Source organism: Xenopus laevis, chromosome 2L, assembly GCF_017654675.1.
Source record: "Xenopus laevis strain J_2021 chromosome 2L, Xenopus_laevis_v10.1, whole genome shotgun sequence".
Classification (NCBI taxonomy): Eukaryota; Metazoa; Chordata; class Amphibia; order Anura; family Pipidae; genus Xenopus; species Xenopus laevis.
The window spans coordinates 171804834-171932840 of record NC_054373.1 but is presented as its reverse complement, the minus strand read 5'-3'; the positions used below and the strand labels follow the sequence as shown (position 1 = coordinate 171932840).

The following is a 128007-nucleotide window of genomic DNA, read 5'->3' as shown; positions in this document are numbered from 1 at the left end:
GGTCAGTGACCCCCATGTGAAAGCTGGAAAGAGTCAGAAGAAGAAGAAGGCAAATAATTCAAAAACAATATAAAAAAAAAATAATGAAAACCAATTGCAAAGTTGCTAGGAATAGGCCATTCTATAAAATACTTAACGTTAACATCAAGGTGAAGTAACCCTTTAATTAATTTAAGTTGATTTATTGTAATCAACTCAAAGTCAAAAGTCAAATCAACTGGACTTGCTGTATTTTATTTTTTCCTTGAAGATGTTCTGGCTTTTTCCTCTTTAAAGTGGTTTTTTTAACAGACAACATGAGACCAGGGGCAATTGGGTAGAGAATACAACTATATGAAGTAAGTTTACATCTTACAAACTTACATTGGACCAGTTATCCATAAAGCTCCGGACCTGGGGTTTTTTGGATCTTCATTCCTTCAGTCGACCAAAGAATCATTTAAGAATTAAACCCAATAGGCTGGTGTTGCCTCCAATAAGGATTAATTATATCTTAGTTGGGATCAAGTACAAGCTACTGTTTTATTATTACAGAGAAAAAATAAATAATTTAAAAAAAAATGTAAATATTAGATTAAAATGGAGTCTATGGGAGCCTTTCCATAATTTAGATCTTTCTAAATTATCCCTGTAATAAAATTTCCAGCTTCTCACTTTTGCAATTCACAATAAATATTTACTTTATTCATTCTGATTCACTTTCAGTTTTTATTAACTGCTAAAATAGTGAATTTTGAAAGATCAGAAGCTTCAGATTCCTTTTCCCATCTCCTTCATGAGCAGAGCAACATCAGAACACTTCTCTGTTTTCCTACTGAAGGTGTAGCGCTTTGAATGTACAGTTACACGAACTGACCAGCAGGTGGTGCCGTTCTTACAAAATTCATTATATTTGCAATTAATAAAAACTTAAATAGCCCTGAAAGTAAAAAAAAAAAAAAATGATGTTGATTGCAAAAGTGCTCAGGAAAGCACCCAGGGCAATTTTACTCATCCTTTAAATGAATGGAACATTTTGACACAAGCAGAGCTGCTAATAACCCGGGAAATGAAAAACTCTGACTTGCCACGTGTGATATTGTCATTGGGTAAAAGTGGTGCTAAAGGAAGTAATGATGAAGGAATTGAATTTCAGAAGTAGGATTTATGATATTTTATTGTTTAATATTGAACCTCAGGACATTTGAACCCCTGGGACAGGATGACATTGTTTGTGAAGGTAAAACTAGATTAGGTGCCCATATGTGTAAGGTCCTTCAGGCAGGGTCCATCCATTTGTCCTGTTGGCCAGTCTATGGGGAGACTCTATGCACCAAGTATGGTCACCTTAAGAAGTTCTACGTTTTGCTGCCAGTTATCCCATAATCCCACTGTGAAAATATCCTTGTCATGAGCTCCCGATGGCGCTCCCATCTCCAGCAGTGTCGCACTCAAGATGGAGGCGCCCATGACCCATGTGGGATAATGACACCGGCGCGATGACATCACATGGCCGGCAAAAAATAAAAGGGCTTCCAGGTCACGGGTTCAATGACCAGTTATAGGAATTGCTACTTTAAATCCTAGATGTTCCTTTCTGGACTTTGACTCTTGCCTGAACCTGTTTCCACAATCCTTTTCTGCCTGCCTTTGAACTATTGCCTGGAAATTGACTACGATTACTTATGGTTACCGCAAACTTGGAGTTTAACCTGAAGCCTCCTCCTTGGTCCGGAAGAAGCCGATAGGCCCCTGACATCCTCCATTTTTCTTACTGACAAAAGGGAGAGAACTATTAGACCTAGCAGCAGATCCAGTCCGAATGACCATTAAAGGGCATGTAAAGTCTAAAATAGAATAAGGCTAGAAATGCTGTATTTTGTATACTAAATATAAACATGAACTTACTGCACCACAAGCCTAATCAAACAAATAATTTATGCTTTCAAAGTTGGCTACAGGGGGTCACCATCTTGTAACTTTGTTAAACATCTTTGCAAGACTAAGACTGTGCACATGCTCAGTGTGGTCTGGGCTGCTTAGGGATCGTCATAAACAAAGCTGCTTGAGTTCTGCATGGCTGGGAAGTAAGTATGTTCTGCTGTTCATAAGTATGATTGTTTCCCTGCAGAGCAGTTAGGGACCGTCTGACAATTCCTATCCACAGCAGTAAATGAAGGGAAAATTTCACTGCATACAGTCAGGTTTCTTATAAAAACAGTACACATTTTTTAATTAAAGTATATTGGAGATAGGTTTCTTTTTCATTAAAGAAAGTAAAAATGGGATTTTATTTTTTTGTCTTTACATGCCCTTTAAAGTATTCCAGAACCAAATCCAGTCCAGTTATCACTCAAAAAAAATGATTCTAGCAATATTTGAAAGAAGTTTTCAGAAATGTTTCTTATTAGGCGATTAAGTATGGGCCAGATTCATATTCTGCATTCCTGATACCTGAGGAGACTTTGAAGTCCTCCAAGATTTATATGGTCCAGATTGGTAAAATTAGAGACGGCTGCATCAGCCTTCCAGCTCCTGATATTGTATCATTGTGTGATGGAACAGAACTATGTACAGGGACTGAATCCATGAAAATTGTCTTGACTTTTTATCTGGATATATTTGGCAATCTGTGGTCTAATGGACAGTCAGAACCACCAATCTATTGTATTGTATTTAGAAAATAGGCTGAAAGGAAGAATGTAAATGTGCTTCTTATAAGGCAACGATAATATCTCTTCTATAGTAAGAAAGAGAAAAGGGCCGTCCAACTGGAAGCCTGCAGGCCATATGTGTCCCTTTAAGAGATTTGTAAAGCCCCAGAGTGATCAAGAACTCCATTGATCTTCCGAGATGATATCATTTCTTTTATAATCTGGCCCTCAAATATGAAGTATAGTGAATAATTGGCCCAATATGGACCAGGCTAAAAGAAACTCTTCAATAGGAGTTTCAGGCCTAAGCTTTTAGGAAATATTTACACTGGGGAAGCGAGTGCCCATTTCTCAGTTGACAAGGAAATGTCCGATGGAAGTTCTGACTCCAACGTGTTGTACAAGGCTCCTCATTTAGAATACGAGTTAATTTGGTAGCCTATGACCGCAGTCACGCTTCTCATGGGGTTCTCCCTCTGAATCCGATTATCATGGTTCTCTTTGTTCCGGGGACAGTAGATTTGGTTCATTTTTGCATCTAGTGTTATTTTGGGACACTTCTTATATACAGGGAGTAATCTCTGCTCTTCCATAGGTCAGATTGTGACGTTAAAGTGCCTGGGGGGCATTCCTAGTGAATGACTTGTCTGGGGGGGGGGGGGGCTGAATGTTTTCATGTCTTCCTGTTCCAAACAAAATCTCTGTAGGTTCTAATAAAATCAGAATTTTCAAGCCATACAAGGAGAGCTGGGGATATCTAGGAAAACACCCATGGATCTGATTTGGTTCCTTATAAATAAATAAGCCATTAATCATGGACAGGAGATGTTTATGGTTCCTAATGTTTCATACACCCTATAGTACCATTAAGGTAGAAACAGGGTTGGACTGGAGACCCTTGGGCCCAGCAGAAGACCTGACCTCCCACCAGGATTTCTCCCAATATGCAAGTCTGATGCTGAGTACAACATATTTTAGATACAGGGTCATCTTGAAATCTGTGCCGCCCTATGTGTGTGGGTTATCAGCAGAAAGAACCCAAATCAACCAATCAGCAGTTGGCTTTGATTGATCAACCACTGTTGACCTAACAAAGGCAAAGATTTGATTGGAAGCTACTATTGAGTGTATTTCATAAGCCATTTTAATGCATCCTTCAAGGCTTTAGTGCTAAGGGCAGAGTCGTAACATATTTTCACTGGCGAGTCTGATTGGAGCTAAACATCAGTATGGCTTTGTGTAATATCTTCACCACCTATCTACTTAAAGGAGAACTAACACCCCCAATAAAAAAGCCCAATCTACTACTACCCTAGATAGTCCCCCCTCCCTGCTTCCTACCCTGATAGTTCCAGAAGGTGCCCCTGGACATCATCCTCACTTATTTATGCAGCTCATGGGCAGCATCTTCCGGGTCTTCAGTTTTCTTCGGATCCTCTTCCTTCCCTGCGGCAATTTTCGGTGCATGCACAGTTGGTACGAATACCAGACTGCGCATGTGCCAAATACCGAGTTCTTTTACTAAAGAAGACCCAGAAGATGGGGCCCATGAGCTCTGCTGCGCTCATTCATGCAGGTAGGAAGCAGGGCAGGGGGGACTATCTATGGTAGTAGATGGGGCTTTTCTAATTGGGGGGGGATTTAGTTCTCATTTAAGGCTTCCAGTATGCAGAAGATAAAGTTTGGGGTATAAAGGTCCATGTACTCTAAGGGTCAGGGCACACAGGCAGATTCAGGGAGATTAGTCAACTAATCTCCCCGAACTGCCTCCCCGCTGCTAAATGTAAAATGCTGGCCGGATGGCACACGGGGTGTTTTCCGAAGTTTCCTCATGAGGCAACTTCGGAAAGTTAAGCGCACTTTTTGCCATCCTGCCGGCGATTTACATTCTAGCTGACGGGGGCCAGTTCGGGGAGATTAGTCGCCCCAAAGAAGAGGAGATTTGTCGCCGTCGACAAAGGGAAAAGGGATCTTTCTGTAATTTGGATCTTTGTACCTTAAGTCTACTAGAAAATAATGGAAACATTAAAGCGGTGGTTCACCTTTATGGTAACTTTTATTATGTTATAGAACGACCAATTCTAAGCAGCTTTTCAATTGGTTTTCATTATTTATTTTCTATAGTTTTATAGTGATTTGCCTTTTTTTTCCTGACTCTCTGCAGCTTTCAAATGGGTGTCACTGACCCCTTCTAAAAAGATCTGTAAGGCTACAGTTATATTGTTACTTTTTATTACTGATCTGTCTATAAAGTCCCTCTCCTGGTCATATTCCAGTCTCTTATTCAAATCAATGCATGGTTGCTAGGGAAATTTGGACCATAGCAACCAGATTACTGAAATTGCACAATGGAGAGCCGCTGAATAAAAACCTAAATAACTCAAAAACCACAAATAATCAAAACAAATTGTCTGAGAATATTGCTCTCTTCGTCATACTAAAGGTTAATTTAAAGGTGAACAACCCCTTTAAATAAACCCAATAGGCTGATTTTGCTTCCAATAAGGATTAAATATATCTTAGTTGGGATCAAGTACAAGCGACTGTTTTATTATTACAGAGAAAAAGGAAATCATTTTTAAAAATTTGGATTATTTGGATAAAATGGAGTCTATGGGAGACGGCCTTTCCATAATTCAGAGCTTTTGGGATAAGGGGTTTCCGGATAACAGATCCAATACCTGTATTTACTTGATGAATGATTTGATAAAATGATGGAGCAAAATAATGGCTTGTGCACACTGTAAGCATAAGATAAAGCAAATATCTTTGAGAGATAATAAGAGAAGATAAAAAAGAAAGAAATAAACTACCCAAAAAGCTCCATTATTTCACTGCTGTTTCCACTCGGCCGCCTGGATTTGGCAAATTTCACGCTCATTTGTTTGAGAGGCAGAAAGACACGCTGAATTGAGCGTTTGTCCCATATTTATATATATATTGTATGTGTGAGCTGCCCAAGGCTTTATACATGAGGAACAGCTTCTTAAAGCTACAGTGGCACCAACATACAACTGATTCTTTGTTTAAACCCATCACATGAGCTTGTCAATTTCTATGGCACAATCTGGCAAGAGGGAGATGAAGGTTTCTGCGTGAGACGGAAACGTTGAATAATAAGCCTTTTGTTTTTTGCATTTACATTTCTTTAAAATCCTAGAAGTGCTTTCTTTGTTCCTACATACAGGTATGGGACCCGTTATCCAGAATGCTCGGGACCTGGGGTTTTCCGGATAACGGATCTTTCTGTAATTTAGATCTTCATACCTTATGTCTACTAGAAAATCATGTAAATTTTCAATAAACCCAATAGGCTGGTTTTTCCTCCAATAAGGATTAATTATATCTTAGTTGGGATCAAGTACAATCTTTTTTTAATTATTTGGATAAAATAGAGTCTATGGGAGACAGCCATTCGAAGGTTTCTGGATAATGGGTTTCCGGATAATGGATCCCATACCGGTACTTTATAAATATACTCATGTATATACTACGCAAGGAGAAACCATGCATTTTAGTGTTACGGCCCCTTTAAACAAAACAAACATTCAAATATAGGCTCTATTATCTGGAATCCTCAGGAGCTGGTTGGCTCCAAGATAAGGGGCCCAATAAATGTTTTTGAATGGAATAACCCACCCAGGATTGTTGTGTTATTAGCATGGGATTATTCTCGTTTAGTTATCTTTAACTCACCTGTGAGTTAACGTTTAGTAAGCTGTAGAGAGGGATATTCTGAGACAATTTGCAGTTGGTTTTCATTTTTTATTATTTGTGAGTTATTTCGCTTTTCATTCAGCAGCTCTCCAGTTTGGAATTTCAGCAGTCTGGTTGCTAGGGTCCAAATTGAGGAAGACCAATTAAAAAGTTGCTTAGAATTAGCCTATAACATACTTAAAGTTAACTTAAAGGTGAACTACCTCTTAAAAGTACAAGCGCAGGGTTTTATGCTTAAAAGCAAATATATTTAGTGAATAAAGTATCCCCTATTGTAAATTATAAGGATATTAGAAGTCACAGAGGAGTTCCAGGACCATATAAAAGTACGAGGACTGTTTTTATACAGGTCAGTGAACTCTGAGGTGACTTTAAATATCCTCATATTTTCCAACAATGGATACTTATTATAATACACAAGTTTTAGTGAGTCATGTGACAGAAATGACATCACTACTCACCATTTATAACTGATGACATCACTACTCACCGTTTATAAGAATATAATTTACAAGATATTAATGGCTTTTGTGTATTTTATATATACAGTATATATATATATATATATATATATATATATATATATATATATATATATATATATATATATATATATATATATATATATATATATACACATATACACACACACACACACACACACATATCAAAAATGAAGAATTTGTTTTAATAGGATACTATGAGTGATGACTGAGATTTCTGGATAAGGGGATTCGAGATAATAAGTCACATACCCAGAGTGGAGTGGATATGCCCCTCTATAGTTCAGGTTGGTATCCCATGGAGTAGGAGGAAGACATGGACACCCTCGTTCTCTTCTCACTATTCCCTCTCCTGATCTGGTTACTGGGGTCGCTGACACACGGCAAGCAGAAAGCACATTCATTCCAAGGTTAGACTTTATTATAATATTATGTTCTCCCACTGACTAAGATTGCAGCATGGCAACTCCCATCCCCCCTCCCCCACAGGAAGTGATGTGAAGGATAAGCAAACCTTGTACCTAAAAACGTATACCTTTATAATACACAAGAACTATGTAAAAATCAGTGAATGAATGTAAAGGCTACTGCTTAAGGCAAATGTTATTTATCTTTCACTGCTGCCCTTTATAGGAGCATTCAGATGGGGGCCTCCTGCCTTTAATTCCAGCACATATCTATGTATAAAAGACTATGAATAACGCTGGCACTTGGGGAAGAGGATCAAGCGCTGGCAGTGAGGCTGCTCCATGATTGGCTGTTGTACAGAAGCTTTAGTGTATGGAGGGAATGAAGGACAGACACTCATAGCATCTATCACTATGGAGTTAAGGGCAAGCACAGTGGTCTCTCCCTCACTCTGTCTGACACTGTGGGAATATCCACGTACAAAATATATTTGTAGGCAAAATCAGAAATACATTGACCATTGGTTCAGTCTAGCACCTAAAAGTTAGTGATAATTACGTAGAATCATGAAATCGTATAGAAAAAGTCAGCGTTTCCCCCCAAAACAAGTCCACCGTCTCATGAACTTTTCCCCATATCCACCGCCTGCCGGACGTCGGACACAGACTCGGGCACTTTCACTGTCATTCCGTTCATGGATTTCTTCAGGCAGATCTGGCAGCCCAGCCGGGACCTGGAACATACAGTAAAAAGATCCCTTATTAAAGGGTTTGTTCACCTTTAAATTCACTTTTAGTATGATGTAGAGAGAGTGATGTTCTGAGACAATTTGCAACTGGTTTTTATTTTTTTATTATTTGTGGTGTTTGAGTTATTTAGCTTTTTATTCAGCAGCTCTCCAGTTTGCAATGTCAGCCATCTGGTTGTTAGGGTCCAAATGACCCTAGCAACCATGCACTGATTTGAATAAGAGACTGGAATATGAATAGGTAAAGGGCTACTTTCCTACACATGTGATTAAGGGGGTGGTTCACCTTTAAGTTAACATTTAGTATTTTATAAAATGGAGATTCTTAGCAACTTTTTAATTGTCTTCATTATTTTTTATACGGGTAGTTTTTGTATTATTTCCCTTCTTCTTCTGACTGTTTCCACTGACCCCATCATCCAAAACAAAAGTAATGCTCTGCGAGGCTACAATTAATTAATTGTTATTGCTACTTTTTATTAGGGATGCACCGAATCCACTATTTTGGATTCGGCCGAACCCCCAAATCCTTCACGAAAGAATTCTGAATCCTAATTTGCATATTCAAAAACTGCACTTGCCTTAATTTGCATATACAAATTAGGGGTGGGAAGGGGAAACCATTTTTTACTTGTTGTTTTGTAACAAAAGTCATGTGATTTCCCTCCCCACCCCTAATTTGCATATGCAAATTAGGATTCGGATTTCGTTTGGCCAAATCTGAATCTTGCTGAAAAAGCCGAATCCCGAACCGAATCCTGGATTCGGTGCATCCCAACATTTTATAACCTTTTCTTCTATTAAGGTCCTCTCCTATTCATATTCCAGATTCTCATTCAAATCAGTGCCTGGTTGCTAGGGTAATTTTGACAAAACAAAAAGTTGCAAAACAAAGGTGCAAAACAAAAAGTTTTATTAAAAAACGGAGAAAAAAAAAATTACGACCAGCTGCAGATCTCAGAATATCAATATCTACATCATACTAAGTTAATTTTAAGGTGAACGACCCCTGTTAAACAGCACGTATACAGTACAAGCTTTAAGCACACATAAACCTGGAAAACATACCCTTATATAAGGAGCTTAGTAGCATCGTCTGTTGTAACCGCTAATAAACCGTTTATATTACAGCTACTGGACCTATTGCCCAGAATGCTCCCTGGGACCTGGGGTTTTCTGGATAACTGATCTTTCTGTAATTTGGATCTTCATGCCTTAAGTCTACTAGAACATCATGTAAACATTAAATAAACCCAATAGGCTGGTTTTGCTTCCAATAAGATTCATTATATCTTAGTTGGGATCAAGTACAAGCTACTGTTTTATTATTACACAGAAAAAGGAAATCTTTTTTAAAAATTTTGGATTTGGATAAAATGGAGTCTACGGGAGACGGCCTTTCCATAATTCGGAGCTTTCTGGATAACGGATTTCCAGATAATGGATCCCGTACCTGTATAAGAAATATGGAAGATATTAGGTGTCACCTTGGGGTAGGACCTGTATGAAAGTCCTTCAGCCTTGTTCCTTTATATGATCATGGAATTGCTTGGTGACTTTCACTATCCTTATATATCACAATAAGGGGCACACACACATCCAAATCTGTCCTAAGTACAGTAATAGACGGAAAATATTAGAAGAAAAACAGCTCCACCATGAGGCAAAACATGGAACTGCAATATAACTCCTATACTACAGAATAGCAGTATTTCCCAAATGGACAGATTAGTCTTATGAGTGCAAAATTATATGTTAGAATATACTGACAGCTATCAGATCCAGAAGCTTGATAGCCTTCGGCTAATGAACTATCCCTCTTTATGATTTTGCATTTTCTTAGACCAAAATAGAATAAAAAAAAGAGGGAAGGGAAATATTATTTCTAGGATGCACAACTGGGGGGCACCCAGTACATATAGTTCCAGTTTCGGTTTACTAACAATCTGGAAAGGATAATGAGAAGCCTATAGGGCTGATAAAATGAATGTACAGTCTTTGATATCAAGTGCCATGTTACCCACCAGAGTGCTGGATGAATACATACTAATTGGGTTCAGTACAGCTGTAAGGATTTGGGATTTCAGTAATTACATTGATACACAGCAGCACAGACATGTAACAGTGACACCCGCTGGTCACTGCTGCTCATTGCAACTCCACTTTCCATTTCGGAGATTTAGATGCCCTGGGATAAATCGCCTCTTCTTCAAGTGATATTAATCTACCCAAACTGCCTTCCCCCCGGCTAGAATCGAATTCACCGGCGGGATGGCACTCGGAACACTTCGTTTCCGAAGTCGCCCAAATTTGCCTCACGAGGAAACATTTCGGTTACTTCGGAAAACTATTTGCCCGAGTGCCATCCTGCCGGCAATTTAGATTCTAGCCAGCGGGGAAAGCAGTTCGGGGACATTAATCGCCCAAAGTAGAGGTGATTTGTCCCCGGGCGACTAAATCTCCCCAAATCTTCCTGTGTCTCTGCCCTAAAACAAATATCCTGCTGCTATTGATGTATTCTGGGAAAAATACTAAAACTATACCCATGTCATACTAAAATTAAATCCTCCAGGTTCATTGGCTAGGGTGAGGTGATGTCTATATCAAAACCTATATAGGAGGGTTGGGGTAAATAAGGCTGAAAAAAATCATTCTGGGAAAGCCCTTAGGTGCTCTGATTACATAGCAGTCTACTGAAAAACTAATTATACCTACATTTCTCTTGGCCTCCACTAGAAGGCAGACATTAAAGGGCCAGTAACCGCATGAACTGAAAAAAGGTTTGATTTACAATTAAAGGGGTTTGTTCGCCTTTAAGTTAACTTTTAGTATGATGTAGAGAGTGGTATTATGAGAAAATTTGTATTGGTTTTCATTTATTATTATTTGTGGGTTTTAAGTTATGTAGCTTTTTATTCAGCAGCTCTCCAGTTTAAAATTTAAGTCACCTGGTTGCTAGGGTCCAAATTACCCTAGCAACCATGTATTGATTTGAATAAGATACTGAAATATAGATAGAAGTGGCCTGAATAGAAAGATGGGTAATAAAAAGTAGCAATAACAATACATTTGTAGCCTTACAATCCAGGACTTCCAACTTGTCACAGGGGGTCACCATCTTGGAAAGTGTCTGTGACACTCACATGCTCAGTGGGCTCTGAGCAGCTGTTGAGGAGCTAAGCTTAGGGCTCGTCACTAATTATCAAGCAGATAATGTCTTGCTAATTGTACTGGTTTCTGTGCTGCCATGTAGTAATTATCTGTATTAATTACTAATCAGCCTTATATTGTGACATTTCTATTCTATGTGTACTGTATATTGTGAGTGGGTCCCTAAGCTCAGTAAGTGACAGCAGCACAGAGCATGTGCAGTGAATCAGCAGAAAAGAAGATGGGGAGCTACTGGGGCATCTTTGGAGACACCGATCTTTACTGCTAAAGGGCTGTGGTTGCCTTGGGCTGGTACAGAAGCACAAAACATCATGTACAACATTTGTAGCTACTGCTTTAGTTCTCCTTTAAATGTGTACAAAGCTCTCTTAAATGGTGTTTAAAGATAGCCAGTTCCATCATTTACAGCTAACAGGCAGCTAGAGAGATTTCAGTCCCTTACATATCAGTCAGTCCATAAGCGAGGTCCAACATATCCATCTCTTCATCAGTGATTGGCTCCAGCTGCTGAAACATTTGGTCTTCAAAGATGAGGTGGCAGGTAGAGCAGGCGAGTGTTCCTTCACAAGCACCTGCACATACACACAATCAGCATTAACCAGAATGTTACACAAAGACAAAAGTGCATCACAAACCCAGCTGGGTAAGTGTGAGTCTCTTCCCAAAGTTATAACCCATATTGTTACTATTGGCAACGGACAGTTAATGTGCGAATACTGCAATCCTTTGATTGGCTGCGGGCTGGTAGTATTATAAAAATCCAATTTTTTTAAACTCAGGTGAATAGGATCAACCCGACAACTTGAATTAAATTCGATTTGTATTTTAAAAACTTGATTCGAGTTTTTTTTTCTCTGAAATAACAAATAAAAAAAAAAACAAACAAATACAAAAAGTATTGGCTAACAATAAAAATAGATTGCAAGCTTTCGGAGCACCAAGGCCTCTTCGTCAGGCACAGCATATATACTGTTAGATCAGTGAAAGAATGGGCAATTAAGGAAGTTACCGATAGATAGAGATCAATTGTAGAGATAATCTCTATTGATCTGTAACTTCCTGATTTAGCCAATATAGGTATCACTTCTACAATACTTTTTGTTATTTGTTTGTTTTTTTATTTGTTATTTTTGCTGCTGGCTAACATGGTACCACCGTTTTTATTTTGTGCTTTTCTCTGAAAAAAAAACCTCAAATGTCAGAAAGGCTGCAAACAACTCCAAATTGATCCCTGGACGTCTTTCATTGACTTATACAGCAATTCGGCAGGAATAGTCAAGTTCTTAAAGGGGTGGTACACCTTCAAACAACTAGTTGTTTTCAGATAGATCACCAGAAATAACAACTTTTTCCAATTACTTTCTATTTTCTATGTGTCACCATTTTTCTAATATTGAAGTGTAACATGTCATCTTTCACCTTTTAAAGCAGCTCTGGGAGGGGGGGTCGCCAACCCTGTGAACTGTTCTAAGGGTCTGGCCACACGAGCAGATTCGGGGAGAACAGTCACCCAGAGACAATTCTCCTCTTCTTCAGGGCGACAATCTCCCCCAGAAATGGCCTTCCCCCTGCCCTTCCATAACTTCGGGCAACTTCGGAACACGAAGCGCCACTTGTGCATTGCCGTAGAAGAGATTTGTCGCTGGGGCAACTAATCTACCCGAATCTGCTTGTGTGGCCAGACCCTAAATTGATACATTTAGTTGATACATTTCTTATCTTAGCTGTTAGAATTGATACAATAGTTGCGGATACTCCAGAGATGCTGCAACTCAATGTTGCAAAATTGTAACAGTTTAGAGTTTGACCCTGAATTACTGAGCCGTCAGACTCCAACACCAGAGACACGAACATTCAACTTTAAACTTAGATTTTGGAAAAATAAATAATGGAAATTAATTGAAAAAAAGTCTTTATTTTTGGGGAACAATCTGAAAACAACTGAACTGAAAAAGAAATGTTTGGAAGGTGAACAACCACTTTAAAGGGCCAGAGGATGATGAATCTCGAAAATCGGATTTTGTTGAAAAACGCGAATTGAATTTAAAAGTTTTGACCATAAAAAAATTTCAAAAATGCTAATTTTGAATTAGAATTTTGAATTCGACCCTTGATAAATCTGCCCCTAAGTGTCTGCAAGATATGAAACACGTAAGGCTGTATGTATCCTTATGTACCTAATGAACTTTTGATCATTCTACAAGTCTGTTTTGAAGGTTGGTCTATGAAGTGCCTGCTCTACTACAATACAGTTATCTGCTCCCTTAGCTGATGGTTTAGGGCGGTGCAACTGGATCTCTTCCTGCATTTGGTGAGTTTGACGTTTTGAGAACTGAAATTTCTATTACAGGTGCAGCTACACTGCCCATACTAGTGGGGCGAAGCAGTTAATGCAATACATGCTCCTGTTAGTGGCGCTGCTGGGAAAGAGATACTTACCGAAGCCATCAATGTCTAGGTTTTTTTCTAAAACTACATCCAGCAGCGATTCCCCGACCTTTCCTTCTGCTACCAGGGTATCTCCATCTCGATTTATAAAGTTCACTGTCACTTTATCTTCTGAGCTGCAAAACAAAGGAGCAGTTTCATTTATACAATCATTTTAGAAGTACAGGTATGTGGAAACTCGTTATCCAGAAAGCTCTAAATTACGAGAAGGCCGTCCCATAGACTCCATTCTAATAAAATAATCCAAATTTTTAAAAACGATTTCCTTTTTCTCTGTAATAATAAAACAGTCGCTTGTACTTGATCCCAACTAAGATATAATTAATCCTTATTGGAGGCAAAACCAGCCTATTGGGTTTATTTAGGGGGTTATTTATCAAAGTCCGAATTTATCTCAATATTTTCTGCTACAAACTCCGATCAAATCCGCTTGGCTTTTTTATGATTACATTTTCGTGAAAATTTGCTTTGTAGGAAAAAATCAGTTTTCACAAATTTCTCTGATTTTTCCATCTGATTTTTTCGGAATTTTCACCCAAAAACTCCCAAAATTTCGGGTTATTGCACATCAAAAAATAATTGTGACTTCTCTCATTGACATTGCAACCTCGACAGGTCTGAGATGCTGGATTTTCTGATTCGGACTTTTCCATCCTCGGGGAATTAAAGTGGTAGTCGAAGGTCGTAGTAGCCTACTCAATGGTCGAAGTATCCAAAAAAATACTTCGAAATTCGAAGTTTTTTTACTTTGAATCCTTCACTCAAGCTTAGTTAATGTGCCCCTTAAGGTATGGAGATCTAAATTACGGAAAGATCTGTCATCCTGAACCCTCCAGGTCTCGAGCGTTCTGGATAACAGGTCCCATACCAGTACTAGGCATTGTGGTGTGTGTAATATATATATATATATATATATATATATATATATATATATATATATATATATATATATATATATATATATATATATATATATATATATATATATATATATATATATATATATATATATAAAACATATATTGGATCTAACTGTCAATAATTATCTGACACTCAACTGCTGCATGCAGAGAGAATGAGGAGAAACAGATGCTGAGAGAGGGATAGTGAAGATAAGCTTGATTATTTCAGAAACAATGCAGAATATTTAATTGATTGTATTTAGAAAGTTTCTTACGTCAGTATGCTGAAGCTTATATTAAATTTTCATTTTCGCGAGGGCAGTAACTGTAGTGTTTGCAGCTTGGACAAGAACAGTTAAAACACTTGTGATATTAGTAGCCATAGGAATGCTGTAAGCACTTTACTCTAAATGATGTAAAGCAGCTGGACTAATCCTACTAATTATCTCACAGAGCAGCACGGAGTCTTGCTACAAACCCAAATCCCAACACCGGAGCCATAAAGGATTTTTACGTAGATTAAGGCACAATTAAAGACCAGATAATGTCCTCTGGCTGGAAAACAATACACAATTCTGAATTGTGTGACTGCTAATCACTGGGTGAACTTTTGCCTTAAAAAGAACTTACAAAGCACATTATACCCCCCTTCTACAACATAAGTGCAATGAATAGGGCTTGTGCTGAATACTAGTTTTATCTGTGGTTTTAATGAAGAAATATTGCTGCTTTTTTATTATCTCTTGCATTAAACAAGAAATAGAAAGTAAACATAGTTTCCATCTTTCTGTTTTACTTCCTGGTTCTGCAGAGTCACCGTTTGCAGAGGGACAGTGGGGGTCATTTATCAACACTGGGCAAATTTGCCCATGGGCAATAACCCATGGAAACCAATCAGATTGTTGCATTCATTGTTCTACTCGCAGTTGGTTTTAAAAAGCTAATCACTGATTGGTTGCTATGGGGAACTGCCCATGGGCAAATTTGCCCAGTGTTGATAAATGAGCCCCGTGTTTTGTAGCTACACCTGGCACTTGGCTGCTGGATACTAGGGTGAGTAAGTTGCTGTGTTGGGAGAAAAAGCAAAAGGTTTTCCTCTTTACCTATATTTGCCATGGCTGAATAGGTTAACAGTAGTTTGTCCATCTTATTATCAGTTTCTATAATAGTTTTTTTTTTGACAGTCTTCACTAATCTTGTCCTAACTGGCCTCCAGGTCTGACACAAATTGGCAGATACGGGCAATAACTGATGTGGGCATGGGAATGCAGATACTGGCAAGATGCATGTGTGTGGTGGCCTTTAAAGAGGTTGTTCACATTTAAGCTAACTTTTAGCAAGCAGGGAACTGTCACTGATAAAAGGCAGGGAACAGTCGGAAAGACACACTCAGTGATATAAGGCAGGGAAAGTAAAAGTGACACAGGGAGGTGACAGTTAGTGAGACACATTGGTGTAATAAGACAGTGAGGGAAAGTAATAGTGACACAGAGAGGTGACAGTTAGTGAGAAACATTGGTGTAATAAGACAGTCAGGGAAAGTAAAAGTGACACAGGGAGGTGACCGTTAGTGAGACACATTGGTGTAATAAGACAGCCAGGGAAAATAATAGTGGCACAGAGAGGTGACAATTAGTGAGAAACATTGGTGTAATAAGACAGTCAGGGAAAGTAATAGTGACACAGGGAGGTGACAGTTAGTGAGACACATTGGTGAAAGACAGTCAGGGAAAGTAAAAGTGACACAGGGAGGTGACAGTCAGTGAGACACATTGGTGTAATAAGACAGTCAGGGAAAATAATAGTGACACAGAGAGGTGACAATTAGTGAGAAACATTGGTGTAATAAGACAGTCAGGGAAAGTAATAGTGACACAGAGAGGTGACAGTTAGTGAGACACATTGGTGAAAGACAGTCAGGGAAAGTAAAAGTGACACAGGGAGGTGACAGTCAGTGAGACACATTGGTGTAATAAGACAGTCAGGGAAAATAATAGTGACACAGAGAGGTGACAATTAGTGAGACACATTGGTGTAATAAGACAGTCAGGGAAAGTAATAGTGACACAGAGAGGTGACAATTAGTGAGAAACATTGGTGTAATAAGACAGCCAGGGAAAATAATAGTGACACAGAGAGGTGACAATTAGTGAGAAACATTGGTGTAATAAGACAGTCAGGGAAAGTAATAGTGACACAGGGAGGTGACAGTTAGTGAAACACATTGGTGAAAGACATTCAGGGAAAGTAATAGTGACACAGGGAGGTGACAGTTAGTGAGACACATTGGTGAAAGACAGTCAGGGAAAGTAATAGTGACACAGGGAGGTGACAGTCAGTGAGACACATTGGTGTAATAAGACAGTCAGGGAAAATAATAGTGACACAGAGAGGTGACAATTAGTGAGACACATTGGTGTAATAAGACAGTCAGGGAAAGTAATAGTGACACAGGGAGGTGACAGTTAGTGAGACACATTGGTGTAATAAGACAGTCAGGGAAAGTAAAAGTGACACAGGGAGGTGACAGTCAGTGAGACACATTGGTGTAATAAGACAGTCAGGGAAAATAATAGTGACACAGAGAGGTGACAATTAGTGAGACACATTGGTGTAATAAGACAGTCAGGGAAAGTAATAGTGACACAGGGAGGTGACAGTTAGTGAGACACATTGGTGTAATAAGACAGTCAGGGAAAGTAATAGTGACACAGAGAGGTGACAATTAGTGAGAAACATTGGTGTAATAAGACAGCCAGGGAAAATAATAGTGACACAGAGAGGTGACAATTAGTGAGAAACATTGGTGTAATAAGACAATCAGGGAAAGTAATAGTGACACAGAGAGGTGACAATTAGTGAGAAACATTGGTGTAATAAGACAGTCAGGGAAAGTAATAGTGACACAGGGAGGTGACAGTTAGTGAGACACATTGGTGAAAGACATTCAGGGAAAGTAATAGTGACACAGAGAGGTGACAATTAGTGAGAAACATTGGTGTAATAAGACAGTCAGGGAAAGTAATAGTGACACAGGGAGGTGACAGTTAGTGAGACACATTGGTGAAAGACATTCAGGGAAAGTAATAGTGACACAGGGAGGTGACAGTTAGTGAGACACATTGGTGAAAGACAGTCAGGGAAAGTAATAGTGACACAGGGAGGTGACAGTTAGTGAGACACATTGGTGAAAGACATTCAGGGAAAATAATAGTGACACAGAGAGGTGACAATTAGTGAGAAACATTGGTGTAATAAGACAGTCAGGGAAAGTAATAGTGACACAGGGAGGTGACAGTTAGTGAGACACATTGGTGAAAGACATTCAGGGAAAGTAATAGTGACACAGGGAGGTGACAGTTAGTGAGACACATTGGTGAAAGACAGTCAGGGAAAGTAATAGTGACACAGGGAGGTGACAGTCAGGGAGACACATTGGTGTAATAAGACAGTCAGGGAAAATAATAGTGACACAGAGAGGTGACAATTAGTGAGACACATTGGTGTAATAAGACAGTCAGGGAAAGTAATAGTGACACAGGGAGGTGACAGTTAGTGAGACACATTGGTGTAATAAGACAGTCAGGGAAAATAATAGTGACACAGAGAGGTGACAATTAGTGAGACACATTGGTGTAATAAGACAGTCAGGGAAAGTAATAGTGACACAGGGAGGTGACAGTTAGTGAGACACATTGGTGTAATAAGACAGTCAGGGAAAGTAAAAGTGACAGAGAGAGGTGACAATTAGTGAGACACATTGGTGTAATAAGACAGTCAGGGAAAGTAATAGTGACACAGGGAGGTGACAGTTAGTGAGACACATTGGTGTAATAAGACAGTCAGGGAAAGTAATAGTGACACAGAGAGGTGACAATTAGTGAGAAACATTGGTGTAATAAGACAGTCAGGGAAAGTAATAGTGACACAGAGAGGTGACAATTAGTGAGAAACATTGGTGTAATAAGACAGTCAGGGAAAGTAATAGTGACACAGGGAGGTGACAGTTAGTGAGACACATTGGTGAAAGACATTCAGGGAAAGTAATAGTGACACAGGGAGGTGACAGTTAGTGAGACACATTGGTGAAAGACAGTCAGGGAAAGTAATAGTGACACAGGGAGGTGACAGTTAGTGAGACACATTGGTGAAAGACATTCAGGGAAAATAATAGTGACACAGAGAGGTGACAATTAGTGAGAAACATTGGTGTAATAAGACAGTCAGGGAAAGTAATAGTGACACAGGGAGGTGACAATTAGTGAGAAACATTGGTGTAATAAGAAAGTCAGGGAAAGTAATAGTGACACAGAGAGGTGACAATTAGTGAGAAACATTGGTGTAATAAGACAGTCAGGGAAAGTAATAGTGACACAGGGAGGTGACAGTTAGTGAGACACATTGGTGAAAGACATTCAGGGAAAGTAATAGTGACACAGAGAGGTGACAATTAGTGAGAAACATTGGTGTAATAAGACAGCCAGGGAAAATAATAGTGACACAGAGAGGTGACAATTAGTGAGAAACATTGGTGTAATAAGACAGTCAGGGAAAGTAATAGTGACACAGGGAGGTGACAGTTAGTGAGACACATTGGTGAAAGACATTCAGGGAAAGTAATAGTGACACAGGGAGGTGACAGTTAATGAGACACATTGGTGAAAGACAGTCAGGGAAAGTAATAGTGACACAGGGAGGTGACAGTCAGTGAGACACATTGGTGTAATAAGACAGTCAGGGAAAGTAATAGTGACACAGAGAGGTGACAGTTAGTGAGACACATTGGTGTAATAAGACAGTCAGGGAAAGTAATAGTGACACAGAGAGGTTACAATTAGTGAGAAACATTGGTGTAATAAGACAGCCAGGGAAAATAATAGTGACACAGAGAGGTGACAATTAGTGAGAAACATTGGTGTAATAAGACAGTCAGGGAAAGTAATAGTGACACAGAGAGGTGACAATTAGTGAGAAACATTGGTGTAATAAGACAGTCAGGGAAAGTAATAGTGACACAGAGAGGTGACAATTAGTGAGAAACATTGGTGTAATAAGACAGTCAGGGAAAGTAATAGTGACACAGGGAGGTGACAGTTAGTGAGACACATTGGTGAAAGACATTCAGGGAAAGTAATAGTGACACAGGGAGGTGACAGTTAGTGAGACACATTGGTGAAAGACAGTCAGGGAAAGTAATAGTGACACAGGGAGGTGACAGTTAGTGAGACACATTGGTGAAAGACATTCAGGGAAAATAATAGTGACACAGAGAGGTGACAATTAGTGAGAAACATTGGTGTAATAAGACAGTCAGGGAAAGTAATAGTGACACAGGGAGGTGACAATTAGTGAGAAACATTGGTGTAATAAGACAGTCAGGGAAAGTAATAGTGACTCAGAGAGGTGACAATTAGTGAGAAACATTGGTGTAATAAGACAGTCAGGGAAAGTAATAGTGACACAGGGAGGTGACAGTTAGTGAGACACATTGGTGAAAGACATTCAGGGAAAGTAATAGTGACACAGAGAGGTGACAATTAGTGAGAAACATTGGTGTAATAAGACAGCCAGGGAAAATAATAGTGACACAGGGAGGTGACAGTTAGTGAGACACATTGGTGAAAGACATTCAGGGAAAGTAATAGTGACACAGAGAGGTGACAATTAGTGAGAAACATTGGTGTAATAAGACAGTCAGGGAAAGTAATAGTGACACAGAGAGGTGACAATTAGTGAGAAACATTGGTGTAATAAGACAGTCAGGGAAAGTAATAGTGACACAGGGAGGTGACAGTTAGTGAGACACATTGGTGAAAGACATTCAGGGAAAGTAATAGTGACACAGGGAGGTGACAGTTAGTGAGACACATTGGTGAAAGACAGTCAGGGAAAGTAATAGTGACACAGAGAGGTGACAATTAGTGAGAAACATTGGTGTAATAAGACAGTCAGGGAAAGTAATAGTGACACAGGGAGGTGACAATTAGTGAGAAACATTGGTGTAATAAGACAGTCAGGGAAAGTAATAGTGACTCAGAGAGGTGACAATTAGTGAGAAACATTGGTGTAATAAGACAGTCAGGGAAAGTAATAGTGACACAGGGAGGTGACAGTTAGTGAGACACATTGGTGAAAGACATTCAGGGAAAGTAATAGTGACACAGAGAGGTGACAATTAGTGAGAAACATTGGTGTAATAAGACAGCCAGGGAAAATAATAGTGACACAGAGAGGTGACAATTAGTGAGAAACATTGGTGTAATAAGACAGCCAGGGAAAATAATAGTGACACAGAGAGGTGACAATTAGTGAGAAACATTGGTGTAATAAGACAGTCAGGGAAAGTAATAGTGACACAGGGAGGTGACAGTTAGTGAGACACATTGGTGAAAGACATTCAGGGAAAGTAATAGTGACACAGGGAGGTGACAGTTAGTGAGACACATTGGTGAAAGACAGTCAGGGAAAGTAATAGTGACACAGGGAGGTGACAGTCAGTGAGACACATTGGTGTAATAAGACAGTCAGGGAAAGTAATAGTGACACAGAGAGGTGACAGTTAGTGAGACACATTGGTGTAATAAGACAGTCAGGGAAAGTAATAGTGACACAGAGAGGTGACAATTAGTGAGAAACATTGGTGTAATAAGACAGCCAGGGAAAATAATAGTGACACAGAGAGGTGACAATTAGTGAGAAACATTGGTGTAATAAGAAAGTCAGGGAAAGTAATAGTGACACAGAGAGGTGACAATTAGTGAGAAACATTGGTGTAATAAGACAGTCAGGGAAAGTAATAGTGACACAGGGAGGTGACAGTTAGTGAGACACATTGGTGAAAGACAGTCAGGGAAAGTATTAGTGACACAGGGAGGTGACAGTTAGTGAGACACATTGGTGAAAGACATTCAGGGAAAATAATAGTGACACAGAGAGGTGACAATTAGTGAGAAACATTGGTGTAATAAGACAGTCAGGGAAAGTAATAGTGACACAGGGAGGTGACAGTTAGTGAGACACATTGGTGAAAGACATTCAGGGAAAGTAATAGTGACACAGGGAGGTGACAGTTAGTGAGACACATTGGTGAAAGACAGTCAGGGAAAGTAATAGTGACACAAGGAGGTGACAGTTAGTGAGACACATTGGTGAAAGACATTCAGGGAAAGTAATAGTGACACAGAGAGGTGACAATTAGTGAGAAACATTGGTGTAATAAGACAGCCAGGGAAAATAATAGTGACACAGAGAGGTGACAATTAGTGAGAAACACTGGTGTAATAAGACAGCCAGGGAAAATAATAGTGACACAGAGAGGTGACAATTAGTGAGAAACATTGGTGTAATAAGACAGTCAGGGAAAGTAATAGTGACACAGGGAGGTGACAGTTAGTGAGACACATTGGTGAAAGACATTCAGGGAAAGTAATAGTGACACAGGGAGGTGACAGTTAGTGAGACACATTGGTGAAAGACAGTCAGGGAAAGTAATAGTGACACAGGGAGGTGACAGTCAGTGAGACACATTGGTGTAATAAGACAGTCAGGGAAAGTAAAAGTGACACAGGGAGGTGACAGTCAGTGAGACACATTGGTGTAATAAGACAGTCAGGGAAAATAATAGTGACACAGAGAGGTGACAATTAGTGAGACACATTGGTGTAATAAGACAGTCAGGGAAAGTAATAGTGACACAGGGAGGTGACAGTTAGTGAGACACATTGGTGTAATAAGATAGTCAGGGAAAGTAATAGTAACACAGAGAGGTGACAATTAGTGAGAAACATTGGTGTAATAAGACAGCCAGGGAAAATAATAGTGACACAGAGAGGTGACAATTAGTGAGAAACATTGGTTTAATAAGACAGTCAGGGAAAGTAATAGTGACACAGGGAGGTGACAGTTAGTGAGACACATTGGTGAAAGACATTCAGGGAAAGTAATAGTGACACAGGGAGGTGACAGTCAGTGAGACACATTGGTGTAATAAGACAGTCAGGGAAAGTAATAGTAACACAGAGAGGTGACAATTAGTGAGACACATTGGTGTAATAAGACAGTCAGGGAAAGTAAAAGTGACACAGGGAGGTGACAGTCAGTGAGACACATTGGTGTAATAAGACAGTCAGGGAAAATAATAGTGACACAGAGAGGTGACAGTTAGTGAGACACATTGGTGTAATAAGACAGTCAGGGAAAGTAATAGTGACACAGAGAGGTGACAATTAGTGAGAAACATTGGTGTAATAAGACAGTCAGGGAAAGTAATAGTGACACAGAGAGGTGACAATTAGTGAGAAACATTGGTGTAATAAGACAGTCAGGGAAAGTAATAGTGACACAGGGAGGTGACAGTTAGTGAGACACATTGGTGAAAGACATTCAGGGAAAGTAATAGTGACACAGGGAGGTGACAGTTAGTGAGACACATTGGTGAAAGACAGTCAGGGAAAGTAATAGTGACACAGGGAGGTGACAGTTAGTGAGACACATTGGTGAAAGACATTCAGGGAAAATAATAGTGACACAGAGAGGTGACAATTAGTGAGAAACATTGGTGTAATAAGACAGTCAGGGAAAGTAATAGTGACACAGGGAGGTGACAATTAGTGAGAAACATTGGTGTAATAAGACAGTCAGGGAAAGTAATAGTGACTCAGAGAGGTGACAATTAGTGAGAAACATTGGTGTAATAAGACAGTCAGGGAAAGTAATAGTGACACAGGGAGGTGACAGTTAGTGAGACACATTGGTGAAAGACATTCAGGGAAAGTAATAGTGACACAGAGAGGTGACAATTAGTGAGAAACATTGGTGTAATAAGACAGCCAGGGAAAATAATAGTGACACAGAGAGGTGACAATTAGTGAGAAACATTGGTGTAATAAGACAGCCAGGGAAAATAATAGTGACACAGAGAGGTGACAATTAGTGAGAAACATTGGTGTAATAAGACAGTCAGGGAAAGTAATAGTGACACAGGGAGGTGACAGTTAGTGAGACACATTGGTGAAAGACATTCAGGGAAAGTAATAGTGACACAGGGAGGTGACAGTTAGTGAGACACATTGGTGAAAGACAGTCAGGGAAAGTAATAGTGACACAGGGAGGTGACAGTCAGTGAGACACATTGGTGTAATAAGACAGTCAGGGAAAGTAATAGTGACACAGAGAGGTGACAGTTAGTGAGACACATTGGTGTAATAAGACAGTCAGGGAAAGTAATAGTGACACAGAGAGGTGACAATTAGTGAGAAACATTGGTGTAATAAGACAGCCAGGGAAAATAATAGTGACACAGAGAGGTGACAATTAGTGAGAAACATTGGTGTAATAAGAAAGTCAGGGAAAGTAATAGTGACACAGAGAGGTGACAATTAGTGAGAAACATTGGTGTAATAAGACAGTCAGGGAAAGTAATAGTGACACAGGGAGGTGACAGTTAGTGAGACACATTGGTGAAAGACAGTCAGGGAAAGTAATAGTGACACAGGGAGGTGACAGTTAGTGAGACACATTGGTGAAAGACATTCAGGGAAAATAATAGTGACACAGAGAGGTGACAATTAGTGAGAAACATTGGTGTAATAAGACAGTCAGGGAAAGTAATAGTGACACAGGGAGGTGACAGTTAGTGAGACACATTGGTGAAAGACATTCAGGGAAAGTAATAGTGACACAGGGAGGTGACAGTTAGTGAGACACATTGGTGAAAGACAGTCAGGGAAAGTAATAGTGACACAAGGAGGTGACAGTTAGTGAGACACATTGGTGAAAGACATTCAGGGAAAGTAATAGTGACACAGAGAGGTGACAATTAGTGAGAAACATTGGTGTAATAAGACAGCCAGGGAAAATAATAGTGACACAGAGAAGGTGACAATTAGTGAGAAACACTGGTGTAATAAGACAGCCAGGGAAAATAATAGTGACACAGAGAGGTGACAATTAGTGAGAAACATTGGTGTAATAAGACAGTCAGGGAAAGTAATAGTGACACAGGGAGGTGACAGTTAGTGAGACACATTGGTGAAAGACATTCAGGGAAAGTAATAGTGACACAGGGAGGTGACAGTTAGTGAGACACATTGGTGAAAGACAGTCAGGGAAAGTAATAGTGACACAGGGAGGTGACAGTCAGTGAGACACATTGGTGTAATAAGACAGTCAGGGAAAGTAAAAGTGACACAGGGAGGTGACAGTCAGTGAGACACATTGGTGTAATAAGACAGTCAGGGAAAATAATAGTGACACAGAGAGGTGACAATTAGTGAGACACATTGGTGTAATAAGACAGTCAGGGAAAGTAATAGTGACACAGGGAGGTGACAGTTAGTGAGACACATTGGTGTAATAAGATAGTCAGGGAAAGTAATAGTAACACAGAGAGGTGACAATTAGTGAGAAACATTGGTGTAATAAGACAGCCAGGGAAAATAATAGTGACACAGAGAGGTGACAATTAGTGAGAAACATTGGTTTAATAAGACAGTCAGGGAAAGTAATAGTGACACAGGGAGGTGACAGTTAGTGAGACACATTGGTGAAAGACATTCAGGGAAAGTAATAGTGACACAGGGAGGTGACAGTCAGTGAGACACATTGGTGTAATAAGACAGTCAGGGAAAATAATAGTGACACAGAGAGGTGACAGTTAGTGAGACACATTGGTGTAATAAGACAGTCAGGGAAAGTAATAGTGACACAGAGAGGTGACAATTAGTGAGAAACATTGGTGTAATAAGACAGTCAGGGAAAATAATAGTGACACAGGGAGGTGACAGTCAGTGAGACACATTGGTGTAAAACAGTCAGGGAAAGTAATAGTGACACAGGGAGGTGACAGTTAGTGAGACACATTGGTGAAAGACATTCAGGGAAAGTAATAGTGACACAGGGAGGTGACAGTCAGTGAGACACATTGGTGTAATAAGACAGTCAGGGAAAATAATAGTGACACAGAGAGGTGACAGTTAGTGAGACACATTGGTGTAATAAGACAGTCAGGGAAAGTAATAGTGACACAGAGAGGTGACAGTTAGTGAGACACATTGGTGTAATAAGACAGTCAGGGAAAATAATAGTGACACAGGGAGGTGACAATTAGTGAGAAACATTGGTGTAATAAGACAGTCAGGGAAAGTAATAGTGACACAGGGAGGTGACAACTAGTGAGAAACATTGGTGTAATAAGACAGTCAGGGAAAATAATAGTGACACAGGGAGGTGACAGTCAGTGAGACACATTGGTGTAAAACAGTCAGAGAAAGTAATAGTGACAGAGAACAGGGACAGAGAGAGAGAGTATAAGGAGACAGTTAGTGAGTGACAAGGACAAAGGGCAAGTTAAGGTTAAAGTGACACAGCAGGTCGGGTGAGTAGATAAGAGACACAATATTAAACACATACAGTCACTTGTCACAGCTTTAGTCTGTACTTACCTGAACCAGCGAATGTGCCCGGGCCCCAGGCGGCTGCTTCCCTTCCACATGAGTGTGCGCGCAGCGGGGACACCGAGCCTGGACCCGGCCAACAAGCAGCGAGAGAGACCCACTAGTTTTGCTGCGGCTGCCATGTTCCCTGCTGCTGTAGCCTGACCTTCCGGAAGCAGGTAAATTTCCTTGGTCCTGCGCGCCAGGGGCTCCTCCCCTTTCTTCCAGCGCTCACCGGAAGAGGGCACTGCAGTAACACAAGGAAGCGGGACACTGAGAGGCTGTGGGGCTGAAGTCTCGCGATATTCTCGCGCTGCTTCTTATCAATTCCCAGCTGTGCTTGTCGGACTTGTTTCTCTGCGGCTCTTACTGGGATTCTTCTTATTATCCAAAGGGACTTAGGGTTGGGCGCAAGGCAATGACCTGATAAACATTTGCCGCAGGCTTGGCGCCGGAATTGCGACCAGAGAACACAAATCAATACACCGCTGTCTTTTATTCTATGGAGGTGTTTACTTGTTACTAAGCAACCAGTCCCCGCCCCTGAGGGGAATATAAGGGGCCGGTAAACCTGTCTGTGAGTGTAACATACAAACTCCTTGTAAATAACAAACATTATGGAAACAGAAAGAGGGACAAAAATACCGTTTTGACCCCGCCCATTATGTGGCCACACCCCCTAATTACCATGCCCATTTTACAAAGTTATGAAAGTTTGAACACATCTCGGGGGTTTTTATGTTCTATTACAGTTTTGCTAATGAGGGTGAATTGCCCTTTAAGCTGTGAGTCTCAGTTCTCCCAAGAGACCTGCTTGTCTTAAAGGAGAATAGTTTGTGTAAAAGATAAGAACGTACCAGTGCTTTATACTCATTTAGATATAGAAGAAATGTACTTAAAAAAGGAGTTTCAGGCTGATTTATTGAATATTTCTGCAAAAACCCTAATAATCTCTCCCTTCTCTTCCATTTTCTGCTCCCTGAATTCCCAGGCTGTGAGGGGAGCTGGTGGCTCTCAGCTCACTGTCTGTAGGGCAGGAACCAATCAGCAGCTAGCAGGACCTGATAGGGAACTGAAGCCTGTCTGTGCTTGTGTGACTGCAGGGCTGTGATTGGCTGTCCCCCTTCTACTGTGCTTCTGGCAGGAACCGTTAGGACATGCCCACCCCTCATTTGAAACACAGACAGGGACCAGAGAACATCTATAGGGAGCTCCAATAAAGGGGCTATTTTTTTTTTTTTGATAATATTAATTTTTAGCACCATGTAAAAGCAACACCATATATTACTTATAATTGCCTACAAAAGTAGGGGCTTTTCATTTATCCTATAGGTCTCATTTAAATTGTTACAAAAGTATCTAAGTATCTATTCTGGGTTCTCTGCCAAAAGCCCATTAAGTTAGAAGCTCTATATCTTTTTCTGGCTGTTCAGTGCAGGAGATCAAAGGGAAAGTTGGGACATTTCAATACTGCGGGTTGAGCTGCCAAAATCTGGACTATCACGCAAAAAACGGGACAGTTGGGAGGTATGGAGTTATAATGTAGCACCATTTATAAACACTGGGCACATTTGCACATGGGCAGTCGGTATCCCACAGCAACCGGTCAGTCATTGCGTTTTTTTTATGCCACAGTTGCATGTTGAACATGGGTTACTGCCCAGGTGCCAATTTGCCCAGAGTTGATAAATAAGCCCTACGCAGCAGAGAGTGCAGTTTCATTTGTCACACACAAGAGTATCTGTAGCCTTGAGCCAACGGGTGGTGGATTAATGAGATGTGAGGCCTGTAGGCTACACTTTCCACAGGCCTCCCTGATGTGGAAGTATAAGTTATGGAATGGACTGTTACAGCTTCTAAAGCCACTTTTTATAGTGCCGACAGGCAGGGGAGAATTAATGCACAGTCAGTGAGTGACTCACTGTCTTTTTTTGTTCGTGCCGGGTCTGGGTCACAGGTCACAGGTAGGGTTGCCATCTTTTCGCCCGGTGCAATCCGGGCAGGGCTGTGATGTGGCGAGGTCAGGGACGGGGCTATGATGTGGCAACCGGCGATTGGCCGGATGCTGAGTCAATCATAGGAAATCCTGCCCGGTTTTGCTAATTTGGAAAACCGGCCAGGCAGGTTTGACCCGGGCAGCCCTTCAAAAAAATGGGCAGGTGGCAACCCTAGTCACAGGTGCACCTGGAGACACAAGAGGCCCATCTAACTTTTTTCAATTATCACTTGTATTTTCTCTTTAAGATTATTTTTATTTTCTTTTTATATTTCTTTTTATCTGTGCTGGGCCTGGGTCCGGTTGGGCGCCGTGCACCGTCAGTACCCGCTTGTTGGGATGTCACTGGCACAAGCCGAACCCAACGCACTTTACAGAGCTCAGGCATATACCATATGGACACACATGAGCCTGCAAATTGCTGCCTTGTCTAATGGCTGCCTAATCTCCCCTAATCTCTGGGTCTAGTTAAAGGGGTTGTTCACCTTCAAACACTTTTTTTCAGTTCAGTTGGTTTCAGAGAGTTCAGCAAAAATTAAGACTTTTTCCAATTACTTTCTATTTGTGACAGTTTTTTCTAAAACTGAAGTGTAAGGGCACAGACGCACGTGGCGATTCAGTCGCCCAGCGACAAATCACCTCTTCTTCGGGCGACTAATCTCCCTGCAATGCCTTCCCGCCGGCTGGAATCGAAATCATGAAGCAACTTCAGGTGACTTCGGGAAAAGGAAGCACTCTGACTCCTATCCCACCAGCGATTTAGATTCTAGCCGACCGGAAGGCAGTTCAGGGAGATTAGTCGCCAGAAGAAGAGGCTGAATCTCCAGGTGTGTCTCTGCCCAAGTTTTATTTTTCACCTTCTAAAGCAACTCTGAAGGGGGGGGGGTGTCGCTAACTCTTTAACTGTGTTAAATTGATAAATTTAAATCCTTGAGTTTCATTAAAGACAGCTGTTAGAATTGCACACCAAGGCTTTGTCCTCAGGGTCTCTTCTTTTCTCGCTCTACACACATTTGGTAAACTCCCCTGGACATTTGGATTATTATTAACATGTATTTATATAGCACCAACATATTGCGTAGCACTGTATTACATTATGTAGATAACACCCAAACTGGCCTGTGCATAAGTGGTTTGTTAGCATTGGGTCATAAACAACTGTAGGGCTATTTCAGCATAAATAATATAGCAAAGTTTGTGAATTATCATGTCTTCTTGCTGAACTAGTTATGTTGCCTCTAACATCACCTGAGAGTTTACAGCAACCACCCGCATACTCTACAACCCCATAACATTCAGTAAATATGTGTTCTCCCCTTTTTAGCTGCAAACCAGTCATGCTTGACCAGTACTGTAACATTCTACTGTACAGCCCCAAAATACATTCTATTTTATGTGAAATGCTGCTGCAAGAATCATTACTCTACCTAAGCTATGTGCATTGCAGCCATTAACTTGTACTGCCTTTGTTTGCTTTCCTCATTCTAGTCAGATTTTAATGGACAAGGAAAGTTAAACTAAAGAAGTAGCTAGAAATGTTGTACATTATGCTTTGGACTTCTGTGCCAGCCCCAGCAAACCAAAGTCTTTAGCAGTAAAGATCTGTGTCTCCAAAGATGCCCCAGTAGCTTCCCATCTTCTTTTCTGCTGATTCACTGCACATACTCTGTGCTGCTGTCACTTACTGAGCTTAGGGACCCACTCACAATATACAGTACACATAGAATAGAAATGTCACAGTATAATGCTGATTAATAATTAAAAGAGAACTAAACCCTAAAAATGCAATGTTTTATATACTGAACTTATTGCACCAGCCTAAAGTTTCAGCTTGTCAATAGCAGTAATGATCCAGGACTTCAAACTTGTCACAGGGGGTCACCATCTTGGAAAGTGTCTGTGACACTCACATGCTCAGTGGGCTCTGAGCAGCTGTTGAGAAGCTAAGCTTAGGGCTCGTCACTAATTATCCAGCAGAAAATGAGGTTGGTCTGTAATATAAGCTGATGCTACAGGGCTGATTATTAAATTCTGATGCTAATTGCACTGGTTTCTGTGCTGCCATGTAGTATTTATCCATATTCAGTGTCGGACTGGCCCGGCGGGACACCGGGAAAAAACCCGGTGGGCCCCGACCCTCGTGGGCCCCCGCCGGGCCAGCCAGGCCCCCTCCCCCCGATGCTTGTTTTTGAAAAAAAGGATCTTCGTCGATGCGCAGTGTGCGCATGTGTGCAGACGCAGCGCCGTGCGCACATGCACACAGAGGGGGCCACAGCTGAAGGGCGCCGCACGGCGCGTTGCAGCAGGGGGATGGGGGCCTGTAGGGGGGCCCTGGACTGGAGTCCCGGTGGGCCCCGGGCCTCCCAGTCCGACCCTGTTTCCTTTAAATGGGTGGGTCACCTTTAAGTTAACTTTTAGTGTGTTATAGAATGGCCAATTCTAAGCAACTTTCAAATAGTTTTAATTATTATGTTTTACCATTTTTGAATGATTTGCCTTTTTCTTCTGACTCTTTCCAGCTTTCAAATGGGGAAAGCTCTTTCCAGCTTGCACTGACCCCGTCTAAAAAAAAACAAAGGCTCTGTAAGACTACAAATGTATTGTTATCACTACTTTTTATTACTCATTTTTCTATTCAGACCCTCTCCTATTCAAATTGCAGTCTCTTATGCAAACCAATGCATGGTTGCTCGGGTAATTTGGACCCTAGCAGCCAAATTGCTGAAACTGCAAACTGGAGAGCTGTTGAATAAAAAGCTAAATAACTCAAAAACCACAAATAATAAAAAATGAAAACCAATTGCAAATTGTATCAGAATATCACTATCTACATCATACTAATGATGATTTAAAGGTGAACATCTCCTTTAAATGTTTCCTTTTTGACAAAAACTATTGTTTTACATTTTTACATATATTTACATTGTCACCAACAAGATTACTTAATTAGATGTATTGCCATAGGTAATGGGCATGACCTGGTAGTGCTAATAGGACTCATATATTATTACAGAGAAGCAAGTATTGGATTCCTGGACCTTTTCCTTCATAAATGCCTTTTTATTTGCATTAAAAGGATAGCACCATAAAATTTTACAATATTGACTTAGCTGACTGGATAATTGTTTAACTGGTGCAATAAAACACTAAAAATGGATTGAAGATCATTATTCTTTATACAGAACACTAACGTGTTATGTGGATCTTACCCAAGAGTATAATAAGTACATATACATGCATTATGGGAAGGAAAACATCAGGTTACTCATCAGAATGTAAGCCTTTTGGTGCAAGAACCATCCTCTTATTCTCTTATTAAAGTAGTTGTTCACCTTTGAGTTAACTTTTAATATAGTGTAGTTCATTTTTCATTTGTGCTTTTTGAGTTATTTAGCTTTTTATCCAGAAGCTCTCCAGTTTGCAATTTCAGCAATCTGGTTGTTAGTGTCCAAATTACCCTAGCAACCATGCATTGATTGGAACGAGTGACTGGAATATGGATAGTAGAGGACATGATTAGAAAGATGAGTAATTAAAAGCAACAGTAACAAATACATTTATAGTCTTACAGAGCATTTGTTTTTAGATGTCGTTAGTGACCCCCATTTGAAAGCTGGAAAGAATCAGAAGAAAAATGCAAATAATTTAAAAAATAATAAAAGATAAATAATGAAGACCAAATAAAAAGTTGCCTAGAATTGCCCATTCTTTACCATACTAAACGTGAACTAAAAAGTGAACCACCTCTTGAATCTCATTTGCCACTTAGCTGCCCAGATTGCCAGTTTGTCAAGATCGTGTTGCAAGGATGCCACATACTGGATGGAATTAATTGGGCTGGATAGTTTTGTGTCATCTGCAAACACTGATACATTACTTACAACACCCTCCCCTAAGTCATTAATGAACAAGTTAAATAAAAGTAGAGCCAATGCTGAGCCCTGAGGGATCCCACTAAGAACCTTACTCCAAGTAGAGAATGTCCCATTAACAACCACCCTCTGTACCCGATCCTGTAGCCAGTTTCCTATCCATGTGCAAACGACTTCATTAAGCCCAACAGACCTTAGTTTAGAAAGCAGTCGTTTGTGGGGCACCGTGCAAGGTATCAAACGATCTGGCAAAATCCAAATAGATCACATCTACTGCCCGCCCCCACTGTCCAGCATCTTACTTACCTCATCAGAAAAAGCAATCAAATTCGTCTGACATGACCTATCCTTCATAAAGCCATGCTGATCGCTGCTCATACTGCCATTCACTAGGACAAAATTTTGAATGTGATCCCTTAACAAGCCTTCAAATAATTTGCCCACCACAGATGTCAAACGTACTGGCCTATAATTGCCAGGCTGAGATCGTATTCCCTTTTTAAATACTGGAAGGACATCAGCTTTTCTCCAATCCATTGGTACCATAACAGATTAAAGTGAATCTGAGAAAATCAGAAATAGGGGCTGGTCTAAAACTGAACTAAGCTCTCTTAGAACCCGGGGGTGTGTGCCATCAGGGCCTGGAGCCTTGTTTACATTATTTTTTATTAAAGCTTTATGGATCATATCCTGAGTCAGCCACTGACTAGATTGAGCTGGGCTATCAAGTGAACCTGGGAACTCTTCTATTGTATACACTGAAGAAAATAACTGATCAGATCAAAGTCTTACCATTCCGACCAAATAAAGTAGTTAAAGAACAGATCAGCCGATGTTCTGCCCCTGACAGTAATCGTACGATAGACAAAGCTCAGTCTCCCACTGAAAATCGTATGATCGGCAATACACGCAGAGATATTACCTGCAGCCGACAGAAATTTTATAACCTGTCCGATCGACCAAACGACCGATCTCCGCCGGACGAAAAATGTCGGGACTCTCCACACACGGTCCGAAAATCGTACGAATCCACGATTCGTATGATCGGATCGTTGCGTCTATGGCCATCTTTAACCTGGGGTTAGTCTTAGCCTTCACTGCAATGCACTCTTCCTTTCCTTTCTTTGCCTTCCGGATTGTTGATTTACTACATTTATTATAGTGTTTATATTCATTAAATGCAGCTTCTGTCCCAACAGGCTTGTAGTTTTTAAATGCCTTTCTTTTCTTTCCTATTAACTTCTTTACTTCTATATTAAGCCACATAGGGTGATACTTTGAGCTTTTACATTTACTCCTATGTCATTCACTTTAATGTCGACATCGCCAAATGAGCGGATCTCCACGTCTATGGCCACCTTTATACACTGGCAGATAAGATACCGAATACATATACAGGTATGCGACCTGTTATACAGAATGCTCGGGACCCGGACTTTCCATAATTTGGATCTTCATACCTTAAGTCTACTAGAGAATCATTAAATGAACCCAATAGGCTGGTTTTGCTCCCAATAAGGATTAATTATATCTTAGTTGGAATCAAGTACCAACTACTGTTTTATTTGGAATTTTATTTTAAATTTGGATTATTTGGATAAAATGGTGTCTATGGGAGATTGCCATTCTGTAATTTTGAGCTTTCTGGATAATGGGTTTCCAGATTACAGATCCCATACCTATATAAACACTGTATATTGTGAGTTGTCTCAAAGCTGCTAAGGTGCTTGTGTACAAACATGCTCCTTCCATTTCCGTATGAATGAGCCAAGTGCGATTGTGTCCGTAATGTCACTTCTGCTGAATTGTGTGCAAATCCACCTATTAAAGGGGATGCTCAATTTTAAATTAACTTTTAGTATGATGTGTAAATGCCCCTAGCAACAATGCAGTGATTTGAATAAGAAACGGGAATATGAATAGGAGAGGACCTGAATTGAATGATGAGTGATAAAAAGTAGCAATAACAATAAATATGTAGCCTTACAGAGTATTTGTTTTAAGATGGGGTCAGTGACCACCCCACATCTGACAGCTGGAAAGATTTAGATAAAAGCAAATAATTCAAAAACTATAAAAAAAAAGAAAAAATGAAGACCAGTTCATTCTTTATATTTTAAAATAGTGGGTATTTTATTTACTATAGGAATCATCAAATCATTTATGTCTTATATTGGGCAATAAAGGAAACAATACTCCAAGAACAATGTAATACTAACCCTTTCCTTGCCAGCAAAATTGGTCTTCATTATTTATCTTTTAAAGTATTTAAATTACTTGCTTTCCAGTTTTCAAATGAGGGTCATTGACACCATCTATAAAACAAATGTTCTGTAAGGCTACAAATTTATTGCTTATTGCTCATCTTTCTATTCAGTCCCTCTCCTATTCATATTCCAGTCTCTTATTCAAATATATGCATGGTTGCTAGAATAATTTAAACCCTAGCAACCAGATGGCTGAAATAACAAACTGGAGAGCTGCTGAATAAAACGCTAAAAAAACACAAAGAAAAAATTTAAACCAGTTGCAAATTGCCTCAGAATATCACTCTCTACATCATACTAAATGTCAACTTAAAGGTGAACAAACCCTTTAAAAGTGTCTGTACTCTGATCTGCAGGTGTGTAAGTAATACGTGTGAATCAGAGTCACTATTGTAGTTGTGTGAATGGCTGTCATGTCCTCAGGGCTATATCCTGTCACTGCTTTTGTGAGAAATATACAACAATAAAACACAATATTTTCATACACATTTGCCTAAACTAATAAGTGCCAATAAGCCAAATAAGAAGCCCTCTGTGTTGTATACAATAAGGAGCTAGTTGGTTAATTACTGTGATATACGAGTACAAACTCCCAGTCTGTTTTTTAACAGGTTATGTTATGTAGGTCAAAAACTATGAATTACAAGCTTGCCTATTGATTGTTCTATTGATTGGCTGTTGATGATGTCATATCCATGCAAACTGGCGTATAAAGGCTATAGGGCTGTATTGCCTTTAAAGGGCAACTACAGCCACTGAATTGTTTCCTGTATAAACTGTGACATGGGTAGGGTTGCCACCTTTTCCAGAAAAAAATACCGGCCTTCCTATATATTTTTTTTCTAGGGATGCACCAAATCCACTTTTTTGGATTCGGCCGAACCCCTGAATCCTTCGCAAAGGATTCGGTCAAATACCGAACCGAATCCTAATTTGCATATGCAAAAGGGGAAACATTTTTTACTTCCTTGTTTTGTGACAAAAAGTCATGCGATTTCCCTCCGCCCCTAATTTGCATATGCAAATTAGGATTCGAAATTGGATCGGCCGGGCAGATGGAATCGTCCGAATCCGAATCCTGCTTAAAAAGGCCGAATCCTGTCCGAATCCCAAACCGAATCCTGGATTCAATGCATCCCTACTTTTTTCCCTATTAATAACATTGGGATCAACCATCATTTTTACCGGCCAGGCCGGTAAAATACCGGCCAGGTGGCAACCCTAGACATGGATTACAGAACATTTTCCATGTACAGCAAAGCTGAAAATTGAAAAACTCACAGTTCTTCCATGCAGCGGGTACAGACACAGGTAAATGCACTATGCCAGTTAGAGGGAAAGGATATCAGAAATGAAGTGGGGAGATGGAGAGTTAGAATTCTTCATTGCAAAGATGTGGGTAAGATATGGGTAAGTGTCCAGCCTAATGCCACAAAGCTGGGTTTACAGCCTTAAAGAAAGGGCAAGTGTTCCACATAACATAGGACAAGCTAAAATGCTGTATATTCCATTCATGATATGTTTCTTGAGTAAAGGGGTTGTTCACCTTTAAATTAATGTTTAGTATGATGTAGAGCAGTGGTCCCCAACCAGTAGCTCGCGAGCAACATGTTGCTCTCCAACCCCTTCGATGTTGCTCTCAGGGTCCTCAAATCACGTGCTTATTTTTGAATTCCAAGCTTGAAAGCAAGTTTTAATTGCATAAAAACTAAGTATACTGCCAAGTTGAGCCTCTTGTAGGCTGCCAGTCCACAAAGGGGCTACCAAATAGCCAATTATAGACTTTATTTGACACCCCAAGGGACTTTTTTCATGCTTGCGTTGCTCCCCAACTCTTTTTACATTTGAATGTGGCTCACAAGTAAAAAAGGTTGGGGACCCCTGATGTAGAGAGTGATATTCTGAGACAATTTGCCTTTGGTTTTTATTGTTTATTATTTGCGGTTTTTGAGTTATTTAGCATTTTATTCAGCAGCTTTCCAGTTTGCAGTTTCAGCCATCTGTTTGCTAGGATCCTCATTACCATAGCCACCATGCACTGATTTGAATAAGAGACTGGAATATTAATAGGAGAGGGCCTGAATATAAAAAAAATAATATATATATATATATATATATATATATATATATATATATATATATATAGTAGCAATAACAATAAATTTGTAGGTGTAACAAGATATTACTGGGCCCCAGAGCAAATTATTTTTCAGGCCCCCAAAATGTAAACCTATTTATTGAAACTGTATATAAATTAGGGCTTCATGGGGCCCCTGAAGCTGCAGCTGCAGGGTCTGCTTCCTCTATAATTGCGCCCCCGTTTGTAGCCATACAGAGATCCGAAATCAGAAGAAGAGTCGGAGGAAGGTAAATAATCCAAAAACTATAAAAAATAACTAATTAAGACCAACTGAAAAGGTGCTTATAATTGGCCATTCTATAACATATTAAAAAGTGAAAGGTGAACCACCACTTTAAGTTACTTTACTCATTTTCCTATTTATATTCACTGTAACCTTAAAGGGGTGGTTCACCATTACATTAACTTTTAGTATGTTATAGAATGGCCAATTATAAGCAACTTTTCAATTGGTTTTAATTTTTTTATAATTATTTGCCTTCTTCTTCTGACTTCTTCTTCTTTCCAGCTTTGAAACGGGGGTCGCTGATCTGATCTACATGAATACTCTATAGGGCTACAAATGTATTGTTATTGCTTCTCTTCTAGGGTAATTTGTACCCTAGCAACCAGATTGCTAAAAAATGGAGAGCTGCTGAATAAAAAGCAAAATAACTCAAAAACCACAAATAATAAAAAATGAAAATATCAGAATATCACTCTCTACATCATACTAAAAGTTAATTTGAACAACCCCTTTAACAGATAAAGAAAGGTAAAGTCACTGGGGTGCCAATATGTTAAGCACCCCCTAATTACTCTTCTTCCTTGAAAAGTGCACCAGCCTGAGGTAGTTATCAGCAGGTCACTCACACACACACACATTGTGTTGAGTTTTTCTCGACCTGCACATCACTAGTGCTCACCTGTTTGTTAGTGTGGTAAGAGTAGACCATTGGTTCATATATTACACATTGCTCATGGCCCTGTGTGATACAGTGCATTAGTAATGTTAACAACAATTTTGAGAAAATTATCAGCGACAGTAAATTATGGATCAGTTCCTTAATTCAAAAAATTCTTTATCCTCTAAGAGGAAATACCATATGTGCTTTCTTTCATTCTTTATATTATAAACAGAACCCGTAATCCTCCAATATCTTCAGCCTTCACACAGCAATGTACGTTGGAGAAAGTAAATACCCCAGTGCACATTATTAATGCTTGCTGCCCGTGTTTTATAGTCTCTTCATTAGTAATTAATTAAAGCAGTGTCCAGATAATAGCTTTCCAAATGCCCTCAGGGGCTATCAATATTTTCTGTGTGACGGCAAAGCACACGTGTTTGATAATATCAGGGTTTATCTTGCCACTGTCCAGAGTTATTATAGGAGGTACAGTATACTGACTTTCCTCTGTGTCTAGTTTATTATGAGTTGCAAAGTTTTAACTTTTTATATGAATTTTCCTTTATTGGCATTATCAGTATTCAAGGTAAATGTCTAAGGATACATGAAAGTATCTGTTTGTATTAACAAATTAGTTTACATATACACATATAGGTATGGGATCTATTATCCAGAATGATCGTGACCTGGGGCTTTCTGGATAACGGGTCTTTCTGTAATTTGGATCTTCATACCTTAAGTCTACTAGAAAATCATGTAAACATTAAATAAACCCAATAGGCTGGGTTTTGTGTCCAATAAGGATTAATTATATCTTAGTTGGGATCAAGTACAAGCTACTGTTTTATTATTATAGAGAAAAAGGAAATCATTTTAAAAATTTGAATTATTTGATTACAATAGAGTCTATTGGAGACAGCCTTTCCGTAATCCGGAATTTCTGGATACCGGGTTTCCGGATAACATATGCCATACCTGTACAGGATTAGGATCAGTTATGAGGAAACCCATTATCCATATGGGAAGGCCATCTCCCTTAAACTCCATTTTTAGCTAATTTTTCAAAACAGGGCAAATTTGCCCATGGGCAGTAACCCATAGCAACTAATCAGTAACTAACTTTTTTCAGCCAGCTGCAGGTAGAGCCAGTGGCTTTACTAGATATCACTGGACCCCACAGCAAATTATTTTTCCGGCCCCCAAAATGTCTAGAGGTTGACCTGTTTTACCAATATTTATTGAAATTGAATATGAATTTGGGCCTCATGGGGCCCCTATACCTACTGGGGCCCCCCTGCAATTGCAGGTTCTGCTTCCTTTGTAGTTACGCCTCTGGTTAGAGCTATAAATGCAACAATTTGGATTGTTGCCATGGGTTACTGCCCACCAGCAAATTTTCCCAATGTTGATAAATTATGCCGACTGATTTTAGGCGCAGCCTAGCCTTCGGCCACGTAGTTTGAGATCCAATGATCTGAGGTCGCACACACTGTGTCCAATTGTATTAGCAGACAATTAATTTTCTTGCATGTTTTTGCAATGTAGAAGAAAACCGGAGTATTTACAGGAGTATTTACAGGAAACCCTCAGAAGGAGAACATCTAAATTGCTACTAGGTAGCTGGGATCAACCTAGGACCACAGTGCAGCAAGGTGTCCATGATTATCACTGTACCACCTTCAGTTTAGGGCAGAGACACACGCTATTTCGGGAGATTAGTTGCCCAGCGACAGATCGATTCTTCTTCGGGCGACTAACCCCAACTGCGACTAACCCCAACTGCCTTCCCGCCGGCTAAAATGTAAATTGCCGGTGGGATGGCACTTGGATCGCTTCAGCTTTCCGAAGTCGCCTGAGTTTCCTCGTGAGGCAACTTCGTGCGACTTCGGAAAACAAAGTGTTCCTAGTGCCATCCCACCGGCAATTTACATTCTAGCCGGCAGGAAGGCAGTTTGTGGAGATTAGTCGCCCGAAGAAGCGATTTGTCACTGGGCGACTAATCTCCTGATAGAGCAGAGTGTGTCTCTGCCCTTAAAGAGGCAGTATATTCCCTTGTTCAACATGAGTTCACTGAACAGGGTTTGTGCTTTATTTATGTCTTTGCCTATTTCTTTAATCATGATCATGTTAATTCTTGAGCTAAACAGGGAATTGGAAGCTTCTCTTTGTTTGGTTCCTGCAAAGTAAAAAATTAGATTCCCAGTGCACAAATGACCCTCTGCATAATGGACTCGGGCTAACAAAAGGCCACAAAAAGGGAAGGGAGGGGTTTATACTCTTTACCTCGCAAGGACCAAACATGGAGGAGCTTCAATTTCCCTGATTAGCTCAAGAAATAACAAAAACCGATAGATTTTTTCTGATTAAAAGTATTTCAGTTACCCTTCCATGGCCCAACTTGCTCGATCTGTCTAGTAAAAACAAAATGCATTGCGATACAGCATTTTTCTAAAATAAAATGCTCCTCAGTCCTATTTGCATGGTTCGTCTTTCTCCAACCTATGAACCATTATCCCCTGAATCCCCTGTAAAAATTGACTTTTTCACTAAGAGCAAATATTTTTCTGTCAGGTTTGCAATAAAAGACTTTCTCATTTGTTTGTGTGGGATCATTTTAATGTGGTAAGTGCCAGTCTCTCTTCAACTTCAACATTTTACCTCAGGGAATTTTCTACAAAATCCATTTCCCCCGTTGGCAAAAATTAGTGCTTGGGGGGGGGGGATATATAACGTAAAAAAGAAAAAGAAGCGGTTTTGCAGAGTATAAATAGAAAATAAAGCGAATTATAAAATTGGAGAGCGAGAGACCGCTACATTTGGTGTATATGAGCGGCCAAAACACAACCCTTGCCAAAGCTGCCGCCGCCACCCCCCTGAGCGTGTGAGTGCTCCCTTCCAAGTGCCTCAGCCCGTAGGCTCCGGGGCAGCCATGTTGTGTAGCTGTCAGTCCTGACTCTCACTCCATCCCTCTGCCCCCTCCCTCCGCTCTATCCTCCCGCCTCTCTTTACTCCCCAGGGAGACTGCGCGGCCCCAGCCCAGACGGAGCCAACAACCTCCAGAGCTGCCCGAGTAACGGAGCTTGCGGGAGGAGGCGCCCAGGCCTTCTTACAGGTAACGGGAGTTTTTAGGGGACGCGGGGGGAGAGGCAGGGCTGCTGGGGAAAGCGCTGGAGAAGGGGAGAGTGAGCAGGCCGTGTGTGTGGGGGGATATTGGCAGAGAGAGCGGGGAAGTTTGGCTTCTGTTGTTGTCTAACATAGACTGGCACCAACACACTTTGCTGGGGGACTGAATAACTTATTGCTCTGCTGGGCACCGCCTTCCTACTTCTTGCTGCTGAAATACTTCTGAGGGGCACAGACACCATGGCCTGACTAGGGGAGGCCATAATAATACTGCTACACAATAATACTGCTAATGATACTGCTGCTACACAATGATACTGCTGCTTCACAATGATACTGCTACACAATGATACTGCTGCTACATAATGATACTGCTGCACAATAATACTGCACAATAATACTGCTGCACAATAATACTGCTGCACAATAATACTGCTGCACAATGATACTGCTGCACAATAATACTGCACAATAATACTGCTGCACAATAATACTGCTGCACAATAATACTGCTGCACAATAATACTGCTGCATAATAATACTGCTGCACAATAATACTGCTGCACAATAATACTGCTGCACAATAATACTGCACAATAATACTGCTGCACAATAATACTGCTGCACAATAATACTGCACAATAATACTGCTGCACAATAATACTGCTGCACAATAATACTGCACAATAATACTGCACAATAATACTGCTGCACAATAATACTGCTGCACAATAATACTGCTGCATAATAATACTGCTGCACAATAATACTGCACAATAATACTGCTGCACAATAATACTGCTGCATAATAATACTGCTGCACAATAATACTGCACAATAATACTGCTGCACAATAATACTGCTGCATAATAATACTGCTGCATAATAATACTGCTCCATAATAATACTGCTACATAAAGTACAGTCATACTGGGGCACAGTATATACTTGCACCATACTCATGATAATACTGGGGCACAGCTAGAAGGACTTCCATACTAAAGGCAATACTGGCATACAGCAAAATATACCTTCATACTCCAGGTAATACTGGGGCACAGTGTATAGTATCAGTTCACCATACTCTGTGTAATACTGGGGCACAGCTAAATATACCTTCATACTCAAGGTAATACTGGGGTACAGCATATACTATCACCATACTTCTAGTAATACTGGGGCGCAGCTAAAAGTATCACCATACTTTGGATAATACTGGCATACAGCAAAAATATACCTTCATACTCCAGGTAATATTAGGGCACAGTGTATAGCACCACAATACTCTGGGTAATGTTTGGGCACAGCAAAAAGTATCACCATACTCTAGGTAATACTGGGGCACAGCATATAGTACCACCATACTCTTGGTATTACTGGGGCACAGCATATAATACCACCATACTCCTGGTAATACTGAGGCAGAGCATCTAGTACCACCTTACTCCAGGTAATACTGGGGCACAGCTAACAGTATCGCCATACTCCGGGTAATACTGGGGCACAGCTAAAAGTATCACCATACTCTAGGTAATACTGGGGCACAGCATATAGTAGCATCATACTCCTGGTAATACTGAGGCAGAGCATTTAGTACCACCTTACTCCAGGTAATACTGGGGCACAGCTAACAGTATCCCCATACTCCGGGTAATACTGGGGCACAGCTAACAGTATCACCATACTCCGGATAATACTGGGGCACAGCTAAAAGTATCACCGTACTCTAGGTAATACTGGGGCACAGCATATAGTACCACCATACTCTTGGTATTACTGGGGCACAGCATATAATACCACCATACTCCTGGTAATACTGAGGCAGAGCATCTAGTACCACCTTACTCCAGGTAATACTGGGGCACAGCTAACAGTATCGCCATACTCCGGGTAATACTGGGGCACAGCTAAAAGTATCACCATACTCTAGGTAATACTGGGGCACAGCATATAGTAGCATCATACTCCTGGTAATACTGAGGCAGAGCATCTAGTACCACCTTACTCCAGGTAATACTGGGGCACAGCTAACAGTATCCCCATACTCCGGGTAATACTGGGGCACAGCTAACAGTATCACCATACTCCGGATAATACTGGGGCACAGCTAAAAGTATCACCGTACTCTAGGTAATACTGGGGCACAGCATATAGTACCACTATACTCCGGGTAATACTGGGGCACAGCTAAAAGTATCACCATACTCTAGGTAATACTGGGGCACAGCATATAGTACTACCATACTCTGGCTAATACTGGGGCACAGCTAAAAGTATCACTATACTCCAGGTAATACTGGGGCACAGCATAAAGTACTACCATACTCTGGGTAATACTGGGGCACAGCAAAAAGTATCACTATACTCAGGGAAATACTGGGGCACAGCATATAGTACCACCCTACTCCGGGTAATACTGGGGCACAGTTAAAAGTATCACCATATTCCTGGTAATACTGGGGCACAACATATAGTACCACCATACTCCGGGTAATACTGGGGAACAGCGTTACTTCAGGTACTGCTGCGAGCACTTGTCAGGGTGCCGCAATACTTGGCTTAGTGCTTATTTGCAATTGGTTTTCATTTTTTATTATATGTGGTTTATTTAGCTTTTTATTCATCAGCTCTCCAGTTTGCAATTTCAGCACTCGGGTTAATAGTGTCCGTCCAAATGACCCTAGCAACCATGCATTGATTTGAATAAGAGACTGGAATATGAATAGCAGAGGCCTGAATAGATAGATGAGTAATGATTTTAGATGGTGTCAGTGACCCCCATTTGAAAGCTGGAAAGAGTTAGAAGAAAGCAAATAATTCAAAAACTATAAAATAAAAATAATGAAGACCAATTGAAAAGTTGCTTAGAAATAGTCATTCTATATCACTAAATACTAAAAGTTAACTTAAAGGTGACCCATCCCTTACATTTCACTGTAATTCTCAGGGCTCTGCCCAGTGAAGGAACCATAACATTGTAGTACTATGTGATTGTGCTCAGTTGTACCATACTTCAGCTGCTGCTGGTGGCACTGCCAGGGTTAGTATTCATAGCGCTATAGTATTTAGTATAGTATAGTATTTAGAGTATTTCTGGTACTGTGCACTACTTCTGGCCCTGCCCAGGTTATGATTCATGTTCACCTTTAAATTAACTTTTAGTATGGTGTAGACTAGAGAGTGGTATTCCGAGACTCTTTGCAATTGCTTTTCATTTTTTATTATTTGTGGTTTTTGTTATTTAGCTTTTTATTCAACAGCTCTCCAGTTTGCAATTTCAGCTGTCTGGTTGATAGGGTCCAAATTACCCTAGCAACCATGCATTGATTTGAACAAGAGACTAGAATATGAATAGGAGAAGAGTTGAATTGAAAGATGAGTAACTAAAAGTATAAATAACAATAGATTTGTAGCCTTACAGAGCATTTGTTTTTAGATGGGGTCATTGACCCCCATTTGAAAGATGGAAAGAGCCAGAAGAGGAAGGCAAATATTTAAAAACATGTACAAAAATAATGAAGACCAACTGAATAGTTGCTTAGGACTGTCCATTCTATAACATACTCAAAGTTAAGTTAAAAATCAAACACCCCTTTAAAGGCACTGCACAGGGTATTTTGTTAATGGGCTACTGTTGGGGCATTGAGGATAGCCAGCTAATGGCTACATATCTATTGCAATATAACTGTATGGGGAGGGCAGTATTGTGGCCATTCCATTTGCACAGTATTAGGGATTGTCATCCGTATGTGTATGATGAATATTTAGCCTGTCCCTGTGTGCTTATGCTGAACTACAGCCCCAGATTCCCATGTATCGGGTTCCTGGAAGGTGAAGAAGAACATCCGGAAAATGACACATTTTTGATATAAACAATTGTTTTGCATTGAGGGAGAGGTTTCCACATAGAAAAGTCTAGATTTAACAGTCCTTTGTCCCTGTTGTATTGTATCTATTGTAGAATTAAACTCTCAGAAATAAAGACTTTTTTCAATTACTTTCCATGTTATACTTTTTACTGTTTTTCCAAAATTGAATTTTAATGTTCCTGGGGTTTGAGTCTGGCAGCTCAGTAATTCAGGCGCTGATTCTAAACTGTCACAATTTTGCAACATTTAGTTGATACATTTCTCCACAACATCTCTGGAGTATTAGCAACTATTGTATCAATTATATAACAGCTGCCTTTAATGAAACCCAGAGATTCTGCTCAGCAGGGACAAAGATATGAAATGTATCCACTAAACGTATCAATTTAGAACAGTTCAAGGCAGAGACACACATGGAGATTCGGGGGGGTTAGTCGTCTGGCGTCAAATCGCCACTTCTTCAGGCGACTAATCTCCCCGAACTAACTCCCGCCATCTACAATTTAAATTGCTGGCGGGGTGGCACTCGGAGCACTTTGTTTTCCGAAGTCGCCTTGGAAATTGAAATAACTGGCGGGGTGGCATTCGGAGCTCTTCGTTTTCCAAAGTTGCTTCGGAAACTTCAGGTAACTTCGGAAAAACGAAGTGCTCCGAGTGCCATCCCGCCGGCGATTTAAATTGTAGCAGGCGGGATGGCATTCGGAGCGCTTCGTTTTCCGTAGTCACCCCAAGGTTCCGAGGCGACTTTGGAAAACTAAGAACTCCGAGTGCCATTCCGCCGGCGATTTAGATCTACTCAGTAGGAAGAGCCGATTTGCCGTCGGGCGACTAAATCTCTCCGAATCTCCAAGTGTGTCTCTTCCCTTATAGGGTTGGCAACCCCCCTCCCCAGAGCTGCTTTAAAATGTGAAAAATTAGACTTTGCACTTCAATACTAGGACGGTCACAAATAGAAAATAAAAGTAATTGGGAAAAAGTCTTTATTTCTGGTGAACGATCTGAATGTAACTGAACTGAAAAAAGTATTGGAAGGTGAACAACCCCTTTAACATTAACACTCTCTCCTGGCAATCAATTTTCTGGTTCCAAGGGTCACTTTTAAACTCTTCCAGCTACATACCAGCCTTATTACTTATATGGGTTCTATACTAATGGGGCGTGTGCCCCAAATGAATGTGCAGTTTATTACCGCTTAGCCATGTACTTAGAAATTGGTTAAAAAGATATTTCTGTATTTTGGTTTAATCATGATATCGTCCAAGTATTTTGCACCTATTACCCCCCTGCTGTGGTTTAGGAGCCTGCTGTTTACTAAAACAAACCACAGCCTGAAGTGCTTTGAAAAACATAAAAAAAAATCTGCCATGAATTAACAAGCAGCCATCCTCATTGTGATGCAAGGTGCATTGTAACGGTACAAGGTCTTTTATTTATAAATCCCATTTACTAAATGCTAAATCTCTAACCCTGCTGCTATGAATTATTTATGTTTGCGGAGAGCCTACATTGTATCTCATTGCCATATGTTGTAAACTTCTGTAGTCTGATCCATTGTAAGGGCCACTTTACCAGATCTGGGACAAAGTCTATAGAACATGTCTGGTCGAAAAGGAAAATGAAGAGTAAATTTATTTTAAATCGTAAGCTTGTTACATAAACACGATACTCCAACATACTCCTCGCCTATTTGCACATTGAAGTCACAAGCATCTCTTTAGTTGATTTTGGCATCAGGTTGAATAACTGTTACTTCTGTTTTTATGGTGGCCAATAAGTATTGGGTCAGGTTGTGGATAAAGCTGGCCATAGACGCAAAGATCCGATCGTACGAATCGTGGATTCGTACGATTTTCGGACCATGTGTGGAGAGTCCTGACATTTTTCGTCTGTCTGAGATCGGTCCTTTGGTCGATCGGACAGGTTAGAAAATTTCTGTCGCCTGCCGATAATATCTCTGCGTGTATTGCCGATCGTACGATTTTCAGAGGGAGACTGTCACTAGTGTTGTCAGACATAAGTATCGTACGATTGCTGTCAGGGGCAGAACATTGGGTGATCTGTTCTTATTTGATCGGAATGGTAAAGACTTTGATCTGAATGGTTAGTGGAGGGTCGGGAGATGGGAAAGTCCGATCGTACGTTGATTCGTACGATCGGATCTTTGCGTCTATGGCCAGCTTAAGTCAGTTGTAGGTTGTGTTGGGTAGTGGATTAAAGTGAATTAAAATGTCGGCCAGGTTACAGGATTCTACTTTATCCTAACTGTAAATTAGTAAAAGGTGCTGACTAGTAACGTTCCTTGTCCTTTAAAGGGGTTGTTCACCTTTAAATTAACCTTTAGTATGATGTAGAGAGTTAAATTCTGAGACAATTTGCAGTTGGTTTTCATTTTTTATTATCTGTGGTTTTTTTAATTATTTAGCTTTTATATAAAGCAGCTCTCCAGTTTGTAATTTCAGCAATCTGGTTGCTAGGGTCCAAATTAGCCTAGCAACCATGCACTGATTTGAATAAGAGACTGGGATATGAATAGAAGAGGGCTTGAATAGAAAGAGGAGTTAATAAAAAGTAGCAATAACAATACATTTGTAGCCTTGCAGAGCATTTCTTAGATGGGGTCAGTGGCCCTCATTTGAAAGCTGGAAAGAGTCAGAAGAAAAATAATTCAAAAATAATTCAAAAAACTACACAAAATAAAAGCGGACCAATTCAAAAGTCACATACTTTTCGCCTATTAGGGAAACACCAAATCCACTATTTTGGATTTGGCCGAACCCCTGCATCCTTTGTGAAAGATTCGGCCGAATACTGAGCCGAATCTGAACCCTAATTTGCATATGCAAATCAGCGAGGGGGAGGGAAAGTTGAGTTCATGGGAAGAAAATAAGAAACAATGCCATCGCCAATGCTACTCAGCCTCAAAAAAAACACTCAAAATTGTGCAGAAATAGAAAATTCTTGTTTGATCAAAGTCAGTTTCTTGGTTTAACTACCCATAATCTTTTTGAATGAGAAGGCACTTCAGCATTTCAATTATGAATAAATTGTTTACTAAATCACTATGGTGTAATACATTATATATGTAATGTTGACATTTTCAAATAAAGTACAGTTTTGGATTGCTGATGCTGTAGTATAGTAACTATAATTCTCAACGCCCGAGAAGACTCAGAAACAACCCTCCGTTTTAACTAAACTTTCCCCAAAGTAGCCCAAGTGACTGCAAGTGAACTACATGTATTGCGTTTCTCATATGAATTGGATGTTAGTGTGATTAGTGCAGGTGTATAGAATTATAGTTCCTTTTCAACTTTTCTGTTTGAATAGAGGGCTTGCTACTAACATACCAGTGATCGATTTGAAAAAGTCTGCCCTGAGAGGGATGTGTTTAAAATGCAAAGGAATATTCTGAGTTATTTTAGAATTAAAGGGATACTGTCATGGGAAAACATGTTCTTTTCAAAACACATCAGTTAATAGTGCGACTCCAGCAGAATTCTGCACTGAAATCCATTTCTCAAAAGAGCAAACAGATTTTTTTTTTAAATTCAATTTTGAAATCTGACATGGGGCTAGACATTTTGTCAATTTCCCAGCTGCCCCCAGTCATGTGACTTGTGCCTGCATTTTAGGAGAGAAATGCTTTCTGGCAGGCTGCTTTTTTTCCTTCTCATTGTAACTGAATGTGTCTCAGTTGGACATGAGATTTTACTATTGAGTGCTGTTCTTATATCTACCAGGCAGCTGTTATCTTGTGTTAGGGAGCTGCTATCTGGTTACCTTCCCATTGTTTTTTTGTTTGGCTGCTGGGGGGGGGGGAAGGGAGGGGATGATATCACTCCAACTTGCAGTATAGCAGTAAAGAGTGATTGAAGTTTATCAGAGCACAAGTCACATGACTTGGGGCAGCTGGGAAATTGACAATATGTCTAGCCCCATGTCAGATTTCCAAATTGAATATAAAACAATCTGTTTGCTCTTTTGAGAAATGAATTTCAGTGCAGAATTCTGCTGGAGCAGCACTATTAACTGATTCATTTTGGAATTTTTTTTTTCCCCATGACAGTATCCCTTTAATGATATGGAGGGCTAAGCTGCAGAAGTATCACCTGTTTGACATAACTTTCAGAAGGCTAGGCCATTCCACTAAATCTTCCCACCTATTGTCATAACAGATATTTGTTTTTCTGAGACAGTAGATTGAAATACAGGTATGGGTCCTATTATCTCGAATACTCGGGACCTGGGGCTTTCCGGAAAACAGATCTTTACATATTTTGGATTTTCATAGTCTACTAAAAATTCATGTAAACCCAATAGGCTGGTTTTGCCTCCAAATAAGGATTAATTATATCTTGGTTGGGATCAAGTACAAGCTACTGTTTTATTATTACAGATAAAAAGGAAATCATTTTTTCAAAATGTTAATTATTTTTTCAAAATGTTAATTATTTGGATTCATAAAAACCACAACAATCAGTTGTTAATAGTTTATATAAAAAAACATCATATAAAAACTATAGGCAGAAAACATGTTCAAACGTGTATCACCCATTTTAATATTTCCATTAAAGAGCCTGTTCTGACGTTGCAGTTATAAATGTATGATGATGCATGCTTACTGGCAGCTGCTACACCATTATATTAGCGTGTGTCCTTATCAGGGATTTCAGCTGTTCATGAATACTTTTTAGGCTCATGGGTACAATTTAGCCTTGTCATGTAGGTTTGTTTTTATTTATAATTTTCTTTTTCTTAACCCCAACCCACTTGACCCTTTGATACCCCACAGACCTGCCCACATATCACTGGTAAGAAAAGCTCCAGCACCTAAAATGTGGGTTGAAAACGCCATTGCTTGTCTCTATGAGACCACGAGAAATTATGCCTGAGACATATGCAGATGTGTTTGAATGTTTTACACAGTTACTCCGTAGCGTAGTACTTACTATTGTATAGATGTTGTTTGGAAATAAAAATGTGATATTGCAGTAGAACAGGAACATTCGACTGCATAAGAGATATTCTACATGTACTGAGACCTTGCCAATAGTAAATACTGCTTGTACTTGTCTAAAGGTGGCCATAGACACACAGATCGGATCGTACGAATCGACGATTCGTCCGATTTTCGGATCGTGTGTGGCGTGTGCCGACATCTTTCGCCCGGCAGAGATCGGTCGTTTGGTCGATCGGTCAGGTTTGATTTTAACCCGACCGATCCCGCCGGAGCTCATGGCACATCGTAATCTGATCGTTCGGCCATACGGCCGAACAATCAGATTACCCCCGATATAGCCATGCCTGTTAATGGCATATCGGGGAAAGATCCGCTCGTTTGGCAACATCGCCAAACGAGCGGATCTTTGCATCTATGGCCACTTTAATTCCCTCAACTGCTAAAGACCATAAAGTAGAGCTACCTTTCAAAATCAAAGGGGCTGTTCACCTTTAAATTAACCTTTAGTATGATGTAGAGAGTAATATTCTGAGACAATTTGCTGTTGGTTTTCATTTTTTTATTATTTGTGTTTTTTGAGTTATTTAAATTTTTATTCAGTAGCTCTCCAGTTTGCAGTTTCAGCAATCTGGTTGCTAGGGTCCAAATTAACCTAGCAACCAATCACAGATTTGAATAAGAGACAGGAATATGAATAGGAGAGGCCTGAATAGAAAGATGAGCAATAAAAAGTAACAATACATTTGTAGCCTTGGAATATGAATTATGATGAATAGTATAGATGAGTTATAAAAACATCAATAACAATACATTTGTAGCCTTACAAAGCATTTGTTTTTTCAGATGGGGTCAGTGACCCCCATTTGTAATCTGGAAAGGGTCAGAAGAAAAAGGCAAACAATTCAAAAACTATTCAAAAAGAAATACCAAAGAAAAATGTAAAATTGCTCAGAATTGGCCACTCTACAACATACTAAAAAAAAAGTGTAAAGGTGAACCACCCCTTTAATGGAACAGTGATATCAAAAAATGAAAGTGTTTTAAGGTAATGAAGATATAATGCAGTGTTGCCCTGCACTGGTAAAACTGGTGTATTTGCTTCAGAAACACGACTATTGTTTATATAAATAAGCTGCTGTGTAGCCATGGGGGCAGCCATTCAAATGAGAAAAGGTTCAGGTTACACAGCAGATAGCAGATAAGCTCTGTAGAGCATAATGATGTTATCCATTATCCACTATTTAACCTGTGCCATATAATAGTGATTTGCTGGTCGGGATTTCCCCGATCGTAACCCGCCCTCTCTTAGCCCGCCCGCATCAGCGCTTCCGGGTTGCTTTTATAGACCCGCTGACCTGTCCCGGCAATGATGTCACAAAAGGGGTGGGGCAAGCGGGTGCAGCATCTATAAAAGATGAACCTGGATGCCGGAATACCGGCTACGGTCTACAAGGGAGTATTTATTAACATTGGAGTCCGACATCATTAGTGATGTTCTCCATAGCAACCAATTGGTTAGATTAGTCACCTACAATGTAGAAAACAAAAGCAAAGATCTGATTAGTTGCTAAAGGCATCATTACTGGTGATTGTCTCCAACGTTAAAGGGGTTGTTCACCTTTATCTTTTCATATGATGTAGAGCAGTGCTGTCCAACTTCTGTGGTACCGAGGGCCAAAATTTTACTGGCCTATGTGGTGGAGGGCCGATAATGGAAGTCAGTGTTGGTCACTCCCCCTTTTAAACCACACCCACTTTAAACCACAAGAACTTTTAAGATCATATGTTAGGGAGCTGTTATCTGGTTACCTTCCCATTGTTCTTTTGTTTGGCTGCTGGGGGGGGGGAAAGGGAGGGGGTGATATCACTCCAATTTGCAGTACAGCAGTAAAGAGTGATTGAAAATTTATCAGAGCACAAGTCACATGACTTGGGGCAGCTGGGAAATTGACAATATGTCTAGCCCCATGTCAGATTTCAAAATTGAATATAAAAAAATCTGTTTGCTCTTTTGAGAAATGGATTTCAGTGCAGAATTCTGCTGGAGCAGCACTATTAACTGATTCGTTTTGAAAAAAAAATTTTTTTCCCCATGACAGTATCCCTTTAACGGTGGTAGCACACCAAAAACCAAATGGTTGGTGCCCACTGCAGGGAAATCCCTCATCACTCATATGTGAAAAATTGAAGTCATGTTAAAAATTGATCGGGAAGGTTTTATTTTTCCGCCGACTGACTCGTCGGAGCCCATTGCTTCTCCTTGTAATCTGATCGTTCGGCCCTAGGGCCGAATGTTCGGATTACCCAAATACAGCCCTGCCATTGGTGGGCATATCGGTGAAAGATTCGCTTGTATGGCCAGATTAACACAATTCAGAACTGGATCAGAGTCTCCCCTATAGCATGGAGTTTATTGACGTGTCTGTATTGTGCAAGAGCAGTCTGAAACCAGACACACGGCAAAAGTAGCCCTGGAGGGATTAGGCTGACGTGATTAAATGGACTCTTCCTTCTTGTATATCACAAGCGCTTGTAACATCATTTTCACAAAGATTCTCGCTATGTGATAGGTTCAAAGAAGGCCAACTGTAGCCCAAGGCTTTCTTGTTACTGTGTGAATATTTGTGTCAATTTCATTCTCTAGCTCAGGGGTGCCCAACCTTTTTTACTCATGAGCCACATTTAAATGTAAAAAGAATTGGAGAGCAACACAAGCATGAAAACATTTCCTGGGGTGCCAAATAAGGACTGTGATTGGCTGATTGATAGCCCCTATGTGGACTGGCAGCCTACAGGAGACTCTGTTTGGCAGTACATATGTTTTTATACAACCAAAACCTTCCTCCAAGCCTGGAATTCAAAAATAAATTCCTGCTTTGAGGCCACTGGGAGCAACATCCAAGGGGTTGGTGAGCAACATGTTACTCTCAAGCTACTGTTTGGGGATCACTGCACTAGCTGCTGGTCTTCTGGGTACACTACTGGGACCTGATACGGGTATGGGATCAGTTACCCGGAAACACATTATTCGAAAAGCTCCAAATTACGGAAAGGCCGTCTCCCATAGACTCAATTTTACCCAAACAATCCAATTTTTTTTAAATGATTTCCTTTTAATCTGTTATAATAATAATTTAGTACTTTGTACTTGATCCAAAATACAATATAATTAATCTTTATTGGAGGCAAAACCAGCCTATTGCATTTATTTAATGTTTATAAGCTTTTATAGTAGACTTGAGGTATATCCATTTACGGAAAGATCCATTATCCGGAAAACCCCAGGTCCCAAGCATTCTGCATAACAGGTCCCATACCTGTACATCATTTTTACTGTCAAAGGATTATGCAAGTTTGTGCTCCATGTGACCCGCCTGAAAAATAACAAGGACAATACACACATCCACTAGATCAAGGCAGTCCTAGTATTGGCTCTTTGGCCAGATGTGGCCCTTCAGGAGTCTGCTTAAAGGGGTTGTTCACCTTTAAATTAACTTGTAGTATGATGTAGAGAGTGATATTTGAACAATTTGAAATTGTTTTTTTTTTAGTTATTCAGCTTTTTATTCAGCAGCTCTCCAGTTTCTGCATTCTGGTTGCTAGGGCCCAAATTACCCAACAACCATGTGTTGATTTGAATAAGAGACTGGAATATGAATATGAGAGGGACTGAATAGAAAGAGGAGTAATAAAAAGTAGCAATAACAATACATTTGTAGCCTTACAGAGCATTTGTTTTTTAGATGGGTCAGTGACCCCTGAAAAGCTGGAAAGAGTCAGAAGAAGAAGGCAAATCATCTAAAAACTATATGTGTGTGTGTGAAGAATGGCGGCACTCACAGGGTTTTCAGGCGAAATAAAGAAAAACTTTTTATTTAACTCGACGTTTCTATCCGTCGAGCTAAATAAAACTTTTTTCTTTATTTCGCCTGAAAACCCTGTGAGTGCCGCCATTCTTCACCTATACATTTACCCTGCTGTCTTGGGCACTCTGTCCTGTAAATGGTGTGCACCTTTGGGACTGTATATGTGTATATATATATATATATATATATATATATATATATATATATATATATATATATATATATATATATACACACACACATACACACACACACAATTTAGGTCTATAGGTTGTGTACAGTAGTTCCCAAAGAATACAGTAGCTTTTTGGGCTTATATTTACACACGCACACGGATGACACACTCATGTCTGTGTTGTGGCTAGGGAGAGAAATGAGCATATCCCAGCAACCTCACCTGCAATGTGATCATCAGATGACTGCAAGTGTTTGTGCCTGGCCAACCCAGTGCAACAGACATTTGTACACAGCCTGAGAGCATGTACAGTTTTGTTTGTCAATGATTTGTTTAATCTTCTCAGCTGATTTTTAATATTTAGATGTGTGTGTGTTTACTAAAATAAGAATGACTGGAATTAAAGGGGACATTTGCCTGTTACTCCCTCTTGTTGCACAAGGCTGCTATACTTACTTGTTGCAGTTTTCTGTTAGTTAAGGTTTATCTCTCTTATGTCCTTGGCTTTTACATTCTGAATGTACTTCCACCGGTTCACCTGCCCACAGTTTTTTTTTTTTTTGGGGGTTGGGTTCTTCAGTTCACAACCATCCGGGTTTTATAGTGAAACAAAACCTGGCAACCTTTAAAGGTTGCAGCCCAATCCCGCATGTCATGACCCCTCCCTCATATGTCCTTGTCCTGCCCCCAATGTCATTGATGTCATTGGCCCACCCCCATGCCCAGTTTTTGCCATGGTCAAAGGTGGCATCCTTAGTCTTACTCTTTATTGTTTTAGTATTGGAGTTACCCAGTTTCCTTAAAGGTATACTGTCATGGGAAACATGTTTTTTTCAAAATGCATCAGTTAATAGCGCTGCTCCAGCAGACCTCTGCGCTGAAATCCATTTTTCAAAAGAGCAAACTGATATTTTTATATTTTATTTTGAAATCTGACATGGGGCTAGACATATTGTCAGTTTCCCAGGTGCCCCCAGTCCTGTGACTTGTGCTCTGATAAACTTTAGTCTCTTGCTTCACTGCAAATTGGAGTGATATCACCCTCCTCTTTTTTCCACCAGTAGCCTAACAGAACAATGGGAAGGTAACCAGACAATAGCTCTCTGGTAGATATAAGACCAGCACTCAATCGTCAAAACCCATGTCCCTCTGTGACTCCTTCAGGTACATTGAGTAGGAGAAACAACAGCCCGCCAGAAAGCAGTTCCATCCTAAAGTGCTGGCTCATTCTGAAAGCACATGACCAGACAAAATGACCTGAGATGCACCTACACACCAATATTACAACTAAAAAAATACACTTCTTGGATTAGGAATGAAATTTTACACAGTAGAGTGAATTATTTGCAATGTAAACAGTGTAATGTAGACATAAAAACAACACCATAGTTATTAGCAAGTGTCCCCCCAGGTATGCATTGGATGCCAGTAGGGCAAACCCTGTTAAAGGTGAAGGCTGTTAAAGGAACAGTTGCGCCAAAAAATTTAATTGTTTTAAAGAATGGATAATATAATGTACTGGTGTCCTGCACTGGCAAAACCAGTGTGTTTACTTCAGAAATACCACTATAGTTTATATAAACAAGCTGCTGTGTAGCCATTGGGGCAGCCATTCAAGCACAGGATACACAGTAGATAATAGATAAGTTCTAAAGCATCCCATTGTATACTACAGAGCTTATCTGTTATCTACTGTGTATCATGTGCCCTTTCTCCTTTTCAGCTTTGAATGGCTGTCCCTATGGCTACACAGCAGCTTGTTTATATAAACTATAGTCGTACTTATCTGTTATCTACTGTGTATCCTGCGCTTGAATGGCTGCCCCCATGGCTACACAGCAGCATGTTTATATAAACTATAGTAATACTTATCTGTTATCTACTGTGTATCCTGTGCTTGAATGGCTGCCCAGTGGCTACACAGCAGCTTGTTTATATAAATTATAGTAGAGTTTCTGAAGCTAACAGCAATTTACCAGTGCAGCACAACAGTACATTCACTTTTCATTACTTTAGGACACTTTTTGGTGTTAATGTTCCTTTAACACAGAAGAACTGACAAGCCTTGTTACAGCTAAGCCTGTTACCTGCAAGCACTCCTTTATCCTATTCAATCAAGCATTTACCTAAAATATTCCCTGTTTATAAAACAGGATTTGTGTTTATTTAGTTTTCTATTCATATTCCGTTAGATGTAAATGCTACTGGTCCATGCAGCAGTGTTAGCTGCTTATTGCTGGATCAAGGCTCACACTGGCAGCTTTGTTGTCAACGAATCATGAAACCACATCATAATTTAAACATAAAATAGATTTATACATTTTGTATTCCATTTAAGGGAATCCAGGATGCTTTGCTACACGATTCTCAGTATATAGGCTGCTCTCCTCCCATGTGTAGCTTAATGTAATGTGCCATAGCCAATAGCTCATTGAGGGCTGCATAAATTATATTTGTGCATGTTTAGGGTGGGAGAAACAAGCTGTTAACAAGTATATTATAAACACTGTGGAGGTTATTTATCAAAGGTCAAGTCCTGAGGCTTTTTTCTCCCTTGAATAAACGCACAACTCCAATCTTTGCTTAATTATGAAAAAACCTGAATGTAAAAAACGTGAGTGCTAACAGGGGGAAAAACTTCAACTGATCGAGTTATTGGCAAAAAAAACCCTCAAATTGATTGATTTTTCAAGCACAATCAACCCGAAAAAAACTCAGAAAGCCATGAAGGTTAAAAACATCTTCAAATGGTTCAAGGGACCTCTGCTGTTGTCTTCTACATGACCTTGATAGGTTTTAGCTGGAGTATTTTCAGATTCAGGCTTTTTGGCCACTTTGGGGCATAATAATTCTTGAAAAATTCATGTTTATTCTGAAACTACCCTTGAAAAACTAAAATTTTTCAGGAAAAACACAACTCCACCTTTAATAAATAACTCCTTTGTCTTTCAGTTTGGTTGAGATTAATTGATTGACAGAAGAACTAAAGGCTAAAAGCAAATATGTCTACAAATGTTGTACTTTATAAACTTACTATACCAGCCCAGAGGTTCAGCAGCCCTATAAAAGCTATTGTAATGCAGCATGCACTGGTGTCTATGCTGCCACGAATTCAGTAATAACCAATCTCTCCCCCTCCACAGTATATTTTGACTTTGTGGCTAAGCTCAGGTAACTGTGCTATGAATCAGTAGAAACTGGGGGCATAGTCTTCCCTGCTAAAGGGCTGTGGTATCCTTGGACTGGTATAGAAGCTCAAATTTGTAGCCTAGTCGGTGTATGTATGTCTTGACTTATCATAGTACAGCCCAGAGGGTTGCTAAGTTGGAGTTCTCTTGTTAAATCCAATATAAGAAGCACTTATGCTTTATCTTATTGTTGTAGTCCCTAAAGGTGGCCATACATTGATAGATCCGCTCGTTTGGCAATGTCGCCCAAACGAGCGGATCTCTCTCCGATATTCCCACCTTGAGTTGGGCAATATCGGGCTGATCCGATCGTGGGCCCTAGGGCCCAACGATCGGATCGTAGCGAACGGGAACGAACAGATGCGGCCGCGATCCGACGGGATTTTTAGTCCCATCCCATCGGGGGCCCACATACACAGGCCAATAAGCTGCCGACGCGATCTGTCGGCAGCTTTTATCGGCTCCTGTATGCCCACCTTTAGGCACAACACATTACAATCCAATCGTTACTGCCAGAGTGAAAATCGCAGCCAAGTGTTCAAGCTGAGTTCCTCCAATACCAATATATCAAATCAGCTTGTGCTTTCCCAGAAAGCATTTGTTTAAAGGAAAACTTTACCCCCCAAATTAATATTTAAGCAACAGATAGTTTATATCATATTAAGTGGCATATTAAAGAATCTTGCCAAACTGGTATATATATTTATTTAAGCGGATATTGTACTTTTACATTTCTTGCCTTGAACCATATTTTTGTGATGGTCTATGTGCTGCCTCAGAGATCACCTGACCAGAAATACTGCAGCTCTAACTGTAACAGGAAGTGTGGAAGCAAAAGACACAACTCTGTCTGTTAATTGGCTCATGTGACCTTACGTGTATGGTTTGTGTGCACCATGAATCGTAGGATCCCAGGGGGCGGCCCTTATTTTTTAAAATGGCAATTTTTTATTTATGATTACCCAATGGCACATACTTCTAGAAAAGTATATTATTATGATAATGGTTTATTTTCATGAAGCAGGGTTTTACATATGAGCTGTTTTATGCAATGTCTTTTATAGAGACCTACATTATTCAGGGAGTTATAGTTTTCCTTTAAGGAGCTCTCTAGCTGTTTGACAGGGTGTGAATAATTATGTCATTTATACAATAAATAGGTTATTTTTATTGCTGCAGCAGTGCATGAACACTGGCTTCCAAAGGGAATGTAAACCCAAAAATACAATGATGCATAATGAAAGAACCACATGCAATCACCTTTGAAAAATGAGCTGAAATGTTTTTATTAATTTAATTAGCCTATAACAGTATCTCCTTTGACGCTATAAATTTAACTGGCTAACATCATACAGTTATGGGACCTGTTATCCAGAATGCTCGGGACCTAGGGCTTTCCGGATAATGGATCTTTCTGTAATCTACCTTAAGTCTACTAGAAAATCTTTAACATTAACCCAATAAGCTTGTTTTTCCTTTAATAAGGATTCGTTATATCTTAGTTGGGATCAAGTACAAGGTAATGTTTAATTATTACAGAGAAAAACAAAGTAATTTTTAAAAATGTGGATTATTCGGATAAAATGGAGTCTATAGGAGACGGCAGTTAAAGCAATGTTCCTTTATCCCTTTTCTGTTGCCTGACTCCTGAATGCCCTGCATGCTTTTTCTCCTGTCACCAGGGAAAAGAAAATAGAGAATCTGTCATAATCTGCTTTCAGTAGCAGCTGTATTTACAAATAACTTTACAATGTCATCTTCCATAGTGTCCTGTGTACACAAATTGTCCAAAATTGATTGGCTTTCTGCGTAAAATGACAGTACCTTGAATTTGATAATAACTAAGCTAGTGTATGTCCTTGATTGATGGCAAACAAGCCTTTTGTTTGTGAAATAAATTGTTTGTCAAGGTAGCAAATGAGCGGAGCTCTCACTGATATGGACTGATCCGTTTGTGAGCCCTAGGGCCCAACGATCGGATCACAATAAGGAGAAAAGGGGTGGTCGGATCGAAGACCACATCAACGAAACAATGTAGTTCTCGATGTGATGGGATTTTCTAAGTCCGGCCAATCGACATCTGGCTTACCGCCGAAGGGCCCCATACACTGGGCAATAAGCTGCTGATTTAAGCTTGCCATATATACAGTACACATTGTACAAAACAAAGATTTTTTTTTTTTTTTCTTCAGACCATGTGTGGAGTGTCCTGACATTTTTGGTATAATGGTCATTCAGTCGATCGTACAGGTTAAAAGATTTATATCAGCTGCCAAAAATATCCCTGCATGTATTGCCTATTTGAGGATACCAATGAGAAACTGTCACACTAGCATTTGTCGGACATAAGTTTTGTACGATTGCCGCCTGTACATTAATGGCCCGAGCATCGTGGGATTTGTTTACGTTACTATTTTATATTTATCTGAATGGTTAGTTGCAGGTTGGAAGATTGGCACTGACAATCGTTCATCCGACAATAAACTATAATCTGCATGTCTATGGCCAGCCTAAAGGAGAACTTAAGCCTAACTAAAGAAGTAGCTAGAAATGTTGTACATTATGTTTGGGGCTTCTATACCAGCCCAAGGCAACCACAGCGGTTTAGCAGTAAAGATCTGCGTCTCCAAAGATGCCCCAGTAGCTCCCCATCTTCTTTTCTGCTGATTCACTGCACATGCTCTGTGCTGCTGTCACTTACTGAGCTTAGGGACCCACTCACAATATACAGTACACATAGAATAGAAATGTCACAATATAAGACTTTTTCAATTGAGTTGTTTTCAGATTGTTCACCATAAACAGACTTTTTTCAATTGTTTTCCATTTTTTACCGGTTTCCCAAAATTTAAGTTTAAAGTTTAATGTACTTGTCTCTAGTGTCTCACTCTGGCAGCTCAGTGATCCAGGAGCATCTGAACTGTTAAAATTTGCTACATTTAGTTGGTAGAATTAATTTCCCAGTAGTATCATTGGAATATTTGCAACTATTGTATCAATTCTAACAGCTGCCTTTAATGAAACTCAGGGATTTTGCTCAGTGGGGCTAAAGTTAACAAATGTATCCGTGTTTGAAGTGTTTAATACAGATAATTACTACATAGCAACTCAGAAACCAGTGCAATTGGCATCAGAATTTAATAATCAGCCCTGTAGCATCAGCTTATATTACAGACCAACCTCATTTTCTGCTGGATAATTAGTGACGAGCCCTAAGCTTAGCTTCTCAACAGCTGCTCAGAGCCCACTGAGCATGTGAGTGTCACAGACACTTTCCAAGATGGTGACCCCCTGTGACAAGTTTGAAGTCCTGGATCATTGCTGCTATTGACAAGCTGAAACTTTAGGCTGGTGCAATAAGTTCAGTATATAAAATATGGCATTTTTAACCATATTCATTTTTAAGATTTAGTTCTCCTTCAAATCTGTTGGCAGCTATATCTGCCCATGTATGGGGGCCTTTAGTAATTCTCAACCGATTCTGCAAATAAAACATTCTCTTAATAAGCAGCTGTTCTTTTACGCTGATTTTCCACCATAGACATCTTAAGACTGAAGGCTCACAGGATGATTCCTTCTTCAGTGTTTTGGCTAAAACAATCTACGGTGCCTCAGTTTTGACATTCACTTCTTATATCATGTCCAAAACATGCAAAAATGAATTCTCTTCCTGTTACTATAAAAAAATATCCTGAACGTCGTATTACATGACATGTGAGGAGGCTAGATTTGCATTTGTTAAAACTACAAACATACCTGTGGTTCCAGTCTCCATAGCATCAGATGCCTCTATTAATCCCAAAAGCAATTAGACAATTACTAGTGACCACGTTTGCTTTAACCCAGTGATCCCCAACCAGTAGCTCGTGAGCAACATGTTGCTCTCTAACCCCTTGGATGTTGCTCCCAGTGGCCTCAAAGCAGGTGCTTAGTTTTGAATGTCAAGCCTGAAATCTAATTTTAATTGCACAAAACCCAAGTATAGTGCCAGGGAGAGACTCTTGTAGACTGCCAGTCCACATAGGGGCTACCAAATAGCCAATCACGGCCCTTATTTGGCACCCCAATGGACTTTTTCATGCTTGTGTTGCTCCCCAACTCTTTTTACATTTGAATGTGGCTCATGGGTTAAAAAGGTTGGGGACCCCTTCTCTAACCTAACCAAATAGATAAGGGGGGCATAGCCTTATTCGTTTACAAAATTAAGTGAAAAAAATCCTCTTTAGGGCAGAGACATGCTGTGATTCGGAGAGATTAGTAGCCTGGCGACAAATCTCCTTTTCTTCGGGGCGACTAATCTCCCTGAACTGCCTTCCCGCCGGCTGTAAATCTAAATCGATGGCGGGATGGCACTTGGAGCGCTTTGTTTTCCAAAGTTGCCTGAAGTTTCCTTGTGAGGCAACTTCGGGCGACTTCGGAAAATGAATTGCTCTGAATGTCATCCCGCCAGCGATGTTAAATTCTAGCCACAGGGTAGGCAGTTTGGGGAGACCAGTCGCCCCAAAGAAAAGGAAATTTGTCGCTGGGCGACTAATCTCCAAAATCGCAGCGTCTCTGCCATTAAACTATTTATAATTCCTATAAAGATTATTCCTCTTTACCCCTGTGGTTGTACAAGGGCTAGTACCAACTATCTGCGAATATCCAACTTTTATATAATTTATTTCAATGAATTGAAACCAAGTGAAAGGTGTAAATGTAATTGAAGTGTATAACACTTCCGATTCTTTCCCCCACCCATAGGCAGCACACAGAGTGAAGGGAAAAGTGTCCATTGCATTCTAGGCATTTGCTGCTGTCCATTAAAGGGGTGGGTCACCTTTGAGTTAACTTTTAGTATGATAAAGAATGGCCAATTCTAAGCAATGTTTCAATTGGTCTTAATTTTTTTATTATAGTTTTCGAATGGTTTGCATTCTTCTCTTTCCAGCTTTCAAATGGGAGTCACTGACCCCATCTAAATACAAATGCTCTGTAAGGCTACAAATGTATTGTTACTTTTTATTGCTCATCTTTATATTTATATTTACTTTTTATTGCTCATCTTTATCTCCTATTCATATTCCAGTCTCTTATTCAAATCAGTGCATGGTTGCTAGAGTAATTTTGACCCTAGCAACCAGACTTCTGAAACTGCAAACTGGAGAGCTGCTGAATAAAAAGATAAATAACTCAAAAACCACAAATTATAAAACATGAAAACCAACTGCAAATTGTCTCAGAATATCACTCTCTACATCATACTAAAAGTTAAGTAAAGGGGAACAACCCCTTTAACTTACTGTTCCCACCCAACATCTAGGTATGCATTTGGGACTGTCTTCTGCCTTCACCTGGGTTTTGTACAGACACTGTACACTCTCACCCACACACCCCCTCTATACACAATACTGGCTGTTTTTGCACATAAAATATTCAATGTGAAGTAAAGACAGGAATTCTGACCACTGATTTCACTTTTTTAAAAAAAAATATTTAAAAGCTCTTTCCAAAACAGTTGTATTTTTATGCATATTAACATGTGCATTTAGATAGAGATTTTATTGCATACACATTATTACAATTAATTTAAGCATGGCAATATGTACCATTTTCCTGGCAAAGACAACATTTTCCCCAAATACCCCAATTTAACACAAAAGATGTGCAAAATGGGGTTGACACCCAAACAGTTAAAGGACCAGTAACACCAATGTTTTTTAAAGGAGAAAGAAAGGTTACGACTAAGTAAACTTTATCAGAAAGGTCTATATAAATAAACCAGTAAACCCTCAAAGTAATGCTGCTCTGAGTCCTCTGTCAAAAGAAGCACAGCATTTATTTTCTTCTTTTGTGTACTCATGGGCTTCTGTATCAGACTTACACTTTTCATCTTAAACCTCCAGTGCTAGGGCTTGAGCATGCTTAGTTTGCTCCTCTCCCCCTCCCTCCTTCCCTCCCTGCTTTAATCTGAGCCCAGAGCTATGAGTGAGCAGTGAGAGACTCAGGCAGGAAATGATGTCACACCAAGATAATATGACAGCTGCTATCCTAAACAAACAAAGTTTCTAGAGCTGTATGGTATGGTAAAGCATTCTACAGAATAAATATAGTGTTGTAGCTTGCACTGTTGTGGCTAATCTATTGGCAATAAACTGCCTCTGTATCTTTCCTTCTCCTTTAATACTTTTCCCCCCTCAAAATACCAATAATGATAGGTAAGGCTTACTTACCCTTGGCTTTTTTCAAATATTGAGCTTGAATTTGACTTGCAAAGTGCCCTATAGGAGAAAGGAGACAGCAGCTTGAATTCCTCTGTTAGCTGAACTGGAAGTCAGCTTTGTACCGATAACCTAAATCACCTAATCTGAAGCATAAATTTATGTTTCTATTCCTTCGGAGAGCTTTGGGGGTAATGATGTGTGGAATTAAACATTTTTAAAAATTGGTGTTACTGTTCCTTTAAACATTGCAGACAGATTGATTGTTGTGGGGAACTGTAGTTTAAATGTGTAGAAGGTGAATTGTTCTCTGAAGGCTGTTGGCATATGACGTGTTTTTCTGAATTTACATTTTTTAGTACTTTCTTTAATTTGAATTTTACTATAAATACTAATTCATTTCAATTTATATTCTAAGCTATCGCTTTACTTGTTCATTAAAGGCGTAGTTCACCTTTAAGTTAACTTCATTTGGTCTTCATTATGTATTCTAGGTTTTCAATTTTATTTCGTCTTCTTTTTATTTTTTTTATTTTTTTTTAAATAGGGTCACTGACCCCATCTAAAAACAAATGCTCTGTAAGGCTGGAAATTTATTGCTACTTTTAATTACTCATCTTTCTATTCAGGCCTCTCCTATTGATATTTCAGTCTCTTATTCAAATCATTGCATGGTTGCTAGATTAATTTGGACCCTATCAACCAGATTGCTGAACTTGCAAACTGCAGAACTGATGAATAAAAAGCTAAATAAATTAAAAACCACAACTCTTCCACCAATCCAATCACAATGCACATCTGAAATTCACAGAGGTGTTGATTCTGTGTAGTTACTATGATAAGATTACCAATGAGTCATGCAACTACTAGAAATACAGGTATAGGATCCCTTATCCGGAAACCCGATATCCAGAAAGCTCCGAATTACGGAATGGCTCCCGTAGACTCCATTTTATCCAAATAATCCAAATTTTTAAAAATGATTTCCTTTTTCTCTGTAATAATAAAACAGTAGCTTTGTACTTGATCCCAACTAAGATATAATTAATCCTTCTTGAAGGCAAAATCAGCCTATTGGGTTTATTTAATGTTTAAATGAATTTCTAGTAGATTTAAGGCATGAAGACCCAAATTACAGAAAGATCCGGAAAGCCCCAAGTCCCGGGCATTCTGGATAACAGGTCCCATACCTGTAGGTGTTACTTGTGAAGGCTCCCAATAGATTAGATATAACACTGCACGCTAGAATGCCATTTTATTCTTTAGAATGCTTTTCCATTCCTCAGTAAATAGCTCTAGACACTTTCTCTGTTTAGGATAGGCGCTGCCATATTAGCTTGCTGTGACATCACTTCCTGCCTGAGTCTCTCCCTGCTCACTCATAGCTCTTAGCTCAGATTACAGCCCAGGGGGAGGGAGGGGTAGAAGAGCAAACTGAGCATGCTCAAGCCCGTGCCCTGGAGGATTATGCTGAAAGTCTGATACAGAAGCCCATATGTACCCAATAAAAGGAAAGAAATACTGTGTTTGTCTTGACAGAGGACTCAGAGCAGCATAACTGAGGGTTTACTAATGTAATTATATAGACCTTTCTGATAAAGCTTACTTAATTTTAACCTTTCCTTCTCCTTTAAATTTTTACCTGATAAACTCACACATTTTATCATGTATTTCAGATGTTGTATTGTGTGTCTGCTTGGCATTAACTATGTCTGTAAAGATTGCGGAGAGAATGATTACCCTTACCAAATAAGAAGTAGATGGATGAACTGTTGTGTGGCACCTCTATTTATTTATTTTTGCATTCGTGCAAGAGAATTTGAATAGCAGCATAAATTAGTAGGAATGCTGTGTCTCCAGTCAGTTACAGCCCATCCTGTGAGACATTTGTGGGCAAAGTTAAGTTTGCTGCTTAATTTGGCCCTATAATTTAATTTACACTCATCCTATACTAGCGCTAACCTTTTTCAATGCAAACCTAGGATAAACCTGTTACATATTTAGAGCGTTAAAGCATCTTCAAGCTTAGAGCGGGCAGCCATTCAGATCTCTGTTCCAACTAACTACACAACCAGCTGCCAGTGGGAATGGCAATAAAATGTGTCCAAGCTTCTCTTGATGTCCTTATATCCAACTTATTTTGAAGTGTTTGTTCATTGTTATATCAAAGGTCCTCTTGTAAAATCAAGTTGTGTTTCTGCAGGCAAGAACCATCCATTTGTGAGGGAGAAGAAAAGCGGCTGTGAAAATGCCGAAACCGGTAAGATAACAAGTTTTGGGTTTTTTTTTTGTTTGTTTTTTTGGAATTTTATTTTACTGGAAATTAAACCTACTGTTATAGCTGTTAGGTTGTCTTACATGTGCACAGTGAGCGTGCGGGAACAAAAGCAGAATGTTAACAAGGCGACTATCGACTTTTATTAGATCATATCACATGCTTCTGAAAACTGGAGAATGTATTGTAAGCATAAGGTCTTTTTTCAAGTTTTTTATCCTTTTAACCAATTTTGTATTTCCCATAGGGAACCATATGAAAGACAGATTTGTTCTGCAGATAAGAAGCCCAGTGTGCTGGAATTTCTCTACAGCAACAGTGATATAAACACTTTCCTAGAAAGATTTTTTGTTTCAATACACACCTGTAGAGCTGAATCGTCGGATATATAGGTAGAAACAATAGAATTCGAACTGTATCTGATGATTCAGCACTAACAATGGCCGATGTTCGGGTACCTTCAAAGGCACCTGATCAAAATTTTCCGGCCAGTCCAATCAATGAGCCAACTGACGATGAGCCAATTCTGACGAGATGCCTCCCACCAAACACTAACTAAATATTGTACTGAAATAAGAAACTTTCTAAATATAATTAATTAAATATTCTGCATTGTTTCTGAACTAATCAAGTTTATCTTCACTATTCCTCTCTCGCCATCTGTTTCTCTTCATTCTCTCTTCATGCAGCAGTTGGGTGTCAGATATTCATTGACAGTTAGATCCAATATATCTTATGGGGGGGGGCTTCCTTTCCTAGTAGATATATTAGCGCTCACTCAAATAACTTATTCCAGTTCTAAAAAGAATAACTGCCTTTGCACAAATTCTGCATGCAGAGAGACAGGATTTCTGTTGATTTTAATAGAGTGAGCTCTAATACATATTCTAGGCGAAAGGAGCCCCCTATAAGATATATTGGATCTAACTGTCAATGAATATCTGACACCCAACTGCTGCATGAAGACAGAATGAAGAGAGGGATATTGAAGATAAACTTGATTATATCAGAAACGGTACAGAATATTTAATTGATTATATTTCGAAAGTTTCTTATTTCAGTATACTGAAGCTTCCCAATAGTTCCCCTTTAAGGAGTCTGGAATGGAACATGTGTTCTTACTAGTGCAGCAGAACAGTCATGGTTACCAAGCTCTGAATGTTACCAAGACTAGCTACTATTTGGCAAATATTACATATAGGGGCCAATTCACTAACTTCGAGTGAAGGATTCGAAGTAAAAAAACTTCGAATTTCGAAGTGTTTTTTTGGGCTACTTCGACCTTCGACTACGACTTCGAATCAAAGGATTCGAACTAAAAATCGCTTGACTATTCGACCATTCGATAGTCGAAGTACTGTCTCTTTAAGAAAAAACTTCGACCCCCTAGTTCGCCATCTAAAACCTACCAAACTCAATGTTAGCCTATGGGGAAGGTCCCCATAGGTTTTCCTACGTTTTTTTGATCGAAGGATATTCCTTTGATCGTTGGATTAAAATCCTTCGGAATCGTTTGGTTCGAAGGATTTAATCGTTCGATCGAAGGAATAAGCCTGAACTATTTGCGCTAAAATCCTTTGACTTCGATATTCGAAGGATTTTAATTCCCAGTCGAATATCGAGGGTTAATTAACCCTCAATATTCGACCCTTGGTGAATCGGCCCCATGGTGTCTGGAAATCTTCTCTGTGGCTAGTATCTTTTTCCACAGTTGCAAAACAACCATTTTTCAAAATAAACTGGAAATTAGAAGGAATAATTATCAGCAGAGCTCAGTTAGGGTTAGTCACCTGCCGGTTTTGATCAGGACAGGCCAGATTTCGGAGGGGCTGGCCAGGTCAAAACTGCCTGCCGGTTTTTCCAAATTCAAAAAACCTCATCATGTGACCTGCCCTCTACGTCACTAACCCCACCCCATCACACACACCTGCCCCGCCCCATCACATGCTCCACCTCCTGTCCGGACACCGAAAGGTGGCAACCCAAAATTCAGCACACTGTACTAGTCTTACTAATAATTGTGTGTTCCCAGATTTAAGGAACCTTTTGGTAACCTCTAACTTTTAAAAGGAAAATATATCCAAAGATTTCTAAAGTACATTAACTTCCCTGTGTTTTAAGAAGCATTTGTTCTCTGTTAATGAGCAAACACATTACCCTTCCTTCTCTAATTAAGAAGGCAGTAAAGAGAATGCCAAAGAAAACAAGCCTCTTGCTTTTGTTCATGGTTATTATAACGATTTATAATTTGGACCCAAGCAACCAGATTGCCAGAATTGCAAACTGCAGAGCTGCTGAATAAATAATAAAGAGGCAAAATTATGTTTTCATCCCTCATCCCAAACTGTTGCAAAAAAGTAGGAACTTTTATCTATAAAATTCTTATTACATAGCACAAAACTTTAAAACAACAGCAATATACAATTTTCTTTGCAAACACTTAATGCACTCAAAATTGTTGTCCGGATCTGCTTTCCGGAAAACCCATTATCCAGAAGGCTCCGAATTACAGAAAGGCTGTCTCCCGTAGACTCTATTTTATCCAAATAATCCAAATTTTTTAAAATGATTTCCTTTTTCTCTGTAATAATAAAATAGTACCTTGCACTTGAACTAAGATATATTTAATCCATATTGGATGCCAAACCAGCCTTTTGGGTTTATTTAATGTTTACGTGACTTTCTAGGAGACATAAAGTATGAAGATACAAATTACAGAAAGATTAGTTATCCGGAAAACCCCAGCTCCCGAGCATTCTAGATAACAGGTGCCTTACCTGTAGTAGGAAGCACTAGAATCCATTGTGTGGCTCCTCTTATTACCACTAGATTGTGCTTAATTAATCATTTCACTACAGTTGATTTTATTGTGTAGTTTTTTTCACTTCCCCCCCAACAACAGATTTAAAAAAAAAAAAAATGATTGCAAAATAATTCCATATTAGGGAAATCCAGGATTTTAAGGAATGTGTTTCAGGTGACCAAATGTAGTCGGCTAATTGGCTGTATCGCTGGCAGACTTGTCTCATATATATTGCATGATGTGTTGCTTACTGGCCACAGGCAGATGTTAACTCCTTTAACATACAATTCCCTTATGTGTTTTTCAGACTTAACAAATACACCCTTTTTATGTGTTTAAGCCACATAGATATTGTACAAGAACGTGCCAGGATTCTATATCTGAGCAGGAAATGCACCATCATTCTTTACCAGTATATTTTGTAGAAAAACATCAATAAAAAGGGTTTTTACTTGTATCTCCCAGTGTCAATCCAATGTGAACAATGTGAACAGTCAACTAATGCACCCTGCATGCCTTGTAAACTGGCTTCACATTCTAACACGCCCTACAGTTCGGTGTATGTTTTTGGATAACGGATCCTATACCTGTACAAGCTGTCGGAAGTATTGGACACGTTTCCAAAGTCAAACAGCCTCACAAATGCCATAGGCAAGTCCTGCTCAGAGTCATTTGAATGTAAAAACAACAGCTGATCAGCTCATATTGACATAGGAGAGGTTTTCCACTATAAAAGGCTATTCCCCATGTGATGACATTGGTAGCCTGCGTTATTATAGTTTCAGAGCCATCAAGCTGTCTTGTTTTTGTCACCTTATTCAACGTAGCTAAAGTCATTAAAGGGGCTGTTCACCTTTGAGTGAAAGGAACAGTAACACTAAAAAATAAAAATGGTTTAAAGTAGTTAAAATATAATGTACTGTTGGCCTGCATTGGTAAATGTTATGTTTTGCTTTAGAAACACTTCTATAGTTTATATGAACAAGCTGCTGTTTAGCTTTGGGGGCAGCCATTCAAGCTGAAAAAGGAGAAAAGGCACAGGCTAAGATAACCGGTAAGCTCTGTAATAGTATAGAATGGCAGAGAGCATCTGTTATCTGCTATGTAGCCTGTTCCTTGAATGGCTGCCCCCACAGCTACACTGCAGCTTGTTTATATATACTATAGGGTTTCTGAAGCAATTACATCCATTGTATCCGTGCAGGGAATTAATTACTATAAAACACTTTACACATTTTTGGTGTTCCTTTAACTTTTATATGCTGTAAAGTGTGATATTCTGAGACAATTTGCAATTAGTTTTCATTTTTTATTATTTTTGGTTTTACAGTTATTTTAGATTTTAAGTTTATGGTTTTGCATTTGTAAGGTGGATGTATTGCTCCATATTTCACCTAAGGAAAATGTTAGTGGATTGTAAGTTATATTAAACTCTTAACAAATTGCCATGGTCATTGTCAGGGAGGCAAAGCCCACAGATCAACAGATCTGTGCCACTACATCATACGCAGCAGCTGCTAGTAATCCTGCACACTTTACAAACAAACCGCACTCCAAGGTCTTTAGCAGGTGAAAAAATCAAGTGAAAATTTTATTCATCAATACAATAATAACATTTTCACTTGATTTTTTTCACCTATTAAAAACCTTGGAGTGCGGTTTGTTGGTAAAGTGTGTCAGACTTGTAAGGTGCACTCTTAACCAACCACAACAGCAGCCTTGCTGCTAGGTCAATACCAGGGGTGCTTCGCCAATGAGGCGAGTTGAGGCTGTCTCCTCAGGCGGCAGCGCCCCACTAGGTACCAGGGGCAGCAAAAATGCTGCTCCTGGTACTTTAAGAGCGAATTTCCAGGGGAGGGGGGGCAGCAGCAACTGCTGCTGCCTCAGGCGGCGGAGGGGCCAGGATCGCCCCTGGTCAATACCATAATGCATACATTACCAAAAATAACCGCCGTTCCTCAAGACGGCCCAAGTGATGGTGCTGAAACGTTGAAATACATTTTGTGTGTTTTTCACTTGAGAAGTCTTAGGAGTGCAGTTATTTTTGGTAATGTGTGTGTGTGTATGTATATATATATATGAGAAGGCTTGAGCACACACTTAGAAAAAACTTGCACCTGGGTGCAAAGACAGAGTAGCTTATATAGTGATAGAATGCTGATGCACACCAGGATTTTCTTTTCAAAGTTACTTTATTTAATTTATATATATATATATATATATATATATATATATGTATGTGTGTATATATATATATGTGTGTGTGTGTGTATATATAGATATATAGATATATAGATATATAGATATATAGATATATAGATATATAGATATATCTATATATATATATATATGTGTGTGTGTGTGTGTGTGTGTGTGTGTGTATGTATATATATATATATATATATATATAATGTATATATATATATGTATATATGTATGTATATATATATATATATATATATATATATATGTATGTATGTATGTAAAGGAAGAGTCATACTCGCAGGTCTTAATGAATGCTGTGAATTTTAATAGCAGGAGACTGACTTTTCGGCTAGTACCACAGTAAAAATTCCAAAGTATTCCAAGTTTGGGTGCCATCAGGGACCTTTCTCAAAGATAGAGAGTGAGTAAAGAAAGTTATTAGCACCTTTAAAAATACACCAGGTAGATGGAAACATTTTACCTACTATCAGCTGTGCACTTTATGGAAAAACAAAGAGGAACGTAATGAGTTTTACACCTGTATCGTTGTTTTAAAAAAAGGTGCATGTTATTCTGTTTTCCAACATGTTCATTTCGCAGGTATTCTAATTCACACGCAAGGTTTCATGCTTAGTTAGACTTGAATGCAGGCCATGCATACCCTTATGAGTTGCCCAGTTAAACTGTAATCAGTAGGACCATACCTGAGCAGCTCAATGTTTTCAGCTCCCCATCCACAGGCATCAGATCTAAGCTACTGACTGCCTATTGGGCTTCCCCAATCGATATCAGGCAGGGTTAAAAATCCTGCTGGATCAAGGACTGTATCGGTTTGTTGATGTTGTCATTGATCCGATCGCCCGTATTCGCTTTGTTGTGATTCGATCATTGGGCCCACGATTGAATCAGCCTGATATTGCCCACCTCAAGGTGAGCATATCGGGGAGTCACAAATTATGGTCTCTGTAAACACTGTGGGGGGTTATTTATTAAAATTTAAAAAAAAATTTTAGAGGGAAAAATAACTCAAAATTTTCAAGATTTATTCTGCCACGGTGTTGCAAAAAGTCCAAATCAGAAAATCTGCCATCTGAGAACTGTTGAGGTCCTGTATAAGTCAATGGGAGAGGCACCTATCTCAATTTGAAGTTTTCGCGGTCTGAGCTGGGTTTAGCCCAAAAACCCCAGACTTTTTCAGGGTTTTCGAGCAAAAACTTCAAGTGATTCAAGTTTTCGCACGATTTTATAGAGTTTTTCTGCGTTCGCGTTTTTTTTAAATTAATAAAAAAGATAAAATCGGACATGGGAATTAGGTTGTATTTGTTTTTTTAATAATGAGATTAATTCGCATTTTAGTAATCCGTGATCAGGCTAATTGGAAATGCCACTGACTTCATCAGTTATTGAACAGACTGGGCTGAGTATCTCATCAGGTAAAAATTGTGACAAACCATCGTTGCTATTCTCATTTTAGTGGTCTAAGACCCTTTCCCCCCCATTGTGATTTGATCATTGGCCCGGGGTTGAGCCCCCTTCCCCCCCCATTGTGATTTGATCATTGGCCGAGGGGTTGAGCCCCCCCCATTGTGATTTGATCATTGGCCCTGGGTTGAGCCCCCTTCCCCCCCCCCCATTGTGATTTGATCATTGGCCGAGGGGTTGAGCTCCCCCCATTGTGATTTGATCATTGGCCCGGGGTTGAGCCCCCTTCCCCCCCATTGTGATTTGATCATTGGCCGAGGGGTTGAGCTCCCCCCATTGTGATTTGATCATTGGCCCGGGGTTGAGCCCCCTTCCCCCCCCCCATTGTGATTTGATCATTGGCCGAGGGGTTGAGCTCCCCCCATTGTGATTTGATCATTGGCCGAGGGGTTGTCCGCTCAGTAATTATCCCAGTCCAGGGAGAGTATTTTTAATGAAGGTTTCTCATCATAATGTATCACTGCAGTTGCAAAGAGATAAAGTAAAATTATACTAAATGACTTTACATGACCATATCTAAGTTTGTACTCAAATAACCGGCAAAACAATCTTTTATTGGTTTTCTTTATTGTTGAAATGTTTTTGTTTCAGCCTTAAGGCATGGTGATCCAAATTATGAAAAGAGCCTATTAGCTCTTTTATTCGTCTGACAGTCCTGGGGTAAACACTTTTTTGGTAAACAAAGTTGGGGTAAACACTTTTTTGATGTCTGAGAACCTACATATGAACTTTGGCTGATGCTCCAAGGTTCTCTTTAATACATGTAATACCTAAGGGCAGCCATGATGAAAATGTTGGACTCCCAACAACCACTTATCGATATTCTGGGCGAGGGCCCTCGAAATGCAGCCTTGGGCATGTCGTCTGTCTTTCTATTACTTTAGCAACATTTCCCAATTGGATAGCTTTTTCACTGTTTACCAGATTTACTCATAGACTCCATTTTAAACAAATAATTACAATTTTTACCATTTTTTTCTGTGTAATAATAAAACAGTAGCTTGTACTTGATCCCAACTAAGATATAATTAATCCTTATTGGAGGCAAAACCAGCCTATAGGGTTTTTTTAAAGGATCATTAACATATTTTTTTTTTTAAATTCGTTAGTATAGAACAAAAAAACACAAAGACAAATTTAAACTTTTAAATCTTTTTAAGTCTTTATTAAGAAATAACATACCGAAACTCCGCTTGCGCTCCTCTTCAGAAAAAGCGATCCAACGTGAGGCGCTTGATTTCTCCTCCCTGCCTTCCTTATAGGAGATAGCCAGGAAGGAGAAATTGAGTGCCGCATGATGGATCATCGCCCTGTCACCTTTTCTGAAGAGGAGCACAACCGGAGTTTCCATAAGTTATTTCTTAATATAGACTTAGCGATTTAAAAGTTTAATATGTCTCTGTGTTTTTTGTTTTTTTTCGTTCCATACTAACGAATTAAAAAAAAAAAAATTGTTGTTGCTAGTCCTTTAATGTTTACATGATTTTCTAGTAGACTTAAGGCATGAAGATCCAAATTACAGAAAGATCCATTATCCGGACAACGCCAGGTCCTGAGCATTCTGGATAACAGGTCCCATACCTGTAATAATAAAACAGTAGCTTGTACTTGATTCAAACTAAGATATAATTAATCCTTATTGGAAGCAAAACCAGCCTATTGGGTTATTGAATATTTATATGATTTTTTAGTAGCCTTAAGGTATGAATATCCAAATTACTTAACAATCCCCAGCATTCTGGATAAAAGGTCCCATATCTGTACATAAAAGCAGGTTATACACAAAGAGTATGGCGGAGAATAATGTTTTCATGTTTTGAAGTTAACTTAAAAATGTATCGCATAGAAGTTTTTTTTTTTTTTTAACCATACACTTCTTGTTTCTGCTTTTTGTGTAGATCAATGTACGGGTCACTACTATGGACGCAGAGCTGGAATTTGCCATCCAGCCAAATACAACAGGCAAACAACTCTTCGACCAGGTAAAATTGTTCCATTGTTTGCAGTGGTTTATATGATTTCCATTTTTTTTTTTATATGAAAAACCCGTTTTTTTTATTTAGTTTTTAAGCAGGTTTTATCAGGTACATGTACATTATCTGGAAACCTACCCAGAAAGCTCTGAATTACGGAAAAGCTGTCTCCCATAGTCTCCATTTTCTCTAATTAATCCAGATTTTTAAAAATGATTTCCTTTATCTCTGTAATAATAAAATAGTCGTTTGTACTTGATCCCAACTAAGATATAATTAATCCTTATTGGAAGCAAAACCATCCTATCGGTTTAATTAGAGGTACATTTATCAAAAGTAGAAGTTCGAATTCATGTGAGTTTTTTTAAAACTCTATTAAATTCGAATCTACTCGAAATTCAACTAGCGGATTATTTATAAAAAAAATAATAATAATAATATCTAAAACTCGGGAAATTTTACCAGCCTGAAAACTCGATTCATATTGAATTCGACCAAACTCGATTTGAGTTTTTGGACCTCTCACATTGACTAATACATGAATTCGGCAGGTTTTAGGTGTAATAATCGAATTCTTAAAGGGCCAGGGTTTGATATATCTCAAAAATCGAATTCGAATTTTTACAAAAATTCTAGTTTGGATTATTCGAATTTCGAATTGGACTGCCGAATTTGACAGTTTAGACCATAAAAAAAAAAATTCAAATTGTCAATTCGACCCCTTAATGTTTACATGATTTTCTAGTAGACTTAAGGTATGAAGATCTAAATTACAGAAAGATATGTTTTCCGGAAAACCCCAGGTCCTGAGCATTCTGTATAACAGGTCCCATATCTGTACTGTTTTTCAGCAATATTTTTTTTTTTTTTGTAAAAATATTGCTGTTTAAAGGACAGCTTTAAATGTAAGCTTGATATGAAAAGTTGTATTAATGGGAATTTAAGTCTTCTAAAAAAAATGTATGTGTGCTTTTTTAGATACGTTTAGCATGTTATCGTTATTTTATTTTATTCCATTTTTGTGTTACACTATTGGTTTTTAAAAAGTCCCATGAACTCAAAATCAAAATTTATTAAAAAAAATTGAATTTCCTAAACTCTGGTGATTGGGATTGACCCGAAAACTCGAATCAAATTTGATTCTAATTTAAAAAAACCCGATTTGAGTTTTTTTTCTGAAAAAAACTTGAATGTTAGGAAGGCTGCAAACAACTCAAAATTGATTCCAGGACGTCTCCCATTGATCATGTGATACACCAGTGGGGCAACACTTCTGCAGTCAAAATCATTGTCTTCAGGACATGCATGTCTTAATTCTAAAAGGGAACTTTAAAACTGAACGGGAAAGGAAGATTTATGAATTCAAATTTATGGAGTTGTTTAACACATTAAGACAGGGCCTTAATTTAGGGTTTAGGTTTCATGTCACACTATGTGACTTGACTGAATCCAGACTCCTGGACTATTTACAATCCACCCTAATTCATTGTATTATCTCTATAATTGATCTCTGTCTATCTGTAACTTCCTAATCTATTGCCCATGAATACCTTCCACTGATCTTACAGTATATATGCTGTGCCTTTCTAGCTTTCATTTGTATTTTGCCTGACGAAGGGGCCTTGGTGCTCCGAAAGCTTGCAATGTATTTTTATTAGCCAATATAGGTATCACTTCTACAATCATTTTTGTATTTGTTTGTTTTTTTATTTGTTATATTGACTTAAACAGCAATTCAGCTGATTTTAAGTGGCGAATAGTCGAATTTGAGTTCTTAAAGGGCCCAGTGTATGTTAAATCTCGAAAATCAAGTTAGACTTTTTTTTTAAAAAAAAACTCAAATCGAATTTAAACAATCCCCTAGTCGAATTTGAGAGTTTTGGCCATAAAAAAATGTGAAAATTCGAAATTCAAATTTTTAATTGATATATGTTCCCCTTTTTGTTGTTGTCCCTAAGGTAGGCTTGATCATACTGTTGCCGGATATTTGGGAAAGATTGAGATTAGTAGTATAAATAGCATGGTACAAGCCACAAACAAGAGCTTTAGGGCTTGTAGGCATATATATATATATATATATATATATATATATATATATATATATATATATATATATATACAGTATATACATATATATATATATATATATAATGTATAAAATTCCAGAGAAATATCCGCACTCACAGGACTTCACTTCACTTTATTGTAGAGCAAAAGGACTAATTTTATTTAATTCTCTTTAGAGTATTTCTTTTGTTGTCTGCAAGTTTCACAAAAATATATTTTACAATGTAGAATGTCAGTGAATATGCTGTGTTTTGCCTTAGCCTAGTCTCATTTTCTCAAGGTGAATTAGTAACAATTACTGTTGCTGACTACATTCATTGTTGCTTATTTTGCTCCCAGTAGATAAAATTAAATTTATTTTTCACCAGGTGTTTATAGCAACAGCTAACCTCCCTGTGTGACCTGTGTCTGAATGGAGACAGAAAAAGTAAATGTAATTTGTCTTTATCTTGCCGTTTAGGTGGTAAAAACAGTCGGTCTGCGTGAAGTGTGGTTCTTTGGACTTCAGTACGTGGATAGCAAGGGTTACTCTACATGGCTGAAGCTCAACAAAAAGGTTTGTTGTGGTTTTCTTTTCCCTTTCATTGTCTTCCACTTTGTTCTTTCTTCATTGCTCTTTGATTGTATTTATTAGGCTTCTTTTCATTAGGGACTTTATGTTTAATGCTTTTATTTTTAGACTTGCAGTTTGCAGGCACACTTGTTTGCCAAAGCAAACTTGCTGAATAAATATGTGTTCTCGATTATTGCCTGAAGAATTATCTGCTAGAAGGCTAAACAAAATGTACAGGGTGTGATGAAAGAAATAGAATGAGGAGGTGCTGAATAGGAAGGTGGAAAATAATAAAAGAAAGGATTGATTGATGTAGAGGAAAATATGAAAAGGAGGAAGAGGGATAAAATATGGTAAGCAGCTAGTTGGGGGGACTAGGCCGGTAGGTTGGGGGACTAGGCCGGTAGGTTGGGGGACAAGCGGGTAGGTGGGGGACGAAGAGGGTAGGTGGGGGGACGAAGAGGGTAGGTGGGGGGACGAAGAGGGTAGGTGGGGGGACGAAGAGGGTAGGTGGGGGACTAGGAGGGTAGGTGGGGGACTAGGAGGGTAGGTGGGGGGACTAGGAGTGTAGGTGGGGGGACTAAGAGGGTAGATCAAGGGAACTAGGACGGTAGGTGGGGGACTAGGAGGGCAAGTGGGAGGACTAGAAGGGTATTTGGCGGGACTAAGAGGTTTGATAGGGGACTAGGAGGATGGATATGGGGGACTAGGAGGGTAGATGGGGGACTAGGAGGGTAGATGGGGGGACTAGGAGGGTAGATGGGGGGACTAGGAGGGTAGATGGGGGGACTAGGAGGGTAGGTGGGGGACTAGGAGGGTAGGTGGGGGACTAGGAGGGTAGGTGGGGGACTAAGAGGGTAGATCAAGGGAACTAGGACGGTAGGTGGGGGACTAGGAGGGTATTTGGCGGGACTAAGAGGTTCGATGGGGGGACTAGGAGGGTAGATGGGGACTAGGATGGTAGGTGGGACTAGGAGGGTGGATTGGGGGACTAGGAGGGTAGATGGGGTACAAAAGGATGGATGACAACTGTTCAAATGCAAGGGGGAGGAGTGGCATGGCAAAGGCTGAGGCTGGGTTAGTGGGTCAGGTAGGGTGCAACTATGTTGTAGAAATACAGTATGTTGAGAATGTGGGTAAATCACAGGGAAAAGTAGCGCAAGGGGCCAGGCCTGGACTGGGATTCAAAATAGGATCTGACTTTTCAAATACACAGAGGCCCAAAGAGACCTCCACCAGCGCACTAAATAGTGACCGTCTATGGCATTTTACAGTAGCCCCTCTGACATTTCCAAAATACAGATTGTTGGTCCAGGCCTATAAAAGTCAAGAAACATTGGGGCTCAGTAGCACCCACAAACTAACTAAGATATCTCTTCTATGTTGGGAATATATTGTAATAATTGTCAACATTACCCCCTATTAAGGAATGTGTTTAAAGGGCATGTAAAACCTACAATTTCATACCATGTATATAAGTTGGGAATATCTTCCCTACCCAAGCCACATCATTTGTACTGCATATATCCCCTCAATTTGCCAGCGCCATGACATTTTCCTAAAACAAATAGCAGCTTTCACCTGGCGGCCATTTTCCCTCAGACACATCATCAGTAACATTGAGACATGTATGCTGTAAAGTTCATGCAATGCAGAATGCAGGTTTACACAGGCACAACATACTTCGATACAAAAGTTCTGCTGGGGTTGAGCACTGTAATGGTTAAGCTGAGCTCAGGAGAGGTGGTTAGGAGAAAAAAAAAGGATCAGACAGCTAGAGAAGAGTTTCTGTGTGAACCAGTAATGCTATATCTTCATTGGCTGTTAGACTGGAGGGTGTGTTTAGTAATCTGAACTGAGAAGAACTGAAGCATGCTCATAATTTAACAGCGAAAGCAAAGGGAGGGGCAGACTGGGTTAGAGGAGGAGAAGGAATTCTAAGTGATTAAGGGGGTGCTGCAGCCTTACTGTTAACCTTTTAGCAACCAGAGTGGCAGGTATCTAAACATTTCAAAGAGGCTGTTCACTGATTTAATTTTTGTGGAGGGGGGGTTTACATGTCCTTTAAAGTTGTATTTATGTTTACAATCCGCTCACATATTGCAACATGTTGCGTTGTTTTCTGATAAGCGTATACTCACAAACTACTTTATAATCTGCATTCTGTAATGATCAGGACTATGTAGAATAACAACAACTTGCTTTTACAGATTCCATTTCTTTATCGGTTTGTTCTAACCCTATCTGTATTTTATTTTCAATTCTGTTTTATATGTTCATATATCTAAAAAAAAAATCCTGTAAAAATACAAGTTACAAAGAAACACTAGTGCTGTGGAAAACAAGACATTTTGATCTCATATAAATTCCATCTACTGTCAAAGGATAAGGAATTCGTGAATAAGGGAATTGTATTATTCTATGCTTATTGAGTCTGTTCCTGATGCATACCTATTGGACAATGCCTTTCCCGTGTTCACTTTTCCCTCTCTAATTTTCGTCTGTATGTTAGCCACCCATCCACTTAGGGGTAGATTTACTAAAGGGCGAAGTGACTAACACTGGCGGCGATTCACCAGCGTTACTGCTTTCAGGCATAACTTCGCTAGCGAAAGAGACAGACGCTAGCGGTCATTCGCACTCTATCGCGAGGCGAATTTTCGCACTGGCGAATGGACGTTACTCCACAAATTCACTAAGATTCGGATTTTACTGAACGTTACCTCTTTCGCGAGACTTGCTTTCGCCAGCTCAGACCAGGCAAAGTGCATTGGAGTGTATAGATCTTCCATCATATTTTTAGTGGAAGTCCCAAAAAACGGCTTCTTTTCCTTTCTTTCAGAGTGATAGCCTGCAAAAGTACTTTTTTTTTTTTTGGGTAACCGGGTTCCCCCATACATTTCCTAACATATGGAACACAAATTGTACAGTGGGCTCATGTGTAGGGCAATATTACAAATCTATTTTCTTTATTAAGGTTCCCTGGACTTATGTAATGTAATGTCTTTGCTGCAACATATACGTCCATTCAACTTTATAATATCTTGTCGTATGCAAATTTGCCGAAGTAAAGCTAGAGAAAATTCGCGCCCTGGATGCAACTTCACATATAAGTAAATTAGAGTTGTCTGAGCGAATTTTCGCCTGGCAAAGTGTTGCCATGGCTGGGAAGCTGTCACTGGCGGAATTTTTGCTGCTTAGTAAATTTACCCCTTAGATTGTAAGCTCTATGGGACAGGAACCTCTTTCCTACTGTGGCTCTTACCACATAGGCTGATACTCACTTGTGTTTATTTGGTTTCAGGTAACACAGCAAGACGTTCGAAAAGAAAACCCTCTTCAGTTTAAGTTCCGAGCAAAGTTTTTCCCAGAGGACGTGTCAGAAGAGTTAATTCAAGAGATCACCCAGAGACTTTTCTTTCTGCAAGTGAAAGAAGCCATATTAAATGATGAGATTTACTGCCCTCCCGAGACGGCTGTCTTGCTGGCTTCCTATGCCGTTCAAGCCAAATATGGAGACTATAGCAAAGAGGCCCATAAACCTGGGTACCTGGCCAATGACAGACTACTTCCTCAACGGTAAGAGATTGGGAAATATTAGTACAATGCAAAAAGATTGGGGCCAAATTGCTCTTTCATTTGGACTGGCCCATAATTCTTAAAGGGGAACTATCTCTAAAATGAAAATTAAAACACGCTTCCTCATACTGAAATAAGAAACTTTCTAAATACAATCAATTAAAAATTCTGCATTGTTTCTGAAATAATCAAAGTTTATATTCACTATCTCTCGCTCTCAGAATCTGTTTCTCTTCATTCTGTCTTCATGCAGCAGTTGGGCGTCAGATATTCATTGACAGTTAGATCCAATATATCTTATAGGGGATGCTTCCTTTCCTAGCAGATGAATTAGAGCTCACTCAAATAACTGATTCCAGTACAAACAAAATCTAACAAAATAACTGCCTTTTGCATAAATCCTGCACGTAGAGAGACATGATGTCTGCTGATTATTTTTTATAGAGTGAGCTCTAATACATCTTCTAGGCAAAAGGAGCCCCCCTATATGATATATTGGATCATTCATCTGACACTCAACTCCTGCGTGGAGACAGAATGAAGAGAAACAGATGCTGAGAGAAGAGTAGTGAAGATAAACTTGATTATTTCAGAAACATTACAGAATTTTTAATTGATTGTATTTAGAAAGTTCCATATTTCAGTATGATGAAGCTAATATTAAATGTTCATTTTCGCGATAGTTCCCCTTTAAGTATATTGAATCCAGCACGCACAAATTACTAACAGGCAATGTATCAACGCCTGTCCTCCTTTGAGAAGTAAATGCTGTGGTTTATTTCAGTTTTCAGACAATGGCTTGAGATTACCAGTGCAGATAGGACGGCTTTTAAACCAGTTTGCTTTCATAAATGTGACTGTATTTGTCCTATATTTTGTTTGCTTTACAGTTTTCCCTTCTGATTGGTCACACTTGTTATCCCTACAAGGTCTAAATATTTCAATATTAACACTGAGGATGCACCGAATCCAGGATTTGGTTTGGGATTCGGCCAGGATTCGGGCAAATCCTTCTGCCCGGCCGAACAAAATCTGAACCCCGGGGAGGGGAGTTAAATAATGTTTTCCCCTTCCCACCCATTAGGATTCAGTTCGGTATTCGGCCGAATCTTTCGCGAAGGAAATAGTGGTTTCGGTGCATACCTAATTAACAGACTGTTCATGTATATATATATATATTAGGGATGCACCGAATCCAGGATTCGGCATTTGCAAATTAGGGACGGGGAGAGAAATCATGTGACTTTTTGTCACAAAACAAGGAAGTAAAAAATGTTTTCCCCTTCCCACCCTTTATTTGCATATGCAAATCCCTAGTATATATGTTCTAGTGTTTCTCAGACGTTAACCCTTACGCTTATTTTTCTCCACCAAATATGTCAGAATATCCAAAATCACCTGCCCTTGCTCCTTTTGAGAATGTGTGAAAAAGCCACAAATAAGCGATCATTTAGTAATTACTGCTTGGAGACTCACAGAAGACATTTTACTCGGAAGAATCAAGTGCTAGACTTTTCACATGATTCCTTCTAATAACAATGGGGACAGCAGCGGGCAAATTTACATAGGGTTACCCCAAAACAAATGATGGTTCTGTTGTGTGTAACTTCAGTAAACATATTGTAGATTGCCATACATTGTGCTCTGAACACTGATTTATGAAGTCTCCAGTTTAAAAGAGAGCTAAAGCCTAACTAAAGAAGAAGCTAGAAATGTTGTTATTATTATGTTTTGGGTTTCTGTACCAGCCCAAGGCAACCACAACCCTTTAGCAGTAAAGATCTGTGTCTCCAAAGATGCCCCCATAGCTCCCCATCTTCTTTTCTGCTGAATCACTGCACATGCTCTGTGCTGCTGTCACTTACTGAGCTTAGGGACCCACTCACAATATACAGTACACATAGAATAGAAATGTCACAATATAAGGCTGATTAGTAATTAATACAGATAATTACTACATGGCAGCACAGAAACCAGTGCAATTAGCATCAGAATTTAATAATCAGCCCTGTAGCATCAGCTTATATTACAGGGGAAGCTCATTTTCTGCTGGATAATTAGTGACGAGCCCTAAGCTTAGCTTCTCAACAGCTGCTCATAGCCCACTGAGCATGTGAGTGTCACAGACACTTTCCAAAATGGTGACCCCCTGTGACAAGTTTGAAGTCCTGGATCATCGTTGCTATTGACAATCTGAAACTTAAGGCTGGTGCACTATATAAAATATAGGCTGGCTGGTTCACTGTATAAAATATGGCATTTTAACCATATTAATTTTTAAGGTTTAGTTCTCCTTTAAGGGTCTGTAAGCTCATGGGTAAGCCTTCTCTTCAGTATATGGAAATCACAGTATGGTCACACTAGGACACAAGTGAGCTGATGGTGAAAATTAAAAATATTAAATGGTAATACTTATTCTAGATTTGCACCAAGTACCAAAAAATCATGTCACAAGTCTCTTGGTAGGATCCATTGTATACTAAAAAACAGGGATATGTGGGGGCACTCCAAGGCCAAATAAAAATACAAATGAAGTGCAGCTGATCTGACAGAAAATATTAATCAACGCACATTCCCTGGTCCTGTTTGACAAATGAATTTAGTGTCTAACCTAATGTAGGTATTTTGCAAAACAGGGGTTTTTAGTTACAAAATTATGATAATATATGATCAATTTTATGGCCATAATTTTGTAACTAAAAACCCCTGTTTTGCAAAATACATGCATTAGCTTAGATACTAAATTTTATTGTGAAACAGGGGACCAGGGAATGTGCGTTGATCAATTTTTGCCTTTTTGTATGTTTGTAGGATCCATTGTATAACTGTTGCTGATTAGCAGTGTGAATCCCCAGGAGCTGCTTTCTGCTGACTGCATTGGGAAATGTGATTAGACTGGCACTGGCTTTATAGCTGCTGCCCTTTAAAAGAAAAATGGAGTCTGGCTAGTCCTATGACATTCTGTTTTTGGACTGTGATTCCTAGCATCCTTAACACGAGCAAGTCTGCCTTGTCTGCTGGGAAATAAGATTCTGTACTATAAATGTAAAACTTGCTCGCAATGCATTAGAGTACACACTGGGCCTGCTGTGTTATAAACAGGTGAGTCTGTGTCAAGGGTGAACAGCCTGTTCATGTGATTTTGTTTGATGTTTTAGGGCATCATTTTCCATTTATAAAGGAAAAAAAACAAGTTATAAGCTTTTAAAGGGGAACAATGGCAAAAATGAAAATTTAATATAAGTTTCCTCATACTAAGAAACTTTCTAAATACAATCAATAAAAAAAAATCTGCATTGTTTCTGAAATAATCCAGTTTATATTCACTGTTTCTCTCTCTCAGCATCTGTTTCTCCTCATTCTGTCTTCATTCAGCAGTTGGGTGTCCACTGAATGATCCAATATATCCTATAGAGGGCTCCTTTTGCCTAGCAGTTGTATTAGAGCTCACTCTTGCACAAATTCTGCATGTAGAGAGACAGGATTTCTGGTGATTTTAATAGAGAGAACTCTAATAAATCTTCTAGGCAAAAGGAGCCCCCTATAAGATCTATTGAATCATTCATCTGACACCCATCTCCTGAATGAAGACATAATGATGAGAAACAGATGCTGAGAAAGAAATAGTGAAGATTAACTTGAATTATTTCAGAAACGGTACATAATTTTTAATTGATTGTATTTAGAAATTTCTTATTTCAGTATGCTGGAGTTTATATTACATTTTTTTTCGCGATGGTTCCTTTTAAGCTCCACATCTCTTTGAATGGCAAATGGCAAGGACTTGTATTTTCTTCTATGCAAATGCATAACCTGATATTTCAGTATGCTGGAGTTTATATTACATTTTTATTTTCGTGATGGTTCCTTTTAAGCTCCACATCTCTTTGAATGGCAAGGACTTGTATTTTCTTCTTTGCAAATGCATAACCTGGTACCAATGGCATTGCTTATTATGACAGCTGGGTGCAGTAATTTGTCAAAATCACAGGATTGAGATCACTGACCTAAGAAACCTATTAAAAAGATGCTCCTCTCTCTACCTACGCTTTTATATTTACTGTTAGTGAATTGTGATAACCGCTAAGGATAAATGAACTTGTTCTCAGACTGAATTCCTTCTGTTAATGGTGAATTCAAATGCTAATACGGAGCAGTATCTTTTTCACCAGTAGCACTGGAGCACAACAATCATTACACTGATCTATTGGCTTTGTGCAGCATGTCTGCACTGACCTTGCACTGAACTTTACATCAGTTATTCGCTCTTTATTGTTTTTTTATGATATGGCAGCTCACGTGATGTTATTTTTGTTTAGCGTTCTGGAACAGCATAAACTGACAAAAGAACAATGGGAAGAAAGGATACAGACTTGGCACGAGGAACACAGAAGCATGTTAAGGTACGGTACATCCAGCTGAGTAATTCTATATACCCAAACTCCGGGGCCGCTTAAGAGTATTTAGCCTTTGCACAATCAAACCCCCTGTGTGCTCTATACAGACTGGCATCTCGTTCTTAAAGGGGATCTCTCGCGAAAATGAAAATTTAATATAAGCTCCATCTCACTGAAATAAGACACTTTCTAAATACAATCAATTAATAATTCTGTACCGATTAAAGTGGACCTGTCACCTACACATAAAAAGCTGCATATAAGTCCTTTGCAAATTAAACATGAAACACAAATTATTTTTATTATTAAAACATCCATGTTATAAAGGTGTTTAAATATCTGCGCTGTCAATCAAATATTATCTGCCCCACCTCTGAGTCGGTTACTTTCACTTTCCATTCAGCACTTCCTACGTGTCACTGCTTTCCTCACATTTCCCCTTCCCTCCTCAGGCTCTAAAATTATGTAGGACACTGTGCATGGGCATAAGGTTCCCCATTCTGGTGCATACACAAGATTTTGGGGTGATACACATTTAGTCTTTATAACAGTGTCCACAAAATGGCTCCTGCCTGCTTGCTGTGATTGTGTAATTCCAAGACTGAAGGAGATACAATTTAAATAATAAATATAGTGTAAGTAAAGTTTATTTTACTCAAATAACATGATGGAAAAGTAATTGGGATTATTGCTTCGGGTGACAGATCCCCTTTAAGAAATAATCAAATTGCTCTTCAGTATCTCACACTCCACAACATGTCTGCGTGCTGAGATCTGAGTCCGATTTTGATTGGCCGTTAGGTCTAATACATCTTTAAGGAGGGCTCCCTTTCTTCGCAGAATAACTCGAATAACTCCAGCACAAACAAAAGGTAACAAAATAACAGACTCTGGCAAAAACAGGGAAACCGGATTTCCATCAGAGCCGGTTATTTTTAAAGAGTGAGCACCTAGGTTTAGGGTGCAGCGCCCCCCCCCCCCCAAAGGATCTGTTAGACCTAACTGTCAATCAAAAACGGACTCCACCTACTGCATGAAGAGAGACAGGTTGCTCAGAGGGGGAGAGTGAAGAGTAACTTGATTATTTCATAAATGGTATAAAATGTTTAATAATATTTAGAAAGTTTCTTATTTCAGCAAGATGGAGCTTATATTAAATTTTCCTTTCTGCAATAGATCCCCTTTAAATGGAAGCTTTCAACGTTCTAATATTTGAGCCAGATTGTAGTGAATGTTTTGAAAAATCAGTTATGAAAATAAGGTTTATAATAGTTTACTTATAGTTGTTTCTTCATTGTTGAGGCATGAGTGCACCCTTACAATGGCTTCCATGGATCTCCTTATTTATCATGCAGTTACAATCAATGCAGGAATGACTAATTCTATTTAAAAATGTAGTGCCTTTTTGTTAAAAAGCCTAGACCTGTGTTAAAGGGGTGGTTCACCTTTAAGTTAACTTTTAGTATGTTATAGAATGGCCAATCATAAGCAACTTTTCAATTGGTTATGTTATTTTTTTATATATTTTTTAATTTGCCTTTTTCTTCTGACCTTTCAGCTTTCAAATGGGGGTCACTGACGCCATCTAAAAACAAATGCTCTGTAAGACTACACATTTTTTGTTGTTGGCACGTTTTATTACTTTATTTATTCAGGTCCTCTCCTATTCATATTCTAGTCTCATGTTCAAATCAATGCATGGTTGCTAAGGTGATTTGGACCCAGCAACCAAATTGCTGAGACTGCTGAATAAGAAGCTAAATAACTCAAAAAACACATAAAATAAGAAATGAAAGCCAAAATTGTCTCAAATTATCACTCTCTACATCATACTAAAAGTTAACTCAAAGGTGAACAAACCCTTTAAGAAGGTTTGTGCTCAGACAATCTTAATCTATGAATTTTCTCCATATATCGCATATAATCTTTTTAGTGTCAATTATATTTTCACAGGGAAGACTCTATGATGGAACATTTGAAGATTGCGCAGGATCTGGAGATGTACGGAGTAAATTACTTTGAGATCAAAAACAAAAAGGGAACGGAGCTCTGGCTGGGTGTCGATGCGTTGGGTCTAAATATTTATGAGCACGATGACAAGTAAGTATATGAATCTTTTCTGTATTCAGCGAGCGTCATTTAAGATTGTATTGTCCCATACACACAAATACAAGGTGTCCTTGTTAACCCATGATAATAGAAAACTGCTGTATATTAAGGGATTAACAAACAAAGCTCCTACATGTGACATAACCCTTAAGGGTGATATAACCTTCACCTGTTTCTGGTTATTAGGTTACAGTTCCCTGAAAAAGATCTGTATACTTTTTTAGGCAACTGTGCAGTATGGCCTTTAGCATAGCCTTTGTCCTCCTTACACATGTTACACATTACCCTTAAAGGGCATGTAAAGGCAAAAAAATAAAATCCCATTTTTACTTTCTTTAATGAAAAAGAAACCTATCACCAATATAATTTTATTAAAAAATGTATACCGTTTTTATAAGAAACCTGACTGTATGCAGTGAAATTCTCCCTTCATGTACTGCTGCAGATAGGAATTGTCAGACGGTCCCTAACTGCTCTGCAGGGAAACAATCATACTTATGAACAGCAGGGGGAGCCCCCACCTTACTGCCATGCAGAACTCAATCAGCTTTGTTTGTTTCCCTGTAGAGCAGTCGGCAACTGTGTAGAGATTTGTATTGGATTTTTTTTTGCCTTTACATCCCCTTTACTGTTTCCAACTCCACCTGCAGGGACAAAGATCATGGAGCCAGATTTAAACAGATCAACTGGGATTCTATTTGGAGGATTATTTTGCTGCAGCCACTGGTTCTGCAGCGTTGGAGAAAGTTTATATTAACCAATAGAAAAACTATAAATTAAATAATTTTCATAATAATATACTTTTTTAGTAGTATGTGCCATTGGGTAATCCTAAATGGAAAACTGCCATTTTAAATAATAAGGGACACCCCCTGGGATCCTAGGATTCACAGTGCACACAAACAAACCATACATGTTAGGTCACATGAGCCAATTAGCAGACAGAGTTCTGTCTTTTGCTTCCACACTTGTTACAGTTAGAGCTACAGTATTTTTGGTCAGGTGATCTCTGAGGCAGCACACAGACAATCAAGAAATGTTGTTTCAAGGCATGAGATGTAAAAGGGCAAGATTTACTTAAATATATAGACCAGTTTGGTAAGATTTCTTAATATGTCACTTAATATGATATAAACTGTTGCTTAAATATTCATTTTGGGGGTAACGTTTTCCATTAAGTGCCAAAAAAAGGCTGTGTTATATGAGCGCTCATTGTTTCTTCAGATCTGGGCAGATTTGTTAAAAGTTGTGGGAAATTCCTTTTTTTCACAGTTTAGCTACCCCTGTGTTGCTCTGGTCACAAAGTATTTATATGCACTAAAAGCCACACAATATCCCTCATTCTCAGTATGAAAATAACAGTTTATGGTAATGTGGCTCAAGGTATTTTGAAGCATATTTTGGCTATGAAAATACACACATTGGGTTTGGTGCCTCATTTATTTCTTCTGTGGTTTTGAAATGAAGACCTTGGATAACTGTTTGCGAACGTCTATTTATAATTCACTGAGGAAAAATGTTAGTCAGGGAATGTGCAATTTACTTGGCTCTGTGCACCCTGTAATTTTATTGGCAACTACACAAATGCTCTGGTGCCTCTTTGTAACTTTTTTCCCCCCTTCCTTAAGGTTGACACCTAAAATTGGATTTCCCTGGAGCGAAATCAGAAACATTTCATTTAATGACAAAAAGTTTGTTATAAAGCCGATTGACAAAAAGGCTCCGGTAAGATCTGTCAACCATGTATTATTACTGCTGCTACAATATTTCTGCCCTTCAATAAACTACTGTATTATGGCAATCGCTTTGAAAAATTGTATTAAAGGAGAAGGAAAGGTTAAAACTAAGTAAGCGTTATCAGAAAGTTCTATATAAATACAACAGTAAACCCCTTAACGTAATGCTGCTCCGAGTCCTCTGTCAAAAGAAACAGCACATTTCTTTCCTTCTATTGTGTACTCATGGGCTTCTGTATCAGACTTCCTGTTTTCAGCATAAACCTCTAGGGCTAGGGCTTGAGCATGCTCAGTTTGCTCCTCTCCCCCTCCCTTCTCCCCTTACTGCTGTAATCTGAGCAAAGAGCTACGAGTGAGCAGGGAGAGACTCAGGCAGGAAGTGATGTCACATCAAGCCAATATTGCAGCTGCTATCCTAAACAAACAGAGACAGCGTCTAGAGCAGTTTACTTAGGTATGGTAAAGCATTCTAAAGAATAAATATAGTGTTATAGCTTGCATTATTGTGGCTAATCTAATCTATTGGCAATAAACTGCTTTGGTAGCTTTCCTTCTCCTTTAAGGAAATTATATGTATGTTGTGTTTGTTTATATAGATAGATATGTACATATATAGATAAGATATGTGTATGTAATATTTTAAAAAGGCAACACCATGACTTAAGGAGGTGGATGCCTCCAAAATGTTGAGGTTGTCTGTTTGAAATATTGGGCATATATATAATTTTATAGTAAATGGCAGAATTACATCTGTAGAATGCTGCCAACCATTATAACATGCAGTTTGGTCCCTTTTCTGTCTTTTCAAAAATGGGGGAAATTCAGTAAATAGCATAAGGGCTTAGGAGACATTTTTGTGAGAGTTGACATCCCCTTTAAGGCTACAAAATGATTTGATGATTATGGTCAACCTAAATGTTTCTTCTGTTTCCTTTAGGACTTTGTCTTTTATGCACCCCGTTTAAGAATCAACAAACGTATCCTGGCTCTGTGCATGGGAAACCACGAGCTCTATATGAGGAGAAGGAAACCTGACACAATTGAAGTCCAGCAGATGAAAGCTCAGGCTAGAGAAGAAAAGCATCAAAAACAGCTGGAGAGGTAGTGCCATGCTCCTTTAGCTTCTCTGATATTGCCCCTTTTCTCTAATGCAATAGTAAAGTTTTATCCAAAGTTTATACAGTGGTTAACCATAGTACCTGTTCAATATAACGGGAAACTCCGTCCAAGAAAGGGCAAACCAGAACCTTCCATTGATAGCATTAAAAAGTAAATTCCTTCTTTATTGTTCCCTAAAATAAGGTCAGGCAAAAGCCTGAAGATGAAATTTGTCCTATTAAAATAAAAGAGACAACATCTTCTAAAGCTAGCCTGTATGTCTGAAGACAATATTTTGTTTACTAGAAGAATACTTGGGGAAAAGGCCATTTTTTGTATTTTGTTTTCGGGATGTGGCTGTGCTCTCTCTCTAAAGGTGGCCATACACGGATAGATCCGCTCGTTTGGCGATGTCGCCAAACGAGCGGATCTCCCTCCGATATGCCCACCTTGAGGTGGGCAATATCGGGCTGATCCGATCGTGGGCCCTAGGGCCCAACGATCGGATCCTAGCGTTCGCCAAACGGGCGGTCGGATCGCGGCACCGCATCAACGAACAGATGCGGCCGCGATCCGACGGGATTTTTAACCCCATCCGATCGAGATCTGGCCGACTTTCGGCCAGATCTCGATCAGGGAAGCCCGTCGGGGGTCCCCATACACGGGCCAATAAGCTGCCGACTTGGTCTGTCGGCAGCTTTTATCGGCCCGTGTATGGCCACCTTAAGAAAGCAGCAGTTCTATTGTGGTTTTTTGTTAAAGGGATCCTGTCATTGGAAAACATGTTTTTTTTTTCAAAACGCATCAGTTAATAGTGCTGTTCCAGCAGAATTCTGCACTGAAATCCATTTCTCAAAAGAGCAAACAGATTTTTTTATATTCAATTTTGAAATCTGACATGGGGCTAGACATTTTGTCAATTTCCCAGCTGCCCCATGTCATGTGACTTGTGCCTGCACTTTAGGAGAGAAATGCTTTCTGGCAGGCTGCTGTTTTTCATTCTCAATGTAACTGAATGTGTCTCAGTGGGACATGAGTTTTTACTATTGAGTGTTGTTCTTAGATCTACCAGGCAGCTGTTATATTGTGTTAGGGAGCTGTTATCTGGTTACCTTCCCATTGTTCTTTTGTTTGGCTGCTGGGGGGGGGAAGGGAGGGGGGTGATATCACTCCAACTTGCAGTAAAGAGTGATTGAAGTTTATCAGATCACAAGTCACATGACTTGGGGCAGCTGGGAAATTGACAATATGTCTAGCCCCATGTCAGATTTCAAAATTGAATATAAAAAAAATCTGTTTGTTCTTTTGAGAAATAGATTTCAGTGCAGAATTCTGCTGGAGCAGCACTATTAACTGATTCATTTTGAAAAAAATGTTTTTTCCCATGACAGTATCCCTTTAAGATTCTAGCTGTTTTTATAAGAGACTTTTCAGGCCACAGTGATTTGATGGCTAATGAGAAATCTGTTATTTAATTAAAATCAATGTAGCAATTTTTTTTCTTACACTTCTTCAGGCTTAGGTCCCCTTTATGGTCCAGCATTTGTTTTCTAACCTGATTACAAAGTTTTTTGTGTGGGTTTGGGATTACCAAAGGTGTTTACCGCAAAAATTCAGTTTTGTAGACTTGTTCCCCGCCCCTTTTGTGATGTTATCGGCGGGGCAAGGCAGCACAGGGTCTATAAATGGGGGGGGGGGGCAGAAGGTGGGTCCAGGTCGTGAAGGTCGTTGTTTTCTCGACCTGCACAGCGCTAGCAACCATGTATTTTCAGTTTAAATCCCCCTTCATTGAGGAAAGTAGAGCAATAAGCAAAGATGTCTTGGTTTATCTCTTTGCCCAGGATTTTATATGATTTAGTTCCTATTTATATATGACTGTAGAAACCTGACATATTGCAGTGTTAAGGGGGACCTGTTACCCTAAGAAATAATTCCAAATTATATTTTATCTTGTTAGTTGAGCAAAATAAAACGTACACTACATTTATTATTTAAATTTTGTTTCCTTCAGTCTTGGAATTACACAATCACAGCACCCAGGCAGGAACCATTTTGTGGACACTGTTATGAAGACAAGTTGTGTATCACCCACAAATCTTGTATATGCACCAAAATGGGGCAAGCTAATACCCATACACATTGCCCTACACAATTATAGAGTGTGAGGAAGGAAGGAAGGAAGGGGGAATGTGAGGAGAGCAGTGACATGTAGAAAGTGAAAATAATTGACTGCCCCACCTCTATGCCTGATGCATAGAGGTGAGGCAGGTAATATTTGATTGACAGCATAGATATTTAGACGCCTTCATAACAGGTATGGATGCTTTAATGAAAAAATCAATATGGGTTCCATGTTTAATTTGCAAACTACCTTTGTTATACAGTTTTTTGTGTGTAGGTGACAGGTCCACTTTAAGAAAAAGATACAATTATTTTAGAGCAAGAATGCTATGTACCAGAAATGTGTTTAAAGGGATACTGTCATGGGAAAAAAATATTTTTTTCAAAATGCATCAGTTAACAGTGCTGTTCCAGCAGAATTCTGCACTGAATTCCATTTCTCAAAAGAGCAAACAGATTTTTTTTATATTTAATTTTGAAATCTGACATGGGGCTAGACATATTGTCAGTTTTCCAGCAGTCCCCAGTCATGTGACTTGTGCTCTGATAAACTTCAGTCACTCTTTACTGCTGTACTGCAAGTTGGAGTGATATCACGACCTCCCCCCCCCCAGCAGCCTAACAACAGAACAATGGGAAGGTAACCAGATAGAAGCTCCCTAACATAAGAAAACTCCCTGGTAGATCTAAGAACAACACTCAATAGTAAAATCCAGGTCCCATTGTGACACATTCAGTTACATTGAGTAGGAGAAACAACAGCCTGCCAGAAAGCAGTTCCATCCTAAAGTGCTGGCTTTTTCTGAAAGCACATGACCAGGCAAAATGACCTGAGATGCTCCTACACACCAATATTACAACTAAATAAAAATACACTTGTAATTTAGAAATAAAAACTACACCATAAAAATCATGACAGAATCCCTTTAATATCATTATTGTTTTTATGAAGTATAACATTTTAATGTATAATATGTCCATTGTTTTTCTCAGACATGTTATTTGTATAGTTTGGGTTTATAGAGCGATAAGACGCAACAATTTTGAAAGGAAAACTAACATTATTTCCTGCAGTTATTTGATATGGAATCCTCTGACTCCCTCCTCTCTCCCAGTTTGGTGCAGGAGGGGCATAGTGATCAGAGTCTTGCCTTAATTAGCTGGGGTGGAGCTATTAGTCAGCTCAGTGTCTGTATGAGATAATGAATATCTCACGGGTCCCATATGCAAGGAGTTTGGGATGTTCCGTTTCCTTTTAGTTTTGCTTCCTCTATATGAAGATTTATATTATGCACAATGATGCACAATCGGGACTGTGTGGATCTTTCATGCAGACGGGTGAGCAGATTAGAATAGATTATGTAGTACAGATCCTAGTCTGCCTGTTGGTAACAAGTAGTTTTGTGCGCTGATCACTATTTGGTAGTGGTATCATTTACCCTGACCAAAAACACCATTCACTGCGTATGAATGTTTACCTTTTATTTTACAGGTGCAAATGTGCTGCTGCAATAGGGCTCTTACACATGAGCGTTTTTGCCTGCGCTCCCCTGCGCATTTAATTATTTCAAATGGGGCTGTACTCACACAGGCGCATGTAGGCGCGAACGCAGGAAAAATGCAGCATGTTGCGTCTCAACCTGCGTTCGGTGCCTACATGCGCCTGTGTGAGTACAGCCCCATTTGAAATAATTAAATGCGTCTATTCCTGCGCTCCCCTGCGGCTGAACGCCGAAAAACGGAACGCAGGGGAGCGCAGGCAAAAACGTGTATGTGTAAGAGCCCTTAAAGTGGCCCCAGTAATGGTCTCATGAGATAAATTAAAGGCAGCTGCAGCGCTTATGGTATACACAGTTGCACTTTAAATGCCACCTCCTGGATATATAAGCAGTAGCACAGGGCTTGCATCTATGGTAGCATTGACCGATTTAAGCTCCCGAGGATCATGTGTTCATTTAGAGAAAATAAGCCGTTTCTTCGGATTATAAATAAACATACGAATTCCGTATATGAGCACCTGACAGAGCCCAACGTCCCATAAGGCCAGTTCATAGTCCTGCTATTGAGGATGTGACCTAGTTTTTTTTTTTGGACTTACACGTGACTCCTATTGTTTAGGGCACAACTAGAAAATGAAAAGAAGAAAAGAGAAATAGCGGAGAAGGAGAAAGAGAGAATAGAGCGTGAAAAGGACGAACTTATCGAACGCCTCCGGCAAATCGAAGAGCAGACAGTAAAAGCTCAGAAAGGTAATGAAGAACTGTGATTAATAACTTCGATCTCTAATATTTCAGCAGCAACATCTTACTGTATAAGGCTTCTTACTTCTTTCAACAACTAGAAGTTGTTGTTGAGCAGCAGGCAGAAGACTACAATTTTCACACAGCAGGAATTTATAACCATTCAGCTGCGGATGAACTATAACTATCAGCACTTTACCTGCAGCTTTTAATTTAGCAAAGCTAAATAGACACAGGGTGAATTGTTCTTCTATATAATTAACACTGGTATTCTGCGCAAACCATATCTTTATATAATGTAATTCTATTCATTTCTCTGAAGACTTTTTGCAGTTTTTTTTTTGTATTTTTCTTTTATTTAGTTTTTGGAAAAACTGGGAACAGAATACAAAGGGAAAGTGGGACATGGTTAATGCGATGCATATTTAAGTTGTCTTGTTGGAGAGCTTAGCTAAAGGATTGAACAAGGAACAGGTAGTAAGAGCTATACAGTACTCACATATTTCTCATAGCTACAGACAACTCATCCTAAGCCAATACCTGCCCTTCAAAGCTGATTATGTGCTTGGCCTTTAAGAGAGATTTGACAAAATGTACTTTGCATAATCATATAGCTGTCTTAAAGGGACACTAACCATTAAATAGAAGCGTACATTGGAACACACAATCAAAAAAGTTGTTGTACAAATAGGTTCTTGCAAAAAAGATTCCAAAATGTTATTTTGCAGATCGACGTTTCGATCCTCAAAGGGGTTGATATCCAGATAAATAAACAAATGATAAATAAAATTTTGGAATAGAGAGAGCGAGAGATTGAGTCTGTGTGTCAGAATGGGTATATTGAATGTGGCATATGCTGTTTATCTGCATATATATATATGTGTGTGTGTGTATATATATATATATATATATATATATATATATATTATATATATATATATATATATATATATATATATATATATATATATATATATATATATATATATATATATATATATATATATATATATATATATATATATATATATATATATAAAATAAGCTGGAAGCCGGCACTGCTCGTCAAAAGGGTGGGTGCAAACGCCCCAAAAAATTAGATAACAATGTAGAAAAGCTCGCACTCACAGGACTTATCAAAACAAAAAATGGTGTTTATTCAATGAAAAAACGACTGTCGTTTTTTCATTGAATAAACACCATTTTTTGTTTTGATAAGTCCTGTGAGTGCGAGCTTTTCTACATATATATATATATATATATATATATATATATATATATATATATATATATATATATATATATTTATCTCTATATAGATAAAGGATCAGCACACTGTAAACTGTGCTATCTGAATAAAAGAGCAAACAATCACTGTTTAAAGAGTGTGCTGATCCTTCATCCATTTATACAACAACCCTTGATCATGCACCTCTGCATATATTGGGTTGAGTGGGGATCTCTCTCTCTCTCTTGTTGAACAAGTTGCTTGTTCTAAGCAACTTTCCTATAAACATCCACTAAACATTTTCATTGATTTTAAAAGTGGAAGATTTGTAAATATAGGTATACAGGTATGGGACCAGTTATCCAGAATGCTCGGGACTTGGGGTTTTCTGGATAACAGATCTTTCCATAATTTGGATCTTCATACCTGAAGTCATGTAAACATGAAATATACCCAATAGGCTGGTTTTGCTTCCAATAAGGATTAATTATATCTTAGTTTGGATCAAGTACAAGGTACTGTTTTATTATTACAGAGAAAAGGAAATCATTTTTAAAAATTTGGATTATTAGGTTATAATGAAGTCTATTCGGAGCTTTCTGGATAACGGATCCTGTAATTGCAATTGAGAGCATTTCCCTTGCATTCTTCTTCACAAGTCTGTTAATCGTCAGAACATCTGGGTCAGAGAATAGAATGGGTCGACACTGCAGAATTCTGTACAAAGAAACTTTGAAACTAAAGTGCAAAATGAATGTTAGTTACTGTAGAATTACGTTCTCTTTCATTAAAGGAGAAGAAAACCCCCTGGGCGCAAAACCCCTCCCCCCCTCCCCTGTGTTGCCCCCCCCTCCTCCCCCTGGCCTACCTGTCCCCCTGGGCAAATGCCCCTATCATGTTACCCTCTGCGCAGGTCCTGTCCACGGACTTCAGTCGCCATCTTCTCCCACGAGCGTCTTCTTCCTGCTTTGACCCACGTCTTTTGGTGCATGCGCAGTAGGAACAGTTACCGGTACAGATCTACTGCGCATGCGCCGAATGTCACGAAGTTTTCCGACATTCGTGACATTCGATGCATGCGCAGTAGATCCGTACCGGTAACTGTTCCTACTGTGCATGCTCCAGAAGACGCCGGTCAAAGCAGGAATAAGATGCGCGTGGGAGAAGATGGCGACTGTGAACTCCGTGGACAGGACCTGCGCAGAGGGGTGAGTAACAAGTTAGGGGCATTTGCCCAGGGGGACAGGTAGGCCAGGGGGAGGAGGGAGGGGGGCAACACAGGGGAGGGGCGGAGGGGTTTTGCGCCCAGGGGGTTTCCTTCTCTTTTAAGGAACACATTTTTAGGCTTTCATCCAGTTTAAAGGTAAATTCTAGATGAAATGATTGCAGAAAATCTGGTTGGTTTGCCTTTTGCTAACCATACACCTAAAATAAGTAATTTTTATTTGAATAACAGAATTAGAAGAACAAACACGTAGAGCCTTGGAACTAGATCAAGAGAGAAAAAGAGCAAAAGAAGAAGCCGAGCGTCTGGAGAAGGAACGACAAGCTGCAGAGGAAGCCAAAGCTGCCCTGGCAAAGCAAGCTGCCGACCAGATGAAAAATCAAGAGCAGCTGGTGAGGAAATCACATGTCTCAAATAATGCCTGTTCCTAGTGGAAGAATGCAGTTACCCCTGGATTGTTAGCACCAATTTGGCTTGCAGTATTACTGTGACCAGACCTACTCTTTTGTCAAAAATAGAGATGCACCAAATCCAGGATTCGGTTCGGGATTCAGCCAGGATACGGCCTTGGGCAGGAACCCATGGCAACCAATAAAATTGCTGCATTCATTGTTCTACTTGCAGTTGGCTTTAAAAAGCTAATCGCCGATTGGTTTTTATAGGTCACTGCCCATGGGCAAATTTGCCCAGTGTTGATAAATGAGCCCCAATGACTTTTATGACCTGTACACCATAGGAAGAGCACTGTGCAATAAATGCAGGGCCATAGAAGGCATTAGGCCAGTGCACAAAATATGGTGCAGGTCTCCGTTCTACCTACACCTGCTTAGGGCATTATGGACTGACTCACTAACACTACAGTGTACAGCTATACCCTTTTATTTTTCTGCTTGTTAATGTAGCCCAATGCAGCTGCATCCCAGGGGTCTTTGCCAGTCTCAGGCAGCCTTTTAGGTACCACCACTCCTTGCACATGGCGCTTACCAACCTGACCCCCGGGCTGCATCGCTAATTAAAAATCGAAATTTCAGCTCTTTGCTGCCTCTGTAACTTAAAGGGATGGATCACCTTGAAAGGAACAGTATCACCAAAAAATGAGTGTTTTAAAGTCATAAAAATATCCTGTACTGTTGACCTGCACTGATAAAAACTGATGTGCTTGCTTTAGAAACACTACTATAGTTCATATAAACAAGCTGCTGTGTAGCAATGGCGGAAATTGAAAAAAGGCTATATGGCACAGGTTAACTATTGGATAACAGATAACACCATTATGTTCTACAGAGCTTATCTGCTGTGTAATCTGAGCCTTTTTCTCCTTTGAATGGCTGCCCCTATTGCTACACAGCAGCTTATTTATATAAACTATAGTAGTGTTTTTTAAGCAAACACAGCAGTTTTACAAGTGCAGGGCAACACTGCATTATATTTATATTGTTATAAAACACGTTAGTTTTTTGATGTTACTGTTCCTTTAAGTTAACTTTTAGCATGTTATAGAATGGCCAATTCTAAACAATTTTCATTTGGTCTTTATGTATTTTGTATAATTTTTGAATCTGACCCCATCTAAGAAAATCTTCTGTTAAGCTACAAATTTATTGTTATTGCTACTTTTTATAACTCATCTTTCTTATTCAGGCCTCTCCTATTCACGTTCCAGTCTCTTATTCAAATTAGTGCATGGTTGCTAGGGTCATTTGGACCCTAGCAACCAGATTGCCAAGGTTGCAAAATAGAGAGCTGCTGAATAAAAAGCTAAATAACTCAAAAAACACAAATAATAAAAAATAAAAAGCAATTGCAAATTGTCTCAGAATATCACTCTCTACATCATACTAAAAGTTAGTTTAAAGGTGAACAACCCCTTTAAACGCTGCCGCCGCCTAAGGCTAGGTTCTCAACTCTATTCATGGTAGCAATAGTTTTGTGCAGTGTGTTAATTACTACATGTATTGTATAAGGAGTTTATCTGCTGAGGCAAGCATTATAGTAGCCACCATTCAATTATACATACAAACATTAAAAAAAGGAATGCACTGCTTGTCATTAACAGTGTTCATTGAGTGATCACACAGACAGATTTTGTTGGGGTAGGGAGAATTTAGATTGCCGGTCTGTTGTTTTATATGAAAACACTCAGTCCAAATTGAAAATTTAATTTGGTGAACCTTTTTACTCCTCTCACAGTGCAGGCTGACTTTTCACTCTGTTCTAGGCCGCTGAACTTGCAGAGTTTACAGCCAAGATTGCCTTACTTGAAGAAGCAAAGAAGAAAAAGGAAGAGGAGGCATCTGAGTGGCAACACAAAGTAATATATTCATATTTTACATTATTTTTATCTACACCAAAAAATGGGGGATCCGTGCTGAGAAAGGAATAGTAAAGATAAACTTGATTATTTCAGAAACGGTACAGAAATTTTAATTAATTTTATTTAGAAAGTTTCTTATTTCAGTGTGCTGAAGCTTATATTAAATTTTCATTTTCACATTAGTTCCCCTTTAAAAATGCCAATGGCTTTTGCTCACTAGCTTCATCTCCATGTGTTCTTTCACAAATTTGTTTTGATCTGGCAGTCCAGCAGGTCAGGACCCCCCATCTTGAGATATGTAAGTAAATCAGGGTTATCCAATCGTCCAGCTTCTATTTAGTACCAGTGACATTGTCTGGCAAAGGGTTTTGCTCTTAGATTAGGGCGTGGTGAATACTTGTCGTGAATGTTGGTGGGGAAAACTTGCATGGAATTGCTTTTCCCGCTCAGTGTCCTAGCCAAATAGCCATGAATCCATAATTCTGACACTGCTAAGTGCATATTCATCTATTCTGTCAGCTCACCCTGTAGACCCTGCCTTAGAGGAATGGTCCTATAGCTTAAAGGAATAGTTCAGTGTGAAAATAAAATCTGTGTAAATAGATAGTCTGTGCAAAATAAAAAAATGTTTCTAATATAGTTAGTTAGCCAAATATGTAATATATAAAGGCTGGAGTGAACAGATGTCTAATAAAACAGTCAGAATCCAACTTCCTGCTTTTCAGCTCTATAACTCTGAGTTAGTCAGCGACTGACATGTTATACATCAAATCACTCCAGCCTTTATACATTACATTTTTAACTATATTAGAAACATTTTTTATTTTGCACAGCCTATATATTTACCCAGTTTTTATTTTTACACTGTACAATTCCTTTAAAGGACATGTATAGCCTACATTTTCCTACCATGTATATAAGTTGTGCATATCTTCCCCACCCAAGCAACCTCATTTGTACTGCATATACCCCCTCCATTTGCCAGCGCCATCACATTTTCCTAAAACAAATAGCTTTCACCTGGCGGCCATCATCAGTAAGATTGAGACGTATGCTGTAAAGTTCATGCAATGCAGAATGCAGATTAACACAGACCCAACATACTTTGATGAAAAGTTCTGCTGGGGTTGAGCACTGTTATGGTTAAGCTGGGCTCAGGAGAGGTGGTTAGGAGAAAAAATAGGATCAGACAGCTAGAGTTTCTATGGGAACCAGCAACGCTATCTCTTCATTGGCTGTTAGACTGGAGGGTGTGTTTAGTAATCTGAGCTGAGAAGAACTGAGCATGCTCATGAGCCAACAGCCAAAGTAAATTCCTGAGGTAGGGGGCTGAGTGGGTTAGAGGAGGAGGATGAATTCTAAGTGATTAGGGGATGCTTTAGTCTTACTGTTAACCTTTTAACAACCAGAGTGACAGTTATCTAAAGATTTCAAAAAGGCTGTTCACTGATTACATTTTTGTGTGTGGGGGTTTACATGTCCTTTAAGCAGTAATCCGCTTGGCATCACATTAGTATGGTGTGCAGCTGCTGTAGTGAGACTTATTGACAGATCAAACAGAATATCATTATTTCATCAAGAAATACTCTTTCCTCCAAGTAGGTCACTCACAACATCTGAGAATCTTATTCCCAGACATAATGCAACACAGGCTGATATAAAGTGTAATTACCCTTTGTAATTTGCTTCCAGAGGAGCCTGTGATTACAGCAGGGGTGACAAAATAAATGGTCTTTCTGAGGACATGCAATTTTCTTGAAAGAGATTTTTTGGAAGTTCCGCATTGCGCCATTAGCAATTGATAAATGTCCTTTAAAACCAAGGCCTCCTTTAGAGTAGATCATAAAGGGTGTTTTCTCCTGGTCATCAGTTTGCAGGGGCCCTTTGGACATTTTTCCAAAAGTAACAGAAATAAAAAACATTTTTCTGTTGTCCAAGAATAGCAACATGTCCTGTTATTTTAGTCAGTGTGCTTTGTTCCTAAGAGACAGGGGATCCCCATTGGTACCAACCAATGCATCCAACTTAGGGGGGTGTTACTAGTAATGTGAATGTGGATGAGAACCCTGAGGTTGGGAATTTTACACCACTGGGCTTATTCTTTATTAGGCATGGAGATAAATATGACTTCATATGCCTCTTTGATACTCGCAACATAGACTGCAAATTGCACCCCACTGTTCTGCTTATGGAGGAATTAACCCTTACACAGCATACCTATTTAAATTGTCCAGCCAGCCTAACATTTAATAGTTTACTATCATTGACAAGCTTCTGATTGGAAGAGAATTTTCTTTAATGACGGAAGGCTAATTGGAGAAGTCTACTTTTCTAACAGCATTCTGATTGGAGGAGAAATTACAGCAAGTTACTTAGTGTGCTTATAGTCAAAGCATACAGACATATCTTAAAGGAATTCTTCAGTATAAAAATAAAAACTGGGTAAATAGATAGGATGTGCAACATAAAAAATGTTTCTAATATAGTTAGTTAGCCAAAAATGTAACTAAATGTATCTAACATAATAGTCAGAGCACTACTTCCTGCTTTGCAGCTCTCTTGGTTTCCATTTATTGGTTACCAGGCAGTAACCAATCAGAGACTTGAGAGGGGCCACATGGGTCATAACTGTTGCTTGAAGCTGAGGATCAATTACAAACTCACTGAACAGTTATGTTCCATGTGGCCCCCCTTCAAGTCGATGACTAACTCAGAGTTAGAGAGCTGAAAAGCAGGAAGTTGTGTTCTGGCTATTATGTTACACATCCAGTCACTCCAGCCTTTATACATTACATTTTTGCCTAACTAACTATATTAGAAACATTTTTTATTTTGCACAGCCTATCTATTTACCCAGTTTTTATTTTTACGCTAAACTGTTCCTTTAAATGGGATATATAGTTAGGGCCATAAATCTTTGGACTTTTTTTCCAATTTTGGTTCTGTTACTTAAAGTAAACCTTTAAAATAAGTGAATGTAAAATTGATGAGATTGCTTAGGAAAAGATCTGAGAAAGGTTTCTATTTTTTTATTCCTAAGCAGAAGAACATCAGAGCAGCCTCTTTCTTTCTCCTGACAACTTCCTTGACTACTTGGTGGTCAGACTGGGTGAAAACTGACCAGCAGGTGGAGCTGTAGGAACAAAATGTATTCATGTTAACAGTACATGTATCCCTTAATATCTTGGAATAAAAACAAAATAAATAATGAATGTAAATGTAAAAAGTGCTTATAATAGCCCCCTCATCAATTTTACATTCACTTATTTTAGAGGTTTACTTATCCTTTAATATACTAGTTATTGATAAAGGTACTACAAAACCTTTTCAGTGAATGCAAATTAAATTAGCCTTTGTGTTGGTTAGTGGAACTTATTTCTTTTTTTATTGCTTAGGCATTTTCTGCTCAGGAAGATCTGGAAAAGACCAAAGAAGAGCTAAAGATTGTCATGTCCGCTCCTCCTCCTCCTCCCCCACCAATTCTTCCCCCTCCACCGGTTGCCCCTATGGAGAATGAACATGACCACGACGAGCAGGACGAGAATAATGCTGAGGCCAGTGCGGAACTATCCTCTGAAGGGGTCATGAACCACAGAAGCGAGGAAGAGCGACTGACAGAATCTCAGAAAAACGAGAGAGTAAAGAAACAGCTACAGGTACATTAATACCTAAGAATAGTCTTCTATTAAAATTAGGGATGCACCAAATCCAGGATTCGGTTCGGGATTCGGGCAGGATTCTGCCTTTTTTCAGCAGAACTCGGATTCGGCCGAATCATTCTGCCCGGCCGAACCGAATCCTAATTTGCATATGCAAATTAGAGGCAGGGAGGGAAATTGCGTGACTCTTTGTCAACGCAAGGAAGTAAAAAATGTTTTCCCCTTTCCAACCCTAAATTGCATATGCAAATTAGGATTCGGTTCGGTATTTCGGACGAATCTTATGCGAAGGATTCGGGGGTTCTGTGCCAAATCCACAATAGTGGATTCTGTGCATCCCTAATTAAAATGTTATGTGCTAAAGCATAGAGAAAGCAACAGGCACATTTTAAAAATAACCCATATTTCTGCAGTCTAAATCCAAAGGCGAGATATTTGCCTTTAGAAATCTACTGTAATGTTAGGGATGATTCGTAGGATTTATATAAAGATATGGGATCCGTTACCCAGAAACCCATTATCTGAATTCTGTGAAGGCCGTCTCCCGTATAAACAATTTAAATCAAATTATTCAAATTATTTCCTTTTTCTTGTACAGGTATGGGACCTGTTATCCAGAATGCTTGGGATCTGGGTTTTTTTCCCGAATAACGGATCTTTCCGTAATTTGGATCTTCATACCTTGTCTACTAGAAAATCATGTAAACATTAAATAAATCCAATAGGCTGATTTTGCCTTCAATAAGGATTAATTATATCTTAGTTGGGATCAAGTACAAGGTACTGTTTTATTATTACAGAGAAAAAAGAAATCGATTTTTAAAAATCTGGATTATTTGATTATAATGGAGTCTACGGGAGACGACTTCCATAATGTGTTTCCGGATACCTTGTACTTGATCCCAACTAAGATATAATTAACTCTTTTATGTTTAAATGATTTTGTATGGAGATCCAAATTACTGAAATACCCCTTATCTGGAAAACCCCAGGTCCTAAGCATTTTGAATAACAGGTCCCATAACCTATATTTTTTATTAACATCTAAAATTAGGTGAGGGAAAATAAAACTGCAATGCCCCATATAGCCAATTAATACAATTACATGAATTGTTGAGCCTTGATATAGAATCATTTACCTTGTCAGGTAGACAACCGCACATATGCCAAATAAACTCCAAGTTCTCAGCCATAATGATTTATTTTAACCCCACTAGCTGACCACAAATTCTGTCAGAGAATACGAGGGATTTATGAAATCTATATAGATGACTCCCAAATCTATTAAAGGAGAAGGAAAAGCAGTTTATTGCCAATAGATTAGCCACAATAGTGCAAGCTATAACACTATATTTATTATGCAGAATGCTTTATCATAACTGAGTAATCCGCTCTAGAAGCTCTTTCTGTTTGTTCAGGATAGCAGCTGCCATATTAGCTTGTTGTGACATCACTTTCTGCCTGAGTCTCTCCCTGCTCACTCATAGCTCTGGGCTCAGATTATAGCAGGTAGGGAGGGGGAGAGAGGAGCAAACTGAGCATGCTCAAGCCCAAGCCATGGAGATTTAAGATAAAAACAGTAAGTCTGATACAGAAGCCCATGAGTACACAATAGAAGGAAAGAAATGTGATGTTTCTTTTGACAGAGGACTCAGAGCAGCATTACTTTGAGGGTTTACTGGTGTATTTATATAGACCTTTCGGATAAAGCTTACTTAATTTTAGCCTTTCCTTCTCCTTTAAAGGAGAAACAAACCCATACTAGAAAAAAACCATACCCCCTACCCTGCGTAGACCAACCTCCCTCCTCCCCCCACAGCCTTACTGCCCCCCGGGCAAATGCCCCATATTTTTTACTTACCCCTCTGTGCAGATCTGGCCTCGGGAGTTCACGACCGCCATCTTCTTTTTTCTGTCTTCTTCAGAATCTGAGCAGGGTTTCGGCGCATGTGCAGTTGGAGTAAATTTCCGGTCGAAAATTTCCAAAAATTTTTTTTGCATGGAGGGGAAGATATAAAAAAAAAAAATTAGGGGCAGTTAGGCTGTGGGGGATTAGGGTGGTTGGTCTACGCAGGGCAGGGGTTTTTCTAGTATGGGTTTGTTCTTTCTTGACTGGCTGTTTTTCTTTGGACAGGCATTGAGTTCTGAGCTGGCTCAAGCAAGAGACGAAAACAAGAAAACGCAGAATGACGTCCTCCACGCTGAGAATGTGAAGGCCGGACGAGACAAGTACAAGACACTCCGCCAGATAAGGCAGGGCAACACCAAACAGCGTATCGATGAGTTTGAGGCACTGTGAGACTCTTGCTGTGCTATACATTCTACAGTATGCCCAACCATCGCTGTAAGAAATAGGCCTTTGCAGAAGTGACGGTGCCCCATCTTGCCAAAGCACTTGTACCGGTCTGACTGTGGATGTTAGATCTTAACCGAGACCATAAGAGGAGAATAACGTTTCTTTAGCCCCTTTTGATTTCATCCTATAAGATCATATCAGATTGTTGTTTATGTACTTCTATTTGTACTATTTTTGTCTGGAAAGTAGGCATCCGCTACAAAAGGAAGACTTCTAATTTCAAGCACCAAAATATGACGTGGCTTGTTCTTAGACTGTCTATTTTTGTGCAAGATTTATAGGGATTGGCTATTTATTGTTTCTTTTCATAATTCTTTACCCATCTGCTTGAAAAAACAAAATAAGGATTATAATTTGCCTTTGTTCCCTTCTCCATATACAAATATTCAGGTTTGGGCTATAGTGACGACATGTTCCATATTGTAGCAATAAAACACTTTTTTCAGGTTTATTGTATAGGTCCCAAAGCAGTGAGCAGCAAATTACTACCTCACTTAAAGGGGTTGTTCCCCTTTAAATTATATTTTAGCATGATGTAGAGAATTGGTTTTTATTATTTGTGGTTTTTGAGTTATTTAGCTTATTTGCAATTTCTGCATTAAGGTTGCTAGGGTCCAAAGTACCCTAGCACCCATGCACTGATTTGAACAAGAGACTGGGATATGAATAGGAGAGAGGCCTGAATAGAAAGATGAGTAATAAAAAGTAATAATAACAATTCATTACAGAGTATTTGATTTTAGATGGGGTCAGTGACCCCCATTTGAAAGCTGGAAAGAATCAGAAGAAAACTGCAAATAATTCAAGAACTATAACCAAGTTGCTTAGAATTGGCTATTCTATAACATGCTAAAAGTTAACTTAAGGGTGAACCACCCCTTTAATAAACTATGACCATGACTATGGTCTGTCACCTCGTACAGGTATGGGATCTGTTATCCAGAAACTCGTTATCCAGAAAGCTCTGAATTACAGAAAGGCCGTCTCCCATAGACTCCATTTGATCCAAATAGTCCCAATTTTTTTTAAAATGATTTCCTTTTTCTCTGTAATAATAAAACAGTAACTTGTACTTGATCCCAACTAAGATATAATTCATCCTTATTGGAAGCAAAACCAGCCTATTGGGTTTTATTTCATGTTTACATGATTTTCTAGTAGACTTAAGGTATGAAGATCCAAATTACAGAAAGATCCATTATCCGGAAACCCCCAGTTCCAAAGACTCTGGATAACAGGTCCCATACCTGTAATAATAGATTTTACTCACTATGGCAAAGATGTCCAACCTTCATTAAACTACAATTCCCAGCATCCACCTGACAGCTGAAGGTTGGACTTTACCTACTCGCTCGAGTTTAAGGTAATATTTTGTATTTTTTACATTTTGTTTAAAGCTATTTTAGTGCTTATCACTGTTTAACTGCCTCTATATTCATTGGTAAGGTATATTATATTATTTTATAGACAAACTATATACATTTATTACATGTTGCAGTTATATTTACCCGTTTCTCTTTATACCATCGCTGTTACAATCCTGAAGGCATTTTTTTTTTGTTACCTCGTTATAGTGTTAATTAAAATAGTTTAATTATGCTTATTTTTTCCAGTTATGAAGAATAATCTTACCAATGGGGAAAATATCTGTACTAGAAACAATGTATGGAAATGTGTGTCATTGAGAATTGTTTTTTTTTTTTTCATGAATCCCATTTAAAATGCAATATATGTTATTTAATTTTCTGTAGATAAACATTTATTAGGCTGCTTCCAGCTTCAGAATTACGGAAAGGATCTTATAGGTATTCCCACCTGGTAAATCATGTTTGCAGGATTAAAAGGCTCTGCTGAGCATGTTTGCAATTTGCATCATTTTTTTTGTAGTTTTTACACTGCTTATATAGTTAATGTGTAACCTGAGCACCCCTTTCTGTTTGGCCTGTGCAGAATGACAAAAAAACACTTTGTACTAAATCAGAAAGTGTCTTTTGTCGCTTTCCTGCTCCGTTTTAGCATTCAATATGGCAGGAGCCATGAAACTGAGCAGGAAAGCATCAGAACATGCCCAGGCTACAGAGTAGGGGCACTGCCATTGCCCATTGATGACGGTAACAGTGTAAAAAAATGAATTATATTATGAAATAGCAATTTTACTATTTTATACGTTGGGTATATACAGTTAGGTCCATAAATATTTGGACTGACAACTTTTTTTTCTAATTTTGGTTCTGTACATTACCACAATGAATTTTAAATGAAACAACTCAGATGCAGTTGAACTGCAGACTTTCAGCATTAATTCAGTGGGTTGAACAAAAAGATGGCATAAAAATGTGGAACTAAAGCCTTTTTTTAACACAATCCCTTCATTTCAGGGGCTCAAAAGCAATTGGGCAAATTAAAAAAACTGAAAATAAAATGTTCATTTCTAATACTTGGTTGAAAACCCTTTGCTGCCAATGACAGCCTGAAGTCTTGAACTCATGGACATCACCAGATTCTGGGTTTCCTCCTTTTTAATGCTCTGCCAGGCCTTTACTGCAGCGGCTTTCAGTTGCTGTTTGTTTGTGGGCCTTTCTGTCTGAAGTTTAGTCTTCAACAAGTGAAATGCAGCTCAATTGGGTTCAGATCAGGTGACTGACTTGGCCATTCAAGAATATTCCACTTCTTTGCTTTAATAAACTCCTGGGTTGCTTTGGCTGTATGTTTTGGCTCATTATGAAACCTCTCCCAATCAATTTGACTACATTTAGCTGGATTTGAGCAGACAGTGTCTCTGAACAGCTCAGAATTCATTCTTGTGCTTCTGTCCTGTGTCACATGATGGATAAACACTAGTGTCCCAGTGCCACTGGCAGCCATGCACGCCCAAGCCATCACACTGCCCCCCAAATCTTTTATACAGAACTGTGCTATGCTTTGTATCATGAGCTGTTCCACGCCTTCTCCATACTTTTTTCTTGCCATCATTCTGGTGGAGGTTGATCTTGGTTTCATCTGTCCAAAGTAGGGATGCACCGAATCCACTATTTTGGATTCGGCCGAACCCCCGAATCCTTTGTGAAAGATTCGGCCGAATACTGAACCGAATCCGAACCCTAATTTGCATATGCTAATTAGGGGTGGGAATGGGAAAACATTTTTTACTTCCTTGTTTTGTGACAAAAAGTCACACGATTTCCCTCCCTGCCACTAATTTGCATATGCAAATCAGGATTCGGTTCGGCTGGGCAGAAGGATTCGGCTGGGCAGAAGGATTCGGCTGGGCTGAAGGATTCGGCTGGGCTGAAGGATTCGGCTGGGCTGAAGGATTCGGCTGGGCTGAAGGATTCGGCTGGGCAGAAGGATTCGGCTGGGCAGAAGGATTCGGCCGAATCCTGCTGAAAAAGGCTGAATCCTGCCCGAATCCTGGATTCGGTGCATCCCTAGTCCAAAGAATGTTTTTTGCAGAACTGTACTGGCTTTTTTAGATGTTTTTTTAGCTAAGTCCAATCTAGTCTTTCTATTCTTGAGGTTTATGAGTGGCCTGTACCTTGCAGTGCACCCTCTGTATTTACTTTCATGCAGTCTTCTCTTTATGGTAGACTTGGATATGGATACGCCTGCCTCCTGGAGAGTGTTGTTCACTTGTTTGGCTGTTGTGAAGGGGTTTCTCTTCACCATGGAAATGATTCTGAGATCATCCACCACTGTTGTCTTCTGTGGACGTCCAGGTCTTTTTGCGTTGCTGAGTTCACCAGTGATTTCTTTCTTTCTCACGATGTACCAAACTATAGATTTTGTCACTCATAATATTGTAGCAATTTCTCAGATGGGTTTTTTCTGTTTTTGCAGCTTAAGGATGGCTTGTTTCACCTGCATGGAGAGCTCCTTTGGTTTGTTCACAGCAAAATCTTCCACATACCAACACCCCCCTCAAATCAACTCCAGGGCTTTTATCTGCTTCATTGATAATGACATAACAAAGGAATTGCCTTCACCTGCCCATGAAATAGTCTTTGAGTCAATTGTCCAATTACTTTTGAGCCCCTGAAATGAAGTGATTGTGCTAAAAAAAGGCTTTAGTTCCTCACATTTTTATGCAATCTTTTTGATCAACCGACTGAATTAAAGCTCAAAGTCTGCAGTTCAACTGCATCTGAGTTGTTTCATTTAAAAATTCATTGTGGTAATGTACAGAACCAAAATTAGAAAAAAGTCCAAAGATTTATGGTCCTAACTATATATCCCATTTAAAGGAACAGTCCAGTGTAAAAATAAAATGGGGTAAATAGATAGGCTGTGCAAAATAAAACATGTATATAATATAATTAGTTAGCCAAAAATGTAATGTATAAAGGCTGGAGTGAGCAGATGTCTAACATAACAGAACACTACTTCCTGCTTTTCAGCTCTCTAACTCCGAGTTAGTCAGCGACTTGAAGGGGGCCCACATGGGACATATCTGTTCAGTGAGTTTACAATTGATCCTCAGCATCTATTTACCCAGTTTTTAGTTTTATACTGAATAATTCCTTTAAGAAATACTTTGGCGTTTAGAAAGCCAAGTAACACCTATAAGCTATTTTAGCCTGGGAAGAATCATTGTCGCTCAGGAACTTCCTGGCAATCAGACTATTGAATGTGAAACTGTGTCTAAGGCAAATTTACACCCAGGTCTGCTGCTGTTGCACTTGGGGGGTAATTGCTTTAGCTTTCTAAAGGGGTTTCTGTTGTAGTAATGTTCAGACACCGCTTTATCCAACCAGAACATTGGAAATCTGGATTAAGCAGCAGGCCTGTGAAGCACTGCTCGTTGAAGTGTGTGTGTGTTTGAGGACATCCCTGATTATGTTATGGGTGATAGAAATTGTTTTTCTCCTTTATATCGTTTATCCTGCCACACCTGATCTCCATTCTTCAGAAATATGTTTCAGTAAAGAGACACCTACATATAATCCCGTGCAGTTGATTCTTATAGGGAATCCCCACTCACAAACTATTATCGGCATTCTAAGCATCTTTCAGACGAACATTCATTGCAGGTGTTTTAATGGTTTTAATGTTATTTGTAAATGCATTAGATGGCAGTTCTACTGGTTCTGACTCCTGAAATAAATAGCAGAAGCCAGCTGGCTATCAGACCTAGAAGAGAACGGACACCATTGATGAATGCTACATTTTTCCAAGAGTCATAACATTTATCAACGGGCGAATTTTGAATTCATGTGAGTTTTTTTTAACCTCTTTTAAAATCGAATATACTCAAAATTCAATTGTGGGTTATTTAATAAAAAAAAATAGAATATCTAAAACTCGCACAAATTTTACCGACTCGAAAACTCGAATCAAATTGACTAAACTCGATTCAAGATTTTCTCTGAAAAAAAAAAAAAAAAATCTTGAATGTCAGGATAGCTAGTAACATGATGCCTGGACCTCTCCTATTGACTTACATGAACTGTGGTCAGTGGGTTTTAGGCAGCGAATACTTGAATTTGAGTTAATTTGAGTATGATAAATCTCAAAATTTAAATTCAAATTAAAACGCAAATCGAGTTTGGATAATTCACAATTTGAATTTGAGAGTTTTGACCATAAAATTTGAGAATTAGAATTTTCAATTTGACCCTTAAAGGAGTTGTTCACCTTTGAGTTAACTTTTAGTATGACGTAGAGATGGATATTCTGAGACAGTTTGCATTTGGTTTTCAATTTTTATTATTTGTTGTTTTTGAGTTATTTAGGTTTTTATTCAGCAGCTCTCCAGTTTGCAATTTCAGCAATCTGGTTGCTAGGGTCCAAATTATCCAAACAACCATGCATTGATATGAATAAGAGACTGGAATATGAATAGGAGATGCCTCAATAGAAAGAGGAGTAATAAAAAGTAACAATACATTTGTAGCCTTACAGAGCATTTGTCTTTTAGATGGAGTCAGTGACCCCTATTTGAAACCTGGAAAGAATCAGAAGAAGAAGTCCAATCATTTAAAAACTATATAAGATAAATAATGAAGACCAATTGGAAAGTTGCTTAGAATTAGCCATTCTATAACATACTACAAGTTAACTTAAAGGTGAACCTTTCTGCCCCATAATGTTAAAAAAAACTATAGAAGACAGGTAATGAATGTATACTAGAAGGTTGCTTAATTTACATTTTTTATGGAGAAAGTTTTTGTTTGGAGCTCCCCTAATGTACATTTCATCAGAATCAACATTGATGCTGGGACATTTCCATCCTCTACCACTAAAAAAAGCATTCGGTTACCTTCTACTCTGGGATTTGGGTAACGGCTCTACTACTCTTTCTAATGGCAGACCAAGACTTTTCTTGTAGATCCTGAAGAGGGTGTTTATCTGCCAGATACTGGGAATGACAGAACTATTTTTTCATATGATTAAAAGTCCTTGTAGAAGCACGTGCAGGGCAAGGGAATTGGTCGTTCTGTGATGCAGAGACCTTGGCCATTCCATAAAAGGGAAACTTGTATAAGGGATCCTGCTGCTGATCTGTAAACCCAGAAGCTGCCAGAATAGATCTGAAGTGTCCTTTCATTGTGTCTGTGCTCTAGGACCCTGCCTGGTGTGGGTAGAACTGAATTAGTAGTTTTTGTAACAAGATAAAAAAAGTCCTTTCTCCCAGCATTTATAGTTACCATTGCTCAGAGTCCTGATTCCAGCTGAGCGGAGGACATTTTCCATTAGGACCTGTATTTATAACCTTATCCCATGACATTTTCGTTTTACATTAAAAGCTATGGATACAACTATTTTGGACTATGTTGTTTAACAATAAAGATAAATTTGATCGGACTCCAGCAGTGGTTCCTGATGCCTTCAGATTATTAATACAAACCTAAATCTATTTACAAAAGATCCTACCAAACGTTGCAGAAATAGCAAACGACGTGTAATTTAACCGGTTAAGTTCTGGGCATGGTATCTGTACCAGCAAAGTATATTTTACTTTCCTGAGCTTTAGGGCAGAGACACGCGTTGCTATTTTTGGAGATTAGTCGCCCAGTGACAAAACGCTTCTTCTTCGTGCGACTAATCTCCCCAAACTGCCTTCCCACCCGGCCAGAATGTAAATCGCTGACGGGATGGCACTCGGAACGCTTCGTTTTCTGCGACTTCGGAAAGCCAAATCGATCAGAGTGCTATCCCACCGGCGATCTACATTCTAGCTGGGGAGAAGGCACTTTGGGGAGATTTATATACAAGAATTGGGACTCAACCCCCACGCCATGTGCCCAAGAGATCCTGTGGTATTGTAAATAATCAAACATGAAAATGAAAAGGCAATATTTATTCACCACCATGCCATATTATTCTGGTTAAAATCAACTTAAAAACAAGCTGCGCTGCTGCTTATAGATACTTTAGTCTACATATAAGAGACAAAATGGTAAGTCGACCTACACAATGATATATATATTATAAACACATAACTGATGCAATAAAATACAGACTGCAAGTATTGAGGTAAGTGTGTCCTTAGTGATCTAAATGAATCCCAAGATTTGTGGTGCGCAAAGTCCCAAATGGCATAAAGATCCAAAATATTTTCCAAAATCCGGAAGTGCTTTGGATTTAAAGGTAGCGTCACATGACTATGATGCTGATCGCCGTAGTGGTATATGTTTCAGTTAAGAATGTAGGCAATAAATTGTGAATAATATTTGCGCACTTAATGTCTCCTCCTAAAACAGAAGTCCAAAAATGATATGTTTACTCCAAGGTGGATAGTGTTTTGAGATAAAAATCAATATCCAAGACTCTGGGAGCATGTCTTGGAAATCCATCCTAATGAGACTTATTCCCAAGGCGATAAGTGCCTGAAGAAGAATCGTTTTGTCGTTGGGCGACTAATCTCCCGAAATAGCAGCGTGTGTCTCTGCCCTCGAGGCAAGTGAAATGCAGGGTTTCCCCTTGCTTTTTATTTCTTGTGCAGACGTGCAACATTTCGGGGTGACCCCCTTTATCAAGCCTGCTTGATAAAGGGGGTCATACATATATCTGCATTCAATATTCAACAAATATTTCCTATTACAGGTATGGGACCTGTTATCCAGAATGCTTGGGACCTGGGGTTTTCTGGATAATGGATCTTTCTGTAATTTGGATCTTCATACCTTGTCTACTGGAAAATCATGTAAACATGAAATAAACCCAATAGGCTGGTATTGCTTCCAATAAGGATTAATTATATCTTAGTTGGGATCAAGTACAAGCTACTGTTTTATTATTACAGAGAAAAATGAAATAATTTTTACAAATTTGGATTATTCGGATAAAATGAAGTCTATAGAACATGGTCATTACGTAATTCAGAGCTTTCTGGATAATGGGTTTCCGGATAACGGATCCCATACCTGTACTGACAAGTACAGTGGCCTTGACAAGTATATAAAAAATTATCATTATTTGTTAATTCTATAGCACAGATACATCCCCCATAATTTTACAGAGCTTATACATGATTCACATTAGACCCTGCCTAAAACATGGTACTGGGCACTGATAGGTTAATCTCTTCAATTCCTTAAAGGAACAGTTCAGTATGAAAATAAAAACTGTGTAAATAGATAATAAATAATTGTTTCTTATATAATTAGTTAGCCAAAAATGTAACGTATAAAGGCTGGAGTGACTGGATGTCTAACATAATATCCAGAACACTACTTCCTGCTTTTCAGCTCTCTAACTCTGAGTTAGTCAGTGACTTGAAGGGGGCCCACATGGGACACTTCTGTTCAATGAGTTTGCAATTGATCCTCAGCATTCAGCTCAGATTCAAAAGCAACAGTCATGACCTATGTGGTCCCCCCAGAGTCACTGATTGGTTATTGCCTGGTAACCAATCAGTGGAAACCAAGAGAGCAGCAAAGCAGGAAGTAGTGTTCTGTCTATTATGTTACACATCCAGTCACTCCAGCCTTTATACATTACATTTTTGGCTAACTAACTATATTAGAAACATTTTTTATTTTGCACAGCCTATATATTTGCCCAGTTAACATTTTTACACTGAACAATTCCTTTAAACAGGCATTTTCAGAATTCTCTGTGCCTTTACCTGTGTCTTTTGACATGCTCCCCCCCCAAAAAAAAAGCTTTGGGGTAGGCTGCGACCACTTCTGTGATTCTAAGTATAGCCACATGGAATGGGAAGCATTACAATGGGTATTAATAATATATAACCGAGCAATACATTAATTCAAACACTGGAGGAAAAACTGCCAATTAATCACAAACAAGGTTGCTTGTAATGCTTTAGCCAAAAGTCAGGCATGACTGGGTGAAGAAACACCAGTATGATGTACCGCACAAAGTTTAAAGTGCTCATCTGCAAAGTGCTTCAGGAGAAGTCCAACCTGGATTGTACCATGGAAAATGAGCTATACCAGAAGAAATGACATTGAATGCTATATTGAGACCTTTCTGTAGAACTTCAATTGTTAGAAACCTCCTGGTATAGAACCATGGACCCTGTCTATACTGGTTTCTGCTTTTTCAGGCTGAGTTACAGAAGGTACAGTGCTTTTCTCCTGGAAGTTGAAGTTCAATGACCTTTCCTCCTGGCTGACCCTGTGAGCAAACTGCAGGCAATAGCCCAATTAAGTGTATATTTATGCTTGCCTCCTCGAATACCATGGGCTGGATCATTGTGGTTATGTCTTGACCAAGCCTCCTGTGTCCTGAAATCCTTGTCTCCTGGAATCCTGCGAGTCCATTTCTGCCCTGTCATTGATCCCAAATTCAATGACTCCCCAGTGTTGAGCCTTGGCTTGTTATCTGGATTTCTGTTTGTCTGCCTCTCCTGCCCTTCAACCTGTTTAATAAACTCTGTTCATTTTCTACCTGCCGCCTGCCCAAACCAATTGTCTGTATCTGGACTTGTTTCCTGTCACTTAATATACTTTTTAGCTTGGGTCCTTGTTTTTTTAGTTAAAATATCTCTTGTTCAAATGTAGTTCTAGGCTCTGTAATATTTGCATCTGGTTACTTAGCACATCAGCTCCCACTGACTATTTCAACTAATGCTTCTAACATCAGTTATGGTCTCTTTGTCGTATTAGTGAAACAAATTATTTTATCTCGCACCTCTTGAAAGTACCCCTCAACTCTGTCATACACTAAGGATGGGATTTTTTGCCCAGTCAACATTGTTGTTGATAAGCCTTTGCAATTTCCAAATTTCCAAGACATAAAAAGATAACTTTCTTGGGTTCAATGTCAGACTGGCCCATTAGGATGCTACGAAAATTCTCGGTGAACCCAGGAGTCGGTGGACTATTCTGCTTCACTGTGCCTTGTATGCCTATATCTTGGACAGTTCTCTTTTCTGTATGAGAACAAAGGCTACATGATAAAAGAGAAAAAACTAGGAGAATAAGAATTCTGCGTGAGGAGAAGAGGAAAATTACGTGAATGTGGCTTTTGTTCTAAGGTTTTTTTGGTCATCCCCTGTTAAAATGAGAGAAGTAAGGTCTCATCGGACACCAAGGTAAGATCGTAACCTTGGTGCCAGATTCCAAGGATGACTGAAAGCATTCATAAAGATCATTCCTAAGTCAGGAACAACTCATTCTAATTTTGGGCTGTGTTGTTGCCATGAAGGCTCCACATCTCTTATAGCTTGTAGAACACTCTGGTTCTGCTTCCACTCTCCTTGGATTAGAAGATCCTCCTACAAGAACTATGGACCCTGAAATATGAACTGCTGTCCGATCTTAACAGATTCTTCTCTGCCCACAAAAAGATCGCTTTTGACAATTGGAAAATATTTAGACAACGAGTACTCCTTTGCGTGGCCATATAATGCTTAAAGGACCAGATAATGTTTAAAGGACCAGGAAAGTCACTGGTGCTACCAGTGACGTTACCCCAGGCCTTTTCTCCTCTTCTTTATAAATCTCACCAGCCCAAAGTAAATATCTTTAGGGCAGGCATCTGCCATCTTCTCTAATTTTTTCAGAACCTAGATTATAATAGAAAATACTTAACATAGAGAAAAACTTTTTTTTTTTTGCCCAGTAAGCTCCTTGTTGCAATTGAAAATGATTTAAATCCATCTAAAAGCTGGCGAGGTCATGTCGCATGGAGCTATCCTTTTTAAATTGTGTAAAATCTTTCTTTGCTTTGAACTGTTGGAGGTTTTTATTTGTTCATTTGTAACTGCACAAAAATTCTGATGAAAAACAGGATTTTGAGGTCTTTGTTCGCGCCATTTATATTCAGATATATTCATGTTTTTTTAAAATGCAAGTTCAGTCGAGATTGAAAAAACTCTAAAACTAATAAAATTCTAATTTTGATAAATAGGTCCCCAAAGCACTTTTGATTTTATGGTAGGATGGTCACATTTTGGAGCTTGAAATTGACTAGATGATCCCCTGTTCTGTGCTTTTGGGTTGGCACCCTTAGGCATTTCATCTTGAACAGTATTGCAGAAAGAACCTTAAATCCAGCAAGCCTCTGAAGTCTCTCAAAAATTACTTTTTGAGAAATAAAGCCAAGTAGACCCCAGTGCCTTGTTCTCAGAAGACAACTTCTGAAAGAACCATTTTTTGAGGACCAAGATTATTGGGTTTAGCAAAAGTTAGGAGAACACCACTGGTCTGAATAAGGAAAAATATTACTTTCTGCCTGTTTTTCATGGTTTGGGCTAAGGCCCCTTGTACCATCTAAAGCTACAATGTAGAGGCTACAATGTACCGAGGATATTCGGAGACAGTTTACAATTGTTTTTCATTTTTTATCATTTGTTTGTAGCTTTTTATTCAGCAACTGAATTAGAGACAGGAATATGAATAGGAGAGGCCTGAACAGAAAGATGAGTAATAAAAAGTAACGATGATAATAACTTTGTAGCCTTACAGAGCATTTTGTTTTTGAAAGCTGGCAGAATTAGAAGGCAAATCATTTAAAAACTATAAAAAAAAAAATAATAAAGACCAATTAAAAGTTGCTTAGAAATGGCCATTCTATAGCATACTAAAAGTTAACTTAAAGGAGAAACAAACCCTTGCTACTAAAATCCCCTACCCCCCCTCTAAATGCCTCTAAAGGTGGCCGTAGATGCAGAGATCCGCTCATTTGGCAAGCGGATCTCTCCCCGATATGCCCACATTGAAGTGGGCGATATCGAGCTGATCTGATTGTGGGCCCTAGGACCCAACAATCAGATCATAATGGATCTGAACATTTTACTTACCCCTTGGTGCAGATTCTGTCCAGCGGAGTTTATGGGCGCCATCTTTAGCCAATTCGGTAATCTTCGGGGTCTTCTTCCGGCACTTCAGCAATTCCCGTGACTTTTGGTGCATGCGCAGTTGTCGCGAAACAGAAACTTGCTCCAACTGCGCATGCACCGATACGGCACTTCACAAAGATTACAAAAGAGAACAAGATGGCGTCCGTAAACTCTGCTGGACAAAATCTGCTCTGAGGGGTATGTAAAGACTTAGGGGCATTTTGCAAAGTTAGCACAAAGGCTGAAGGGGAGGGGGGAGCAGGGAGGGGGGTATATATAGGGTAGTGGATTTTAGTAGCAAGGGTTAACTTCTTCTTTAAAGGTGAACCGCCCCTTAATATTGGTTCCAACAAAGCTTTCCCTACCCTGGGAATTGCACGTTCAGAATGGAGTGCAAAGAATAATGCCTGTCTCCTTAATGCTAAAAGTACTTGCTCTTTCATAAGAGTTTATAAACCCCACTGTTATTAACAGTGGGCCCTAAATGATGTTATCATTAAAAAGAAACTCACATAGTCCATTCCATAAGACACACAGTTTATTAAATATCTCTATGTAATCAGTAACATTTGGCAAATACAAAACATATTGCTTTTACGGTAACTCGTAGTCAAGTTTCAAGTTGTGTTTCAAACCCAGCGTTTCCCAGTGGTCGGACAATTCAATGCACAAACAAGCAGAGCATGGCATGCTGGGAGAGGGAGGAATAACACACACATCACTTTCACATTTATCTGCTCTGATGAAAACTCAGATCATTTTTAAATCAAAACTAATTCATAGACACAAAGCAAAGACTTTACAGCCGCTGCTCAGGAAAATACAATGTTGTGCAGGTTAATTCACTCTCACATAATCATTTATATTGTGCACAGGCTCGGAGAACAATACAATGTTTGATTATGTAAACACTTACTTGACACTTAGAGGTTATTGTACTTGCAATAGACATTTAAACAACTTTGGAACAAAGCACAAAATAATAGACAATAGAAAGCGTTAGAGTTCTATTTACATTTGTTTCATTCACAGTGATGTGTATTCACATATTGTCAACATTGGATCTTATGTTGGTCAGTGCCTAGAAAAACTCTACTACATCTCACACACACACACACTACATTTATTGTACACAAAGTAGGACAACCGCAAAGGTTACAAGAAGTAGAAAGAGTTACATGCCATTTTAAAGGAAGGACAAAACTTATTCCCAGTGGGATTTTGGTCACAGCAGAAAAAGTCAGTTTTTTAAAAAAAAAAAAAAAAAAAAAATTTAATTCATATTTATTTTTCATCTTACTTCAAGGACAAGTAAATAATAAGTAAAAATATAAAAATGTTATTTATATAAGTATCTCACGCCTAACGCGTTTCGTGTCACTGCCTATGACTATGAAACGCGTTAGGCGTAAGATGCTTATATAAATAACATTTTCATATTTTTACTTATTATTGGTCTGATCTGTGCGTGACCTATCAGAGTGCCTTAAGTCTCTTAATTAGGGTAACTCCGTGCTGGGCCAGGGTCAGAGAGAAAAAGAGAAGAGCACCAATAGAAATATGGACCCACTAGTCAGTGTGTATTTAAATATATACATATATCAGAGTGCCTTGCTCCAACTTTTTGTTTATGTGTTCACGGACTATCCGCTCCCTTGGGACTGAGGACCTGGGGCAGGAGCACCTGGACCACCCACGTAATTTGGTGAGTTACTCCATTGGCGAAGTATTTATTCCTAAATATATATCATGGATGTATTTGGCCAGCCTTATGTAGACGGTGGTGGAGAAGTGCCTAAACCAGGTGGAGAAGACTGTCATTGGTGTTAATGAAAACGGGTGTTTTAGAATATAAAAGGTTAGAATGCAAACTCCAAAAACAAATAGAAAACCACACCCTGGAGGCACCAGTTCAATGAAGTTGACTCATTTGAACCTCAAATAATTGAAAAAAAATGTTTACAAAGAACTTCAAAGAAGGATATTGAAATATCCATTATAGTCACCCGACGCATTTCATGCCCAAATTGGATCAGGAAAAAGACCACCTGATTTTATGTTCATTGCCTATGGTCAAGTCATCGCTTGTGGTTGAAACACGTTGGGTGACTATTACGGATTTTTTTCTAAAAATAAATAGTATTTCTTATTAAAGCTAAATGATAGGCCATCAGCAGGATTCTGTCCAATGGGGGAATACATTCCATGTGGCATTTTGATTTTCTGGCCCTTTTAAGTAGTCTGTTTTTTTGTGAAGGTTCTTGTTGTGTGTGTACAGTATGTGTTTTTTTTTTTTTTTTTTTGCCTTAATCCTCTTTGAATAGATTGTCAGCAGTTCTTGTACATTTTGTAGAAAACAAGGCCTGGTAATACCTGGATTAGCATCTTTAACCCACAGATACAAAACTGCCAGCTTGCCCCTGGTCCTGCAGAATCAATGTAGAACCAACAAGTGTCTGATTGTGTTTGTCTAGAAGATGCTCATCTGCATAGCATTGTGGGCAAAATTCTAAAATTGATAGCAGAATTGATTCCCACCCCCCTGACCATTTCCTTAGAAACATGGAAAAAGCTATAAATATATAAAACATTTCCATTGATAAAAAACATTGTACGGTGAAAAAAATAAGCGTGCGCCATCAGACTGGTAAAGAGAAAAGCAGAATATACTTCAGTAGTATCCATTTATCATCCATGATAAATCCAGGTTTCTTCAATAAAGGAATATAAAAGCAAACACATATGCAATTAAAGGCATGCTAAATCTGATTCGCTGGTGCAGAGACAAATATGCAGATTCAATTCTATGAGATTCTTGTTATAACAAAGAAAAAAAAACCAGTTTGCTCAGAGTCTAGTAACCCATAGCAACCGATCAATTCAAACAAGCAGGTACATATACATCCCCAGCAGAATGGTTGCTATGGGTTTATGAAAACTGGAGCAAGTTTTATTACACGACCACCATGTCCCGAAGAAAACATCGCTGAACACAGTTCAGATTACTAATTATATCAAATAAGCACAATGCAGTGTAGTAGCATTTACTGTATTCCCAATCCCTACCTGCAGCAACACACGGTGTTGCCCAAATAGATAAATGCTAATAAAATCAAAGGCATTCATTTTTAGTTCGAGGCAGCATTTTACCATATTTGATCTTAATGGAAGCTGGACCAATCAGGTGCCGACTCCTCATATCTTGCAGTCAAATTATTACTAAAATAATTTAATAAATAATTGAAAAGAAAAAAATATTCGTTACAATCCGCAACAATCAATTTATTTTATTTTTCATTTTTAAATAACAGGTAAAATGTTGCCTCCAAAGTGTACCTTTACATCAAAATTATGTTTAAAAATAAAAAAAAAAGCAGATCTAAAAAAAAAATGATACAATTTGTATCAACTTTTTTACAAAAGCAGATTCTGGGTTGAAGGATCTTTGTTATATTTCCGTATCCGTACTTCATCCGACAAAAATATTTGCAATTCAGTTTACATCCGATTGGTACAAGGTTGTAAGACGAGAATTTTCAGTTCAAGTTTCAGGCTAAATCGAGAATTTTTAGTTCAAAAACTATACAATGTCTCTTCCTTAAAATATTGAATTTATTTAAATATTTTTCACATTTTTAGAAGAATCCCAGTGCCAGGTGCAGTAAAAATAACATGCGGAGGGGCAATTTCAAAAGAGATATTTGCAATTAAACTAGGAAACTACAATTTGTATTACAAAAATCTTATTCTGATATGAAACTGGAGTTATACAATATTACATTTCTATAATTAATGTTTTTCACAATTTTGTATTCATTTTATAACCAGCGCAGTACCCGAGTCATTTTTAAAATATTTTTCGAACTCCAGAAAAAGAAAAGAACGCATCACATCGGTGATATATTTCACACTTTTTTTTTTAATGAAACTTCGCTTTAAAAAACTAAGCAGTTAACTTTATGGACACATGGTTAGTGAAAAAGTGCAGGATGGTGTAGCTCAGGTGCACTCTACTCTGCATTCTTACTCTGCGCTACGGTATTGAGTAAATCCCTAATTTTCATGGGCGTTTAGAGAAACAGTGGTTAAATTGCATTCTCATAATGGGGCATTGTCCATGTGGCAGATTTATTATGGTTCCAGTTGTGTTTTCCATTAAAATTTAAGTTTTCGAGTTGTACTTTGTACTCGGGTTAAAAAAAGTTTTTCAAGATTTCCCGACCCTGAAAATAGAGGTCATGTAGGAGTCAATGACAGAGATCCCTTGAACCATTTGAAGATGTTCTAGTTTTTCCAACGGAAAACTCCATTAATCCGAGTTTTCGGGTTTCGGGACTCGAACTCGCGGAATCACATTTTTCCCATTCGAGTTTTTTCTTAAAAAAAATACCATTTGAGTTGTGTATTCATTTGAGTTCATTTGTGGTATAAAAAAATGATAATAATTGATAATATTTGATAAATAAACCCCCACCCCATGTTTTACCACAATTTGATGCTTTGCTAGGGTTTCCTTCTGGCTGAGCACCGGCATTACATCCCTTCCAAATATTGATAATGTAGAACTCAAGGAACATCCTGGAGCACACTGTACAATCATAAAAATTCCCCCTAGGAGAGATACCTAAAAAGGGATCTACTTCTAAATTACTATTTGGAAATTAATTAACAAAAAAAATAAACACTGAGAGACATGAAAAAGTAAACATGTTAAAAGCTGTCCAGTTGGTTTCTGTCTGGATAAATCGCACAAAACTCAATCAGTTGGTCCCACATTCCATGAACCAAACAAATCTTGTTCTACAAACACTGGCATCGGTTATGATGCAAAATTCATCATTGTGGTTAAAAGTCCAAACTGTAAATAGCGGTCAAGTCTGAGGCATAATGAAGAACGTGCATGATGGTGGGAAAGCTCAGGAAAGACACTTAGGGGTGTATTTATTGACTTTGGAAACATCACATGGGATGCTGCCCATAGCAACCAATCACATCTTAAGACTCATTGTTTAAATCTAATTGCTTTGGAGAACAACAACAACTGTGATATTTGTCTCCAGTGTTAATAAATACACCCCTTAGTGCACTATGTTTTTTTCTTTCATGATTGGTGTTATACGAGGTTGATGTGTTACTAGTAGTGAAGTGCACAAGGTCAGTGAGCGCTTAGCATAAAGGGCACCATAAATCATTTATTTATGACAGATGGAAAGAAAATGTAGGCCAGAATAGAACATTTAGGGGGTTATTTATCAAGGTCGGAATTTATCTCAGTATTTCTAATATCCAACTTCGAGCAACTCTGAATTCCTGAATGGACCCTATTTATGAAAAAAAAACCTTAAAAAATAGGGTTGGGCAAACTTCGGAGCTTTCCTTTTGTTTTCTGCAAAAACTAAAAATTTTTCGGAGGTTCTGAGATTTTTGCACGGAAACCCCCCGAAATCATTGGATATCGTTATGGACATCAGCGAAGACACTGGGACCTTCCCCATTGACTTCATATAGGACCTCAAGAGCTTTTAGATGTCGGGGGTTCGGATTCTGAGTTTTTAGACCATCGGACTAAATCTTGAAATATTTTCCAAAAAGTACGAATTATTCGAGGTTCGGATATTCGGACCTTGTTAAATAACCCCCTTAGACAGTACTACCCTACAAAAAGGGTTTCTAAAAAAACAAAAATAGGAGTTTCAATGTAAAGCTATAGGTTAATTTTGATAAACATTTTTTTGTCTAGCATGGACCATAGGATACTCCATGACTGATTGTTCTTCCTTCACAATTCATAGCCTGTAGGGAAGAAACCCTACTGCAAAGCATTGCTTGCCTTCTTCACAATGATCTATATACTATTCCATCATGATGCATGCCTTGCAACAATCACACTTTTAAGCCTAGAGCCTTAATCAAGTTACTGTTACCCCAATTCTTCATGAACGATTTGGCCCAATACCAAACCAAATCTGAATCCTAATTTGCATATGCAGATTAGGGGCAGGAAGGAGAAAAAGTGGGACATTTTTCTTACTTTCTAATTTTGTGACGAAAAGTCAAGTGATTTCCCTTCCCACCACTAATTTGCATATGCAAATTAGGATTCGGATTCAGTTCGTCCACACACAAGAATTTGTCCGAATCTTGCTGAAAAAGGCAGAATCCTGGCCGAATCCCGAACCGAATCCGGGATTCGGTGCATCCCTAGTCAATAAGTCCATTGTTCATAAATTCAGAGAGCATTTTTGTAGGAAACAGGCTTGTGTCGTCTTTCCAGTGACAATCAAAGACATATATACTTCAAAGACGACAATTTGCAATTTGAAATCATTAAAAAATGATACCTTTGTATACTGCTTTTTTTGGTAATATGACTAAAACCTCATTACTTAAATTATCTAAAATCTCTAGAAGTTTGAACTACAAAATCATCCAAAAAATTATTTTTCTTCACAACACAAAAATATATGTTTTCAAATTTCAATATTATACACAGTTTTTCAGGTCTAGTGGTTTCAAAAAGAAATAAGAGCCTGCTGGAATTCTTGGCCTGGATCTGAGAGACACTTGTGATGTTATCATGAGAGTTGTTATCACGTAGCACATTATGACTTAATAATACCTGAAAAAATAGTCCCACTTAATAACGATATGTGAGCGGCTTACCAAAATATTTTTTTTATACAACTGACAAATGATTTTTACATTTTTTAAAATGACATTTCAAAACCCAAAAACAGCAACTGTAGTTATTTTAGACGCACCTCACTGGGGCATGAGGGCAGATTTCTTGGGTAGTCAAGTCATTAGAAAGTACACATGGCATCCAATTGCCCATCAGAATAAAAGTAAATTCAAAATTCTGAGCTAAAAGAGCCATTACTATAAGAACAGTAGTCAAAAATGTTAATTTGCACTACATGAAATTATATTCATCCATCCATGATACACAGCACTTATGGACACTGCTCATCATTCACTTCAGTCCCTGCTCCAGTACAGTCTGTATGTTTTTGGAAAGATAATGGAGTAGCTGGAGGAAACCCATGTAGACACATGAAGAACATATATACTTCTTGCATATTGTACTATGTCGGAATCAAACCCGGGGCCAAATTTTATTGCAATTTTAAGGTCAACATATTGACTAAAAGCTTCCAAAATGGGGTCCAGGTAAGATTAGAGGGCAGTCAATGTTTATTGACTATTTTAGGACTCCTTGAACTATGGCAGTGTCTCTGTTATGACTACAATTTTATATATTTTTAAGCTTAATGAGATGGAAGAGTAATTAAATATTAGGGCACAAAGGGGTTCATTAAAGCCCAAGACATCAGAAAGGCCTCTAATAAATCCAAAACTTAAAGGTATCAGTAGACTTAACTTTTGCCTCAGTTATCCATCCATAGGGACAGATAGATGGCTTGGTGCAACATTTAGGGGCAGATTTATCAAAGGTCAAGGTGAATTTTCGAATGAAAAAAAAAAATAGAATTTCGAGCTATTTTTTGTGTACTTCGACTAGAGAATAGTCCAAATTTGATTCGATGTACTGTCTCTTTTTTCAATATGAAATTCGAATCAACGTTTTTCCCCAAGACTCCAAATAGGTTCTAGGTCCCCCAAAGGCTAAAACAGCAATTCCACATGTTTTAGATGGCGAATGGTCGAAGTTGGATTTGTAAAGAGACAGTACATGATAAATTTAGTTATTTTCAATTTTTTTTCAAATTCAAATCGAATTTGGACTATTCCTGAGTCAAAGTAGACAAAAAAATAGTTCAAAATTCAATTTTTTTTTAATTCAAAAATTCATCTCGACCTTTGATAAATCTGCCCCATAATGAGCTCAAATTGTTCCCACTTGCCATTCGTAGTCATATGGACTATGAAAGAAAAAGGAAGTTTTAATGTGAAATGCTACAGACTGGAATAATTCATTTACTGTATAGTTGGGCTATAGAGGGGGCAACTTTCCAATGTTCATTAATTACACATATTTAACAATTGAAATGTTATTTGTAAATATACAAATAAATAATCTGTTGGTTACATATTTTCCCCAAATTTTCAGTTCTCACTAAAAACCATTGAAAATGTGTAACAAGAAGCAAATGTTTGCCAGAGTGGAATTATTTGAATTCAACTATAATTTGATAAATTCTATTTATACCCTGTTCAAGTCTACCACTTCTTTGTGTTAGTAACCTACTCTCTCTCTCTCTTTTTTTTTTTTTTTTTTTAATGCATGCTTAAAATTTTTTTTCTTTCATTTGGCAAAATGTTATTTTTGGGTTTAGAGGTCCATATGCAGGCTGCTCCGGTGCAGAGAAAAAGCCTATGAATCAAACATGGCAGCTTACAGGGAGTTAAGGGAGCTGATTTTCAATAGCTTTTAGTAAAATACAATACAGTTTTAAATGATGGGGAAAGGTTAAGTTTACAAATTTGTAATATTTTGTCTTCCATAGAGAACATAAAGGTTGAAATGGAAGTTCTCCTTTAATATTTAATATCTCCTTTAATAGTTTTAACACCTGCAAAAGCACAACAATTCTTCTAAGGCTTCTATTGAAAAGTGTTTCATCCACAGTTAAAATTCACAGTGATACGATCAATCACTAGTAGAAATCCCATGCTGAGGCTAAACTTGTTTTTTAAAGGCAATGTAAAAACTCCAAACAAATTAAAGTAATTTACATGGTTTTGTTTTTTAGTTTTCAAGATACTAGAAGTTTTTAAACTGAAAAAAAAAATAATTGCATGATAAGGGGAAAGTCTTATTATGTTGACCTGCTTATAAAATGAAGTAGAAGAAGAGTCCTCTGATGTTTCATGGGACTTTTCATGAAATTTAATTGGCAGCCCAAAAGATCCGGATGTGGTGTTTGTTTCGAATTCCATATATTATAAAATCGCTTATATCTTTAAAACTAGAAAAAAAATATTTTAATTGACAAAGGTGCTTAGAAAAGCTCTCTGAACAATTTTACATTAATTTGTTTTAGAGGTTTACATTTCAAGATTACAGAAATCATTATATTGAATTGTTAATGATTTAAACACAGGATTAAGCAAAGTGAATGCTCCTACGTCCATTTTATATGGTAATTCTGCTTTAACTGGTTATATACTCTTAGGGGGTTATTTACTAAACTCCGAATGCAAAAATCACGAAAAATTCATGATTTTTTTTTTAATAAAATCTGACTTTTAAAAAAATTGTGAATTTTTCGGAATTTATTAAACCCAGAGGATGGGAAAAGTACAAATCTGAAAATCCGGCATCTCAAACCTGTTGAGGTTGCAAATAAGTCAATGGGAGAAGTCCCAATGATTTTTTGATGTGTGCTGGGTTTTTGAAAAATCCAAAAATAACCGTGAAAATCTGATTTTTCATGATTTTTTGGGATTTTTTGCCGCAAATAAAATTTTCGGGAAAGTGTATTAATAAATAAGCCAAAAAAACCTGTGCGGATTTGGTCAGAGTTTTTTCAGAAAATATTGAGATGCCTTGATAAATAACCCCCATAGTGTATATAAATACACAACCCCATTCTTTATGCCTAATTTCAAAATAAAATAAATACATCCCAACTGAGCTCTGAAGCTACAAAAGTAAAATAAATATACAATGAAAGTGCTGTACTGTAATTCATCCGTTTTCTGTTGTCCTTCCAAGGGAAAATACAAAACCAGAGAGTAAAAAATAAATAGAAAAATATATATCAGTGCTGTTTGGTGTTTGATATAAATAATGGCCGTAGAACACAGAAATCTATCTTCAGTTTAAGAAAGAAAACTCCAAATACTAATTCAAATACTCATGAAAGAATCCATTCGCCAACTGAAAAATAAATATCCTAATAACGGAGTTTCATAAGGATGTACCCATTCTGTTGCTGTGCGGAGAACTAAAAATATGCAATCAGCAGTACAGTGAAAGGAATCCATATTGTATAATCTAGTCTTCCAGAGTCAGACTGACCTGCTAGGGTACCAGAGGATCTCCTGGTGGGCCCCAGACTTGGAAAATTTCCAGTAATCCTTTGTTAATTTCCCCACAAACCAGGAATGTAACTACAGAGGAAGCAGACCCTATGGGGCAAATATACTAACCTCCGAAAATTCGCCAGCGACGGCTCCGCTCACACCGCAACACTTCGCCAGGTGCAGATTTGCCAGGACAACACTAATTCATTAAAATCCGAAGCTGCGTCCAGGGCGCCAAACGCTGGCGAATTTACTGCGCTAGCGTTACTGCGCCAAGAGAAGCGAAGTTGCGCTAGCGTTGGCTAATTTGCATACGGCAGAAATTTAAAGTTGAATGGACATATATGTTGCAGCAAATACATTACACTACACAAGCCCGGGAAACCTTAAAAAAAATATGTGCCATATGTTAGAAAATGTAGAGGGGAAGCCGGTTACCCCCCAAAAAAATTACATTCTTTTGCAGCCTATCACCCTGAAAAAAGGAAAAGACGGTAGCGTTTTTTTGAGGAAGTCCTATCTACTCTATTGCACTTCGCCTGGTCTGAGGTGGCGAAGGCAAGTCTGGCGCAAGAGGTAAAGTTCAGTAAAATCCGCATCTTAATGAATTTGCGTAGTTATGTCCATTCGCCAGAGCGCAACTTCGCCTGGCATTAGGTAGCGAAGTACCACTAGAGTCTAGCTCCTTCACAAGCGAAGTTACGCTGGCGACCGTTAGTAAATTGGCGACATTTCGAAATGACATCACGCTGGTGAATTTTTGCCAGCGTTCTTCACTTCGTCCTTTAGTAGATTTGCCCCTATGGCTGCAGGGAGGCTCAGGCAGTATAGGGGCCCCAAGAGGTTCTAATTCATATACAATTTCAAGAATTATTGGTAAAACAGGTCAACCTATAGACATTTTGGGGACCTGACAAATCATTTGCTGTGGGGCCCAGTAGTATCTTGTTATGCCACTGCCCCAAACTCTATACCTATGGCACTATCTCCATTTATTTGTTGTAAGAGTTGGCCATGCATATCAGGTTCTTTGGTGGGCCCTGGAAGGTCCAGTCTGACACTTTAGGGCAGAGACACATGCGAAGATCCGTTAAAATATAGTCGCCCGGCAACAAATTGCCTCTTCGTCGGCGACTAATCTCCCTGAACGGCTAGAATAGAAATCGTCGGCGGGATGGCACTCAGATTGATTCGTTTTTCAAAGTCGCCCGAAGTTTCCTCGTGAGCAACTTCAGGCAACTTCAGAAAATGAAGTGCTCTGACCGGCTGGAAGGCAATTTGGGGAGATTAGTCACCCGAAGAAGAAGCGATTTGTCGCCGGGCAACTAAATGTCCCCGAATCTTCACGTGTGTCTCTGCCCTTATGGTTTATAAAACCTTCTGGAACCGAAAAAAACAGAGAAGTCCAACTAGTGTTCCTCTATCTGTTGAACTGAAACTAGAGATGACCAAATAGCCAACAATTCATGATTAAAAAGTTTTGGCTCTAAATAGAAGGATGAAAGCTCCATGTTGCATCTAGCTGAAGAAACATGACTTTCACTTACACCCACCGATTTGAACGAGAAGCCAAAACAAATCTTTTCAGCTGCAAATTCCCCAAAAATAATCATCAAGCTATAAAATACCAAAAGCTGGTGAATTCTTAAACATGCCTACTTTCAATGACCCACCAACATCTGAAGTCAACTATAGCTGTAGGGTCTCGTAAAGGACAAACCAATGTTTTTAAGAGAGTTGATCATTCCCCCCTCGTGCACCCACATCATTACAATGTTTTTTTTTATGGAATCATTGGGTCACCATAAATTAAGACTTGACCAATTACAGTAACCGAGGAATATA

General features: G+C 38.9%; 2 protein-coding genes across 2 annotated transcripts; one reads left to right on the top strand and one right to left on the bottom strand.

Moving 5' to 3' along the window:
• Positions 1-7252: 7252 nt before the first annotated feature.
• On the bottom strand, positions 7253-26141 carry fdx1.L (ferredoxin 1 L homeolog). Its single transcript, NM_001097772.1, is given in 4 exon segments — positions 7253-7994; positions 11623-11752; positions 13620-13744; positions 25972-26141. Coding segments are annotated over 4 exon segments (504 nt in total). The 5' UTR covers positions 26106-26141; the 3' UTR covers positions 7253-7879.
• Positions 26142-39988: 13847 nt separating this feature from the next.
• Positions 39989-105795, top strand: rdx.L (radixin L homeolog). Its single transcript, XM_041582689.1, has 14 exons — positions 39989-40236; positions 64709-64765; positions 73169-73252; positions 75771-75866; positions 79168-79442; positions 83762-83845; positions 85793-85939; positions 87577-87673; positions 88622-88785; positions 93022-93152; positions 95828-95988; positions 97815-97907; positions 101306-101566; positions 103704-105795. The coding sequence occupies exons 2-14, from the start codon at positions 64754-64756 to the stop codon at positions 103866-103868; spliced, it is 1770 nt and encodes a 589-aa protein (XP_041438623.1). The 5' UTR covers positions 39989-40236; positions 64709-64753; the 3' UTR covers positions 103869-105795.
• Positions 105796-128007: the final 22212 nt, after the last annotated feature.

What these genes read in the sequence shown, in the direction of transcription:
- rdx.L (XM_041582689.1), top strand. An exon ending in ATTTATGAGCACGATGACAA is followed by an intron (nt 85,940 to 87,576) that starts GTAAGTATATGA and finishes CCCTTCCTTAAG; the next exon opens with GTTGACACCTAAAATTGGAT. An exon ending in CGATTGACAAAAAGGCTCCG is followed by an intron (nt 87,674 to 88,621) that starts GTAAGATCTGTC and finishes TGTTTCCTTTAG; the next exon opens with GACTTTGTCTTTTATGCACC.